Source organism: Dipodomys merriami, unplaced genomic scaffold, assembly GCF_024711535.1.
Source record: "Dipodomys merriami isolate MVZ:Mamm:240054 unplaced genomic scaffold, mDipMer1.0.p SCAF_4, whole genome shotgun sequence".
Classification (NCBI taxonomy): Eukaryota; Metazoa; Chordata; class Mammalia; order Rodentia; family Heteromyidae; genus Dipodomys; species Dipodomys merriami.
Window position 1 is genome coordinate 62,748,368 of NW_027205603.1, and position 113,934 is coordinate 62,862,301.

Here is a 113,934-nt window from a genome sequence, read left to right on the forward strand (position 1 = left end):
TTTGTTACATATATTGAGCATTATTTTAAATGAATTCATACATTTTTAATTTTTTAATTTACAGTATAGTAAATGTAGCAAAAGCTCTTTGAGGTTTCAATAACTTATAAATATAAAATGACCCTTGCACTGATGGTTCATAACTATAATCCTTGCTACTCAGGAGGTTGAGATCCAGAGGACAACAGTTCAAAGCCAGCCTTGGCAGAAATGAAACTCCATTTCCAATTAACCAGCAAGAAGCCAGGCTAAGGCTGGAGGTATGGCTCAAGCCCAGAAAGAATGAGGTCCTATCTGTTTGGGGGAGCATAAGAGGAAGGCGCAGAAAGGTTAGGGCAAAGGGTGAAGAAATGCAGCAGTGATATTCAACAGATTTTATGTTGAAAATGAACTATACAATTTGTGGGTGGGGACAGGAGGGAAAAACTGGGACAGAAAAGAAAGGAGTGACACTGATCAAAAAGAAATTACTATATCAGACTTACGTAACTGTAACCCCTCTGTACATCACCTCTACAATAACAATAACAGTATATTTTTAAATGCCATAAAAAGGAAAATAAACAAAATAATACAGAAATGTACTTATTCAGGGATTGCATTCAATTATTGCCTTCAATTATTTTAATCTATAGCCACAGTGAATTCAGAGGTTTAAATCTTTTGAGATATAAGCATTATAACAATGTTTCTCAGATTAAAGGAACCACTGTTACACCTTGATTAATCCATGCATATGGAGAAATATTCTTCTTCCAGGACCTTGGGTCTGGCCATCCACTTTCCAACTTCTCTCCAATCTACAGAGCTATTCACACTTTCCTGAAAGCTTAAAAAATATTCTGCAATCTTGTTAACTCTATTGAAATAAAGGTAATGTGTATCATTTTATAAGCAGGAATGTGAATATAAGGCTGATGGACTTTTTAAGATATAATTTTATAGTTTTTGTTTAAAAAAAACAAAAGAATGAGGTCCTGAGTTCAAACCTCAGGAAGGATCACAAAAACATGCAGACTAGAAGCACAGCCCAAGTGGTAGAGCACTAGCCAGGAGCAAGGAAGCTAAGCAAGAACATCAGGTCCTGGGTTCAAGCCCCAGTACCAGCACTATATACACTATATATACATTATATATACATATATAATGTATATATAGTGTATATATATACAATATATGTATGTATGTATGTATAGTATATATACACATATGTATGTATGTATAAAAGAGCCCTAAGATTAAAATGTTGGGAACTCTTCAGAAGAGATGCAACTAAGATAAATATATTACCAAGTTTCCTGAGAAAGAATTCAGAACCTGGAGCTCTGCCCTATTGAACCCCTCAGGCCAAGATGAGTTGAAAATGAAGGAATAGCCTGCTTGACTGGGTAATGCCAGGAAACGCTCTGACCCTTTGAAAGAAGTCAAGCACTCACTGTGGCAACAGCATAAAGGGTAGCTTTAGGGCTGTGTCCAATAGCTGGACCCAAGTTGGTACTTCCAAATCCAGTTTCCAAAACTGACTGGAGGTGGAGAACAGTTTCAGAAGTTACACACTCCATGAGTGAAGATGAAAGTGGAGACAGAGCATATATCAGCCTACAAACTGGGCACACATCCTCCCCCAGGGCCTTCCTCAGGAGCCCTCCAGTTCAGCCACAGCCACAGCCACCATTCAGCAATATAAGCACCAGATACCTTGTGACCCAACAGAGACAGGAGCTTCTCAAGAAGACATAAGAGTATCCAAAGGGGCATTGAATGTGGCTTACTGGTAGAGTACTTGACTAGCATACATGAAGACTTGGTTTCAATTCCTCAGTACCACATACAGAAAAAGCCAGAAGTGGTGCTGTAGAGAGCTCAAGTAGACAGCAAAAGAAGCTCAGGGACAGTACCCAGTCCCTGAGTTCAAGCCCCAGGACTGGCACCCAAAAAAAAAAAGATACTTTAAGGGCTGGGAACGTGGCTTAGTGGTAGAGCGCTTGCCTAGCATGCATGAAGCCCTGGGTTCAATTCCTCAGTAACACATAAACAGAAAAAGCTGGAAGTGGCACTGTGACTCAAGTGGTAGAGTGCTAGTCTTGAGCAAAAGAAGCTCAGGGACAGTGCCTGGCCCTGAGTTCAAACCTCAGTACTGGCCAAAGGGAAAAAGAAAAAAAAAAGAGCATCCAAAGGCAGAGACTCAGATTCTCACCACAATTACATTTCAGTATCACCCAGGCACCATCTTTTTTTATTATATATTTTTTATTGTAAAGAGACTGTACAGAGGGGTTGCAGTTACATGAGTAAGGTAATAATTACATTTCCTATCAAGCATTGTTACCCCTCCTTTGTTTTTCCCCAACCTCCCTTCTCTCCCCACCTCCCCAACTCCTCCCTCCCCCCACCAAGTGGTAAAGTTCATTTTCAACATAGTGTCTTGTACATTTTATTGTTACAAAGAGTCATCCTGTATCCTTGTTTCAACATTTTGTTATTTCCCTTCCCCTCTCCAAATTAGAAAAACATATATACAAGATGCAGGGCACCAGAATCAAATACAGTGAAAACAAGGGTTATACCACGGGGGAAGAACATACAAAAGAACCAAAAAAAATCACAGTAGATTATAAGCACTATCTTGAAGGAGAAAGGAAAACCCTTGGAGAAGCTCAAAGGAGCCCTTTCGGAAACATATCCAGGACAACTACATCTTTCCTGACAAAGGACTAAATTGTGCTGGAAAGCACAGAATGGCTAGATTTAGGCAATTTTAGGATATTTATATTTCCACATCAGTTGAAATTGTTGCTCAGATCAGTCTATTTTGTTGGTGGTGGTGGTTATGAGGCTTGAACTTGGCCTAGGATCTGTCCATAAGCTTTTCTGTTCAATGATAGTACTCTATCACTTTGAGTCACGGTGGTTAATTGGAGATAAGAGTTACCGGGTTTCCTACCTAGCAGGCTTTGAACCAAGATCCTCAGATCTCAGCCTCCTGAGTAGCTAGGATTACAGGCGTGAGCCACCAGTGCCCAGCCTGATCAACATTTTTTGTGTATGAGTCATAGGGTTTAAATTTTGACCCCAGCTAAAAGTTCTTCTTCTCTATCCCTCTTCTATAGGAAGATTTCTTTTTATCATTACTTCTTTATCTTTTTCCTCCTTCATAGTTCAAATTTTTCTCCATACTTTTCCCTCTCCTTATCCTTCAGCCTTCCTTTTCCCATATTCACTCCCTCGATCTCTGCCTCAGGCCATTTAACAGCAGCTTAATCCCATTGACCCAACAGTACTCAAAGCTGTTGCTAGAGTCCCCAATTACTGGTTCACTTGCTCTGTGCATGTCACACAAAGTAATTCATTTATTCTTCACAACACCAAACGTGATGGATTTTACATTTAGAATGGTACAACAGCACAGAGTAGGTAGGATTTCACCCAAAGTCATGAGATCAATGATGTGTCTGAGATAAGATTTTCTGTCAGACTCCAAGTCTGTGCATTTCTGTACAGGGTAAGTTCCATGGGGGCAGTACTTCCATTACAGCTCTCTTCCTTTTTCTTTGTAACAAGAGATGATTACAACAAAAAGTGGAGAGCAATCACACACAACATTGCACCTAGATTATCATCTGAGAAAAAAAATGCAGAACTTCTAGCAATGAAACCCTGGTTCACCCCTTTCTTTAATCAAATAGTTCTTGGGTACTGATATGCTGGAAGTCATGCTAAAGCCAAAGAGTTGCCAAACTTCCAAGACTTTTATTAGACATGTTTAAATTATCTTTAATTGAGCAGTTACTATGAGCCAGGAACACTAGTTACTTCCCACAACTAGTTATTTGATTCTTGCAACAACCTTTCATGACAGATATATTTTATTAACTTCCTTTCATAGATGAAGAAACTAAAGCTCCAAGGGTTTAAATATTTTTATGGATTCACAACTAGCAAATTAGAACTCAATTCTGTCTGATTCCAAAATCTAAGTTCTTCCTACTTGCTGTAGTAACTGTGCTTTCTTGATATGTTGCGATCCCACTGCTAGTGTATAAGTTGGAAGTATTAGGGTTTTTTTTCATTTGTGTATATAAACCTTTCAGCTTCAGTTTGTCATCTCAGGGAAAAGAAAAACTGCCACACAGAAATGATGCATTGTCCCAGGAATGTATTTTTAAATCAAAACCAAAGTCCACTTATCTGTTTTTATATTTCCTGGACATCTTTCTTTCATAAAGGTTCTCTGAATGATAGGGGTGTTCTGCAAACTAGTTTGCTTGGTTACCCATCTACTGACTGTGGTGCCTCTCCTCTTTTGTCTTTTTTCTTCTCTATTTCTATTTTTTGATTTGAAAAGTTGGTAACATAGCTTAAATATTAAATTACACATTATGTACAAATTGCAAATCAGAACTTCAATAAACATCATGTGTTCTTAAGGGGAATTTCCAAACACTGAGACACAAGTCATTACACAAACAGGAGGCTGGAGCTGAACTTTTCTGCTTGTCTCCAGTGCTTAGGCAATCTGTGACTTCAGGCTTCATTGAAGAAACACCAGAAGAAAGGGGACAGATTCAAAAGTATCTTAATCAGAATGAATTTGCTCGATGCAGTCAACCCGTATTCATGAGACTAAAATACAGTGCAGAACAGTGAGCTTGCTACACTATTATCTATGCTTAAAAATCTACAAAGCCAGGTCAGGCGCTGGTGGCTCATGCCTGTAAACCTAGCTACTCAGGAGGCTGAGATCTGAGGATCACAGTTCAAAGCCAGCCTGGGCAGCAAAGTCCGTGAGACTCTTATCTCCAACTAACCACCAGAAAACTGGAAGTGGTGCTGTGGCTCAAGTGGTAAAGTGCTAGCTTTGAGCTGAAGAGCTGAGGGACAGCGGTCAGGCCCAGAGTTCAAGCCCCACGACTGGCAAAAAATAAATAAAAAACAATACAAAGCCAGGCATCACACCTATAATCCTCGCTACTCAAGAGGCTGAGATCTGAGGATTATGGTTCAAAATCAGCCAGGACAGGCAGGAAAGTCTGTGAGATGCTTTTCTCCAATTAACTAGCAAAAAGCTGGAAGTAGAACTATAGTTCAAGTGATAAAGGCTAGTGTGAATGCAAAAGCTAAGAGAGAGAGCCAAGACTCTGAGTTCAAGACCCAGGACCAGCACAAAGAAGAAAGAGAAGGAAGAGGAGAAAGAAGAGGGAAAGGAGAAAGAGGAGGAATGATCTACACCCCACAGGCAATCAATCTACCTCTAATCTTTGTCATTGTAAACGCCAGCTCAATGGGTCCCATTTAGCCTCCTCTAAAATGAATATACACACATAAGGGAAGCCCCAAAGAGCCAGGCACCAGCAGCTCACGCACATAATTGTAGATACTCAGGAGGCTGAGAGCTGAGGGTTTCTGTTCAAAAAGAGTTCATACATACAACTCCTCAAGACTTTATCTTCAAGTAACCAGAAAAAAAGCTAAAGTGTTACATATGCTGTGAGTGAAAAAGCCAAGGAAGAGCATGAGGCCCTGAGTTCAATCCCTAGTGCCCCCTCACACACACACACACCACACACACACACACACACACACACACACACACACACACAAAGAAAAGTCTAACATTATGCCAGGCCCTGGCGGTTCATATCTGTAATCCTAGCTACTCAGATGGCTGAGCTCTGAGGGTGTCAGTTAAAAGTCAGCTGGGGCAGGAAAGTCCTTAAGACTCTTATCTCCAATTAACCTCCAGAAAACTGGAAGTGGTGCTGTGGCTCAAAGTTGTAGCACAAAAGCATTAGCCATGAGGGAAAAAGCTCAGGGACAGAACCCAAGTGCTGAGCTCAAGCCCTATGACTGACAAAAAAAAAAGTCTAACATTGATACTGCTAATAATTAGTTTTACTTTGTCTTTGCATTTCCATTTGCTGCTAACACTGCCCAGTCACCCAAAATCAGATAGCAGGTTATTTTATTCCTAGCTCAGAACCTCATACATTTAGTTTAGGCCTATTTCCTTATCCCTGGGAATCCTTCAGACTTCTTGGTCAAGGAGCCTGAGACTACAATTCAGGCTGCTTCCTGTCAGAAAATCCAGAAAGCCTGGATCCAATCACAAATGAAAGTTTCTGTTAAACAGCTCTCTTTCCACATATGAGGGCCCTCTGACCTAAAACAACTCAAAAGGAAGCTGTGGTCTCTGAAGTCTGTGGCAAAATTATGGTTCCTGTTAGAAAGACCATCCTTATTCAGGGCAATCCTGTACAATCAAGAACAGATGTCCGGTGCCAAGTCAATCCTGTGGCTGCCTGGGGATATAAGCCTGAAACAATTCAGAAAGTGACGCAAAAGGAAAGAAAGGAAATCAAAGAGCATGACAGTAGGGGAATAAATGAAAAGAAAGAAATCAAGAAAAAGAAAAGGAAATTAGCTAGTGACACCATACATATGGGTATATTTGGCCTAGGATTGAACCCAGGGCCTTACACATGCAAGGTCTCTATCACTGAGCTACATATCCAGACTCAAAATTGGGGCCAGGGAGGGGGAGAGGTTTGGGGGAGAAAAAGAACTTGGTGGGATCTGAAACTGAGGAAAGGAAGTGGGAGACATTTCTGATGTATTTTCTCCCCATCCTTCGGATTGCAAAAGCTATTGATTACTCTGCTGATTCCTTTTAAAAACCCTTCTCTTTCAGTCCCAGCAGGGAGAGATTATAAACTCCAAGAGAAGGACTCAAATGGTTTTTCTTCCTTGTTATTGTTTCTAACATATTTATAAGATGATTTCTTTGTTGCTTTGTATGTCCTTCCCCCATGGTATAACCTCTGTTTTTCACTTTATTTGATGTTGGGATAATTTGGGGAGGGAAAGGGAAACAACAAATTGTTTAAATAGGGATACAGGTGGACCCATTGCAACAATCAGATGTACAAGATGTTATGTCGAAAAACAAATTTTACAACTTTGGCACGGGGCAGGGGCAGGCTCGGGGCTGGGGGGGGGGAGGGAAGATGGGAAGGAATGGTAAGGGGAAACAAAGGAAGAGGCAACAATGCTTGATAAAAAAAAAATGTACTCATTACCTTGCTCATGTAATTGTAACCCCTCTGTACAGTATTTTCACAATAAACAAAAGAGACTAAGGCTGTCTGATGCTGAACAATGTTTGGAGGCTTCTGGAGAGCCATTTCTCTCTCTCTTTAGAGGGGACTAGTTACTATTCTATCACCATAAAAATGCATCACAAGAACCGATGGTCCGCACCACACCTAACAAACTTCCTGAAGAGTGTTGCACTTATGTCATAGAGGCAGAAGAGAACAGGATAATGGGGAACTTTGACTTTTTTTAAACTCAGGACAGACCTGGGGTCTCAGAGCAGCTAAGGAATGAGAGATCTAAGGAAAGAGTAGAGCTTGTGTCTGTGTCCTACAGCTGCCATAATAAATAACCACACACTTGGTGGCTTAAAATAATAGACATTTATTCTCTCCTAAGCCTGGATGCTAGCAACCTGAAAGCAAGGGATTTACAGAGCCATGTTCCTGTTGAGTCCTTCCTCACGGCTTCTAGCTTCTTGTTGGTGCCGACAATCTTTGGTGCTCCTTGGCTTGTGACAGATTCCAAGCTCTGGTTCTCTCTTCACATGGCCACTTTCCTGGATGACTGTGTCCGTGCAAATGTCCCTGCTTTATAAGTCATGTTGGATTTAGAGCCCACCCTAACCCTGTATGACTTCATCTTAAGCTGATCACATCAGCAAGGACTTAATCTCCAAGTAAGGTCATACGTATCGGTTTCTAAGTATGAATTTTTAAGGGATATACAGTATAGGAGTCAATAGTGATTTTCCTCAGCTTTGCTAATTAAGATAGGAAAGAGGAGGAAGAAGTGAATGAGGAGGAGGAGAGGAGGAAAAATAAGGAAGAGAAAGAAGGGGAAGGTTTAAACTGAACAATGAAAGATGGAATCTTTTAGCTAATAATATAGTTATAGTCACTTCACTAAGCACTTTGGGAAAAACAAGAAAAGTCATGGTTTGCTTTTGCAGTGCTTGCTGGGCCTGTGAGCCACTTAGGAAGCTAAAAGAAAGGTTCACAAAGGGGCTAGGAAGGTGGCTCAGTGGTAGAGTGCTTGCCTTGCATGCCTGAGGCCCTGGGTTCGATTCCTCAGCACCACATAAGAAAAAAGCCGGAAGTGGCGCTGTGGCTCAAGTGGTAGAGCGCTAGCCTTGAGCTGAAGAGCTGAGGGACAGCGCCCAGGCCCAGAGTTCAGGCCCCACGACCAGACCCAAAAAAAGAAAAAGAAAAAGAAAGGTTCACAAGCTGATATGCAAAGGGAGAGAAAAATCTAACAGTTACTTTTTATGTGACTATTAGTCACATATTTGTACACAAATGTACACATGAGCATCTTTCCTGTGTTCAGCTTGTGTCTAAGATTTTTTAAAGTACTAATAGCTCATTATTTTCACTCCGATGTGGGGGAAAAATGAAAATTCATAATGTTTTTAAGCCCATGAAAGAGCTAAGGTCTTAGCTGAGCTCTAGTGAGAAATCTAAGGGAAGAAAGAGTTCTCCAGGGAGACAGAACAAAACCACTAACTCCTTTAGGACAGATGAGAAAAAGAGATACCAGGCTCCATACAAATTGGCAAGAATTCAGCTAAAGGCCTTAGTGAATCACTATGACAAACGCAGTCTCCAGTGAGTGCATTGACCTCACTGGCAGCTACAACCAAAAAGGGACTTCACACTAGCAAGCTCTTAACCATAACAGTAGGTCAAAACAAACACTGCAGTCAGAGAAGGAGAATAAAAAACCTTCTTTTGTGGCATAAGATGAAGGAGATTTTTGTATAGCTACTTAAAAAATAAGTTTTAAAAAATAAAATCTAAAAAACAAGACTGAAGGAGATGAGCAATCACCACCATGGGAAAGATGGAAAGTCCCACTTGAACTCTATATACAATAATAAGCCAGCAGTGGATGGACAGTAAGTCCTAGTGTCCCCAGGACACAAAACCCACTGTGACTAGATGGAAGCAAAAGAAAGTTCTACCTGTGCCCAAAGCATTACAAACCTCCTATTGTGGGGTATTAGAAAGAAACACTGTAGCTCTAGAAGAGACACCAGGAAAATACAGCAAACATTGTCTGCCACAAGATCAGTGTTAAAGACCCGCCTCAGAGAATGGGGAAGGAAAGGGCTGCTGGGCAAGACTGGAGAGAGCTGGGAAGAGAGATCCTGCCCAGGCATGGAAAGCCAGAGACTGAGGATAAGACAGAACATTGGAAAAGACCTCAGCAAACCAGCCTCAGCCCCAAACACAAATTGCTAAACGCATACTGCTAAGTGAACAATGCCAATCTTGGAAAGGGGCCTACTACATGGTTCTAGTTACATGACATTCTGGAAAAATAAAATTCCATAAAGAGTAAATAGGCAGTGATTGCCAAGGGTCAGGCAGGAAGTGAATGAGGTCGGAATAGGTGAAGCACAAAGGATTCTAGAGGACTAAGACTGTTCGGTGATAGAGTGATGATAGATACATGTCACGATGCCTTTGTCAAAAGAACTTTACAGCCACATTTTTAGGTTAGTAAAAAGAGAGTCACGGGCTTGGAATGTGGCTTAGTGATAGAGTGCTTACCTAGCATGCATAAAGCTCTGGGTTCAATTCCTCAGTACCACATAAACAGAAAAAGCCAGAAGTGGTGCTGTGGTTCAAGCGGTAGAGTGTTAGCCTTGAGCAAAAGAAGCTCATGGACAGTGCCCAGACACTGAGTTCAAGCCCTAGGACTGGCAAAAGAAAGAGAATCACTCAGCTGGACATCAGTGGCTCACACCTATAATCCTAGCTACTCAGGCGGCTGAGATCTGAGGATAATGGTTCAAAGACAGCACAGGCAGGAAAGTGCATGAGACTCTGATCTCCAATAAACCACCAGAAAAAAAAAAAAAACAGAAGTGGTGCTGTGGCTCAAGTGGTAGAGTGCTAGCCTTCAGCTGAAGAGCTCAGGGACAGCGCCCAGGCCCAGAGTTCAAACCCATGACCAATAAAAAGAAAGAAGAAAGAAAGGAAGAAAGGAAGAAAGAAAGACAGAAAGAAAGACAGAAAGAAAGACAGAAAGAAAGAAAGAAAGAAAGAAAGAAAGAAAGAAAGAAAGAAAGAAAGAAAGAAAGGAAAGAAAGAAAGAAAGAAAAGAAGGAAGGAAGGAAGGAAGGAAGGAAGAAAGAAAGAAAGAAAGAAAGAAAGAAAGAAAGAAAGAAAGAAAGAAAGAAAGAAATAGTCATTCTAAATACCCTAATATGATTTAATTTTTCATATGCATATACCATTTTCAAATCATAAATAGGATTGATGATGTTTTCCTGTGGCCCTGTGACAGGATGTACTGTCACTTGATGTTTTCCTAAACTAAGTATACACAAGCCAAATCCTTGAAAGAAGCAAATATTATGGAATAATTCCATTTTTAGGATATGCCCTGCAGAGGAAGTAGTACATATCAAAAAAGAATGTGAGTTCTGGAGTCAGAATGAGGTAACATATATAAAGCCAAGAACCTAGCACAAAGACATACTAAATGCTGTACCAATGACTTCACTGCAGGAATAGCTAAGTGGCTAGTGAATGACAGTTGTTAGTTCCTAGAAAAGTGCAATTCTCTACTACTAATGCAAGGTAAATAAATGTTGCTTACCTATGCAATGACATAAACACTTGCTAAAATGATATTACAGAAGACTAATGAATTTCATATTCATGAAATGGTGTTAAGATAATTTTAAAAAATCTATAATATAATCTTTGTTTTTAAATGCTACTATCTATATAATATTCCTCTCAATATATTGCTGAGAAAAAGATTTTAAAAATCAGCAATAGGCAGGCATTGGTGGCTCACACCTATAATTCTAGCTACTCAAGAGGCTGAGATGTGAGGACTTGGTTCAAAGCCAGTCCAAGAAGCAAAGTCCATGAGACTCTTATTTCCAATTAACTACCAAAAAGACTGAAATGGCGCTGTGGCTCAAAGTAGTGGAATACTAGACCTCAGCACAAAAGCTCAGGGACAGTACCTAGACCCTGAGTTCAAGCCCCAGGACCAGCAAAAAGAAAAAAGAAAAAAATCAACAATAAATTATTCAATCATTCATTCAGGAAATAGTGCACAAATACTGTCAGTTCTAGAATCTGGAACAAATGAACAAGAGCAAAACTCACTGCCTTCTTGAAGCTTGCCTTCTAGTAGGTGAATGCAGGTAACAAATAACACTTTTAAGTAAAATAAATATTACATCTGATCTTGATGGTGCCAGGGATTGTATCAGCAGCAAAGGGGAAACAGGGAGCACCGGTCTAGAATCAGTGTTTGCTGTTTCAATTATGTGGTAAAAGATGTTCTTGCTGACATGGCAACTGATCTATAATGTCAAGCTGGTAAGGGAGAAGGCCACGCCACCACTTGGGAGAAAAGCAATCCAGATTAAGGGAACACGTACCAAGGTCTGGAGTGGATTTGCCATGTTCAAAGACTAGTCAAACCACTAGGAACAAAGTGACAGGAAGAAAGGAGAAGGAGAAGATAGAACAGGAGAGGTAGCAGAAGCCAGATCTGTAAGGTGTTTGGAGCCATATTCAGAATTTTGGAACTGCTGGATGGAGTGAATGTGGTTTCACTCCTTATTCCACTCAGAGGCTCTTCTTTGTTCTTCCTCCTCAGTGACATTAAGTATACAATAGGGCTGAGGATCAACATTAATACTATTACATCCTAAGAATGCCATGCTTCTTAGACCTAAGTGTTCAAGGAAACTCTACTCTCATACAACAAACTTGTAAATGATTCATGTAATCCATTACAATCAGAATAAATTGTCATTTTCATCTTATGCAATTTTTGCACTTGTAGTGGTCATCAGTGAAGCTCATAGGTAACAAATGACCTTTGAGAATCATTAGAATGAATTAGTATTCATGGTTAGCACAATGGATGAGGCAGCATTGTGAGCAATAAGAGAACCACCATTAATTAAATGATATTCTGGAAATGGAGATCTAAAAGGTCACTATTGTTTTGGCTTGGGTTGTTTTTTTTTTACAGTTATTGGGGTTTGAATTCAATGCCCCTCATCTCAACTACATGGGAAGCATAAATAGGAGAATCATGGTCCAGGCACAATTGTAAGACCCTATCTCAAAAGTAACTAAAACAAAAAGGTCTTAGAGTATAGCTCAAGTGGAAGAGTGCCTGACTTATAACAAGTTCAAGACCCTGAGCTCAAACCTCAAAAACAAAACACCCCCTTGAGGTTAGCAATCATGAATTAAAAGGGGCTCGAAACTGCATGACCATAAGTTTTCCTCCAGCCATGCTTGATTGAGCAGACATAAAATCAGCAGAGTTGGATTCAAACTGAAATTTTCCAGAAGTATATTTTGAAGGGAGGAAAAGAAGGAAATTGCAAGTACTTTACATGCAGGAGGTGAATGGTACGATTTGAAACATAAAATCTAAGAATAGGAGGAGGAGGTGAGCACATGAGATTGATGGATTGTGGGTGTTGGTAGTAATAAGAAGTTTTGCCCTTTGGGTATGATTAGGAAAAAGGCTGGAAATCAAGAACATCAGAGTGTGGTAGGCTGCTTACTGGTAATAGAGAAGCTAGGGTCTGACCTTGAAGTGGAGGCAGAGATAGGGTGGAGGACAAGATAAGTCACAGAACTAAGAGGCAAGAGCACCTCATCACTGGTGTGGATAGTTAAGCCTTCTACATTATAGCAGGAGGAATTATGTTTTTATAGAAAGCATAAGCCTAGACCTGCATCAAGGAATGAGGAATGAAGAGAAGAGGGAGAGATTGGAAGACGTCTTCAACAAGAAAAATCGTAGGTGCCATATGATTGAGGTCAAAGCCAGGATTTACAGGAAGAAGCTAAGGACATTGATCAGAACATAGTAACAAAGAATAAGGAGCACAGCAAACCTGTCTGTTGGCCTCACAGTATGAAAGGTATAGAAGAGAAAGCAGCCACTAAGTGCAAGGGAGGCAGTGAAAGGTTAAAGATTCAGTGGTTAGAGAAAGCAAGCAAAGGAGCATTTCAAAGAAAAGGCTGGAGATAAAAGGCCAATTATCAATTGTGATTTGCAGAGGGAACAATATAAGAGATCTGAAAGTATGAAGTATAGGAAGCAGGGAGATTACATCAGAGGAGCTGCATAGATGCTCATGGTCATTCTAGTCTTAAGAAATGAGGATGACCTGGAGGATGGAAGTAAATTGACCCCAGAGTGATTCAACCTGACAGCCTAAAGGCATAAGGCAATGTTAGAGCTGCCTGTGTCGCAGGGGTGGGAAGAGTTTGCAGAGTTCTGGGTATCTCTCTTCTCCAGACAACAGAAATGGAGATATTGGGGAGGGCTGATCTGTCCTGGAATTCTTCATCATTCATTAGGCTGGAAATTATAAATCACTTCAATTTTATTCTTTTTGCACATCTCAATCTATATTTTCTACCATAAAAGCATGTCCCTTTTGTGATGATTTCTAACCCCAAAAGCTACCAGTTCTGTCAGCAGCCACAAGACTTGGAATTCTTCATCTTAAAAGGGATTGTCCCCATCAGTTCACTAAAAGAAAAATGTGAAAGGAAGGTTAAAGTATTTCCTATATAAACAAATGTAGGACAGCATCGCCTTACTCACACAGGAAAAGCTTTCACATGTATATAAATCTACATTCCAGAACCATCACCAAATGGCCTAGAACCCAGTCTTTCCCATGCTGGGACTGAAATGTTTGTCCCCAGGGAAGGAAAGTACTGTGCCTGTTTCCCACGTGTGTTTGCATGAGCCCTTGGAAGGCTAGACAGTGTGAGGCAGAGTAAGATCAAAGAAAGCAACTGTTTAATTCAATCACCCTCAGGAAATAGACTATAGCAGGCCATCCAGGTATTTATTTCCAGACACTGGAAGAAATTCATTTGTGAGAAACTAGCAAAAGCCAATCCAAATTATTTTGAAAGCATTATGAGGTAGATTATTACTAATACAGGAGAAGCCATTCATGCCGCCCCAGCCCTGTTAAAACCAGACAGAACATTTCCTTCTCTGCAAACGGCAAGAAGGTACACTGTGTTGCCCTGTCCCCTTGTGGATTCCTTCCCACCAAGAGAATGCCAGCAACACTCCCAATAAAACCCGTTCCTCTATAACCAACAGACTATTCAACTCTCCAAATTGCAAGAAAGACTTCAAAATGGGTCATTTAGAATAAAATGTGTTTCCTGGAGAAGAAATTGGAATGGCTGCTTAGAGCACTGAAATCTTGTATTTATCCAGGGAACAGGAACTTCTTTTAGAGTTACTTTTCCCTCAAATACTACTAGGTTTTAAAAGAAAAAAATCTCTCAGCCAGCCCAGTATTAACCAGCCTTCCTGAGCATTCAGTAGCAAAAGTAATAAGCCTCTCTCTGGAACCACCATCCAGGATAAAACAAGAGTCTCAGACTGTGCCATCTTTAAAAATTTTTTTTTTAATTTTCTTCCAATTATTTGCTGAGGAAGTGGTGCTGTAGCTCAAGTGGTAGAGCGCTTGCCTTGAGCTGAAGAGCTGAGGGACAGCACCCAGGCCGAGAGTTCAAGCCCCATGACCGACAAAAAAAAAGACAATTAATTGCTGACCCAAGGCCCATTAACCTAATCTCCTGATCCAGTCTGTGCTTTGTACCTAATTCTAAGGGAGAATATTCTCAGTCAAGAAATAATTTCCAAATATTTCCTCACTTAAAGTGTCTAAAACTCACAGGCTGACATAATTAACCACCAGGAAAATCCATGGGAAAGAATAGATGCCCATCTGCCTAATGAGATTAGGAGGTTCAGTTTTACTAGCCTATTGATTCACTATTACCACTCCCACCCTGCAAGCAAGGTGGCCAGAAGTTACCTCCACTGTTTTTTCTATTCTCCTGTTGTGTGCTGTTTCAGTGTCATAACAAGGCACCATCTGCTTCTTCAGAAGCAACAGTAAGACAGATGATCAAGAAGGTATTTTCCTTTCTCAACTAAAGTTTTCATTGGCTCAGAGCAAAAAATTCTTATCCCAGATGTTTCCTTTTAGAGATCAGTAAATTATTTACCCTATCTTTGATATTTGATATCTTCGAATATTTGTAGGGAATTCATTATACTCCCTCCTTATCCTGTTTGGCTATACTGTAAATATATCTAACCATTCCATTTCTTACTTAGGTCCTTAATAAATCATCACTTTGCCATCTGTAGCTTTTTCTAAATTTTTTATTATTCTTCAATGATTTCCTAGTGTTTGGTGAAAGGTAGGTAGTTGTACTGCTTGCTATTGCTGGGTAAGAAATAATCACCATATGTTTACTTATAGATTTATAGGCACATTCTAGCTACCACAAAGCAAACTTTATTTCTCTGGGTCTGGCTTACTTCACTTAATGTAATTTTTTACAAGTATTTTCATTTTCTTACAAATGTCACAATATCATTCTTTCTAATGGATAAGTAGAATTCCATTGTGTTTATATACCACATTATATTGACACATTTAGGGGCCTCTGGGCTTATTCCACATCTTGGCTATAGTAAATAGTGCCACAATGAACATGGTTGTGTTGATGGCTTTACTGTAGCTTTGTTTGCACTCTATTGGACAAATGGAGTAGAATTGCTGGGCCATAGGGTAGTTCTGTGTTTAGTTTTTTTTTTTTTTTTTTTTTTTTTTTTTTTTTTTTTTAATTGTATTTTATTTTATTTGAGAACATACTGCACAGGGGGGCTACAATTACATGGGCAGGATAATGCATACATTTCTTACCAAGCATTGCAGCCTCCTCCTTTGTTTACCCTTCACTTCCCTTCCCCGCCTCCCCCCTCCCCCCACCCAATTTTACCCCCCTCCCCCCACCCAATTATACCCCCCTCCCCCCCCCCCACACCGACTGTGTTTAGTTTTTTGAGGAACCACACTGCTTTGCAGAGTGGTTGAACAAGCTTATATTCCCATTAACAGTGTAAACATATTGGATGGTATGGTTACAAATGAATTAACTGAAGTGTAACAGACTCTATAGAGAGTTCAAATAGTATAATTCTTTAGAAAGCCTAAGTCAAAACCCAACAAAATAAGAACCAGGAGATAAGAATCAGGGATGAGGCCAAGAGAAAAGGGCTGGTGAATAAAAGGGGCAAGAAGGAAGAATACAGTGAAGAATTCATTGTATATAACACAAAATTAAGAAAAATAAGGGAAGAGGTAAGTCAAAGGGGGGGTGAAAATGTTGATGGGATGATACTAATCAGATTTTGCATTGTATACATAAACTTCTTTGTTAGAAGGCAAAACAAATTCAATACATATCCTTTAAAAAATTAAGAAAAGTGAGAGAATGGTTGGGCTGGGAGGGGTGGTAAGAATGTTAAAAAAAAGATTACATTAATCAAGACACACTATATTCATAAACTGCTTTGTTGAATGGCAACTCTTCTGTACAACTACTTAAAGATAATGCAAATATTCTAAATAAATATTCTCACAAACCCAAAAAAAGAAAGAACCACCTGACTAAATGTTTGACAGTAAGCATTTCCTCAAATGCTTTCAGCTCTGATACTTCTTCAAGCAAGAAAAGGTCTATCTTCCCCCTTCTTAAATTTAGGTGACTCACAGAGCCAGGTATTAAACGCTGTCTTTCTCATTCCTTTAGAATTCAAACCCAGCTATGACACCCTAGCAGCCACCAGAAGAGGCCAGGTACAGATGGTCTGGATGACATTCCCAGCTCAGGCCCCAGGCAATTGCCATCATCAGCTACCAAACAGATGAGTAAACAAGCCTTTTTCTAGTGAGTCTATCTCTGAGGTATCCATTCATCCCCAGTCTCCAAGTCTCATAACAAAGGCCCCAGACATATGAAACAAGAATAAGTCATCTCTACCATATCTGTTTATGACTCCTGACTCAGGAGATCCAAAATCAGCAAAATGTTGATCCTTTATCAACCAAGTGGAGCCCAAGGTAGAAAGGGTTTATTGCTAAGAGTTTTGTGGGCATGTGGAGTGTGTGTGTGTGTGTGTGTGTGTGTGTGTGTGTGTGTGTGTGTGTGTGTGTGTGTGCCTGTGTGTGTGCCTGTGTGTGTGCCTGTGTGTGTGCCTGTGTGTGTGTGTGTTGCTAATGGATTAGATTTTAAAATAAATACATAGAAAACATTGGGGAGTCTTTTCATCATATCAATTTTAACTTTAAAAGGCAGACAGGAGTTGTTTAACCTGTGAACTACTATGGGCAGGAGACAGGCTAAGAAAACTATTCGGTCACAAACATTATCAGCATCTTACAGAAAAGAAGGATAACTCAGAGGTAAAAACAAAAGCCAAGCTGGGCACCAGTGGCTCACACCTGTAATGCTAGCTACTCAGGAGGCTAAGATCTGAGAATTGAAGTTTGAAGCCAGCCCAGGCAGAAAAGTTCCCATGAGACTCTTATCTCCAATGAACCATCAGGAAATCAGAAGTGGAGTTGTGACTCAAAGTGATAGAGTGCTAGCTTTGAGCACAAAAGCTCAGAGGCAGTGCTCAGGCCCTGTGTTAAAACAGCACAACCAACTCAGGCAGAACTCAGGCAGAAATAGCACTATGTGATTTCCAGTCTAGCCTATGAAACTAGGTTATAAAAGGCTATACAACTTTTTCCTGGTTCTCTTTAGGATTCTTGTTCTTAAATCCAACCATCTGTGAGAAAATTCAATCCATCACATACAGAGGCTATATGTGGGTATTTTGGATAGTGGCCCAAGCTAAGGTCCATCCATTACCATCACCAGACATGGAGTACACCAGCTGTCCACATGAGCTGTTGAATCACCAAGCACTTTAATCTGCTTGGCCAATACCCAGGCATCTGGACACATAGGTAAGCAATTGTCCATGGTGTCATATTGGATTTATGATGCACCAAAATCCAAGAGTTGTCACTGAGTTTGAGATGGTCTTTATATTGTCATAAGAATTCAACACCTGATGAAGAACTGGCAGGTACAACAATCAAACTTGAACTAGACTTGAGATGAATTTCAGTTCACTTTATCCTTCATCAACTATGAGACTATAGGCACATCCCCCAGGAAATTACTACTGCTACACGGATTGTTACAAGGAGTTAATAGTAACTATATATAAAGTACAATGCAAAACCCATGATACATTATAAACACTAAGTGATTATATGATACAATTATTTTTAGCCACACCTTTATCATTGCACTTAGCTCAGAAATTATCTGATTATGTGCCTGCCTATCTCTCTTATTAGGCCATAAGTATCTTGGTACTAGGTGTTATATCTTGTTCATGGTGCAGCCTTAGTGCCTAGCCCACTTGCTTAGTCATAATTTTAAATTTCAGCAATAGAATGTGTACAAAGCATTTGGTAAATGGTAAGTTATGAAAGTGTGCAATATAATAAAAAAATTATACCAGATTAACCTCATATTTGATTCATAGCCACATAACAATTGTATGGTCAAGCACTTTCACACATGTTGACAAAAATCACCATTGTGGTGATAATTATAAGGTAGTATAATCATTTCACAAGTGCAAAACTGAGAGTAAGATAAGTTAAGGTGGGGTGGGGGGGTTCAGTTTATCCATGCATCTTCTCCCTACACCTGGAATGGTTGAGCTATCTCCAGCCCTTCAACTGATCCCATCATGGACAAGTTTTTACCCACTGAAATGGCTAAAAATCACATGAAGATCACATGGAGGCATAAAGAAGCTATTTTGTTCTCTAAAACCTGGCATGAAAAGATACAATGATTGATTGTCTTGCAAGTTTTAAAAATTCTTCCAAAACAAGAATTGTAATAATAACCATAACAACTTAGATTAGATACTGGAAGAAGAAAAACACTTATTTCAAAGTATTATAATATGATCAGGTATTATATTTTCTACCTTCTAACTCTTATGAGGTCTGTCCAAAGGGACTAGGAAGCCTAGGGAAGATGCTTTACAATCTGTACCAACAGCCTAAACACAAGGTAGAAGGTACCAAACAAAAGGCAACAAAAATGCTTTCAATAACTTGTTGACTCATTTCATATTCAATGAATAATCCTGTTTGCCCCATAAGTGTTGAATCTCTCAAGAAAAGGATATTCAAAATGTGTTCAAAAAGTTGCAGTTTCTGGAATGGGAAGGGAGTGAGACTTCAGACAATTGAAGTGAATTTTCTTTCTAATCCACAGTGTCCAATTTGCAAACTACTACTCATATAAAAGAATGCCTAAATATTTTTCCAGTACTTTGAAGAAAAATATTATGGCTAAGTATGGAAAGGCTTGCTTTCAAGCTTCTAAAAAAGCAATACTATCTTTCAAATAAAATATCTTTTAATGAGAAAACTTCTATTCATAAAGTGTGAGCCTCCAGATAATTTTGAAAAGCAATCATTCATTGACTCAACAAATATTTAGAGTGGATGCTTATAGCAAATACAGCCCTCATTACTAGGGTCCTAAAACAATCTTCTCTGGGAATATGGCTGATTGGTAGAGTGCTTGCCTAGCATGTATGAAGCCCTGGGTTCGATTCCTCAGTACCATATAAGCAGAAAAAGCCAGAAGTGGCTCTGTGGCTTAAGAGGTAGAGCGGTAGCCTGGAGCAAAGAAGATAGTATATATGAGGAACAGAATGAACCATCCCATGATCTCCCTTCTTCTCAGTTTATCTATCTGTGCCAATCTTTTTCCATGACAGCTAATCAAAACTATGATGATCGTGGTGCCAATGGCTCATGCTTGTAATCTTAGTTACTTAGGAGGCAGAGATTGGAGGAACATAGTTTGAGCCAGCGTGGGTATAAATGTTGAGTGAGACCTCCTATCTCAGTCAACAGCTAGATGTAGTACAGTAGTGTGTGTGTGTGTGTGTGTGTGTGTGTGTGTGTGTGTGTGTGTGTGTGTGTGTATCATCTAGCTGCATGGGAAGAATGAGTAGTTGTATCATGGTCTAGTCTGGCCTGGGCATGGACATGAGACACTATTTGAAGAAAATAACAAAGTAAAGGGACTCAAGTGTAGACTGCATAGGCCTTGAGTTTAACCCCCAGTACCACAAATAAAAAAACTGTGATGATAGTCACTTTTATCAGAATCAGAAAGCAAGGTGCAGCACTGGCATTTCTCTGGCTATGTTTCTGAGATCCTGCAGGATCAGCTAGAACACAGATTTTTCTAGACACTATTGCTCTCAATAACCACAACTGAAATATAATTTAAAATGGTCCGCCTGGAAGTGGCGCTGTAGCTCAGTGGTAGAGCGCTCGCCTTGAGCTGAAGAGCTGAGGGACAGCGCCCAGGCCCAGAGTTCAAGCCCCATGACCGACAAAAAAAAAAAAAAAAAAAAAAAAAATGGTCCGCCTTTCACTACATAAGGTCCTGGGGGATCTTGCATGTTGTTTATAATCTTAGAATACAGTACTAAACCAAGCCCCATTAAAAAGATAAATACATAAACACACAAAGAATAATGCCTTGATGGTCTGTTTCAGGATACAAAACAAGCTCTTTTCCCAGAAAGCTGTATCTGAATTAGACTTCACCCTTGTTTCCAGGCCAGCCCACTTCCTGGTACTGTGGTCATTGGCTTCTTTGAATCCAGATCCAGTCCATAAACCACTTGTGAGACCACAAATCAAGATGTAAAGCCCAGCTAGGCAATTCCTGTAAAGACTTCATCTGCTTATAGCATTTATGGTTGCAACAGATCCCAGAGGGAAGGGAAACTCAGTATATGCTGGACTAACTCAGCAGCGCTGGAGTGTCAAAGAGCTGGATCCAATTTGGGGTTATTGTTCTGGGGAGAGTAGGGGGTGGGTGATATTGTGTGATGGTTTTGTTGCTATCCAGACTTCAGTGTATTTTGGAACAGGTTTATCTAAGAAGCTTCATTGGGCATTGAGAACATCATGTATTTGCAGATGAACTTTGCCTGGAATATAGCATATCACTTGAAATCCATCAAGTAACCCATTTGTCTCCCATTCACAAGCTTTGTTTGACTTTCTGGGAGCCTAGGTACCTAAGCAGCACTAAGACATATTGTTGCTACAAAGTTCAAAACTAAATTCCTCCTGGTTGTGTCAAGTTGGTGGCACTTCAAAGCTCCATGAGCAAGCTTGGATAATACAATGTATGTCCTTGGAGCCTTCTCTTGCTCATGTCCTCTGTAGGAGGAGCAAAAGGACACTCCTAGATCCTTGCATTCTGATCCAGAAGGTTCCCTAGAACTGGGACTCACAAGTGAAGAAGCCATTAAGGAGCAGATTTCTAGTTGAGGAGCTAAGTTAGAGCTACAAGGTACTATCCTGGAAGCAGCATAAACTGACCCTACCTCCCATTAGGTCACTAAAGGAAACTGACCAGATTTCTTTCTTCAGTACCTTTCTTTAGTTGAGCAGGCCCTGAGTATTTACAGTGTTGTTGGGAGATTGTGAATTAACAATGGGAAATATTTTAATAATGGTATTTTTTTATAATTTTTATTGAGATTGACTACATAAATTTCACAAATTTCACAGTATTGTAGGATAGTGATACTTAAAGTCATAAACACATTTTAACCTTCACAAGGCAAATTGTGATTATCATGGCCTATGATGTTTGTAAATTCTATGCGCTTTGACAATACAACTATTTCTTCCCACATCAGGTGATATGTACATTTCTTTCCTTTTACATAGTGTAAGCTATTCCCTCTTTCCCTCTCATTCCCTCCCTCCCATTGCTGTCCTTGAGTTGCTTAGTTCATTTTCATCAATGTCCAGTGCTGCTGATGGGTCCTTCTGTTGTATTTTTCCCATTTTCCTCTGATTCTATGCCCTCCTCCTAGCTTCCCTCAGATGTGCATATGTATATACCATATATGTGGTCAAGAACACGGAGTCATTTAGAAATTATATGACAAATTAAGTAGATGTCCTTTGTTTCTTGAGTCCTCCTTGCATTTTAGACTTAACATCCACATATCAGGGAGACCATGTGCCATTTGTCTCTCTGATCTTGGCTTACCTCCCTCAAAATGATTTGCTCTAGCTCCATCCATATCCCTGTGAATGCCATTATTTGGGCCTTTCTAATGGCTGCATAATATTCCAGACAATGGTATTTTTTAAGCCATGAATATTGAAGATCTGATTCTTGGTTCTCTTATCTCCAAGAGTCTCTCCAAAATCACTTTAACCATTGAAAGCTCTGCCCCTTCAGCTGCCTACAGGGAGGGCACTCACATGATTCCATCCCTCTCCCTTCCTTTTTCCCCCCCAAGCATGCTCACTTACAGTGGCATATTTCAGCCCAGGGGCTGTTGACCCTAATCATACATTAGAATTCATGAGGGCTGGGAAGGTGGCTCAGTGGTAGAGTGCTTACCTTGTATGCATGAGGCCCTGGATTCAATTCCTCAGCACCACATAAGCAGAAAAAGCCAGAAGTGGCGCTGTGGCTCAAGTGGTAGAGCACTCGCCTTGAGCTGAAGAGCTGAGGGACAGCACCCAAGCCCAGAGTTCAGGCCCATGACCAACAAAAAAAAGAAAAAGAAAAAGAATTCATGAGGTAATTCTTCTAAATTACCTATGCTTAGGCCTCAGCCCAAAAGCTTTCATTCAATTGATCTAAACAATCAATAATTCATAGTGTAACAAACATTTCTGGTGACTCTGACAGCCCTGATTCTTTTTTTAATCATTGTTTTGGAAGCTCACAATTTTAAATCATAATAATAATCAATATTTATTGATCATTACAGTGTACCAGGTATTGTGATAGGTGCTTAAATGCATCCCCTATATATTCCTCACAACAACCCTGTGGTACACATGCTTATACTAGCTTCTGGGGCAGAGAGCAACTGCCCAGTACACACCTGAATGACGGGCAGAACTGAGACCCAGAACATTGAAGCCTGTCATTAGGAAAGGAATTTGAAGAAAGACTGTGAAATCTGAGAAAAAGAGAGAGGTAGAGAATGTTGTCATGCCAAAAATACATCTTAAAACTCAAAAACCTTCTGATGCAGCATGGTTAGAATACTTTTCTTTCCCATATCTCAAATATATGGGTGACCCTGGAATATATTAAAAATTTGAAGTTCAATTTAACTTCCTATTGCATTCCATAAAGCAGCATTATCTCACTCTCAGATTTCACAGTCTAAAGCATAAATGATGAGGTGTAAAGGAGGAAAGGGTTTGAAGAGAAGTGGCGCTGTGGCTCAAGTGGTAGAGAGCTCTCCTTGAGCTGAAGAGCTCAGGGACAGCGCCCAGGCCCAGAGTTCAAGCCTCATGACCAACCAAAAAAAAACCACCAAAACCGAAAGGGTTTGAAGACTTTCAAATCTTTCCAAGTTAAGGGAAATCCTATTTTCTTTCCTTCCCACCCCACAAGCCACAATGATATTTAATATGTAATGAGCTTAGACCATCCATGAGCTAGAGAATCTCTGTTTTCTGTTTGGGGTTAGAACAGAGCTCAGGTCTCGTGAAAATGTTTAGGTTCTGTGGTTTTCTAATACTCACAGGGCCCTGGGGTTTCCTAGAGCTGTCCTGGGTGGGGGAAGGTATTGGAGGAAGGAAACAGGACAAAGCCTAGAGTACAGGGTGGGGTGGGGGGAGGGACACAGTGGGCCGGTGGGAGACACTTAGTCACCCATTTTGCTTTATTTCCTAGACATCTTAAACTTCATAGAAGCTTCAGTTTGAAGAATGGCACATTCCTCTGTTTAAAAGCTTGAAAACCATTGTTTGAGTTAAAAAGCTATAATTCAGACGCTACATGAATTACTAGTGTCCCAAAAATAGGATTACAACAAAATGTATTCATCCTAAACCTGTACTGAGTCAATGTAGGTGACTCTGAACATAACACAAGACCCTATCATAGAAGTGGTGGTCAATTAAATGCTCTAGTCAATAGTATATGCCATCTTGTCAAGAGCTAGGCACTGTGCTCGATGCTGAATGGTAATATAGTTGTAGTGCTAACACAAGCAGGTTCCCAAAGCTTATTATTATTTTAACTCAGCAGAACCTACAATAAGTGGCAATAATGAAAACTACTATAGCACATTTCATAGATAAGATGGAAAAGCAAGTTGCCCAGGTTAACCTATCTAAATTACTGGGCTCAAATTTTAATCCAGACCAATCTGACTCCAAACTCAGGAACTTCAGCACTGAAGGATCTCTAAGCCCTACTTATTCTCCTCTATAAAACAGAAATAATTACAACTTGAATCATAGGGTTATTTTGAATTAAGGTCATCTCTGTTAAGGACTTAGAATAACCCATGCTATAAACAAACTGTGTCCTTGACCAATAGAATATATTGTTATTAGGTTGACCCATTGTAATAATGAGATGTACAAGACACTATGTGCAAAATGAACTTTACAGCTTGGGGGTGGTGGGGACGGGGGGATAGGAGGGAGGAGTTAGGGAGGTGGGGAGGGAAGGGATGGTAGGGTAAAAACAAGGGAGGAGGTAGCAATGCTCGATAGGAAATGTACTCATTACCTTACACATGTAACTGTAGCCTCTCTGTACAGTATCTTTACAATAAAATATATACAAAAAGAAAAAAATAGTATATGCCAATCTTAGCTCTGCCAATACATTATATATATACAAAATAACCCCTAACTTGCTCTTGGTAGAAGTCTAGGTACTGCCTAAAGAAGTCTGAAACGCAGAAGGGAACCTTACTGCATTGTTGGTGGGAGTGTAAACTTGTTCAGCCACCTTGGAAAGTAGTATGGAGGTTCCTCAAAAGACTCCACATAGAGCTCCCCTATGACCCAGCAATCCCACTTTGGGGCATTTACCCAAATGTTTACAAACAAGACCACACTAAAGCTACCAGCACGACTATGTTTATTGCAGTACTATTTATGGAACCAACCCAGATGCCCTTCAGTAAATGAATGGATCAAGAAAATGTGGTATATGGGGCTGGGAAGGTGGCTCAATGATAGAGCACTTGTCTTGCATGCCTGAGGCCCTTGGTTCAATTCTTCAGCACCACATAAGCAAAAAGAAAAAAGCCGGAAGTGGCACTGTGGCTCAAGTGGTAGAGCGCTAACCTTGAGCTGAAGAGCTGAGGGACAGCGCCCAGGCCCAGAGTTCAAGCCCCGTGACCGGACCAAAAAAAAAGTGGTATATATACACAAGGAATTCTATGCCTCCATCAGAAAGAATGACATAGCCCCATTTGTTAGGAAATGGAAAGGCTTGGAAAAATTATATTAAGTGAAGTAAGCCAGGCCCAAAGAAACATAGGCCTCATGGTTTCCCTTATTTGCAATATCTAGCATATGTCTGAGTCAAGCAGAAAAGGTCAGATAAGGGGATGTTAGGGAAATGAACCCTAAGATATGTATTCAAATGTTTTTTTTTCTTTCATGCAATTGTTTCTAACACATTTATAAGATTATTTTTTTGTTGCTTTGTATGTCCCTCCCCCACAGTACAACCCCTGCTTTCACTGTATTTGATGTCAGTGTAATTTGTGGAGGGGAAGGGGAAAAACAAATTGTTTAAATAGGGATACACATGAACCCATTGCAACAATGAGATGTACAAGTCATTATGTCAAAAAACGAACTTTACAACTATGGGGGGGGGCGTAGCGGGGAGGATTGGGGGGGCAGGGGTTGGATGGGAAGGGATGGGAAGGGGAAACAAAGGAGGAGGCTACAATGCTTGATAAAAAATGTACTCATTATCTTGCCCATGTAATTGTAACCCCTCTGTACAGTATTTTCACAATTTAAAAAAAAATTTAAAAAAAGAAGTCTGAAAGGAGCTGCATGGTCACCGTGTCTCTATCCCATCCAGAAGCTTTGCTCAGCCTTCCATTTCATAAAAACCAGCAGCCTAGAATATTCAGCAGCTGCTCTGGGGAGCACATAATACTATCTTGCCAAATGGCATTCCATAATTTTTTCCCATGTTTAAAGTGAGAATTTTAATAGTACTTTAAAATAACATTTATGTCATTTTCTGATTACAAAAGTAATATTTTGATAAGTAACTGACTTCATTCCACTTGTACTTATGACTCAGAACTCTGAAGCCAAGAATTACAAATTTTCCCTTATTACTTCAAATGGGGAGAAGGAAAAATTATAGGGAGAAAAGTGTAAGTTACTATTTCAAAGAATTAACCTGAAGCAAAAGGTTCTTTGTTTATAGGAATGAAACTTAGTTTATGCATGTCATAAATATTTTCTCACTTCAGTAAGAAACTCCTGGAGAGCATCATTTTTTATGGCTGCATGCTGTATTTATTATATAAACTCACTGTGCTTTGTTTAATCACCCAACTCTTATTGACATTTAAGATTATTTCCGTGTGTGTGTGTGTGTGTGTGTGTGTGTGTGTGTTGGTACTGGAGTTTGAACTCCAGTCCTAGGCAACATCCCTGAGCTTTTTTTTACTCAAGGTTAACACTCTACGACTTGAGCCAACAGCTTCACTTTCAGTTTTTTGGTGGTGAATTGGAGTCTCATGGACCTTCCTGCTCAGGCTGGCTATGAGCTGTGATTCTCAGATTTCAGCTTGAGAATAACAGCATCCCATGATTATTTCCACTTTTGACTTATTATAAATAACCTGGTGATGAATATATTTGGCCTGCATACCAGATTATTCCCTTTGAATTCGCAACAATAAGATTCAGTAGTGTGGTTTTTTTCCCTACCATATTTTAATGAGCTACCCCTTCCTAAACTTTAGCTCTTCCATACTCTTTTATTCTTGGTCTTCCATGTTCTTTTATTTTCAGTGATCTTTCCTTACTCTGTAACCTGAACAATTTCTGATTATGCCTCTGGGCATCTGTCTTATTTGGTTTTCAAAGGTTCTTCTGAGGATTCTGTTTCCATCCAACCATGTCAGGTTCCTCGCCATTAGCTCTGAGCTCCTAGTCAGGACCGCTCTTGATGGTGACGACTTCACTCCTTTAGCATCTTATATCCATTATGCTCTACAAGCCATCCCTCAGGTCTTCAGGACATACTCGGATCTTGTATTCTCTTTTCCAAATACCTCTGTGTTTTCAAAATATGTATTATAAGTAAGTGGAAAACAGCCTTTATAAGATAAGGCTGCACTTCCTGAACTGTCTTTTTCCATGGGAAATCTCTTATGCTTACAGAGAACGTATGGCTTTGTATAATTCCTTCAGATCAGCGTTTCACTGGGGAATGTGGCAGAGTTGCTGAAATTTGCACTCATTAGCATCCAAGATATAGTTAAACACCTTTCTATATTCAGTGTTAGAGCAGAATGGGCCCACAGATCTCTACCCACTATCTCCCTGTGGCTAAATTAAATGAAACCAAATTTTAAAAGCTTTGGCATCACAAACAGGTTTTGAATATATCCAAGTATCTTCATTTCTTAATGATTGCACACTTTACTTCAGTACTTTCAGACTCTGAAAATATCTGTTGAAGAGTATTTGTTTCAAAACTCTCTAATATGAGGCTTAGCCTCCTTTGGAAAGTTCCACAAGGCTAAGTATGACCACCACTACTACACACCACAGCTTCCCACTTATCCATCTTCCTTCAAAGCAAGAGGATTTATCAAGTACCTTGGCAGGGACAACAGTCCAGTGTGGGCTCAATGGATCATTCTGCTGGCCATTCAGTGGAGAGTGTTCTAGACAAAAGTCAGTGTTTCTCTGATACAAAACTTGCATAAGACTCTTCTCTAGGCCAGGCGCTGGTGGCTCACGCCTGTAATCCTAGCTACTCAGGAGGCTGAGATCTGAGGATCGCGGTTCAAAGCCAGCCCGCGTAGGAGAGACCGTGAGACTCCTATCTCCAATAAACCACCAGAAAACCGGAAGTGGCGCTATAGCTCAAGTGGTAGAGCGCTCGCCTTGAGCTGAAGAGCTGAGGGACAGCGCCCAGGCCCAGAGTTCAAGCCCCCACAACTGACAAAAATAAAAATAAAAATAAAAGACTTTTCTCTATAAACATATCAGAAAAGATCACATGGACCACTCCTACCTAGGGAAATTGGCACTGTTTAAAATGTAGCCTTTACAAACTCCACAGCACCCATGTTAATCTGCAAATGAATCGCACCAAGACTGACATTTGTCCCAAATACACCTGGATGACCATGGCCATACAACACTGAAATAACTTAGTGTCACTGGTAAACAACTGGTTTCCATCATGATCCATTCCCTAACACCAGGCCTCTCCCAGGATCCAGTAACTGAAGAGAATTTGGGGCACAGCAGCTCCATAATCTAGCACCACTGAGCCATGGTCCTTGCCAACTGATATCTAGTTCACTAGCAACCAATATTTTAATATCAATCTTATACTGGACTGTGTTAGCTGATCTCAAAAACTCATAAAATATTTAGTTGCTAGAGCCTAAATGGAATAGTATTTTGTTCTCACCTCTGATTTTCAACAGATATTTACTAGACTTCTGCTCCATAATGAGCAGGGCAGGGTATGCCTCCAGGAAGCATTACAGATTGCTAAATAAATCAATTTATTACCATATAAATAAATGCTACATGGGAGCTAGGCTCCAGTGGCTTACACCTGTAATCCTAGCTACTCAAGAGGCTGAGATCCGAGGACCGAGATTCAAAGCCAGCCTGGGCAACGAAAACCTGTGAGACTCTTATCGCCAATTAGCCACCAGAAAACCAGCACTTGACTTGAGCTAAAGAGCTCAAGGATAGCGCCCAGACCCAGAGTTCAAGCCCCACAACTGACAAAATAAAATAAAGGCTACATGGGGCAGCTAAAGAGTATTATTAAAGCTCAGAGAGAGGGGGAACTTAGAGAGGTCACAGGAAGAGGGGATAGAGAAGATGAAATTTTAAGGATCTATCTATCAAAGTCACATTCATGGAGGTGTAAGGCAAGTGTTGGATGAAAAGGTACAAGCAGAATAAATGGCCTATGGAAAGGTCTAGAAGCCAAAAAGAAGCAAGTAAGTTCAGAGAAAAACTAAAAAATTGTCCATGGAATTTAGTAGAAGTGATGAGATATGTAGCTGAGAAGTTAAACCAAGAATGACTGACTTTTCACCTCTCACAAGTGCATTTAAGCTAAGAGTGAATTACAGTTGACTGTTTTCAAGAGAAGAGTATGGATATCTCAGAGGCTTGATGGTACCATGCTAATATACTCAAGTTTGCCAAAGTTCTGTTACTATTTCACCCCTAAGACTGCTCTGCAGAGCAGAGCATGTACCTGCTATGAACAAGAATGTGAGCAGGGAGTTGTCAGAAGTGAGCTCCTGGGATAACAAGGCCCATGCCAAGGTTCCTCAAATCTGATGACACCTGCAAAAAATAAAATAGTACAGTAGGCAGTCTGTGAATATCTGTTGGATGGAGAGATGGTTGGATATAAATGTTTTTTGTTTTGTTTTGTTTTGTCGGTCATGGGGCTTGAACTCTGGGCATAAGCACTGTCCCTGTGCTCTTCAGCTCAAGGCTAGTGCTCTACCACCTGAGCTACAGGCACCACTTCCAGTTTTCTGGTGGTTTATTGCAGATAAAAGTTTCACGGCCTTGGGCTGGGAAGGTGGCTCAGTGGTAGAGCGCTTGCCTTGCATGCATGAGGCCCTGGGTTCGATTCCTCAGCACCACATAAGCAAAAAGAAAAAAGCCAGAAGTGGTGCTGTGGCTCAAGTGGTAGAGCGCTAGCCTTGAGCTGAAGAGCTGAGGGACAGCACCCAGGCCCAGAGTTCAGGCCCCATGACCAGACCCAAAAAAAAAAAAAAAAAAAGTTTCACGGTCTTTCCTGCCCAGGCTGGCTTTGAACCGCAATCCTCAGATCTCAGCCTCCTGAGTAGCTAGGATTATAGGCATGAGCCACCGGTGTCAGGCTGGATATAAGTTTTGAAGACTAAAGGGTAAGGATTTAGATAATATTGTCACCACTCAACCTTCCCCTCACTGGTTACCTCTTACTTCCCCACCCGTCAGTCTCTCTTTCCTTGTTCTAAAAGAGTGGCCACTGAAGAATGGCTGGTGGGTTAGGATTTCCAAATCATCTTTCTTTCCCTGAATTTTTGGGGTTTTTAAGCACCAAACACCTGCATCCCTAGATACCTTTCATCTTCACCCCAGTCCCAGAAAACTAGAATGGTTTGTTGGAAATAGCAAAGGGCTTCTATTTAGGATGAAGACAATAGAACACTTCAATCGCATCAGTGGCAGGAAATCATGAGTGAGGAAGAAACTCACAAAAATGTGTGCCAGGTAAGCAAAGCAGGAAAGGGCATTCTAAGAAGGAACAGCACAGGCAAAGGCATGGGGTTGTTTCAGCAAAGTGAGAAAGGGTCCAAAGATAAGCAGAAGAGAAAAGGAGGAAAACAGAGCCATTTCTAATTCTAACAACTGATTTTTTTCAGCACTGAAATAGCAGATATGCTTAGTTCATATGAAAGTCACAGTTGCTATAAAGAAATCCATTTGGCTGCCACCTTCTTATGAGCTGCGCTCTTACTCTTATCCCTCTGCTGTGAATAATCAAGAATTTTCAAAATGTCCCACTATTCCCAAGGGAGAGTGTGGTCTGGATCCGCTCCTATCTGTTATATACACCCTGTGAGTTCCTACTGTTAATGTGAATAAATAAGAAATCTGATGTGACTAAACACCGCCACAGGCTGCACAGTGTAGCAAAAGGCTAATTTATTTTGATCTACCACTTATGTATAAACATCTGACTCAGAGCATCTTACCTTCTCTCCAGGGATTCCAGCAGCTAAGTTGATGAAACACCTGAATATTATGCAGCAAAACTTGAATTCATTTCTTCCTGCTCCTTTTTAAACTCTGGCTCCAAACATCTGTTTTCCCTGTGGAAGGATGTGTTTCATCAGCAAAATAACAGCAGTAGAAGTCCTATATATAAATACTTTTTTGGAGGAGGATACTAGGGTTTGAACTCAGGGTTTTCTGCTTGCTAGACAGGCACTCTACCAGTGAGTCACAAGTCTAGGCCTTTTTTGTACTGATGAGACAGGTTCTCACTTCCTACCCAGGTCTGGCCCCTCATCTGCCTATTTTACAATTTCTGTCATGACTGAGATGAGAGATACATGCCATAGTACCCAGCTTCTTCTATAGAGATAGTCTCACAGCCTTTCTTTCCCAGGCTGACCTGAAATCATGGTCCACCAATCTCAGCCATCCACATAGCTGGAATGATAGGCATATACCACTGCCCCTGACTATTGGTTGAGAAGGAAGAGGGAATTTCATATGTATGCTCAAGCTGGCCCTGAACTGCCATCCTCCCAATAGCAGCCTCCCAAGTAGCTAGGGTTACCGGTGCTACCAACACCTAGCTATAAATATATCAGTGACTGGGACACTTCAATAGGTGGACAGCCATTTCTATTCACTATGGCTTTCTTTTTTTTTTCAGTCATGGGACTTGAACTCTGGGCTTGGGTGCTGTCCCTCAGCTCTTCAGCTCAAGGAGAGTACTCTACCACTTGAGCCACAGTGCCAGTTCTGGTTTTCTAGTGGTTTATTAGAGGTAAGAGTCTCATAGATTTTCCTGCCTGGACTGGCTTTAAACCGTAATCCTCAGATTTCAGCTTCCTGAGTAGCTAGGATTACAGCTGTGAGCCACCGGCGCCCAGCTCGCTATGGCTTTCTTAACTACTCTGATAATCAAACATCTTACTTCCTTTGTGTTACATAGTCCATCAAAATAACTATCTATCAGGAGGCGCAGCTCAGAGGATCATGGCTCAAAGTCAGCAGGGCAAAAAAAGTTAATGACTCCATCTAAACAAACAAACTGGTCATGATGGTATATGTCTATAACCCCAGCTACACAGAAAACAGAGGTAGCAGGATTGTAGTCTAAAGTGAATCTGGAAAAAAAGCTCAGGACCTTATCTGAAAAATAATCCAAAGTAAAAAAAAAAAAAAAAGCTATAGGTATGGCTGAAGTAGCAGCTCACATGCCTATCAAGTATGAGAGCCTGGGTTCAAACTCCCAGAACTGCCATAAAATAATAATAAAGATATCATCTGAACCACATAGAATTACACTGGCTTTATATAAGGGCCACTGCTAGTTCCCTTTCAAAACATTCCTCTTTCTCCTCCATAACAGAGCCATAGTTTTATTTAGCTGTCACATGGCCAAGTGTCTCAGAAGTCCGGAACAGATGACTCCTCCAACTAAAGGCAATCCCAACTTTAGAATAACTGGCTCAGGCCCAGGTGAATAATGCAGTGGTTAGTCTCATCTCTGTCATGTCCATTGTTGGCTGCATCTTCAAGCTGCTAACAAGGTGGCTGCACTGATGCCAGGCAGAATTATGCCGATGAAGGGCAACCCACAGGGTCTTCCAACAACTCCATTCAGAACAGAGAACCTCCCAGTGTATTTCCAAGCATTAGTTTCTTTACCTGTAATTAGAGATGACATATAACCCATCAGTCTGTGAAGATAATGAAAAGAAGATAACCCACCTGAAGCATAGAACCACAGTTTTATACCCTATAAGGTCTCAAATCCTTAAGTTCTGTTTCCTTTCTCATTCTCCTCCCAACATATAGAAATGGCCATGGTGGAGGTGGGTGGCGGGGGGAGGCTGGGAAGGGATATGAAGGGTAAACAAAGGAGGAGGCTGCAATGCTTGATAAGAAATTATCTTGCCCATGTAATTATAACCCCTCTGTACAGTATGTTCACAATAAAAAATAAAAATTAAAAAAAAGAAATGGCCATGGTCCCCTTGGAATGCATAAGGAGTTTGCCTTCTTGTAAGTAATTACAGCCATAAGGTTGGAGACCTATTTGATTGAAATTCAGTACAAGTCCCACCAGCTCCTCAGAATCAAGTGCCCCCACCACCTAAAATATCCCTGTATGGTGTTATAAAGTACCTATCACACAATAGGGTAATAATTTCCTTGTACTCCCTTCTTTACTTCTAAATTCTTTACTACTAGAGAGGGAAGAAATAAAAGAGGGAAGATGAGAGCAACAAAAAACTGAATGGGAAATGTCAAATTCTAGACCAGTGCTATCTGGTACAATGTAACACAAACCATATAATAGAATTTTATGTTTTCTAGTAGCCCCATTAAAAGAAATGAAGACATTATTATTATGCTAAGCATAATAGCATATGTCTGTTGTATCAGCACTCAGGAGGCAGAGGAAAGAGGCTCACAAGTTTGAGGCCAACCTGAGCTACATAGCAAGATCTTGTCTCCAAAAATTAAAAAAAAAAAAACTAAAAGCTAGGGCTAGGAAGTTGGCTCAGTGGTAGATTGCTTGCCTTACATGCATGAGGTCCTAGGTTCCATTCCTCAGCAGCACATAAGCGGAAGTGACACTGTGGCTCAAGTGGTAGAGCCCAAGCCTTGAGCTGAAGAGCTGAGGGACATTGCCCAGGCCCAGAGTTCAGGCCCACAGACAAAAAAAAAAAAAAAACTGATGAGGTTAAGTTAAATAACATATTTAACCTACCATAACAAATCCAAAATAGCACCAGGTCAATATATAATCAAGATGAAAACAGTGAGTTTATGTTTTGTATTTAATCTTCCAGATCCATTATGTATTTTATATTCATTAAACATTTCAGTGCAGACTGGACACCTTTCAAAGGTTCACATATGATCAAAGGCTACCATATTGAATAGGACACCACTTGATTCTACACACCTTCTCAATGACTTCCCTGTTTCAGGAACATTGAACTCCCCTGAAAAGGTCCCAACTACTCTAAGGTGATTGATTCCCCAACCCCCACCCAACCTTATATCATCCCAGATCAAGCCACATCTAATTCACTCTGACTTAGAAGATACCACATCCCATTTCTCAGATTTCTACTCCAAAATTTCATTAATCTGTTGTTATTAGGTGCTAATCAGCTAAAGTGCTAGCATTCCCCAGTCACATCCTAATTTTTTAAGAGGTTTGGACCACTCTGAACAGCAGTCTGGAGATTCCTCACAAAGCTAAACACAGATCTTCCCTACAACCCAGCCATACCACAAGCTAGGACACTGTAAAGCCACTAGCATATCCATGTTCATTGCTGCACTATTCACAACAACCAAGTTATGGAAACAACCCAAATGCCCTACAATAGATGAGTGGATCCAAAATATGTGGTACCTATACGCAATGGTATTTTACATAGCCTTTAGAAAGAATAATATTATGTCATTTGCGAGGAAATGGATGAACCTAGAACAAAGCATGTTAAGTGAGGTAAGCCAAGCTCAGAGAGACAAATGGCACACTTTTCTCTCATATGTGGAAGCTAGCTCTAAAATACACTGGGACATGATAAGTTATATAGGACTCTGGGCATTCAAATGCAGGGTAGTCTTAGGGGAGGAACATCTATGTGCTCTGATCATATAAAATAATATTTATTGAAATAAACTCCAGGACATGGAAACAAGAGGTTTGTTATTGTCGTTGTTTTCTTTTCTTTTTCTCTTGTTTGTTCCTTTATATGTCTTGGGGAGGGCATAGAAATGGAGGGACAAAGTGTGTACTATGTAGACATGAGGTTGAAAATGAACTATACAACTTGTGGTTAGGGACAGGAAAAAAAAACTGGAAACGAGCAACAGAAGGGTTAACATTGTCCTTAAAGAAATATATTCATTACCTGACTTGTGTAACTGTAACCCCTTTGTACATCACCTTTCATAGGTGTTGAAAAGGAAGACTCTTCCCAACAAAGGATTTATACAGATTATTGAAAAACATGTATATGGGAATGTCAGCCTTCATGAAAGAACCTCAATATCCCTGCATACTGAAGACATGGGTGAAGTGTAGTAGACATTCACTGAGCACAAAATCTATTATGTCTCTCCTCTCTCCCTCATATCTCCAGTGCAAAACATTGTGTCTCACAGAGAGATAACATAGTAAACACTGGCCTTAACTGACTTTGAAATTAGCTGAAGGGCTGGGAAGGTGGCTCAGTGGTAGAGCGCTTGCCTTGCATGCATGAGACCCTGGGGTTCGATTCCTCAACACCACATAAGCAGGAAAAAAAGCCGGAAGTGGCACTATGGCTCAAGTGGTAGAGCACTAGCCTTGAGCTGAAGAGCTGAGGGACAGCACCCAGGCCCAGAGTTCAGGCCCACGACCGGACTCAAAAAAAAAAAAGAAAAGAAAAGAGCTGGGAAGGTGGCTCAGTGGTAGAGTGCTTGCCTTGCATGCATGAGGCCCTGGGTTCGATTCCTCAGTACCACATAAGCAAAAAGAAAAAAGTCAGAAGTGGTGCTCTGGCTCAAGTGGTAGAGCGCTAGCCTTGAGCTGAAGAGTTGAGGGACAGCACCCAGGCCCAGAGTTCAGGCCCCACAACCAGACCCCCCCAAAAAAAAAAGAAAAAGTAAAAGTAAAAAAGAAATTAGCTGAAGATCACAAGCAAGGGTTTAGTCAGAACTAAAGTTACCCAGAAGAAAAAAGAAATTCATCTGGCATGATTAACGTTATTGGAGTTTTCAAGGCAAAGTCAGCTTTTCATTAGGATGTAAGAAAAGTAAATTTACATAGTAGGAAGAAATAAAATGACAGAAGTTCCTTAAAAGCTATGGATCTTTCAAGAGAATATGGTGCATATGACTAAGCTTCCGGGGTTGTGAAAGAGGGTATTTGCATCATTCAGTAGGTATTTCTTAAGCTTCTATGATGTGCCAGGCTCTGTGCTTAGCCTGAGCCATGCTATTCCTATTCTAACAGAACTTGAGAAGAAACAAGTGAAAATAAACAGCTTCCTACTTGGGATATAATGAAACCCCTGTCCTGGGATAGCACAGCATGCTTCTTATCTGCGCTATTATGGAGGCATTTACAGGAAGGAATGACGACTTGGAGAATTCAGGGACAGCTTCATAGGGAAAGAAAATAAGGCCTTAAGAAATGAGGATGTGTGGGCCAGTTAAATAAAACATGTGCAGTCCATGTGCATCTAGTAGTGTTGGTGCACATGTGTAATCCAAGTCTTAGGAGGCTGACACAGGAGAAAGGAGAGTTCAAGGCCAGCCTGGGCTACAAAGCAAGACCTTGCCTCAAAAAGGAAAGATTTTATGACAGCCATATCAATCAAGATGGGTGATTATGAAATGCCAAACTTCTCAAATAAGTGTTTTGGAAGTCCAAGTGTAAATAAATGTGGCTTTGGAGAGAAAAAAAAAAGAAAATATTTAACACATGCTAGGTACAGAGGTGAGAAAATTCATAGAACATTCTAGAAAGGAGCGCAACTCAGAGCAATTGAGTAGAGTATTGCATGGAAAGTTAAGAAGATTGTATCCGGAGATTTTATTTAAAAAAATAAAAAAGGACTGGGATGTAGCTCAGTGACAAAGTGCTTGTCTAGCAAGTGCAATGTCCTAGGTACAATCCCCAGTACAAAGAAATATATTAGAGAGAGAGAGAGAGAGAGAGAGAGAGAGAGAGAGAGAGAGAGAGAGAGAGAGAGAGAGAGAGAGAGAGAGAGAGAGAGTTTTAAAAAAGGTCGACTGAGCCTAAATCACAAAAGATTTTGCATGCTCTGCATAGGGTCTAGCCTGAAGAAGAGGTGAAACCAGTTTTAAGCAGGTAGCAGCCTGGATATAATTTCTCTCCCTACATGATGTAAGAAGTGATCATGGAGCTTGTTTGACCAATTGAATAGAGATAGCATGGGTCACTTCTAGATGGAAGTAAAGAGCCAGTAAGTGTTCTGCACATTCTCTTTTACTTCTAGCTAATGCCCAGCAATTTTAAGATAGTAGCTTCTCTATTGCCTGGTCTCCTGAGTGATTACCATGAGAGACTCGATCTGTAAGAAATGAACATTTTTACTGGTGACTAGCAAGGTGGTTTTCTCCCTGAAGTAAAAACACAGGCCACCCTGACTGATATAGGAGAAGAGGAGCAGGACCAGATTTATATCCTTAAGGTAGCAGGGGGGGTGGGGGGGATGGGCCTGGGAATGTGGCATAGTAGTAGAGTGCTCACCTAGCATACATGAAGCCCTGGATTTGATTCCTTAGTACCACATAAACAGAAAAGGATGTAAGTAGCACTGTGGCTCAAGTACTAGAGTGCTAGCCTTGAGCAAAAGAAGCTCAAGAATCTGAGACTACAGGCACATGATACCATACCTGTTACATGCTTTTTCTTAGTAGACACTATCCTCTCTAGCCAAACTTACCTTTTCAGACTTCCTGTGGTTAGCCTTAGTAAGTTTTACTACATTAAATGAATAATCCTGCAGCCATTTCAGTCTCTGATCTCTTCAACTGGCAGTTTATAACTGTTTTATCTGCAAATTTTCATTTAGCTAATAGTACTTTCAGAAAACTCTTCACCATGGTCACTTTATACCATCTCCATATTATTCATGTAATCATTTTATTTACTAAATGCTAAAAACAAAGAAAGTGAGTAATCAAAAATGGTCTTAAAAAGCCGGGCGCCAGTGGCTCACGCCTGTAATTCGCTACTGAGGAGGCTGAGATCTGAGGATCATGGTTCAAAGCCAGCCCAGGCAGGAAAGTCCATGAGACTCTTATCTCCAAAAAACCACTAGAAACCCGGAAGTGGTGCTGTGGCTCAAGTGGTAGAGCACTCACCTTGAGCTAAAGAGCACAGAGACAGTGCTCAGGCCCAGATTTCAAGCCCCACGACCAACAAAAAAAAAACTTGGTAGTTGCTAGCCAGGCGCCAGTGGCTCACACCTGTAATCCTGCAATCCTCACAAGGTTGAGATCTGAGGTTTGAGGTTCAAAGCCAACCTGGGCAGGAAAGTCCATGAGACTCTTATCTCCAATAAACCACTAGAAAACCAGAAGTGACACTGTGGCTCAAGTGGTAGAGCACTCACCTTGAGCTGAAGAGTTCAGGGACAGTGCCCAAGCCCAGAGTTCAAGCCCCACGACCAACAAAAAAAAAAAAATAAGAATTTAGTAGCTAAGTATTTAGTAACTAATTTAGTCACCTATTCCTATAAATAAACCATCCTAAAATGTATTAACCTAACATGAAGACAAATATATATGGTATCACAATTGTCAGGAGGTTCTAGCACACATTAGCAGGTTTTTCTGGCTTAGCATTTCTCCAACCCTGGCTTAGGAGTCAGCCAGGATTGTCATTATCTGAAGATTTAACTGGGCCCAGAGGATCACTACCACAATGGCCACTCACAAAGCTACTAAGTTGATGCTAACTGTTGGCAAGAGCCTTCAGATCATTGCAATATGAACCTTTCCATGTGGCTTCTTGGGTTTCCTCAAGACATGGCAGCTAGCTTTCTCCAGAATTTATAATATAAAAGAGACTATAGTATAGTAGTTTTCCTCATGATCTAGCCTTAGAAGTCACAGGCCACTATTTTTCTCATACTCTTTGGTCACACAGACCAGCCATGGTACATGGTACCAGGGGAGGTAGAGATAATCCGAGCCCACCTTGGAGCTGCACTATAAGAGTATACAATATGGAAGTAAAGAAGTGACCCTGAGATTTACTAGCTCAAATGGATCAATGATGGAACTAAAGAAGATAAGGACAAGGAGGAATCAAGAAGGGGGATGGAGAAGGGAAGGTATGGGAAGGGGAAATAAAGGAGGAGGTAACAATGCTTAATAAGAAATGTACTCATTACCTTGCCCATGTAATTGTAACCCCTCTGTATGGTATTTCCACAATAAAAAAGAAGATAATTAGTTCAATTTTAGACATTTCATGTGGAGAATCTAAAAGAGCCACAAACAGAGATGACTAATCATCACTGGACAATAAAAAGAGGCTCCTGAGATAAGAGTTGGATTAAGTGGTAGAGAGAGTGAAGGTTGAAAATAAAATGGCCCAGGAAGTGTGCACAAAAAAATAAAATAAAAGACAACAAAATACAAGAACCTTCTGGAGTGAGATTGAGGCAAGAAGATGACAAGTCAGAGACCAGATTGGATATAGCAAGATCTTGTCTCAGATGATGGGAAGGGAAACAAAGGAGGAGGCTACAACGCTTGATAAGAAATGTACTCATTATCAAGCCTGGCACTGGTGGCTCACACCTGTAATCCTAGCTACTCAGGAGGCTGAGATCTGAGGATCGCAGTTCAAAGCCAGCCCGGGCAGGAGAGACCGTGAGACTCCTATCTCCAATAAACCACCAGAAAACCGGAAGTGGTGCTGTAGCTCAAGTGGTAGAGCACTCGCCTTGAGCTGAAGAGCTGAGGGACAGCGCCTAGGCCCAGAGTTCAAGCCCACGACCGACAAAAAAAAAAAAAAAAAGAAAGAAATGTACTCATTATCTTGCCTATGTAATTGTAACTCCTCTGTATAGTATTTTCACAATAAAAAAAAAAAAAGATCTTGCCTCATAGAGGGAAGAACAGAGAGGAAGGGAGGAAGGGAGGCAGGAATGGAATGGAGGGAAGGAGGGACAAGAAAATACAAAAGAACCATATGGGGAGTGTCTTTAAGGGATGAAGGAGAGAGGAAAAGTCAGCAAATGACCTGAGGAAGAGGAAGTGAAGGAAGCAGGAAATGAGGATTGTCTAATCAGGAGAGGCTATGAAAGGTAGCGTTGGCTGAGTAACACAAAACACTGAGACAAGTCCCTGGATTTCACAGTGAAGGTAGGTGGCTAAGTAATAATGGTCCCAGTGGGGGTAGGTTTGTGCCTCTGACCTACTTACATGATTATCTCTTTAGATTAAACTTCTTATACCATGGAGGTGATTTCTCATGGCAAGCCACAGTGTTATACCTCCAGGGCAGAACAGTTATCCACTTTTTGTTCAGCAACAAGTGCACACAGTAATGAAAAACTCCTGCTGAGGACCTATCATACTCTTGGTGTTGGAGAATGAACGTATCAGATAACCATGCCTTTGTGAGAAGGTGAAGATGCCGACAAGCTTCTTAGGGTGGACATATTGCTTGGTAGTTTCTTGAGTATCCAATTATGGAGTTGGAATCCAAAATAACAGGATTTGAAAATCGTAAGATCGTTTTGATGAATCTTCTTTTTTTGGGGGGGGGGGTCCGGTTGTGGGGCCTGAACTCTGGGCTTGGGCGCTGTCCCTCAGGTCTTCAGCTCAAGGCCAGCACTCTACCACTTGGGCCACAGCACCACTTCTGGCTTTTTTTTTCTGCTTATGTGGTGCTGAGGAGTCGAACCCAGGGCCTCATGCATGCAAGGCAAGCACTCTACCACTGAGCCACCTTTCCAGCCCTGATGAATCTTCCTAAAGATATAATAATACCCAGGAAATTTTGCTCAAAATTAAATAGTCTCTTTCTCTCTCCTCTCTCTCTCTCTCTCTCTCTCTCTCTCTCTCTCTCTCTCTCTCTCTCTCTCTCTCTCTCTCTCTCTCTTTGTCCCTCTCCCTCTCCCTTTCTTTTTCTCACTCGCTCTCAATCTCGCTCTCTCTCTTCTTTCTCTGTGTTTTATCTACACACAAATCTCACATCAGGAGAGATCTGACATCAGAAAATGATCTTTAGTATTCTAACAGACATCTCCAATTAACATGGCTAAAATGGATTTCTTTATTTTGTTCCTCAAAATATATTTCTCAGCCAGGTGCCAGTGGTTCAGGCCTGTAATCCTAGTTACTCAGGAGGCTGAGATCTGAGGATCACTGTTCATAGCCATCCCAGGCAGGAAAATCCTTGAGACTCTTATCTCCAATAAACTACTCAGAAAAAGAATTGTCATTGTCCTTGTACAGTCATCATCGCTGCCTTGGTTTGGATGTCTTCACAGCGGCCCTGAGATCTCTGCCTAGGATACAATTATTAACCCACTAATATGCTCAGCATGTTAATGCTCAGCCCTGAAATGACAGGGCTAATATGGGACACAAATCTCATCACAGCTCTGAATTGGTGAGTTCAGCCACAAACTGTCAGAACCCACTGAGCTCTCTCACTCCTAGTTATCCTGCCAGAAAATTACAGAAACACACTCAAGTCACAAAGCAATAGCTGGATCTCTGCTGTGAAAGATCTAGTTCCACAAATTTCTCCATTCAGGAAACTTTCATTGAGTGGATACTATGTGCCAGACACTGCTAGATGCCTCAGATGAAACCCTTTTGGATAAGTACGTGATGTTTTTTGTTGTTGTTTCAGTTGTGAGAGATTATTGTTACTGTCACCATCATCTTCTTAATTATTGAAAAGGTGGAGGCATATGAGGGAATCTCCTAGAAACTTAAGGAGAGGCATGTAGGTGCCCCTGACCTATTTTTCCTTCCATGGAACATGATGGACACATTTAACAAAGTAGTCTCAACTAAACCAGCAGCTGCTTCTTTTCTCCTAAGAATTGATCTTTGGGGCTGAGCATGTGGCCCAAGTGACAAGTGGTTGCCTAGTATCTGAGCAGTCTTAGGATCAACCCTTAGTACTACTAAAGAGGAGAGTGAGGATGAGAAAAATGAAGAGAGAGAGAGAGAAAGAGAGGGAGGAAGGAAGGAAGGAAGGAAGGAAGGAAGGAAGGAAGGAAGGAAGGAAGGAAGGGAGGGAGGGAGGGAGGGAGGGAGGGAGGGAGGGAGGGACTTCCTCTGTCTTAAGTCTAAAGTCTCACAGTGTCTAAACCATGGGGATGAGAGGAAGAAGTTGGTCTTATTTCAGATAGGAAACTCCCTACCCTACTTTGACAAAATTTCCCCATTTGTAGTTTAACCCTCAGAGTCCTGTAAAGCTGTAGGGCAGTGATGGGTAAATGAATGGCTGGTTGTGCTGAATCCTTATCTGCATTCCAAGAACTAGGCCTTGTTGTCTACTCTTTTTCATCTTTATACATGATCCATGGCAACCTATCATAACACACAGAAACAGTTTAGGAACTAACAAGAAGCTGACTGAGGTTATATACATTTAAAAATAGCCAAGGGGGAGGGAAGGGATAGTAGGACAACAAGAAAGAAGGGAAGGGATAACAATGTACTCATTGCCTTACTCATGTAACTGTAACCCCTCTGTACAGCATCTTTACAATAAAACTTTTAAAAAAAGAAATAGTCAAGATGATGACACACAAACTAGAGCACTTAATTTTGCCACATCTTTCAAACTTCTTTCCAAAGCCTAATACATTTTTTTTTTCATTTTGGAAGTCATGGGGCTTGAACTCAGGACTTGGGTGGTCTCTCTGAGCTTATACTGTCAAAGGCTATTGCTCTCCCACTTTGAGACACAACACCACTTTAGTTTTCCGGTACTTAATTGGAGATAAAAGTCTCACAGACTTTCCTGCATAGGCTAGCTTTGAACCATTGTCTTCAGATATCAGCCTCCTGCGTAGCTAGGATTACAAATGTGAACCACCAGTGTCTATCTTTCTAATACTTTTGACAATAAATTAAAGAAAAGGAAAAATTTGCCTGTACTAAAATCTGTTTTTAAACTCATCAAACAACTTCTAGGTAACCCTCACCAGTTTACTTGCTTCCAAGTGTCCATAGGGCTTTCCTTCACTCCCCTGGGTCCGGGGTCCCTAAGCATTCTTAGCATGATAAATTTATTTCTTTGGGCTAGCCCACAAAGTGGATAGCTTAATTCAGCAGAAATTCCTCCTATTGCAGTTCTAATGGATCTAAAGGTGAAATTACCTGGACTTCAGAGCTATCCTCTCTTTGAAGGAGAGAGGAAAGAATCCTTCCCTGCCTCTTCCCTTCTGACAACGGCTGCTAGCAGTCTGGCCTTCCTTGGCTTGTAGCTGCATCATTCCACTTCCTGCCTCCACCTCCATCACACAGGGTGCAACCGCTTCCTGTATTATTTCTCTGTCCAAATCTCCCCCTTCTCATGACATCATTGGGTTTTATGGCCCATTCTGAACCCTCCAGTATGAACTTGACATAACTTGATGGCATCTGTGAAGACCCTGTTTCCATGTTGGTGACATTCACAAGTTCTGGAGGTTTGGACTTCAATATATCATTTTGTAAGCTACAAATCAGCCCACAATAACACTCAAAAAAAAGTCTGTCTTCTGAGAGGATCAGAAAAAAATCCCATCAAATGGCACTTGAGACAGCCCTCGTCTTACCTGTAAAACTGGAATAATGCCTTCCTATCTTGCTTGCTGCCAGTTATTAAAAAAAAAGTTTCCTTCATTTTTCCCTTCTTTCCTTTACTCTTTCCTTCCTTCCTTCTTTTCCTTCCTCCCTACCCTCTTTCCTTTCTACTAACATGGCTACTTACTAGGCTGTGGCTTCATGTTGGCGCTGTGGAGGATAGAGAGATAAAATTAGATTCCCACAATTTAGGAAGATTTGGTTATATGCAAAATAAAATCATAATACGTAAGGCAGAAAGTGGTAACTTCCCTAAAAGTCATAGACACAGTGACAAAAAAAATCAGAGAAAATAGCTCAATTCCTGCTGAGGAGAACCAAGCAAGATATTTGGAGCTTGACCTTAAAGAATCCGTAGGATTTGGATTTTTCAGAGATCAGAGAAAGAGTTCCCGGCTGAGCTAGGAGCAAAGGCACAGAAACAAGAAAGTGTGGTTTATTTATACATTTCTCAGCATGTCAGAAGCCCTTCAGATGTGTTTGCTACAAATACATTTCAGAAATTTTAATAGAAAAGAAATTGAAAAAGGAGAAAAACCAAAAGTATAATAGCAATGGCCATCTCTGGCTACGTGTGTGTGTGTGTGTGTGTGTGTGTGTGTGTGTGTGTGTGTGTGTGTGTGTGTGTGCGTGTCTTTTTTTCAAGTTTTCGAAATGAGGATGCATTATTTTCAATTAGGAAACCATTAAAGATTTTTATATCATCTCAAGAACAAAGAACTGGAATCTTCTCAGATGCAAGACTATAACTGATGTAACTACCATCCTGTCTACCAAGGCAGGGAGGTAAGAAATGACCAGGAGAGACTGGATCAGGCCATGTGAGCTCCTGTGGATTTGCAACTGGCATTTTTCTACCCACTTTAAGGCCCAAGCAGAACTCGAGCTTTTCTCTTAGGTAAGCAACGGCTGCCCTCTGCTGGTGATTCAAAAGTTACTAAGGCATTGACCAAAAAGAATTGTATTCATTACTTATGAAATTGGTAACCCCTCTGTACAAAACCTTAATAACAATAACATTATACTTGTTTTAAATCACGAAGGCCCAAGTTTGCCTTTCCCAGTTCCCAATCAAAGTGACAATGAGGCAAAAAATGTGAAGTCATCTTTCTGATTTAAAGATGTTCATTTTATCATTTTGTTAGGTTTTCTATTTCTTTAACTCTTACATTAGAGAGAACACTCCCAAAAAATCCCTCCAGGAGCCCTGGTGTCACTCATCCTGGGCTGGAACCTCAAACCCACCACCCAGGTAGGAGAAGGTAGTCATTCACTCTAGGGCAACAGGGCAGGGCAGATGTGGTTTGCAGGGTGTGGGGAATAAAGGTGGGTGCACATAGTACCAGAAGTCAGGTGGAAGGAAATGACCATGGGAGTCATTAATACGGAGAGCAGTGAGATGGGTCTCCCAATTCAAGAGCTTCACCTGGGGATTTTTCTGAACTAGGCTAATTTTCTCTCCCTCAACTCTACTGGCTCCCAGCTGTGGCTGTGAGAACTGTCCTGTGCAGCAAGGTGTTTAGCAGCATCCAGGTCTCTGCACACTAGACGTCAGTGACACTCTCCCCTCAGTGTGACAATCAAAAGTATGTCCTGACATTGTCAAGGGCCTGGCCACCCCGGGGAGGGAAGACAGGAGGCAGAGTCACCCCCTGCTGAGAACCACAACTTAGTCCCAGCTTCCTTTCCTTCTAAGCCATCACTCTTATTGATTGATGGCCATCAATTATCTTGGGAACAAATACATAAAAATCAAGGACAAAGAACTCTCCATGTCACTGCAGCAAGCCCTTCACCTTCTGCGAATTAGGTTCATCAACAAGCTGATACATAATGTCTCTCTTTCCAAGACTGTTGTTGTCTAGGTAACAAAAAGTTAGCAAGCAGCCATGGTGTGTAAGGCAGCACAGCAAGCATTCTCAGGAGGGACAGGGAAGGTCCTCCATGGAAGTTTGGCAAGGTGCAGATAGGCTTTGGAAGTAAAAGGAACCATGAATGGCAGGAAGTTGGTGTTTTGAGGAAGGCCAGATACAGGTGCACAATCTCTGTTCACACTTCTGAAATCCAATCTCTGGCAACCTTTCTTCTTTTTCCTTCCTGCTTTTGACATCAAAACCTGACCTAAAGTAAATCAGACTATTTGTAGTTTTTATTTGTCAGTACTGAGCATCTACACAGATGTTAATGTGTCCAGTCTAAAGGTACTTGCCCAGAACTTACAAACATGGACATTGTTTTACTCTTCTGAAATCCAAAATAGTCAGAATTCCAGAACACATAGGTCTCCAAGGACTTTGCATAAAGGAAACAAGCAAAACAAGGGCATACTAGAATACACTAGACTCATGCACTGTCTCATTTGCATTGTGTATTATGCCAGATGCGGAGCAAATGAGATAAATAGGGAAAGATGAAAGAGTGAATTTCCAGAAGGCCTGTGAATTTTGCAGAACAGCAGAAGTAGCTCCTATCCAGAGTTTCTAGCCACAGTTTTGGCATCCGTCCTCCTGGGAGAGGATGCTAAAGCTTCACTGTAGAAGCAACCTGGTCACCTCTGCAGCCTCCACCAGATGAAGCAGCCCCTGACTGGAAATGAAGATCCCCTCTAACCCGTGCCTGCTCTCCTCTCAAGCCTTCTTCCTGCTCAACCAGTCCAGCGGGCTTGGAGCAAAGTGAGCATCTCTCTGTCCTTGAGAGATGCTCAAGAGAGCATCTTGCAAGAGAGCATCTCTCTAAACTCTACCATGAGTGTGTATGAAAAAGGAGAGGCAGCCCTGCAAATTCTACCTTGCAGTTTGAGGTGCAGAAGAGTATAGGAATCATCATGGGTTAGTCTGATCAAAAGAAGAAATATTTAATTGTCAGCCCCCTGTACAACATCTTTATAATAAAATAAAATTTTAAAAAAGAAGAAATACTTGCAGTTTTCCTTTCCTTGCCTTTTCTTTTTGTACTAGTGTTTGAACTTCCACTTGAGCCATAATCTAACTCCCCCTCCCTTTTTTTGCCAGTCCTAGGGCTTGAACTCAGGGCCTGGGCACCGTCCCTGAGCTTCTTTTGCTCATGGTTAGCACTCCACCACTTGAGACACAGCTCTGCTTCCAGCTTTTTCTGTTTATGTGGTACTGAGGAATTGAACTCAAAGCTTCATGCATGCTAAGCAAGCACTCTACCACTAAGCCACATTCCCAGCCCCTCTTTTTTTTTTTTTAATGTGGACTCTCATGCTTTTTACTAGGGCTGGCCTGGACTAGGATCTTCCTACCTCTACTTCTCATGTAGCTGAGATTACAAATGTGCATCAACATGCCTGATCCATGTATGGAGTTTTCACAGTCTCTCAAGCAATTATCACTCAAAAGGATTTTAGTGCTGCTTTTTCTTTCAAGTGGGAGACAGGGTTGGAGTGTAATATCTTGCCACCACCAACTACTAGGTAAACAAAAGGTATTTTTTATCCCTCTTGAATTTGTGGACTAAAGCAAGAACAAGCAAACAAGGTCCTGCAGTTAGCTGCATATTTACTAGAACATAGCCACACTCATTTGCATATGTAATATCTGTGGCTGCTTCTGAACAGGGATAGTAGAGTTGCATTTTCTCTGAATATAGAGATTATAGATTTAGAGTATAGACTTTGCCTTTGGCATCTAAAGAAAAAATTTGCTAACCCATGGACTTAAAAGATTAGTGGAAGCCGGGCGACAGTGGCTCATGCCTGTAATCCTAGCTACTCAGGAGGCTGAGATCTGAGGATCACAGTTCGAAGCTGCCTGGCAGGAAAGTCCATGAGACTCTTATCTCCAGTTAATCACCAAAAATAGCTGGAAGTGATGCTGTGGCTCAAGTGGTAGAATGCTCGCTTTGAGCTGAATTGCTGGGGGACAGCACCCAGGCCCAGAGTTCAAGCCCCAGGACTGGCAAAAAAAAAAAAAAAAAAAAGATTAGTGGATGAGGATAGGGACAGGAAGGGGAACATGAGGATTGTGGGAATGAAGGAAGGGGTGACATTAACCAAAAAGTACTGTACTCATAACCTGACTTACAGAATTGTAACTTCTTTGTACACTTAAATAATAATAATAAAATACAATGAAAAAAAGGAAAGAATTGTTTATGTTGGCATTTGGCTTATCTCTCCTTCATAAAAGAAGGCAAGAAATTGACAATCCAAGGTTGGGGACCCTGACTCCTTTTGTCTTTTCTTTTTGTCAGTCGTGGGGCTTGAACTTGGGGCTTGGGTGCTGTCCCTGAGCTTTTTCGCTCAAGGCTAGCACTCTACCACAACTGGAAATAAGAGTATCAAGGGGACTTTTCAGCATAGAAACCACTATCCTCGGATCTCAGCCTTCTGAATAGCTAGGATTACAGGTGTGAGCCACCGATGCCCACCCCTATCTTTAGCAGACCTTGTCCCTCTACTGAGCTCTAGTAATTAAAATCTGTACTCCAGACAAACAGAAAAGTAAGGGGGAAACCATCTTTCAGTCAAGACAGTTTTCTTTAGCGAAGTAACCTGTAATTCCTTACTCTACAACTTTCATGTTCAACTCATTTGTCCCAGTACTTTGCTAGAAGGAATGAGAAGACATGGTCTCCAACAAGCATTCTGTGGGTAAACCATTCCCTTTTCACCCACAAAATCATAGAAAGATGTACACTTGTTGATATGCTCATAGCTAGAATGGAGTGCTTCTTACTGAGTTCCAAAATGGACAATCTAAATCATATTCACATAAGAAATTGTTTTAATTTCTCCTCCCCCTTACTGTTATTATACATGTCCATTTTTCAAATACTTGTGTGCCTCCAGTGTGTGCCAAATGTTGCCTTTTCCACGTTTTTCTGCTTTTTTTGTTTTTGGTGTGTGTGTAGGAATATATCAACTTTTTTTGTTCACAAAAGAGTGGAATAGAGGAAACATTTAAAGTATCATCTAAAATACACCTTTAAGGCACTATATATAAACCATTGAATTATTTCATGATTGCTATGAAGTATTTTCCCCTACATGATATTCACACACAGCAAATTGGATGGATCTTTGCCCAATTTGTCTTCCCCAAAGGTATGGGTTAAAGTGATGGAATCTAAGTCTTTTTTTTTTTTTTTAATCGTGAAAATATGGTACAGAGGAGTTACAATTGCATGGGCAAGATAACGACTACATTTCTTATCAAGCATTGTTGCCTTCTCTTTGTTTCCCCTTCCTATCCCTTCCCATACTCCCCCCACCTCCCCAAAGTTTTACCAAGTTTTTTTTGGGGGGGGTACGGTCGTAGGGCCTGAACTCTGGGCCTGAGCGCTGTCCCTCAGCTCTTCAGCTCAAGGCTAGTGCTCTACCACTTGTGCCACAGCACCACTTCCAGCTTTTTTTTCTTCTGCTTATGTGGTGCTGAGGAATTGAACCCAGGGCCTCATGCATGCAAGGCAAGCACTCTACCACTGAGCCAACTTCCCAACCCTGGAATTTAAGTCTTATAAAATGTATCATCCATTGTTAAATGTTTCTGCTCCTCTCCCTTCACTAAATGTAATACTCTTTAAGAGATTATATTTGTTAACTGTAGGTGCTTAATAAATGTTCAATAAGCAATGAATGAATGTTCTTCTCAGATAAATGTGATGTCACATGCCTTGTAAGGCTGAGGCAGGAGAAAATCAAGTTCAAGGTCAGCCTGTGTTATGTAGTAAGAACTTGTCCCAAAAAGAAAAGAGAATGGAAGAGAAAAGAAAAGAAAGAGAATAAAGAAAGAAAAGGGAGGGAGATAGAAGACAGAGATGCAGACAATGCTTAGAAGTATATATGGCTTCTCCGTTTTGTACGGGCTTTAAAAACTTTCTAAAAAATTTTTAAATGAATCCCAAAATACACTTCAGCCCCAATATTGACAGCAAGTTTCTCTTTTACCTTGAGTGGAGTTAGGAAAAGTTGGGTTGGGGGTTTTTTTTGGGGGGGGGCATTGTCTGTTGTGGGTCTTGAACTGAGTTCTTGGGCTCAGTTCCTGAGCTCTTTTTGTCTAAGGCTAGTGCTCTACCATTTTAAGCCACACCACCATTTCCAATTTTCTGGTGGTTAATTGGAGATAAGAGTCTCACAGACTTTCCTGCCTGGGCTGGCTTTGAACCATGATCTTCAGATCTCAGCCTCGTGAGTAGCTAAGATTACAGGTATAAACCACCAGCACCCAGCAAAAAGTTGTTGTTGTTGTTGTTGTTGTTGTTGTTGTTTTTCCTTCTTTCCTTCCAAGTGGTCTACAAAACATAGGTCTACAAGGGAAAGATTTGTAAGTGTGCCTTTCCTACAAGTCTTACCACCATTTCCAATGGATAAAATCCCCAAAAGAGTTTTAATAGTATCAAAAGAAATCCATCCCATTGCAACAAGGAGATGTACAAATCATTATGTCGAAAAACGAACTTTACAACTTTGGCTGGGGGTGGGGGTGGAGATGGAAAGGGATGGGAAGGGGAAACAAAGGAGGAGGCAACAATGCTTCATAAGAAATGTACTCATTATCTTGCCCATGTAATTGTAACCCCTCTGTACGGTATTTTCACAATAAAAAAAAAGAAAGAAATCCAGCACAAGACTCAGTAGAATTTCACTGAACATTGAATACATGAAGCTTTCACAGAAATTAAGGAGGAAGGAAGGAAGGAAGGAAGGAAGGAGAGGGAGGGAGGGAGAGAGGGAGGGGGGAGGGAGGGAGGGAGAGAGGGAGGGAGGGAGGAAGGGTGGAAGGAAGGAAGGAAAGAAGGAAGGAAGGAAAGAAGGAAGGAAGGAAGAAAGAAAGGAAAGGTACAGAATCACCAAAAACATGCCAAACATTGATTCCACAATCCCTCCCAAAAGAGATTCTGGTTTCATTTGCCTGCAGGAAAAAATGATGGCCACCAGATGGTGCTGTTCCAAAAGTCAATGGACCACATGCAGGAGTAAATGAATCACTGACATACTGAAGGTGCTCAGAGTTGACTGCCCAGCCAACTCTCCATGAACTCTGTTTCATAGAAAAGCACTGTATCCGTGGCAGATTTCCATGCCAAGACACTATTTCTTTTTCTTTCTTTTTTTCGTTTTTTTTTCTTTTTTTTCGTCGGTAGTGGGGCTTGAACACTGGGTTTAGGCACTGTTCCTCAGCTCTTCAGCTCAAGGCGAGCACTATGCCACTTGAACCACAGCACCACTTCCAGTTTTCTGAGTGGTTTATTGGAGATAAGAGTCTCACAGAGTTTCCTGCCTGAGCTGGCTTTGAACTGTGATCCTCAGATCTCAGCCTCCTGAGTAGCTAGGATTACAGGCACCAACACCCACCAAGACACTACTTCTTATTGGCAGAGTCACAGGGCATTCACACTGTCAGAGTTTGGAACATTCTCAGCCCAACCTGGTACTTTCATGGTAGTAACACTGGCCTTTCCTTGTATCTGCTGATCAACACAGAAATTTACACAGGGTTCCTTTGTGTTGACCATTTCCTTTAACTACACTGATGATGAATAAATCAAAACAATATGAAAACACATGAAGCTGTTGCATTCAATTTAGCAATTAATAATTAAGATTAAGAGAACTGTCATTTAGAAACATCAGGATTCATCCTTTTAGTTACCATCTGGGTTTTTCTCTCATATTACTTCATTTGTTTAAACCTTGTTCACTTCCATTCAAAAACCCTCAGATTTTGTTAATTTGACAAGCCACATACTCAACTAATTTCAGCAGAACACAAAACAAAATATGAAGGAGCTCAGCTCTTGAGATCCTCTTATAGAAAAGAAAGCATGGAGGTGCGACAGACCTGCCAGCCAACCACATCAGCCATCCATTACCTGGACAAGCCACCAATACCCCTCAACCTTGGAGGCAAGGTAGAACTGAGATGGAGGAAGTGAATGCTTTCTTCCATAATGGAAGTGTCCTGGCTCTAGGAGGCTTTCTATACCATTCCATGTCTTCTCCAGGATCTCTAGAACCACATCCCCCATCAATCACAGCCGTTCTAATGAAGGTTAGGTCATCTTTACCGACTCCCAAGGCCTGTCGCAGTTGCATATGTCATAAACCAAACCGTGGAGTGAGGGAGGAGCTAGTTGTCCTCATGTAACAGGAAATTGAGGAGAAAGTAAGCCAGCCCTAACTAACATGACCACTCAAAGAACTGGCTCCTTTTGTGTTGCTGTCCTGCTATCTTGAGCAAATGATTGCAAAATGGCTGGCATTCTCCAGGAGAAAAGTCAAGGCAAAGGACTGCTACCCATTTTTCCTTAGGAAAATAACAACTTTCCTAGAAACTTCATCCAATGGAAAAGGAAAACCTTGCACTTACAACTCATTGGGCAGAACTTATCCACAAGAACTTGAAGGAGCCTAGGAAATTTTGAATGGGTACATTATCACCCTGAGCCAAACTAGAGATATAAGAGCAAAGGGGAAAAGCTGTAAATGCCACTGGATGGAGAAAAGTTATTTGGACACAGATAAGGGTCGAGGGTACTCATGCTAGTAATTGGAGAATATGCTGTCTAAAAAGGAATCCTCATCAGACACCAACAATAAACCCTCTAGTGCAGCTCCTGTGAGAGGTACAGCCCTCATTCCAACCCAGATGTGGCCACTTTTGATTCCCATGGTGGGTAAGCCATTCAGCAATGGAGCCTGGTGGCCTCTAGATGCCAACTCTGCGTCTCCTGGGTCTGGCCCTCATCCAATCCCCACTCACACCCACCCTATTCACTCCTCTCTTTACTCACTTCCTGGCCTTTCCCTCTCCTCCAGCTCTGAGAAACCTGGTCCTTCCTTATTTCCCAGATCTCTGACTTACACACAAGGATCTGCCTTTTCTGCTGGCTAAGCTTTGGAAACTTCCTAAGAATATCCTCCTTTCTTCATTGCTCTTTTCTCTAAGTCACCTTTCTCTAAGGCAAGGACCACAGAACACTATGCTCACCAAGTGGCCAAAGGGTGCGTGCAGACTATAAAGAAGTACCAGGAACAACAACAAAAAAAAAATGTATCTTTTTTTCTTACATAGTCTCGCTATGTGGCATAGGCTAGCACAAACTCGGCATGTACCAACCTCCACTACCTGAGAATGAATGAATAGACAAACATTGAAACAGCTGAAACACATCCATCCCAAAAGAGTAAGGAACGCAGTGGTGCAGAAGAGTGTAATTTGTCTATGGGTTAACTCCTCACAATGGCACAGAACAGCAGGGGCACTCTGGGGAAAACCTGTCTGTTGGCTTTTTGGGAAGTAAGTAAAAATGAGGCAAACTTTTGGGCACAAAATTGGGCCTACCGAAGAGCAAGCAACCCCCAGGGGAGTGAACTACCAATCTTCCAAAGAGAGAAACCCTCTGGGATTTTTAAAAGATAAAAAGAACACATTTACCAAGGCCCTGGCCTAATAAAGTATCTCTCAATGCAAAGAAGTCACTTGTGCAAAATAAAATAAATTTGGGCTGGGCACGGTAATACACACCTGTAATTCTAGATTCTCAGGAAGTACAGGTAGGATAATCAAGGTTTGAGGCCAGCACTAGCAAGAATGTAAGACCCTATCACAGGCAAACTAAAGAAAAAAAGGGGGTAGGAGGAGGACTGAGGTATATGGCTAAAGAGGCCAACTGTGTGCCTAGCAAGAGTGAGGCCATAATTTCAAACCCCAGTACTGCCAAAATCATCATCATCATCATCATCATCACACAATTCAATCAGACTTTTCAGGGTTTTGAAAGTTATTTCCTTAGTCCAGTGCCAGTAGCTCACACCTGTAATCCTAGCTACTCAGGAGACTGAGATCTGAAGATCACTGTTTGAAGCCAGCCCAGGCAGGAAAGTCCATGAGACTTTTATCTCCAATAAACTACTCAAAAAATGTCAGAAGTAGCACTGTGGCTCAAATGGTAAAGGGCTAGAAGAGCACATTGAAGCTCAGGGACAGCACCCAGGCCCTGAGTTCAAGCCCCAGGACCAGCCAAAAAGAAAGAAAAAGATAAAGAAAGAAAGTTATTTTCTTTATTTGTGGAAATATTACCATGCATATACTTAGTTCCATGTAACAACTTGCTAATAGTACTAATGGAGGTTGATGTTAAGGCTTGAACTCTGGGCTTTATGCTCTCTCTCTCAGCTTTTTCTCTCAACTATTTCTCTCACAGCTGGCACTTTATCACTTAGGCCACACCTCCAGTTTCAGCTTTTTGTTAGTTATTTGGAGATAAGATTTTTATGGCTATGTCTGCCTGGATGGCTCTAATCCTCAGATCTCAGCCTCCTTCCTTAGTAGTTAGGATTAAAGACATGAGATATAGGCCACTCATACTCAGCTGGAATTCTTAATTACACAGGAAAGACTATGAATGGTCTATTTTTTCAGTATTCAAAAATGAAGACATAAATTAAAAACCCATTTCTTGGGCTGGGAAGGTGGCTCAGTGGTAGATTGCTTGCCATGCATGCATGAGGCCCTGGGTTCAATTCCTCGGTACCACATACACAGAAAAAGTTGGAAGTGGCACTGTGGCTCAAGTGGTAGAACCCTAGCTCAGGGACAGCACCCAGGCCCAAGTTCAAGCCCCAGGACTGTCAAAACAAAAACAAAAACAAAGCAAAAACAAAAACCCACGGGTGAGCTGGGCGCCAGTGGCTCACACCTGTAATCCTACCTACTCAGGAGGGTGAGATCTAAGGATCGAGGTTCAAAGCCAGCCCAGGCAGGAAAAGTCTGTGAGACTCTGATCTCCAATAAACCTCTAGAAAACCAGAAGTGGCACTCAGGCTCAAGTGGTAGAGTGCTCACCTTGAGCTGAAGAGCTAAGGGAAAGAGCTCAGGCCCAGAGTTCAAGCCCCATGACCGAACAAAAAAAAAAATACTGCTGGAGGTAGGCCATGAAGGCCAAAATTTAAACAGAGAATCAGAATCAGTATATCAGAAAATTCACAACTTACAGCTTTTTTATGTTTTTTAAATATACTTGCAAAAGAATAAAAACAAATAAAATAAATACACTTACATTGTTTTTAAATGTATTTTGAGTACCTATTTGGTAACTAGAACTAAACTGTAAGAGTATGGAACTCCCATCTCTTCTCTCAGACAATTTACAGTTTTCTTAAACTATAAACAAATATTTACTTGCTGACATCCTTGTGCCAGGCATTGGGAGTACAGAGATACATAAAGACATAGTCCCTGGCCCTTAAAAGAAGCAGTGAGTCATATTATAATGAAAGCACTTACATAGTGAACACTTTATCATGCTCACAATCTAGACAGTCTTTCTTGTTGTTGTCTTTAATAATACATTTATAATGTACTATGTGAATTTTTTTGTTTCTTTTGTATGTTCTTCTGTATATTGTATGTTCTTCTTTGTATGTTCTTTTGTAGGTTGATTCCAGTGCCCTGTATCTTGTTTATACATTTTTCTAATTTGGGGAGGGGAAGGGAAATAACAAAATCCTGAAATAAGGATACAGGTTGACCCATTGTAAAAATGAGATGTACAGGACACTAGGTTGAAAATGAACTTTACAACTTTGGGGGGGTGGGGGAAAGGGAGGAGTTGGGGAGGTGGGGAGGGAAAGGATGGTAGGGGAAAAACAAAGGAGGAGATAACAATGCTTGATAGGAAATGTACTCATTACCTTACTCATGTAACTGTAACCCCTCTGTACACTATCTCTGTGGCTCAAGCCTGTAATCCTAGCTACTCAGGAGGCTGAGATCTGAGGATCACAGTTCAAAGCCAGCCCAGGTAGGAAAGTCTGTGAGACTCTTAACTCCAATTAACCACCAGAAAACCAGAATTGACGCTAGCCTTGAGCCAAAGAGATCAGGAACAGCACCCAGGTCCAGAGGTCAAGCCCCACGACTGACCAAAAAAAAAAAAAACCTTACTTGCAAAGGCCATTAACATATGGATTCAGTGGCTAAATGTCCAATACATGGCCTTATATACAACCTGTCGTGTCCAAACCATAGACACTGACATAAGCCACTGCCATCTTAGCAACAGGATCATCGTGGGTGCTGAACTGAGAACAGATTGAGGGGGGTCACTGCATAGCAGGAAGATGACTCAGGAAGCCATTGTTGTCCCATTGGAATTTAAACCATCAACCTCTAACAGCCTTCTTCCCCAAAGGCTGAGCCACATGAAAATGTGTGCAGTCTATTTCACAATGTCATCAAAGAGAAAATGGGGCTGGACATAAGGGTTATAGTTTCTCAGTAAATAAGAAAAAAATTAAGTTGCAATTTGTGTTTCTGACATTCAGGAAAATTGAGTGGACCTGTGTTGCCTTAGGAAGAAAAAAGCTAATATTAGTAAGTTAAAAATAACAACGCAACACAGAGTGTACTGGAATAATTAGCCTTGAAAAGGGGCTGCCCCAGTGATCTCATTACATTTCCTCAGATGACTTTTCCCAAGCAGTGGCAGATGGGTAATAGGAAACCACTCGATTGCCAGTCACAATGGGTTGCTTTTCAAAGCCTATAATTTAATGATGAAATAAATAGCAGAGTCTAAAACATCAGAACAATGAGGTGATAGTTAAGGAAAATGGCATGCACTACTGTCCAATAAATAACTCTCCTAGAATATCTTGTTGTATGTGTCCTTCCCTGAATGTCAGTACCATAGTAGCTGGTATCCTTCAACATCCACCAATGGCATGGGGGTGGGAAAGGAAAGGTATGAGATTTAAATTGCAAGGTAGTGTTTTGTTTAGATGCAGAAGGTTGAAGTTTTGTTCTTGAATTGCACTTACAGAAACCAAGATCCACAGACTGGAGTTCTAATGCTTTGCAGCAGGCTGGGATTTTTTTTTAACCTCTTCCCACTGCCTTAGGTGAACTGAAACAAAAACCAACTACCCTCCAAGATCAAAATCTTCAGATGCCTCAAGAACTGTTTTAATTTGGTTGTAGAATTATGGGCTGGCTTCCTCTCTCCTCTAGTAATGTCAGATGTAGCCAAATTAAAAACATTGCCAAGTAATGGAAAGTTACTTAAATTTTTCTCTTATAGCTATTTACAACCAATATGATCATTTTCTAGCTAGCCTCAAATACATTTCTTTTCAAGCAAAATAATTCCCTAGCTCATTTTAAGCTATTTTTCTCACCCTCTTTATTGACCTCCATCCGTTTATCTCATTTCTTTGGAAGCCTGAACCTCAATTCCATAAATACAGCAAAAATTAGAAAAGACCCCATTTGGAATGAGGTCATGCTATTGAACTTATTCTCAGATTACATCATAACTTAAGTAATTCTGGTCTGCTCTTTAATATAACCAGAATCCAGGTGTGAGTCTTGACATCCACAGGGGTTTCAATCGAGCTCTCAAACTGTAGACTTCACACACACACACACACACACACACACACACACACACACACACACACACACACACACACACACAACCTATTGACAACTAACTGCCTCTTTGGCCCTGCTCCTTTTCTAGGATAGGTGGACTGCCATTCCTCCACACCTGGACCTGATCCCATTCACTTCATGGCTATAAGTAATCACCAAGTACCATTCTGCTCCCTGTTCATAGCGCTATACAGCTCAGTGTCTCAGGAACCATTCTTTACAGAAAAGTGATCTCTAACTTTGATTGATACCTTAATACTACTCAAGAATCCTTCCACATATCACAGTAGCTGAAGTCATTATATTGAGCACCAACTGTGGGTGAGCAGTATACTGGACATTGGAGAGTTAGTAGTGTATGAACAGCTTCATCTGCTCTTGCAGCTATTTTGTGACCTACAATCTTAGCCTGCTCTACAGAAGGATACTTTTAACCTTCCATATTGTTTCCCTCCTTCCCTCCTACCTCAATGGGAAACCACCTCTTCCTTGCCAGTAGTTCTTTTTTAACAATAATTAAAATGTTTAGCCATGGCTAGGAATGTAGCTTAATGGTAGAGTGCTTGCCTAGCATGCATGAAGCCCTGGGTTCAATTCCTTAGTACCACATAAACAGAAAAGGCTGGGAGTAGAGCTATGGCTCAAGTGGTAGAGTGCTAGCCTTAAGCAAAAGAAGCTCAAGGACAGTGCCCAGGCCCTGAGTTCAAGTCCCAGGACTGGCAAAAAAAAAAAGTTTAGTCTGATCCTAAATTCAAATTAAATTACTTCTCCACTATGTCTCTCCCTAATATGTTTGTCTTCCCATAGACAAGCTTCTAAAAAGAAAAATCTACCCTAACTACAACATTAGGTAATATATGGCTAAAACCAATTGAGAAACAAGTGTTGGGGCTGGGAAGGTGGCTCAGTGGTAGAGCACTTGCCTTGCATGCATGAGGCCCTGGGTTCGATTCCTCAGCACCACATATGCAAAAAAAGCCGGAAGTAGTACTCCAGTAGAGTGCTAGCCTTGAGCTGAAGAGCTGAGGGACAGCGCCCAGGCCCAGAGTTCAGGTCCCACAACCAGCAAAAAAGAAAAAAGAGACAAGTGTTCTCTGCAATCAAGCAAAGCCCTAGAGGGAAGACTGCAGCAGGCCTCCTCTACTCAGGTCACTTCCTCCTTGAGCTCACCCCTCACGTAACCCACTTCCCATCTGGAGGGAGTAGACAAGAATGAAGCAAAAGGCCAGAAGTATTGAGGAAAATGCTACCCTCCTAGAAATCAGAGGAGGGGGGAACGGTTCCCCTCTACCAGTGAATCATATATTTTCAAGAACAAATAAGAGCTATGAGGAGAAATACTAAAATAAGTTGGTGTAAGAAAGACTTCATCATAAAGCTATAGTTCTCCCCTGTTATTAATATGTACCTTATTAAGAAGGTGCTTTAATGAACTCCTGGAAATGAAAATGAGAAGGGTTTTTTTTTCTGTTTTTGTTTTCTTTTCTTTTTGTTTTGTTTGTTCATTTACATATATTTGGGAGTATAAAAGAAGACAGAAATTGAGGGACAAAGGGTAAACAACTGGAGCAATGGTACTCATTGGACATTGAAAATGAACTGTGCGGAGGGCGACCAAGTTGATGATGGGACAATAGGGAAACGCCACAGCTCTCTCCAACCAAAAAGAGAGTTTGAGTTCCAACGCTTAATTTCCCCGAGAGACCGACAGCAACAAAAAGACAAACACCCAGAGAGAATCAGGAGGCAGAAAACAAAAAAGAAAGAAAGAAAAGGAAGAATTTCAGAAGGGAAAATCGTGAAGACCCTTTCCCCAACTCTTTCTGGCTGCACACCAAGCTGCAGCCGGCCCAGCCCGGCCCGGCGGGGGCTGCTGGAGTCCACAGAGACACAGGGGGCGTCTGTCTGCAGATCATCTGCACAGAAGACACCTGAGGTACAGGTGCCGGACCCACTGATCACAAACAGAAACCTCAGAGCTAGGAGCCTAAACAAAGACCCCTCCCCCACCCCTCACTGCAGCACGTGCAGCTCCATCCCACCAAAGCCACTGGGCCCCGGGGGAGGGGGGGAGGTGATCCCCAGAACTACAGGGGTCTGCCCGCAGAACACCAGTGCAGAAGAACCTCAAGGTACTGGTGCTGATCCAGAGAGCACAGAGACAAACCTCAGTGCTCAGAACCTGCATGGAGACCTCTCCCCAACCCCTCCACCGGAGACCCGGACAGCAGCAATAGAGGCCAAGATGGGAGAAACACTGAAGCAGAGCCACCACTGCCCAGCCCAGCCCACAAGCATCTCAACCTAAGGTAGAGGGCAGCGGCCACCAGAGACCTACATCACGCAGAAACAACAGCTGGAGAGTTCCCAACTTGCTCCAGGGTGAGTACCCTGCAGAGGACAGCGTATCCCCTCTCAAGGAAGATCAGAGCTGGCGGGAACCCCGAGATCTTGACCCAGACCCCTGCCCCAACACCTGTTCTACAGGTCCCACTAAAACTGGCAACTGTTCAAGAGATCCACCAGCCCATGGAGCACAACCAGCCAGCCAGGCTAGATCAAGAGTGCCCTTGGAAGGGAGCCTAAATACCCAAGCTGGGACCAGTGCCCTTGGGTCACAACAACCAACAGTGGAAGAAACCTGAACTGTGTATTCCAGGCTGCATCTTGATACCCAGCAGCACAGGTCCAACTGGTGTGCCCCAGGCGGTGGACTGGGAGCCAGGACCAGACCTGGGGATCAGGTACCTGAGTAATACAACCAACTCCTCATGAATGAAGTCAGAAACTGAGCACATGCCTCAGCAGAGGAGGGAAAGCAGGGAACCATACTCCCTGGGAATCACCCGTGACAGCAAAAGTCCTGTATGTCCAGGGCAGAAGAACCAGAAGCCCAAACCCCACCAGAACCTGACCCATATATCCCAGGCCGGGGATTGGACAGCTCAGGCTGCCAACACCTGATAATAGTCAGGAGCTCAGGCTAGTAAGGTGGCTCAGTGGTAGAGTGCTTGCTTGCCTTGTGTGCATGAGGCCGTGGGTCCAATTTCTCAGTACCACATAAGCAAAAAGGGCCAAAAATGGCACTGTGGCTCAAATGGTAGGGTGCTAGCCTTGAGCTGAAGAGCTGAAGGACAGTGCCAAGGCCCATAGTACAGGCCCATGACTGACAAAAAAAACAAACAAACAAGAGCTCATAGCAGACTCCAGCAACCAGGAGAGTACATCCAGCACACCCGATCTCACCAAGAGCACCTGTAGGAATAAACAGGAGCAGTCTAGGCTGCTCAGTCCTCCTAAAGGCAGGAACTGCTAGTGATCTACAGCAGACAGCCAAGAGCCCTACATTGGTCAGACTAGCAGCTGGAGGTCAGCCTCTCCCCCAACAGAACCAAGACCAGGTACAGACTCTCTCAGCCAATCCAGGACTGAGAAAAGAGCTTCATCAATCTATCCAGGAAACAACCCAGAAGCAAGCAAAGACAGCCACCTATTGACCAAAACAAAATTTCAGGTTAGTCTCCAATAATCCTTGAATCCCCATGCGAAAATCACAGAGCAAAGTTACAAGGTTTATCAATACCCAGGGTAACAAGCTACCCCCAAAGCCAGCAGCCACCCAGGGGAGAGCCCCAGTGGAAGCAAAGCAGGAATGGAAGACAAATACTACATCCAAGAGATGCTGGAGGCAATGACCCAAGAATTAAAGCAAGAATCGATCAGAAATTTAAAGAACACAGAAATGAAATATCAAAAGAGATGCAGGATGGCAAAGGACATAGCTAGCAAGATCAATAGAAAGCCTAGAGATTGGGAGATCTTTACTAGCCATACAACAGACAAGGACCTCATATCTAATATATACTTGGAACTCAAAAAATTAAATCCCCCAACAACAAATCCTCAAAGAAACAACTGCCCAATAAATAAGTGGACTAAAGACTTAAAGAGAAACTTCTCTGAAGAGGAAAGAAGGATGGCCAATAGATACATGAAGAAATGCTCAACCTCCCTAGCCATAAAAGAAATGCAAATCAAAACAACAATGAGATACCACCTCACCCCAGTTAGAATGGCTAAAATCAAGAACTCTAGAAACAACAGATGCTGGAGGGGATGTGGACAGAAGGGAACCTTACTGCATTGTTGGTGGGAGTGTAAACTTGTTCAACCACTTTGGAAAGTAGTATGGAGGTTCCTCAAAAGACTCCACATAGAACTCTCCTATGACCCAGCAATCCCACTTTTGGGCATTTACCCAAAAGTTTACAAACAAGACCACACTAAAGCTACCAGCACGACTATGTTTATTGCAGCACTATTTACTATAGCTAAGATATGGAACCAACCCAGATTCTCCTCAGTAGATGAATGGATCAAGAAAATGTGGTATATGTACACAATGGAATTCTATGCCTCCATCAGAAAGAATGACATTGCCCCATTTGTTAGAAAATGGAAAGGCTTGGAAAAGTTATATTAAGTGAAGTAAGCCAGGCCCAAAGAAACATAGGTCTCATGGTTTCCCTTATTTGCAATATCTAGTATATGTCTGAGTCAAGCAGAAAAGGTCAGATGAGGTGATGTTAGAGAAATGAACCCTAAGATATGTATTCAAATGTTTTTTTCTTTCATGCGATTGTTTCTAACGCATTTATAAGATTATTTCTTTGTTGCTTTGTATGTCCCTCCCCCACAGTATAACCCCTTCTTTCACTGTATTTGATGTCAGTATAATTTGTGGAGGGGAAGGGGAAAAACAAATCGTTTAAATAGGGATACAGGTGGACCCAGTGCAACAATGAGATGTACAAGTCATTATGTCAAAAGCGAACTTTACAACTTTGGTGCGAGGAGGGGGGGGAGTGAGGAGGATTGGGGGGCGGGGGGGAGGATGGGAAGGGATGGGAAGGGGAAACAAAGGAGGAGGCTACAATGCTTGATAAGAAATGTACTCATTATCTTGCCCATGTAATTGTAACCCCTCTGTACAGCATTTTCACAATTTAAAAAAAAAAAAAAAGAGATGCAGGATTTCAAACAGGAGATGCATGCAAAAATACAGTACACACCTCACTAAGAGGTGAGATTAATACTCTGAGAACCAAGATAGAATCCATAAATGGATCAATTTCCTCCATGCAAACCACAATGGAAGCCATAGTTAACAGAATGAATGAAATGGAATTTAGAGTGTCAGATACAGAAGACAAAATGCAGCAACCTGGAAAAAAAGTCACAGATATTAAAAAATCACTGAAATAAGCCGGGCGCTGGTGGCTCACGCCTGTAATCCTAGCTACTCAGGAGGCTGAGATCTGAGGATCGCGGTTCAAAGCCAGCCCGGGCAGGAGAGACCATGAGACTCCTATCTCCAATAAACCACCAGAAAACCGGAAGTGGCGCTGTAGCTCAAGTGGTAGAGCGCTCACCTTGAGCTGAAGAGCTGAGGGACAGCGCCCAGGCCCAGAGTTCAAGCCCCACGACCGACAAAAATAAAAAAATAAAAAAAATAAAAAATCACTGAAATTATGCCAAAGGGAAATCCAAAAATAAGCAGACAGTGCCAAGAAATTTAACCTTCATATAGTTGGAGTGGACGAAGGTGAGGAATATCAAAGCAAGGGAATGTAACACATATTCAGCAAGATCATCCATGAAAATTTCCCCCATCTTAAAAGAGAGCATCTTACCCACATAACAGAAGCATATAAAACACCTAACAAGCAGTATCCCAGGAAGAACACTTCTAGGCACATTATAGTAAAAATGATAGATGTGAATAATAAAGAAACAATCTTGCATGCAGCAAAAACAAAGAAGGAGGCATACTACAATGGAAAAAAAATCAGAATCACTGCAGATCTCTCCACATAGACACTGAATGCAAGAAAAGCCTGGGAAAGTACGATCCAAGCCCTGAGAACCAATATCTGCTAGCCCAGACTGATATACCCAGCAAAGCTGGCATTCACATTCGATGGAGAAACTAAAATGTTAATGGTAAAGAAAAACTAAATGAAAACATAAACAATAAACCAGCATTACAAAGAATAATAAGAGGGGGAACACAACCTGAAGAAAGCAATCAGGAACAGGGATCCTCATCAGACAGGTATCACTAGAAGTACAACTTAGTAAACATAGGAGGAAAGTAAAGAAGAAAAACAGGAAAATGACAGGAAATACAATGCATCTCTATAATAACCATAAATAATAACAGACTCAATTCACCAATCAAAAGAAAAAGAACTGCAGATTAGATCTGAAAACAAGACTCATCCATCTGTTGCCTTCAGGAGACCCACCTCATAGCCAAACATAAAAACAAACTCAGAGTGAAGGGTTGGAGAAAGATCTACCAAGCAAGAAAGCAAGAGTATCTGTTCTGATATCTAACAAAACAAACTTTTCATTAAAATCAACACAAAAAGACAAGGAAGGACCTATATATTAACACAATCCAAGAAGAGGATATTACCATTATCAACTTATACTCCCCAAACATTGGGGAGTATAATGTTAAACAAATACTCTCAAACTTATATAATAAAATAGATCTAAATACAATAATACTAGGAGACTTTAATACCTCATTCTCACCAAAGGACAGGTCTACCAACCAGAGGATTGGCAAAGAAGCTATCAAATTAAATGAGGCCACATTTCAAGTGGAACTAACTGACATCTACCGAGTTTTTCACCCTCCAATGACACAGTACACGTTCTTCTCAGCAACTCATGGAACTTTCTCCAAAATAGACCATATCATAGTTTGTACAAGGAACTTAAGCAAAGACAAGGGAATTGACATAATCCCCTGTATCCTATCCAACCACAGTGGAATCAAGCTAGTTCAATAACAAAGCATACTGTAGAAATTACTCAAATACATGGAAATTGAACAGCATACTTCTAAGTAACACCTGGGTAACAGAAGAAATTAAAAAGTTCCTACAATTCAATGAAAATGAATACACATCACAGAGAAACCTGTGGGACACAGCAAAAGCAGTCCTGAGGGGCAAATTTATCACCCTCAGTACCCACATCAAGAAAATAGAGACAGACCAAGTAAATAATCTCATATTTCAATTAAAACTGCTAGAAACACATGAAAAAATGGAACCTAAAGTTACTAGATGGAGCCAGATAACCAAATTAAGAACTGAAATTAATGAGATAGAGAATAGAAAAATTATAAATAAAATTAATAAAACAAAAGGCTGGGGGTTTTTTTGAAAAAATAAAATTGATGGACCTTTGGCAAGATTAATTTAAAAAAGAAGAGAAGAAACCCAAATCAACAAGATTAGGGATGCCACAGTAAAAATCACAACAAATACCCAAGACATCCAAACAATTATAAAGAACTATTTCAAAGACGGATGCTGGTGGCTCACACCTGTAAACCTAGCTACTCAGGAGATCTGAGGATCCAGTTCAAAGCCAGCCTGGGCAGGAAAGTCCGTGAGACTCTTATCTCCAATAAACCACTCAAAAACTGGAAGTGGAGCTGTGGCTCAAGTGGTAGAGCGCTAAAGAGCTGAGGGACAGTGCCCAAGCCCAAAGTTCAAGCTCCACAACTGACAAAAAAAAAGGAACTATTTTCAAAAGTTATACTCTCTAAAGAAAGAAAACCTAGCAGAAATGGATGCATTTTTAGAGAAATACAAGTTGCCCAAACTTAGCAAAGAAGAAATAAATCAATTAAATAAGCCAATATCTTACAATGAGATACAGAAAGCAATCAGAAGTCTTCCAACAAGGAAAAGTCCAGGACCAGATGGATTCACAATGGAATTCTATAAGACCTTTAAAGAAGAACTAATACACATACTCCTCAAGCTTGTCAGAGAAATAGAAAAGAGGGAGCTGTCCCAAACTCATTCTACAATGCCAATATCACACTCATCCCCAAAACAGGCAAAGACCCAACAAAAAAAGAGAACTACAGACCACTCTCCTTGATGAACACAGATGCAAAGATCCTTAACAAAATTCTAGCTAACAGAATCCAGAAACACATAAAAAAAAAATCATACACTACAATCAAGTAGGCTTCATCCCAAAGATGCAGGGGTGGCTTAACCTATGTAAATCAATAAATGTAATCCAATATATCAACAGATCCAAGGTCAAGAACCACATGATTATCTCCATTGATGCAGAAAAGGCTTTTGATAAGATACATTCATTCATGCTAAAAGCTCTGGAGAAAATAGGAATAGAAGGAACATTCCTTAAAACAATAAAAGCCATATACAACAGACCAATAGCCAATATTATATTTTATAGGGAAAAACTACAACCAATTCTCCTAAAATCAGGAACAAGACAAGGATGCCCACTTGCTCCACTCCTCTTCAATATAGTCCTGGAATCCTTAGCCAGAGCAATAAGGCAAGAAAAAGACATTAAAGGGTTCTGCATAGGGAAAGAAGTTAAACTATCCCTTTTTGCAGATGACATGATACTATACCTCCATGATCCCAAAAATTCTACCCCCAAACTCTTAGAACTTATAAACCACTTTGGCAAAGTAGCAGGATACAAAATCAACCCACAAAAATCAATAGCCTTCCTGTACACCAACAATGTACAAGCAGAAAGGGAAATAAAGGAAACAACCCCATCCCCCCCCAAAAAAAATATTTAGGAATTAACCTAACCAAAGATGTAAAAGAACTATTTAATGAAAACTATAAAAACTTACCCAGGCGCCAGTGGCTCACACCTGTAATCCTAGCTACTCAGGAGGCTGAGATCTAAGGATCGAGGTTCAAAGCCAGCCCGGGGAAGAAAAGTCCCTGAAACTCTTATCTCCAATAAAAACTCAGAAAACTGGAAGTGGCGCTGTAACTCAAATGGTAGAGCGCTCGCCTTGAGCTAAAGAGCTGAGGGACAGCGCTCAGGCCCAGAGTTCAAGCCCCATAACCGACAAAAAACAAAACAAAACTTAAAGAAAGAGATTACAGGGGCTGGGAAGATGGCTCAGTGGTAGAGCACTTGCCTTGCATGCTTGAGGCCCTGGGTTTGATTCCTCAGCACCACATAAGCAAAAAAGAAAAAGAAAAAAAAAAAAGAGAGAGAGATTACAGAGGACACCAGGAAAGGGAAAGACCTCCATACTCTTGGATAGGCAGACTTAAATGGCTACACTGCCAAAATTAATCTACAAATTCAATGCAATTCCTATTAAAATCCCAATGATGTTATATTACTGAAATACAGAAAACAGTCAAAAAATTCATATGAAACAACAAAAGACCTAGAATAGCCAAAACAATTCTAGGCAAACTCTACTTCAAACTCTACTATAGAGCCTTAATAACAAAGACAGCATGGTACTGGCATAAAAACAGACCCGAAGACCAATTAAATAGAATAGAAGATCCAGAAATAAAACCACACGCCTACAGTCAGCTGATATTTGACAAAGGAGCCAAGGACGTACAGTGGAAGAAGCACAGCCTCTTCAACTACTAATGCTGGGAAAACTGGGAGACACATGCAGAAAACTAAAAGTGGACTCCAGCCTATCACCATGCACTAATATCAACTCAAAATGGATTAAAGACCTTAACATCAAACCTGATACTCTGAAACTACTGCAGGACAGAGTAGGAGAGACACTTGAACTTATAGGTACAGGAAGGAACTTCCTGAACAGAGTTCCAGGGTCACAACAAACTGGAGAGAGATTCGACAAATGGGACTACTTTACAATAAAAGGTTTCTGTGCAGCTAAAGACATAGCAACCAAGCTAGAAAGACAACCAACTAACTGGGAAAAATTATTTACCAGCCATATATCAGACAAGGGGTTAATATCCAGTATATACAAGGAATTCAAGAAACTAACCCCTCCCAAACCCAACAAACCAATTACTAAATGAGCAAGGGAACTAAAGAGAGACTTCCCAGAAGAAGAGATAAAAATGGCAAAGAAACACATGAGGAAATGTTCACCATCCCTGGTTGCAAAGGAAATGCAAATAAAGACAACCCTGAGATACCACCTTACCCCAGTCAGAATGGCCCACATTCTAAAGTCAGCCAACAGCAAATGCTGGAGGGGATACAGAGAAAGAGGAACCCTATTACACTGCTGGAAAGCAGTCTGGTGGGTCCTCAGGAAAATAAATATAGACCTCCCCTATGACCCAGCCATACCACTCCTAGGCATCTATCCTGAACAACAGGAACCAGGATACAAGGACACATGCATCTCCATGTTTATTGCAGCACTGTTCACAATAGCCAGTATATGGAAACAACCCAGATGCCCCACCACAGATGAATGGATCCAAACATTGTGGTATCTATACACAATAGAATATTATGCAGCCATTAGAAAGCACAAAAATAATGGCATTTGCAGGGAAATGGATGGAACTAGAAGAAACCATGTTGAGTGAGGTAAGCCAAGAGCAAAGAGACAAATGGCACATGGTCTCCCTGATAAATAGATGTTAAATCCAAAACGTAAGGTGATATGACAAAGTTAACAAGACCTGAGAAACAAAGGACCTCCACTCATCTGGTCGAATCACTACTAAATAACCCCATGCTGCTGAACACATGGTATATATGTGCACACCAGAGGGAAACTAGGAGGAGGACACAGAACTAGAGTGAATCAGGATAAAACATACAACAGTGAGACCCATCAGCTGCACTGGACATTGATCAAACAAACTAAGCAACTCAATGGCAGCGATGGGAGAGAAGGAACAGCTGACGCTATGCAAAAGGAAAGGAATGGGGAATGGGAAGGTGTCTCAGTGGTAAAGTGCTTGCCTTGCATGCATGAGGCCCTGGGTTCGATTCCTTAGCTCCACCTAAGCAGAAAAAGCCAGAAGTGGTGCTGTGGCTCAAGTGGTAGAGCACTAGCCTTGAGCTGAAGAGTGCCCAGACTCAGAGTTCAGGCCCCATGACTCACACACACACACACACACACACACACACACACACACACACACAAAAGGAAAGGAATGTACATATCACTGGATGTGCAAAAAATAACTGTATTGTCAAAGCTCATAGAACTCATAAACTTTGTAGACCACAATAGACAATTTGCCCCATGAAAGTTAGAATGTGTTTGTGACTTTAACTAAGCATCACTATCCCACAATACTGTGAAATTATGTAATCACATAATCACAATAAAGAATTTGCAAAAAAGAAAAGAAAAAGAAAAGGAAAATGGATTGTACAACTTGTGAGTAGAGCTGGAAGGGAAAAACTGGGAAAGAATGAGGAAAGGAGTGACACTGTCCAAAAAGAAATGTACTCTCTACCTGACCTACATAATTGTAACCCTTCAGTACATCACCTTTTTTTTGGTGGGGGGGTCCGGTCGTGGGGCCTGAACTCTGGGCCAGGGCACTGTCCCTCAGCTCTTCAGCTCAAGGCTAGCGCTCTACCACGTGAGCCACAGCGCCACTTCCGGCTTTTTACTTTTTGCTTATGTGGTGCTGAGGAATCGAACCCAGGGCCTCAGGCATGCAAGGTAAGCACTCTACCACTGAGCCACCTTCCCAGCCCATCACCTTTAAATAATAAAAAAAAAAATTAAAGAAGGTGCTCTGAGACTATGCAGACAGCCTATCCTCTCCAATTTTTCAGTTTATTCATTTAGTTACTAATCTACTTATTCATATAATATCCATTCTATTTAATGGATTTTAAACCATTTTTATCCAGACGATTTTTTACACCTTTTAACAAGCCCTGGCTTTCATTGTCCACACTGAAGTAAAACTAGAGTGGATAAATGCCCATTCCAACTCAGTTACACAGTTTATTTTCAATCTAATAGTTAGGCAAAGACCAGATCACAAGAATAGCACACACTAATTTTACGGTCAGGTTTTAAAGGGCTTGAGAGGACCTTCTGAACAGACATATCAGTATTGAGAATAATGATAACCATTTAAAACGAATACATATCTTATGAATCAGTAACTCAAAACCAATTCTTGTGTGTGTGTGTGTGTGAGAGAGAGAGAGAGAGAGAGAGAGAGAGAGAGAGAGAGAGAGAGAGAGAGAGAGAAGTATGTGTGTGCACTAGAACTAAGACTTGAACTCAGGGCCTTGAGCTCTCATTTGGCTTTTTCTACTCAAAGTTGCCATGAACAACAGCTCCACTTTCAGCTTTTTCCTGGTTAATTGGAGATAAGGGTCTCACAAATGTTCCTGACTGGGCTGGTTTGAACTGTGATCCTCAGACCTCGGTCTTCTGAGTAGCTAGGATTACAGATGTGAGCCACTGGCGCCCCACTCAAAACCAGTTCTTTAGAGGTGATATGTCACAGTGCAAGTCCCAAGACAAATTGAACAGGTGACATAAGGTATAGGTTTCAAAGAGGCTCTATGAGTAAATAGAAAGATGAGTCTACAGGATAAAGAAGACCAACATTAGCCCAGAAATAAGCAGATTCTTACCTTCTATTTTTTTTTGTCAGTTGTGGGGTTTGAACTCTGGGACTGGGTGCTGACCCCCAGTTTTTCAGCTCAAGACAAGCACTCTATCACTTGAGCCACAGTACCATCTTCTACCTTCAAATATGTTTTACGTAAAACTCTAGTTGCTGATTTTTTATAGAAGTCAAATGAATGCAAAGTGTATCATTATACTCCCAAATGCGGAAAAGTATACTGTTTCAATTCCCAGCTGTTGTAGTAGCTTTTTGATGGCTTTAAACAGATGATTTATATATTTCATCCAATTTTTCTTCTTTCTTTTGTGTTGTTGGAGTTTTGTGTGTGGTACTCAGTTTTTCTAGGAATGAAGCAAGTCTGGCAGAGAGTCTGGCATCAATGTCCTCTGGGGCACTAGCCAGATGTTGGTATCATTCACTGTACTGGCTTACGGACAGACGTGTTTGCAAACTCATTTCTTTCCCTCCGTGAAGGCTCCATCTGGTGGCAAAGAAACAGCAAATGAAACATAATCAGGGAAATGCAAAGTGAGAGCAACATAAAATGTACTTTATGAGCAAGAAAAGGAACACCTACCTCAATCTAGAACTGCACTGTCCAGCATAATAGCCAGTAATAACACATGGCCATTATATTTGAACTTAGTTTTAGTTTAGTGGTACTGGGGCTTGAAACGCAGGGTCTCAAGCTTAATAGGCAAATACTCTACCAGCCCTTATTTTCATATTGGGTCTCTCACTTTTGGCCAGAACCAACTTTGGATCACAATCCTTCTATCTTCACTTCCTGAGAAACTGGGGTTACAGACATGTACCACCACACCAAGTGACAGACCTTTTTTTTTTTTTTTTTTTTTTACTAGTTATTCATCACTAATAAAACAATACGGGGCTGGGAAGGTGGCTCAGTGGTAGAGCACTTGCCTTGCATGCCTGAGGCCCTGGGGTCAATTCCTCAGCACCACATAAGCAAAAATAAAAAAGCCAGAAGTGGCGCTGTGGCTCAAATGGTACAGCGCTAGCCTTGAGCTGAAGAGCTGAGGGACAGTGCCCAGAGTTTAGGCCCAGAGTTCAGGCCCCACAACTGGACCCAAAAAAATAAATAAACAAATAAAATAAAACAATAAGACTGCTGCATAAACCCTCATGTTTTAAAGTCTTTAGAGGGCTCTACAACTTGAGTCATGCCCCTAGCCCACCTATTTAACTTAGATTAAAATTAAAAGTTTGGCTAGATGTGGTAGCTCATACCTATAGGAGGCTGAGACAAGAGCATCACAAGTCCAAGACAGGCTGGGCCACATAGCAAGACCCTCTCTCAAAAAAAAAGTTCTGTTTTAATCATATTAATAATGGCTACATCATAGGACAATGCAGATACAGAATCTTTTGCTACTAGAAAAAGTTTGTGTTGGGACAGTGCTTCAATTCTAGAAAAGTCAGAGATGGCTTTTTGATGGGTGAGTTGTCTCTTTGTAAATACATAGGATTTGAGCAAACAAAAAATAGATGAGCTGGGCACCATTGGCTCATGCCTGTAATCCTATCTGCTCAAGAGGAAAGCCAGCCATGACAGGGAAGTCCATTGATACTCTTAATTCCAACTAACTACCAAAAGTCAGATGTAGAGCGTGGCTCAAGTGGTAGAGTGCTAGCTTTGAGCAAAAAACAAAAACAAAAACAAAAACAAAAACTCAGCAACAGTGACTAGATCCTTAGTTCAAGTCTGGCACAAAAAGAAAAAGAGAGAGAGACAGAAAGATAGAGAGAGGAATATTATTCTAAAAGGAGAAAATGAACATGACAAAGAATAATAAGAAATGAATCTAGAAATTCAGGCAGGAACAGCTCATTCAGGCTTATGTGCCATGTAAATGAGCTTTCCCTTATGTAGGAGGGCCCCCAAATTAACTCTCAGTTCAATTCAGCATGCACAGAAAATGCAAGCTTCTTTTAATTATGACTTACGTAACATCCCAGTGGCAGGGAAAATGCTGTCAGAACAGCATCCATCAATCATTCTCAAAGTTGTCAGAGAACGAAAGCAATGAAGTCCTGCTAATGAGGGACTAGTCCTGAAAAGAAGGTGGGGGAGACCCACCTGAATACCAAGGCCTCCGAGGTCTGTTCTCCAAGAGAATGGAGGAGCCATAGCCATGAAAAGACTGAGGTGAGCCAGGAGGTAGCCACATGGCCCCTTTCACCTCCTCCAGGAGTGGTCCTTGGATGGAGACAATTAAGGGCTACAGAAGAGATAATTTGGAAGACTAGAATAACTTTTAGTTAAGGCCAGGAGGGGGAGCAGGAGGCTGAAAACCACAGGAGCTGTGGAGGAGTTGACTAACAATGGAATAAACCTGGCAGTGGTAGTAGGAAGGGAGTAGGAGGACCCAGAGCCATGAAAGCACAGAAGAGAAAGACAGGAGAGATATAGAGAGGATGAGGGAGAAGTGAACTGGAGGCAAAGAAGGTAGATTTCGCTTTTGTGGTAGTAAAAGCCTCTCAAAGGAAAACCAGATGAAAAGGTCTAACAAGGCTAGGATTCAGATGAAGCTAGTGAGGCTTTTGACCAGGTGTAAAATTTAAGAGGGTGCTCAAAAATTCATTACCTGAATATTTTAGTGCAAATTTTATTTTTAAAAAATCCATGATGAGGCACATTTCAAAATGCTAAATACAAGTAAGGTACCAATGGCTTACATCTATAATCCTAGCTATTCAGGAGGCTGAGATCTAGAGATAGTGGTTCAAAGCTTGCCTAGGCAGAAAAGTCCCCATGAGACTCTTATCTCCAATTAATTGTTCAAAAACCAGAAGTAAGCCAAGCGCCAGTGGCTCATGCCTGTAATCCTAGCCACTCAGGTGGCTGAGATCTGAGAATCACAGTTCAAAGCCAGTGAGGCAGGAAAGTCCTGAGACTCTTATCTCCAATTAACCACCAGAAAACAGAGTGGTGCTGTGGCTCCAGGGGTAGAGCGCTTGCCTTGAGCTGAAGAGCTCACAGACTGCCCCCAGGGCCAGAGTTCAAGCTCCATGACCCACAGAAACCAAACAAACAGAATTGGTACTGTGGCTTAAAGTGGTAGAGCACTAGCTTTGAGCAAAAGAGCTCAGGGATGGTGCCCAGGCTCTGAGTTCAAGCCCTATGACTGACAAAAACAAAAAGTTCAAGCTGTTTGTGTTACAATCCTCAATCACTGTGCAATAGTAGCATCATTTTCAATCAGTCCTGTAGTTCCTATACCCAGTTTATCAAGTCCTCAACTGGGTAAGTTTATGAGAGTTGATGATGGTACGCAAACTGACTAATCAAGGCAGGATGTTATATATAGTCAAGTTTGGGGACTGTTCACATATGGTAGGAAAACTGATTTAAGACTGTTCCAACTTGGGGGGGGGGAGGATTGAGGGGGGATGGGGAGCCTGGGAAGGGATGGGAAGGGTAAACAAAGGAGGAGGCTACAATGCTTGATAAGAAATGTACTCATTATCTTGCCCATGTAATTGTAACCCCTCTGTACAGTATTTTCACAATAAAAAAAAATTTTTAAAAAAAGACTGTTCCAACTTGTACAGTGCACTCCAGGTGCTGGGCCTTTGAGGGTAAAATTTTGCTGGCTGAAGAATGCCCAGAAAGGTTGATGGTGTGGCAGGCTGAATGCTGCCTGCCTCCAGAATACCTATCCTGAAGCACTTACAAAAAGCTTGCCACATGCAAGCTTCCGTATCCAAATGCCATCATATTAGAGATCAGAAGATCAGCACATCAATGTTTTTCTGTGTCAGTCCTGGGGTTTGAATGCAAGGCCTGATTACTGTCCCTGAGCTTTTGTGCACAAGGCTAATGTTCTATCTACTTCTTGGTACTTCTAGTGATTAATTAAAGATAAGACACTCATGGATTTTCCTGCCAAGGTTGGCTTCAAACTGCAACCCTCAGATCTCAGCCTCCTGAGCAGCTAGGACTACAGGTGTGAGTCACCAGCACCCAGCCCAGCATATCAATTTTAAGGGAACAAAAATATTCAGTCTATAATGCAAGCCTATTGTGTTGAAACACATAGTCAATTACTACTTGCTATGAAACACACTACCAATTACTACTGGTGTAATAATATGTATTAAATAAGATCTAGATCTAATAACTGCTATAATCTGAAAGCAAAAACAAAGAAATGATATTTTGAGATATCTGTAACTACTATAATAGAAATGAAAACATCTGTGATTTCTGCTGAGAAAATCTCAATTGTGCTAGTTGTCTTATTCATAACTGAAGAAAATACAAAATGTCATTTAGAGACTAACTAAATGGGGCTTGTGAACCCTCATTACCAATTACAGACCATATTGCTACATCTCTTCCTTTTAGAAATTAAGTGTCAGAGATGTGAGCCTAGAGGTAACACCCAGTCCCCCTACTCTCAGAGAGGGCACAGCATATCAGAGGAAACTCAGTGGTAGAGCAGATTTTTGAAGACTTGACAGCATCATTTTATTTAGAACTAAGAGTGAGTCAAGTTAATGGGAAGTCAGTTACTTCTTTCTTCATTCCCTAAAAGATCTACATTTGCTGTCATCAGAAACTTCTATGTAGCCAGGCACTGGTGGCTCATGCCCAAAATCCTAGCTACTCAGGAGGCTGAGAACCAAGGGTTACAGTTCAAAGCCAGCCTGGGCAGGAAAGTCCATGACGCTTTTCTCCATTTATCCACCAGAAAACTGGAAGCAGCACTGTGGCTCAAAGTGGTAGAGCACTAGCCTTGAGCGAAAAAGCTCAGAAACAGTAACCAGGCCCTGTCCCTGAGTTTAAGCAGAAAGAGAAAGAAACAGGAAAGGAAAGGGAAGAAATGGGGAAAGGAAAGGAAAGGAAAGAAATGGGGAAAGGAAAGGAAAAAAATGGGGAAAGGAAAGGAAAGGAAAAAGGGAAAGGAAAGGAGGAAAGGAAGAGGCATGAGGGAGGGAGAGAGGGAAAGGGGGGGGAGACAAGAAAAGAAAAGAACAGAAAAGAAAAACAAGGAAAGAAACTTCTATGTGTTAAGGCCACCACTGAGTCACATTTTGCATCTCTATACTTGAGTTTCCTGATCTGTAAAATGAGACTGGTAACTGCATTTAGCAGTTAGCAGAGGATTGTGAGAACCACTTAAAATCATACATTGAAAGCTCTTATTACAGCCTTTAACATGTTGTGTAAGATCAATAAATTATCCTTATTATATTACTTCATTTTTTAATCCTCAGGTTCTGTTAGCAGCAACTCAAAAGATGTTTCCACCTCCTTAAAGGTACATACTTTTGACAAATTTTCTAACTGTCCCACCTTGCTGCCTCATGAAAGAGGCTAAAAGAGACCCCAAGATTTAGATAACAGGTGAAGTATTTGGTGGGAGCTTCAGATGACCCCTAGAGCAAAAGACACCAAGTAGAAGAAGTCTTTTCTGTCTCCCATCACATCTCAATCCCTGTCCAGGACCAGGTGTATCATTTGTGCACAAATGAAAATATGAAACTTATTTACTAGAAATTCCAAGATAGCAAAGGCAGAGCATTAAAAACAAGTTAGGAGGGCTGGGAAGGTGGCTCAGTGGTAGAGCGCTTGCCTTGCATGCCTGAGGCCCTGGGTTCGATTCCCCAGCACCACATAAGCAAAAAGAAAAAAGCCGGAAGTGGCGCTGTGGCTCAAGTAGTAGAGCGCTAGCCTTGAGCTGAAGAGCTGAGGGACAGCGCCCAGGCCCAGAGTTCAGGCCCCATGACCGGACCCAAAAAAAAAAAAAAACAAGTTAGGCCCACATAGCCCTGAAACTAGCACTGCTCCTGCCTAACCCGCTGGTGTCTCATTCCTCACCCAGTGCCTCTGTTAGTGAAATGAATCCCTTCCCAAAGTTTGGTCCACTCCTTCCCTACCCGACAGCTTAGCAGGCTCCCTTCCTAGGCAGCACTAGGCCCATGTAGTAAAGGCAGTAAATAATCAACTTCCAACCCCCTTTACCTTGGGATGGCACTTCTCTGGGGACAACTACCACCATATAAGGCAGCAAGAGCCCCTTAGAGTGACCTTCAGGTTTGGGCAGCTGCAGGACCCTTATCTACTACTTGGATGGCAGACAAAAAATCCTAGACTATCATGATGAAGCCCCTAGTCCACACGTCCATACCAGGGTCTCTGCCTACTAGCCCCTTCTAGCCCCTCCTAAACCTCCTAAGTATATAGGTCACCCCAGACAATAGCCGGTGCTTCTTCTCATTCCTCCCATGTGAGAAGGGGTCTTGCCAGCCCCCTTTCCCCGGCAATAAACCTTTCTTTGTTCTCTGTACCTGGATGTCTGCATGGTTCTCTGGCAAAGTCTAATTAATCTTAATTTGCTAACAGCCTCTGTTCCCAAAACACTTCCTCCTGACCCTATCAGTGCAGCCATTAGGGCCATGGACTCGCAGACTATTTCCATTGCAAAGGACCCCAGACAACAACCCCTTCATTTTGTGTATCAGGAAACCAAGAGTTTGGTTGAGGGACAACTACAGGACATGCTACGTTGAACCAGGGTTTTCTGCCCACCACATTGGGTTCTTCCCACTAACTTACCTCCTTGCCTGCTCCTTTCACAATGAGACAATGGGTTTTCTAATTAAACTACAGAAATGAGTAAGGGAAAAAAGAAGATGGAGGCAGAGAGATAAAAAGGGCCTGAAATGACAAGCAGACTAAAGTATTGATACCATTTTCCCTTAAGGGGGCATTTCTAAGACTGTACTCCATAAGGAAATAGTCTGAAACATAAAGACATGTACTCAGTAATATATAACAGAAAGCCAGTGAGGGCTTGGATGTAGTCAGCGGTAGAGTTATATAGGGTAGATGTTCTCTGGCAAAAATTGAGGGGAAGATATATACATAGTTAGCTCTTGTAAACATTTGATTAGTCATGTGTTATCAGGAAGCCTTTTTAGAAGTTTCTACGTGAGTCAACTGGTTTTGCCAAGTACTGATATATAGTGTTAGCAATAGTTAATAAGGCAAAGTTGCTGGATGCTGGTGATTCATGCTTGTAATCCTAGCTACTCAGGAGGCTGAGATCTGAGGATCATGGTTCAAATCCAGCCTAGGCAGGAAAGTCTGTGAGACTCTTATCTCCAATTAACCACCAGAAAACTAGAAGTGGTGCTGTGGCTCAAGTGGTAGAGCCCTAGCCTTGAACTGAAGCACAGTGCCCAGGCCCAGAGTTCAAGTTCCACAACCGAAAAAAATAAAAAATAAAAAATTAAGGCAGCCAGGTGCCAGTGGCTAAGTCCATGAACCTCTTATCTCTAATAAACTACTCAGAAAACGGGAAGTGGTGCTGTGGCTCAAGTGGTAGAGCACTAGCCTTGAGCTGAAGAGCTGAGGGACAGCACCCAGGCCCAGAGTTCAAGCTCCACGACATAAATAAATAAATAAATAAATAAATAAATAAATAAATAAATAAATAAATAAGGCAAAGTTACAGGTCATAGGGGCCTGGAAAAGTTATAGGTCATAGGGTGAAGAAAAGGTAACCAAAAAGGAAAAAGAAAAAAAAAATCAAGTTTAAAGAAAAAAAATAGGCTACCCTGGCACTGATGGCTCACACCTATAATCCTAAGTACTCAGGAGTATGCGATCTGAAATTTTCAGTACAAAACTACAAAGATTTGTCTAAGCAGACAAATCTTTGAGACACTTACCTCCAACTAACCAACAAAAAGCTGGATGTGGCACAACTGCTAGAGCACCAGCCTTGAGTGAAAAAGCTAAGCATGAGCACAAGGCCTTGAGTTCAAGCCCTAATACCAGCATATGTACTCATGCACACACACACATACAATAAACTGTGTATACGTATAAAACTTATTTTGTTTTGAAAATTATTTTAATGTTACTATGTAATACAAGTGGTTTTGCTAATATAAATACAGCTCTTTTCTAAAGTCTAAATCCTAAAGAAATAATATGAAACATGAATCGATTTGATCATTACTGTATTATTTCTAATAGCAAAGTTGGGGGATTTAGCTGAGAAAGACTCTGGGTTGAATCCTCACCACTTAAAAAGTGTTTTTCTTCCTCAGAACAATTTGTTCTGTGCTCCTCTGGACCTCAAAATCTCAAATGAAACCCTCTGTATAGTATCTTTACAATAAAAAAATTAAAAAAAAAATCTCAAATGATCAGTCTTGAATGATCTCAAAAAGTTGTGACTAACCCAGGTGCAGGTGGCTCACACCTGTAATCCTAGCTACTAAGGAGGCTGAGATCTGAGGATCCCAGTTCAAAGCAGTTTATCTCCAATTAACTAAAAAACAAGCCTGAAGTGGAGCTGTGCCTCAAGTGCTAGAGTGCTAGCCTTGAGCAAAAGAAACTCAGGGACAGCAAGTAGGCCCTGAGTGAATGCAAACACACACACACACACACACACACACACACACACACACACACACACACACACACACACAAACACACACACACACACACACATACACACTTTGAAAAGTCATGACTACAATTAGTGGAGGTTCCACTAGGGGGCAATAGGGAGCCAGCCATGTGGGTCAGTTTCCTAGCTCACAAGACTGGAGCCTAAGATGGAGCATGTTTATTGAAACTCTTTTTCAAAATGATTTCACAATGTTACCCCAAAAGATCTTAACATAAAAATACTGCTTTTAGAAAATAATTATCAAAAATAAAACAAATGAAGAGAAATCTGAAAAGTATTCCAGCACCACATGTTCTAAACAAGCTGGCAAATAAAATTAACAACCAAAATAGAAAATAGAAAAAAACACTAAGTGGCCAGTAGTGGAGGACTGAAGGTGTATTATAATGCCTAATTAATGGTGAAGATCTGTGTCAAGGAAAGATATGCATTCTATGCTTTTTTAAGTGAAAAGAAAACTGATTACAAAACACTAAAATAGAAAGGTAATTTGTGTCTATCAAATTGAAATACTATATTAGAAGGGCAAGACTTACTGTCAAATGGTCTAGATTCAAACTCCAAGTACTAGCTCTGTGACCTTCAGCAAGTTTCTTATCTTTCCTGAACTTTATTTATAAAACTGAAATACTATTACTACCTCACCAGATAGTTGTGAACATTACATGAAGTATTACAGGTAAAACCCCAACAATACTGTTGTATATAAAAGCTCTGCGCAGCTGTTATATACCCTTATCATGTATGATTCCATTTTTTTGGTGGCTCCAGGGTTTTAACTCACATCCTCCTATTTGCTAGACACAGGCTCTACCACTTGATACATACCCCAAACCTTTTCCATTATTTATTTAGCTACGAAGTCTCCCTATGTAGCCCACGCTGGCCTCAAACTCAGAATCCTCTGTCTCTGATGGTGCCAGGATTATAGTTGGCATATATCAGATATTTCAAAAACATTCCATATGTGGGGGTTGGGAAGGTGGCTCAGTGGTAGAGTGCTTGCCTTGCATGCATGAGGCACTGGGTTTGATTCCTCAGCACCACATAAGCAAAAAAAAACAAAGTGGCACTGTGTATCAAGTGGTAGAATGCTAGCTTTGAGCATAAAGAGGCTCAAGGACAGTGCCTAGGCCTTCAGTTCAAGCCCCATAACCAAGAAACAAACGAACAATCAAAAACATTCCATATGTGGACACATGCATTTTCTAGAAAGACATAAATCAAATTTATAATATCCAGATATGAGATCTCAGAGATAGTATTTTAATCACGTTCTTAATATTTGGAAGGAAATCCTTAAAGTAGTCCTATATATTGTTTACCAAGAACTATAACTATGATTTAAGTATCATGTTTCTAAGAAAAAGTTTTATTCAGAACTATGTATGTAATAATAAAAAATATATAATTATCTTAAAAGTCTAAAGTACCTGGGCACTGGTGGCTCACACCTGTAATCCTAACTACTCAGGAGGCTGAGATCTGAGGATAATGGTTCAAAGCCAGATGGGGCAGGAAAGTCCATGAAACTCTTATCTACAAATAACCACCAGAAAACCAGAAGTGCCAGAGCACTAACTTTGAGCAAAAGAGCTCAGAGCTAGTGTCCAGGCCCTGATGTCAAGCCCCACGACTAGTTATATATATAAAGTATATCTCTGTAGTAGTTTTCCTTTTATAAAACAGTTGATTCCACTGGGCATCAGTAGCTCATGCCTATAATCCTAACTACTCAAGAGGCAGAGATCTGAGGATCTTGGGTCAAAGCCCAGAAAGTCCATGAGACTCTTGTATCTCCAGACCCTGAGACCAGCACACACACACACACACACACACACACACACACACACACACACACACACACACACACACAATCCCATTTCTAATCCCAGTAGAGTTTTTTATTTGTTTTTTGTTTGTTGTTGCTGCTGCTGCTGTTTTGCCAGTCCTGGGGCTTTAATTCAGGGCCTAGGCACTGTCCCTGAGCCTCTTTGTACTCAAGGCTAGCACTCTGCCACTTGAGCCAGAGTACCACTTCCAGCTTTTTCCAAGTAATGTATTGGAGATAAGAGTCTCACAGTTTCCTGTCCAGGCTGGCTTCGAACAGTGATCCTCAGATCTCCGCCTCCTGAGTAACTAGGATTACAGGCATGAGCCACCAGCACCCACCTCAGTAGTTATTAATTTTAATTTTGTTTATTGTGAAGATACTGCACAGAGGGGTTACAGTTACATGAGTAAAGTAATGAGTACATTTCCTATAGAGCATTGTTATCCCCTTTTGTTTTTCCCCTACTATTCCTTCCCTCCACACTTCCCTGACTCCTCCCTTGCGCCCCCTCCACCCCCACTCCCCACCCCCCGCCCCAACCACGTTGTAAAGTTGGTTTTCAACATAGTGTCTGGTAAGTCTCATCGTTAGAGAACTCTTAGTACAGGATTTTCCTCCCCAGCCCAATCCTACTCCAGGAGCGCAGCCCTGCTAGATTCTACCCTAGTCCCTCGGGGTACTCCCTCCTAACCCTCTAAAAATAGTGTAAGATAGGATCTTCCTGTTTGACTCCTACTTCCTTTTTCTGACCACAAAAACCCAGACCACTACCAGTTTGAGAAACAGTAATTCCCCTGGTTAAGTTGCTCCAGTCCTCTGCGTCCTCACCACCAGTTCTTTTTTTTTTTTTTTTTTTTTTTTGGTCCCCTGAGATAAAGGAACAGCTCTTTGGTCCGCTCCACCCTGTCAACCCCTCTTCCTTTTTCATTGCCTGTTTGCTTAGTGTACAGATGTCAAGGGGATGGAACACCTCTCAGCCCTTCCCTTTAGCCATGCCAGTGCCTTCAGAAAGCCAGATTCCAGTTTCAAAATCCAGGCGCACACCAGAAAGTTGAGAGAACTATCGGTAAATTAAACTACTTTCATTATTCAAACTCTTGGTATTAGCTTTAAGTCCACTCCCACTTAAGCGCTAACATAACTAGATTTTATCTCAATTGCTTTTTTTTTTCTACCTACAATGAACAAAATAAACAGCCTTGGAGTTCAGCCTCTACATGTGAACCTTTGGAAGTAGAAGCCAAGGAATTCTCCATGGAGAGGAATCAAAACTAAAGCTGCTCCTCAATTCTGGTTTTAAAGGCTAAAGCTTTGCTAACACTAGGAATTTACCAAAGCAGGTACTAGGTACACCTCTGAGCACCAAACAAATTTATTGCATTGACTTAGTGATGCAAGGAATCAGAAGCAATGATTACTGCAATTGTCATTTTTCAACTGAGACAAGAAGGAGCTACTATATTTAGGATCAATGTACATTGTAGGTAAGATAAGGTAAAATTTCATAAGGATAAAATATAAATGAAAATAATTTATCAGCCTTAGAAATTTAGGCAAACGTAAAAAGAAATTTTAAAATTGGTTTTATATTATTTCATGTTCAAATCTCTCAAGGATGGTGGTTATTTTCACTTTAATAGAAAATATGCATAAAGCTCATGTTGAGGATTTATTCATTCATTAAATACTGGCTTTGAACCAATAGCACACGAAGGAAAAGAGGGAGACTATAGAAGGACATACCTTTCAGAGTTTATAATCCAGTTAGCCAAATACACACCTTAAATTGCTACAGAAAATGTTAAAAGCAACATAATAAACAAGTGTAGCAAAGTTTGGGAATTATTGTCTGTTGATATTGAGTTCAAATCATGATTATATCTCAAATTCCTGAAGAGCTCAGATTATGGATGTGAGGCACCAGAGCCCAACAACTTAATTGGTTTTTTGTTTGTTTATTTTGTTTTGTTTGTCTGTCGTGGGGCCTGAACTCTAGGCCTGGGCACTGTCCCTCAGCTCTTCAGGTGAAGGCTAGCACTCTACCACTTGAATGTCAGCCCCACTTCTGGCTCTTTTTTTTCTGCTTATGTGGTGTTGAGGAATCGAACCCAGGGCCTCATGCATGCAAGGCAAGCGCTCTACCACTGAGCCACCTTCCCAGCCCCGGTTTTTTGTTGTTGTTTTTTTAAGACTTTTAAATGTAAGTTACCAGATAAAACCCATTATATTTGAAGTTCATAAACAACAATTTTTAAGATAAATGTTCCATGATTCAAAAGTATTTGTAATTAATCCAAAATTCAAGTTTAACAGGGCATCCTGTATTATTATTTGCCAAAATTTAAACATTAACTTTGAGTCATATGGGACACAAAAAGGATCCTAGCAGGCTGGAGCTGGATAGATAAACTTTCTTAACTTTTAAACCAACTGCTAAGGAACTCTGTGGAAACAGAAAACATTCCACATATGGAAATTGTGTCTGTGCCACTGAAATGAAGATAAGCAAGTAATTCCTGGTTAGGACAGCAACTAGGCTAGCTTAGCTCGAGGAGGATTTTCAACACTACCAGTCTGAGTGAAAATTGTTCCTATTTTTTTGTTGTTGTTTTCTTTATGAGTGATCACACTTAACTAGATTTTTTTCTTTTGAGATTGCTTAAAGGATAATATTCTTATTCATCATAAGGATCTTACTTTTTAGTATTTTCTCTATATAAGCCACAACCACAAATTTCAATGGTTTGGACACAAGATTTAAATTATATGGGTAAGCCAGGCAATGGTGGCTCACACCTGTAATCCTGGCTACTTAGGAAGCTGATTTCTGAGGATCATGGTTTGAAGTCAGCCCATGCAGAAAAGCCTGTGAGACTCTTATCTCTAACAAATTACCCAGAAAAGACCAGAAGTGGTTCTGTGGTTCAAGTGGTAGAGCACTAGCCCTGAGCACAAAGAGACACAGAGACAGTGCCCAGAACCTGAGTTCAAGCCCGCAATTAGATATGCATTTTAAAGATCAAAAATGTCTCATATACACACAGTACCAGTGACTTTCAACAGTAGAATCCTGACATTCAAAGAATGTGTGTTCATTCTATGCATGCAGACTTAGTAACTATTTAGTGAAGCAGCAGATGAGCCACTGCCAGCACTACCCAAAACTGGTAAAATAGCTTAAGGAAAGAATCAAGAGACTGCTGAGATTGAACTCACAGGTCTCACAAATGCTGAGCATTCTACCACTAAACAGAACTCGTAGACTCTAGTATTTTTCAACCTGGAAATAACTTTGTACTGTAGATATTATTAAAGAGGTTAATTAATTTGTATTGAAGGTTAGGCAGCCAGAGCAAAGATTCACCTCCACTATTTTTTTTAATTTTATTTTATTTTATTTGTGAACATACTGTACAGAGGGGTTACAATTACATGGGCAGGATAATGCATACATTTCTTACCAAGCATTGCACCCTCCTCCTTTGGTTTACCCTTCACAACCCTTCCCAGCCTCCCCCCTCCCCCCCATCCCAATCCTTCTCCTTCCCCCCCCTTCCCCCCCCCCACTGACGTTGTAAAGCTTGTTTTGGACATGACAACTTGTACTTCTCATTGTTGCAACAGGTCAACCTGTATCCTTAAACAACTGGTTATTCCCCATCTCCTCCACAAGTTATACTGACATCAAATATAGTGAAAGCAGGGGTTACACTGTGGGGGAGGGACATACAAAGCAACAAAGAGATAATCTTATAAATGCGTTAGAAACACATGCATGAAAGAAAAAAACATTAAAATACATATCTAAGGGTTCACTTTCCTGACATCACATTATCTGACCTTTTCCGCTTGACTCATACATATACTAGATATTGCAAATAAGGGAAACCATGGGCCGGGCGCTGGTGGCTCACGCCTGTAATCCTAGCTACTCAGGAGGCTGAGATCTGAGGATCGCGGTTCAAAGCCAGCCCGGACAGGAGAGACCGTGAGACTCCTATCTCCAATAAACCACCAGAAAACCGGAAGTGGCGCTGTAGCTCAAGTGGTAGAGCGCTCGCCTTGAGCTGAAGAGCTGAGGGACAGCGCCCAGGCCCAGAGTTCAAGCCCCACGATCGACAAAAAAAAAAAAAAAAAGGGAAACCATGGGACCTATGTTTCTTTGGGCCTGGCTTACTTCACTTAATATAATTTTTTCCAAGTTTTTCCATTTCCTAACAAATGGGGAGATGTCATTCTTTCTGATAGAGGCATAGAATTCCATTGTGTATATATACCACATTTTCTTGATCCATTCATCTACTGAGGGACATCTGGGTTGGTTCCATATCTTAGCTATGGTAAATAATGCTGCAATAAACATTGTTGTGCTGGTAGCTTTAGTGTGGTCTTGTTTGTAAACATTTGGGTAAATGCCCAAAAGTGGGATTGCTGGGTCATAGGGGAGATCTATGTGAAGTCTTTTGAGGAACCTCCATACTGCTTTCCAAAGTGGTTCAACAAGTTTACATTCCCACCAACAATGAAGTGAGGTTCCTTTCTGTCCACATCCCCTCCAGCATCTGTTGTTGTTAGAGTTCTTGGTTTTTGCCATTCTAACTGGGGTGAGGTGATATCTCAATGTTGTTTTGATTTGCATTTCTTTTATGGCTAGGGATGTTGAACATTTCTTCATGTGTCTATTGGCCATCCTTCTTTCTTCTTCAGAGAAGTTTCTCTTTAAGTCTTTCGCCCACTTATTTATTGGGCAGTTGTTTCTTTGAGGATTTGTTGTTGGGGGGTTTAATTTTTTGAGTTCCAAGTATATTTTAGATATGAGACCCTTGTCCGTTGTATGGCTAGTAAAGATCTTCTCCCAATCCGTGGGCTTTCTATTGATCTTGCTAGCTATGTCATTTGCCCTGCAGAAGCTCTGCAACTTTATGCAATCCCATTTGTCCAACCTTTCTTTGATTTGTTGTGTTTCCGGGTCTCTATTCAAAAAATTTCGGCCTGAGCCAAGGAGACCTAGGGTTTCTCCTATTCCATCCTGTAATGTTTTCAGAGTGTCTGCTTTGACTTCAAGGTCTTTGATCCATTTCACCTCCACTATTTTTAACCACAATCCTATTAATGGGCTTTCTGGAGACTACCTAATAGTGCCCAGTTATGTGCCTAGATGTGCAAAAAAACGAGAACAGAAGGACATCTGTCTTCTGGGTTTTAAATGTTTGAAAACTTTAAAGTCTCTAAAACATATAACAAAAATAATTAGTAAAATAGCAGACTCTCCAAGGCATGCCAAGGAAGATATATCACTGTTTCTATTCATAGTGAAAAGCTAATTTAGACCAACATATGACCAAGAAAAGTATTACTGAGCCTTTCAAGGAATGAGAAAGGGGACATAATACTTGTAGACAGGCAAAAAGACTTAAGATCCTTAAGGGAATATGAATTTGAATAGGAAAATTGTGAACAATGGAGAACAATCTGCTTCTTAGATTCCCTTATGCAGGACGTTTGGTCAGTTTCCAGTAGTAATCAGAAGATTCTGGCAATGGGCCCAGCAGGCCTGTTAGAAGATCATTTGGAAGGAAAGGATGTGTCCACTGCACATCCGTACAGCTAACACCAGCTCTGGAGTGTTTGTTCATTTCTATGGTACCTGTGAAACCACCAGATAAAGCTAGGGAGGATGGCACCAACTGCAAATCATTCATGACTTGGAAGGAATTAAAGGGCCTGCCAGAGATATCAAAGGAGACTGCAGACACAATGAATCAGGCTAAGAATGACTTATTACCAACTTTTAAAACATTGGCCTAGATTTCATCCCTAGTCTAATTAAGGCAAATGTTATCTTTTTCTCCTGAATGTAGCGCAGGAAAGCTATCTTTATCATTCTTCTTGTATCTGACAATCCAGACACTAAGCCTCTGACTTGAATATATAGCTGTGAGGTTGAAAACTATTATCTCCCCTACACATTCTGCTGTAGGAGGAAATCGAATTTTATGCCACAAGAGATTAGACTAATTTCTCCACTCCCTCCTAAGAAACAAAAATAAACATTTACAAGGATTTCTTAGACATAAGACATAAAGAAAGTGTGATTTATTTTTTAACATCTTACTAGGCACACAGGGAAAGTGGGCAAAGGTGGATTTGAATGATAAACAACCAGATGGGTTTACCATATATGTACTGACTCTAAACCCTTTCACATGGTATTAAGGGATAAAGAAATTAAAAGGAAATTCTAGCTGTTTCCTCTCCTGCCACAGTCATGGATCCCTGTGTTGAGATGAAGTTCACAAGCTGGAAGCAGCCTAGACTGCCAAGTTCCAAGACAGACAAGCACACCAGCAAGTCAAACACATTGATCAAAATTTGGTCACACTTCATGAGAGCAAAAGATGAACTTCATTTTGCAAAGTCACTGAGAATTAGAGATTCATTTATCACAAAATGGCTGATCTTCTTTAACCAAACAGGAATCTCATTCATTCTGACATCTATCCAATTTACCAGCAGAGATATGGAAGACAGAAACATTTAGTGAGTTGCCTGAACTTTAGTCATTGCTGAAATAGGATATCTTTTTTTTTTTTTTTTTGGTCAGTCATGGCGCTGTCCCTCAGCTCTTGAGCTCAAGGTGAGCACTCTACCACTTGAGCCACAGCACACTTCTGTTTTTTTTAGTGGTTTATTGGAGATAAGAGTCTCACGGACGGGGCTGGGAAGGTGGCTCAGTAGTAGAGCGCTTGCCTTGCATGCCTGAGGCCCTGGGTTCAATTCCTCAGCACCACATAAGCAAAAAGAAAAAAGCCGGAAGTGGCGCTGTGGCTCAAGTGGTAGAGCGCTAGCCTTGAGCTGAAGAGCTGAGGGACAGCACCCAGGCCCAGAGTTAGGCCCCATGACCAGACCCAAAAAAAAAAAAAAAAAAAAAAAAAAAAAGAGTCTCACAGACTTTCCTGCCTGGGCTGGCTTTGAACCATGATCCTCAAATCTCAGCCTCCTCAGTAGCTAGGATTACAGGCATGAGCCACCGATGCCCTGGCAGGATATCTTGTCTTTGGGTAAGAGTTGTGTTCAAAACACAAAGACTTCTCAAAAGCACATTGAGATCCTCAATTTATTTATTGAGACACAGTAAGGATTTTTTTTGTGGGGGGGATGGGGGGAGTGGGTCATGGGGCTTGAACTCAGGACCTGGGCACTGTCCTTGAGCTCTTTTTGTTCAAGGCTAACACTCTACCACTTTGAGCCAAATCTCCAATTCTGGATTTTTGGTAGTTAATTGGTGATAAGAGTCTCATGGTGGGATGGGAATGTGGCCTAGTGGTAGAGTGCTTGCCTAGCATGCATGAAACCCTGGGTTCGATTCCTCAGAAGAAGCCCAAAGTGTTCAAGCCCTGAGTTCAAGCCCCTGAGTTCAAGACTGACAAAAAAAAAAAAAAGTCTCATGAACTTTCCTGCCCCAGCTGGTTTTTGAACCATGATCCTCAGATCTCAACCTCCTGAGTAGTTAGGATAACAGGTGTTAGCCAGCAGTGTCCAGCTTCAATGAAGATTTTTTTAAGAGATAAATTAGGACTCACCATCCCAGGATAAAAAATATCAGACTGCATTTCAATAATCAAATAGTTTTTTAATTTTATTGTTAAGGTAATGTACAGAGGGGTTACAGTTACATACATAGGTAGTGAGAACATTACTTGTTGAACCTGTTACCACTCCCTCATTTTTCTCCCCACTTTCCTTTCCCCCCAAATCCCCCCAAGTTGTACAATTCATTTCCAACATATTATCTGTTGCATTGGTTCACCCTTTGTAAGAAACTTTAATGAGTTAAAATTAAAAGGCAATATTGATAATTATTAAAAAAGAAATTTCCATTAAGAAATAGATATTATATATACATACATAGCATATACGAATGAGTCACCATGTCAAATATATTTACACTATATCATAGACAAAAGTTGGAAAATTACTTTACTAAACTGCACAATGAGTCAATGAAGTAGGTACATTGTTTTGCTACCATTTAATTAGAAACCTTGTTATCAGGGAAAAATGGGTATCAGAAGAACTACAAATTGATTTAAAAGGGTGAAAAAAGAAACTCCAAAAGTTACTATTAAATATTAAGTAAATGTAAATGTAAGAGATCTGAAAGTGGATCTTGGCAGCAAGAAGATGACGATCAGGATATAGATTTACTCAGTTAGCACCTATTCATTCAGAAAGTATTTATAGAGCATCAGCCATTATCCAAACACTGAGCAATGTTCTGATAAAATGGCTATAGAGAGATAGGAATGTTCTCTGTCCCAGGAAGCTCATATTCTAAGCAGATGCATACATTTAGTTTCTGAGGTATGATTGCCACAAGTGTTACAAGACAAGGCCATGAGTGTAGCTGCATGCTGCATGCTCAGAGAAAACACCTAGGCCCTGAGAGGCCCAGGACCAGCACACACACACACATACACACACACACACACACACACACACACACACACACACACTCAAAGTCACATAAATGAGCATAGAGTCCAGAGTCTATAGCTGATTCCAAATCTACTCTTTGCACTTTGACCTTGTCAAGAATACCTAGTAGTGAGGTGACAGGCTAATGCAATATAGGAACCCACTGGCAGCAATGAACTATTAGGATCAGGTGAAGAAACAGTGTGCAGCCACTGACTGTCGCAAGACAACTTCCCCAAGTGCCCAGGAAACAAAAGGGCTCACAAACAACAGGTGATACAAAAGCATTACCTGATATTAAAGAGTTCACTGATTCTGAGGTACATCAGACCCAAGTGCTAACCTTAGAAGAATGGCAAGGCAAGTGAGTGATGGGTAACACTAGTTTCATCAAGAAAAAGGAAATCGGCCAGGCACCATACCTGTATTCTTAGCAGCTACTGAGATCTGAGGATTGCAGTTCAAAGCCAGCCTGGGCAAAAAGTCTTTCTACAGAATTCTGGTCTCTCTCTCTCTTTCTCTTTCCTCCCTCCCTCCCCCCCTCCTTTCCTCCCCTCTCCTCTCCCCTTCCTTCTTTCCTCTCTCCTCCCCCTCCCTTCTGGAGCTTGAACTCAGGGAACTGTCCCTGAACTTCTTTATGTTCAAGGCTAGCACCACTTTAGCCACTGAACCACTTCCAGCTTTTTCTATTTATGTGGTACTGAGGAATTGAATCCAGGGCTTCATACATGCTAGGCAAGCACTCCACCACTAAGCCACATTCCCAGCCCTCCATAATACTCTTATCTCCAAAACTCTCAGAAAAAGCTGGAAGTGGCACTGTGGCTCAAGTGGCAGAAGACTAGCCATGAGAAAAAGAATCTCTGGGACAGCATCCAAGCCCAGAATTCAAACCCCAGGACTGGCAAAAAAAAAAAAAGGAAGGAAGGAAGGGAAGGAGGGAGGGTAGGAAGAAGGAAGGAAGGAAGGAAGGAGGGAAGGAAGGAAGGAAGGAAGGAAGGAAGGAAGGAAGGAAGGAAGGGAGGGAGGGAGAGAGGGAGGGAGGGAGGGAGGGAGGGAGGGAAGAAAGAAAAAGAAAAAGAAAAGCCGGGAGCTGGTGGCTCATGCTTGTTATCCTAGCTACTCAGGAGGCTGAGATCTGAGGATCATGTTTCAAAGCCAGCCAGGGCAGGAAAGTCTGTGAGACTCTTATCTCCAATAAACCAGTAGAAAACCAGAAGTGGCATTGTGGCTCAAGCGGTAGAGTGCTTGCCTTGAGCTGAAGAGTACAAGGACAGTGCACAAACCTAGAGTTCAAGCCCCACGACTGACCAAAAAAAGAAAAAAAAAGAAAAAGAAAAAGGAAATCAGCTATTAAAGAAACATCTGGAGACTTTTCTTTATGGCCAGAGTGGACTGAGGGTATTTTTTCCTCTTGTGGAAAAGCAATTGAGATGAAATGGGAAATGGTTTGCAGATAGGCGCCACAGGGTGGTTGATGTGGAAATCAGGGAACTTGGGATACAGGAATTTTTTAAGGAGCAAATCTATTTGGGGGGGGGGGAGGGTAGGACAGTCTGGTCGTGGGGCCTGAACTCTGGGCCTGGGCGCTGTCCCTCAGCTCTTCAGCTCAAGTCTAACGCTCTACCACTTGAGCCACAGCACCACTTCCGGCCTTTTTTTCTTTTTGCTTATGTGGTGCTGAGGAATCGAACCCAGGGCCTCAGGCAAGCGTTCTACCACTGAGCCACCTTCCCAGCCCCGCAAAATCTTTCTTATTCAGAAGAACCAATCACCCAAATTCCTGGTGCCACAGTATTTACGAGTTCTTCCGGACACATTTCATTGTACTGTTGCAGCGTTTTGACCTTCTCAGAGCAAATATTGGTCAATTTAACAGGGTTTGGGATAGGGGAGCAGTAGGCACCACCAATCCAGATGTTCGCAATTGTTATACAGAGGTAATATTGTCTCTCTAGAGAAAGGGGTCACTGTCCCTGGCTGTTTTGTCTCATGATCCACCAGACATGCAGGTCTACCATTTTATGTTACAATGCTGAAATTAGGAGGTTGTTTGGGACAAAATGAAATATTAGTTGCCTTGAGAAAGCTGATGCTTTTGAAGAATGACATAAACATTAGGGAATTGACTACATCTAAAAAAAATTATAGGGGGCTGGGATGTAGCTCAGTGGCAAAGCGCTTGCCTAGCAAGTGCAACGTCCTGGGTTCGATCCCCAGTACCAAAAAAGAAAAGACAAAAAAAAATACAGTTAAAAAAAATTATAGGGGCTGGGAAGGTGGCTCAGTGGTAGAGCGCTTATCTTGCATGCCTGAGGCCCTGGGTTGGATTCCTCAGTACAACATAAGCAAAAAGAAAAAAGCCGGAAGTGGCACTGTGGCTCAAGTGGTAGAACGCTATCCTTGAGCTGAAGAGCTGAGGGACAGTGCCCAGGCCCAGAGTTCAGGCCCCACAACCAGACCCAAAAAAACAAAACAAAACAAAAATTATATCTACTTACAGAAAAGTAAACATGGCATAGATGCAATTAATTTAACATCAATACGATTTTGATTTTCTTTGATCATTTAAAAAATTATGCTAAGGCTTGATAATATAATAAATGTTTAATTTTTCTCATAAATCATAGATTATTGTTCAAAAAAACCCATATAACGTTTTAGAAAATTAGCATGCCAAAACATTAACAAAGCTCCTTTAGAGAAAAACATATTAGGGGCTGGGAAAGTGGCTCAGTGTTACAGTGCTTGCCTTGCATGCCTGAGGCCCTGGGTTCGATTCCTCAGCACCACATAAGCAAAAAAAGAAAAAAAGCCGGAAGTGGCGCTGTGGCTCAAGAGGTAGAGCGCTGGCCTGAGCTGAAGAGCTGAGGGACAGTGCCCAGGCCCAGAGTTCAGGCCCCATGACCGGACCCAAAAAAAAAAAAAAAAGAGAGAAAAGCATATTAGTTGGGGGAAGATATTATGCCTGTATGTCTTGCAGATTACAAGATGTTTTTACAGATGAAATTTCTCCTATAATTAAAAAATAAAAGAAAAATGTAATGAAAATAACAAAATATATCATAGACATAGAAAAATTGATGTTTTTGTAAAATTTAGAACCACTGAAGTAATACTTTCATAGGATTTGAAGTAGTCACAAAATTATGTGACATATTGGGCTGGGAAGGTGGCTCAGTGGTAGAGTGCTTGCCTTGCATGCATGAGGCCCTGGGTTCAATTCCCAAGCACCACATAAGCAAAAAGAAAAAAGCCGGAAGTGGCGCTATGGCTCAAGTGGTAGAGTGCTAGCTTTGAGCTGAAGAGCTGAGGGACAATGCCCAGGCCCAGTGTTCAGGCCCCATGACCGGACCCCAAAAAAAAAAAAAATTATGTGACTATTAGCTATTACTGTAGACCCAAATCTACACTCAGATCCTGGCACCTCTTTTCACCACATGTATTTTAACATGTAACTGAATCATGAAACAGATTAAAATTTTTAGTTAGCCGGGTGCCGGTGGCTCATGCCTGTAATCCTAGCTACTCAGGAGGCTGAGATCTGAGGGTCGTGGTTCAAAGCCAGCCTGGGAAGGAAAGTCCACGTGAGACTCTTATCCCCAATAAACCACTAGAAAACCAGAACTGGCGCTGTGGCTCAAGTGGTAGTGTGCCTGCCTTGAGCTGAAGAGTGCAGAGACAGCACCCAAGCCCAGAGTTCAAGCCCCATGACCAACAAAAAAAAATTTTTTTTTTAGTTAAATGAACCAACCCATATGAAGCAAAATATTTTTCTCACATTGTAAGAATAAATTTTTTAAATAAAAAATATTTAAAATACATATATAAAAGATCAGATGAAAAGGAAGCATTTTTTTAATTGTCCTACGTGGGTTTGTCTTAGCCTACACAACCTCAATTACAGTGTCTTAGGGAAAGATTTTTTTCCTCATGGAACAAGAAGTCCAGAAAGAGATTCTGTTACTTCAGTTTTCAATATACATCAGTTTTCAATGTACATCTTTTTTCTTTTTTTTTTAATTTAATTTTATTTGTGAACATACTGTACAGAGGAGTTACAATTACATGGGCAGGATAATGCATACATTTCTTACCAAGCATTGCAGCCTCCTCCTTTGTTTACCCTTCACATCCCTTCCCAGCCTCCCCCCTCCCCCCTACATCTTTTTTCTTAATTGTAAAAGAGCTGCCCCATTTTCAAGTATTACATCTATGCTTCTGATAAAGAAGAAAAAGATCCATATCTTCCAACTATTCCCCTTTTTAAATAAGACAAATAAAACTGTTTTCCCTGATTACATACACTGTGGATTTTTGCTTACACTTTAAGAACCAGAGCTAAGTCACAAGGTTGCCCCTGATTGCAAGGGATCCAAAGAATGACATCGTGTGTGTGTGTGTGTGTGTGTGTGTGTGTGTGTGTGTGTGTGCGCGCGCGCGCACTACTTTGGGCTTTTTCTTTTTCTTTTTCTTTTACTTTGGGCTTTTTCTATGCTTCATTGGAGATAAGAGTCTCCTACACTCTCCTGCCTGCGCTGGCTTCAAACTGTGATCCTCAGATGTCAGCCTCATGAGTCACTAGAATTACAGGTGTGAGCCAACAGTGCCTGGCTAGAATATATTTTTCAACTGGACTGATTTAAACAAAATGAGTTTTCTGAGAAAAAGAGAAAGAGAGACCAAATATAGGGAAAGCAAGCAACAGAGTCTGCCCATCCACTGGTCCTCAGAGAAGCCTGGTCACCTTTAGAGTTGAGAGGCACAGAATCTTAGAATGAGAAAAGAATTCTGTGATCACTGATCTAGTCCAATTGCCTGACTATTGAAGGATTTGATTCTACAACTTCAGTAACAATTGGTACATCACACAGACTGCTGAATACGAATAGCAATGTCTGAATGTCTGACATTGGATAGAAGGGAATATGACTTCAAAGTTCTATTAAGGCGGGCAGTAAGCATAGGTCTGTGATTACTAGAGCAACGGATGTGGATATGCCCACAAATATAGACTTTTCTTTCTTTTTTTGGGGGGGGTCCGGTCCTGGGGCCTGAACTCTGGGCCTGGGCACTGTCCCTCAGCTCTTCAGCTCAAGGCTAGCACTCTACCACTTAAGCCACAGCGCCACTTCCAGCTTTTTTCTTTTTGCTTATGTGGTGCTGAGGAATCGAACCCAGGGCCTCAGGCATGCAAGGCAAGCGCTCTACCACTGAGCCACCTTCCCAGCCCACAAATATACACTTTTCTAACCTTTAATGAAAGGTCTGAGTTAGCAAATGGTTCCTCTAATGGCTCAAGTATGTCCTACCTAAAAGAGACTACTAAGATGATAATAAAATTCCTGGGATCTGACAGGCTGGTGGAAAGTGCCAGTATCCAGTAAACAGAGCTTATGCACATCCAGGAAGAAAGTAACAACAATACTACACAGACCTTTTGGTTCTATGGTGCCAAGGACCTAATCCTGAACTCCATAGGAGTCTTTGCACGGCAGTCATGCACACATGCACATCTGCAAGCTACACCTGTCAATCACCTGTCTATCACAGTTCCAATCAAAGAATCACCAATACCTAACCCTGGCCTGAACAAAACCCCACCCAAAGCATTAGGGCTCCAGAGCTACTATGATTTCCCTCAAACCTGCTATTCCTTTGCTTGAATTAATTTCTTGGAAAAAAGAAAATCAAGGTTTAGTCACATGGATTTCCAGTAATACTAAAAATAGACTGAGTACAGGATTGTAGTAGAGACCTAAAAAAAAAAAAAGGTATAAAGTCATGCACTAGCTGGGTGCTGGTAGCTCATGCCGGTAATTCTAGCTAATCAGGAGGCTGAGATCTGAAGATCCCAGTTTGAAGCTAGCCCAGGCAGAAAAGTCCATGAGACTCATCTCCAATTAATCACTGGAAAAATCCAGAAGTGGTAGACTACTAGCCTTGAGTTAAAAAAAAAAAAAAAAAAAAAAAAGTTGCTCAGGGACAGTGCCCAGGCCCAGAATTCAAGCCCCAGGACTAGCAAAAAGAAAACAAAACAAAAAAAAAAAACAATGCACTCCAATTAGAAAGGGTAGTATTAGAATCTAAATGAGAGTTTGTAGAATTCAATGAATTTTAACCACACAGTAAACAGATTTTCATAGTCCTAAATCAGACTGATCAATAACTTTCATTTATTTACTTTTGTCAGTTGTGGGGCTTGAACTTTGGGTCTGGATTCTCTCCCTCAGCTCTTCAGCTCAAGACTAGCGCTCTACCACTTGAGCCACAGCGCCACTTCAGGCTTTTTCTGTTTATGTGGTGCTGAGGAATTGAACCTAGGGCCTCATGAATGGGAGGCAAGCACTCTACCACTGAGCCACCTTTCCATCCCCAAGTCTCAATAATTTTCAGTAATGTTGAATCCTGCAAGCTGTCTGGCAGACATAGATGCAGGGCATGTTTTACCCCATTATTCCAGCAGACAAACCCACTGTAGGAAAGAATTCAGCAGCAGCATCTGTAGCTTGTGGAGTATTATTCTGACAGGGAGCATCCAGGTCTCACCTAATCATCTAACTCAGTGGTTCTCAATGTGATACTGGGTTTGTGGGAATATCTGAGATCCTTTCAGAAAGATCCATGAGAGTAAGCCATTTAGAATGCTAAGAAATTATAGCCTTTTTCTTTTTCATTGTCTCACCAATATATAGTAGAGTTTTCCCGAGGGTATATAACCTGGGACACTACCACAGAGTGAATGCAGAAGCAGATACAAGAATCCAACACTCAGCAAGGCACTGGTAGCTTTTGCCTATAATCCCAGCTACCTGAGAGGCTGAGAACAGGAGGATCACATTCCCAGAATCTATAATTCTTTGTAAACTACTTAACCTCAGGTCTCTTGTTGCAATATCAGTATTCCAGTGTCTATCAGCTGACCCTCCTAAAGCCCTACTCAAGATACAAAGGAAAATAAGTCCACTTGCTCTTAGAATGACCTGCTCAGCTTCTCCAGCTAGGGTCAGAACTTCCCAAAGAGGACTTCAGAGCCAATCAGCTGTTTCTTTTGGCTTCACTTCTGTCCCAATCTGCACTCTATTTAAAGAACCAAGAGTTAGATTTGAGCCAAAGAAATAGCTAGGAGGTGACAGCAGCTAAACCCCTAAGGCTTTAAATAGCATAAGACACTGCATAAGGTGAAGTTTCTCTAAGGTACTCTTCCATGATGACAGGACTCTTTCATAAAAGTCTTTCTCTGTATCACTCATGCTTGCGCAGGAGTTAAAGGCTGGGTCAGAGCTAAGCTAGGGAAAGGTGGAAATAACAGATTTCTGTTATTGCTGAGTATGGAAAGACAACATTTGTTATCCTGGAGAAAAATACATTTAACCAAACAAATGAGAAGAATATATTTGTTTGTCAATTAGCATTTCATCTTACACAAAGGATTACTGAGCTATAATAAGTCATTATTCATCATAGGACCTACTAATGCCTAGAAAGTTTGTTGATGAGCAGGACAGACAAATCAATAAACAAATTTTTTTGCCAGTCCTGGGAATTGAGGGTCTGGGCATCATCCCAGAGTGCCACATCCAGCTTTTTCTGTTATGTGGTACTGAGGAATCGAACCTAGCATGCTTCATGCATGCTAGGCAAGCACTCTACCACTAAGCCACATTCCCAGCACCTAAATAATTTTTAAAAGCTGGAGTAACTGGAAAGTGCACTCCCACCTAAAGGCAATTAGATCTGAAAATATTTTAAAGCACTGGCCACAGACCAATCTGGCACACAGATGTGGGCTGGCCTCTGGTCTCTCATAGTCCCAACATCACCTTACTAGTGGAAACTACTGGAAATTGATTATGAAAATCATAGATAAGGGCTGGGGAGGTAGCTCAGTGGTAGAGTGCTTGCCTTGCATGCATGAGGCCCTGGGTTCAATTCCTCAGCACCACATAAGCAGAAAAAGTCAGAAGTGACACTGTGGCTCAAGTGGTAGAGCACTAGCCTTGAGCTCAAGAGCTCAGGCCCAGAGTTCAGGCCCTATGACTGACAAAAGAAAAAAAAGAAAAAGATAAAGAAAATCATAGGTAAGAGCTTTATTTTTTCCTTTCTATTATGTGCTTTAATTTTACATAGTATATATTGATTCTCTGCTAAGAAAGATGTGTTGATAACATTCTTTTTTTTTTTTTTTTTGCCAGTTCTGGAGCTTGAACTCAGGGCCTGGCTACTGTCCCTGAGCTTCTTTTGCTCAAGGCTAGCACCCTACTACTTGAGTCTTGGCACCATTTCCAGCTTTTTCTGTTTTATGTGGTACTGAGGAATAAAACCCAGGGCTTCATGCACACTAGGCAAGCACTCTACCACTAAGCCATATTCCCAGCCTGGTGGTAACATTCTTTTTTTTTTAATTTAACTTTTATTTTGTTGTAAAGATGCTATACAGAGAGGTTACAGTTATGTCAGTAAAGTAATGAGCACATTTCTTGTCGGGCATTGAGTGGTAACATTCTTAAATACCCACATCTTTTCCTTTTCCTTTTTAGTTCTTGTTTATATTTTTCTCTTCCAGATTATGAACCAGCACATTATGTTCTGTAATTATGTTAGTCCTTGTTATTTAGTTTTATTCTATTTTTTTAAAATATAACTAATGCTTACTAACCAGGTGAGTATGAGAGAGGAGGTAATACCAAATCCAAAGAACCTCTCATTTACCTTTTTTAAAAAACTGTAATTATAAAGGTGATATTCAGAGTTGTTCATTTACCTTAAGTCCAGTTAAACACACAGTGTGTCTACCTCTCATTCTCTCAACTTAGCAAAGGAGCCTAGAGGAAGTGGAGCCATGGAGGTCCCTCTGCCTTTGCCTGTAACTACAGAGGGAAAGAGGGTCTATTACATGTGAGGCATTTTATTTTTCCACCTACCCCTCTATCAGACTATTTCCCAAATATCAATAATCAGAGTTCTCAATACTAGTCCTACAGGGTGAGTGAAAAAAGGAGCTATTCCATGATCGAATGCTTTCATTGGTCATGGGTTTTGTTTTGATTTGGTTTGGTTTTTTCAGTGCTAGGGACTGGACCTAGGTAGGGCATGGCACCTGACAGCATGCACTCTACAACTGAGCTACACCCCAGCCACCATCACATCTTAACTTTGTGAAGAAAATTCAGTTCTCTATTGGTATTTTTTGGATGTTGCTCATAAATAGCTGTCTTTTTCTGCTACTAATTCTGCTCATTTTTTTAAAGCTAGATAATGGGTCAAATAACTTTTTAAGGCCTTTCTTTTCTTCTCTTTTCTTTTCTTTTTGCTGAATTAGCAGAGGTACCTATACACCTCTCCTGGATTGACAGTTGGATGGAGGATCCTTCTTTTCTTTTCACAAATTCTTGTGATTGATTACATAATTTCACAAATTTCACAGTATTGTGGGATAGTGATGCTTAGTTAAAGTCACAAACACATTCTAACTTTCATGGGGCAAATTGTCTATCATGTTCTATAAAGTTTATGAGTTCTATGAGCTTTGACAATACAGTTATTTCTTCCACATCGGGTGATATGTACATTCCTTTCCTTTTGCATAGTGTCAGTTGTTCCCTCTTTCCCATTCGTTCCCTCCCTCCCATCGCTGCCATTGAGTTGCTTAGTTCGTTTTGATCAATGTCCAGTGCAGCTGATGGGTCCCACTGTTGTATGTTTTTCCCTGATTCACTCTAGTTCTGTGTCCTCCTCCTAGTTTCCCTCCAGTGTGCACATATATGCCATATATGTGATCAGCAGCATGGGGTTATTTAGTAATGATTTGACCAGATGAGTGGAGGTCCTTTGTTTCTCAAGTCTTATTAGCTTTGTCATGTCATCTTACGTTTTGTATTAAACATCCACTTATTAGGGAGACCATGTGCTGTTTGTCTCTTTGTTTTTGGCCCTTCTTTTCTTCTGTTATTTTTTTTTCTTCTGTTATTAAAGGAACTATTTTTATTCTTACAGAGGCCTACAAAAATATTCATATATAAACATAAAATAAAAAAGAAAATAATTGTCATTGGGCCTTTAAGAAAAGACATTACACTGAAGAGACATATCATTAAATATCTAAACTATTCCTAAAACACAGGTGTCCAAAAAAGATACACTAAGCCCATCAAAGCTTGTCTTAGGTTATCCTCACAAAATAGAAGTTTTAACCCATACTCATAATTTATAAAATAAAGCTATCAAGAAAATCATGAAATCTTAGAGGAAAAAACATTTAATATATCAGATAACAGTGACATAGACCACTGTAATAATGAATCCTGTTTCCAACCTAGGCACTCTTAGATTAGAAGGACTCAAAGAGGCAGCAGCCTTGGAGAATAAGTTTCATTTTATAAAATTCCATGCTGGCTGGGTGCTGGTGGCTCTCGCATATAATCCTAGCTACTCAGGAAGCTGAGATCTAAGGATCACAGTTCAAAGCCAGCCCAGGCAGGAAAATCCATGAGACTCTTATCTCCAATAAACCACCAGAAAACCAGAAGTGGCACTACACTCAAATGGTAGAACACTAGCCTTGAGTTGAAGAGCTGAGGGGCAGTGACTAGGCCCAGCAAACCCTACAACCAACGACAAAAAAAAAAAAAAAATTAAAGTAAAAAAAAAATCCGCATGCCGGTCCTACTTTTCTGGTACACAGCCTTAAGGCACTGTTCTTTAAGCAATGCAAGAACTCAACCCTGATCTCCTTAGCTCAATACTTTCCAGATGGCCCTTAGTTTTTGTTTTTGTTTTTTTCTTTTTGTTTTATTTTGTTTTGTTTTGCCAGGCCTGGGGCTTGAACTCAGAGCCTGGTCACTGTATGTCCCAGAGCTTCTTTTTTTTTTTTTTTTTGGTCGGTCATGGGGCTTGAACTCTGGGCTTGGGCCCTATCCCTCAGCTCTTCAGCTCAAGGCAAGTGCTCTACTGCTTTAGCCTCCTGAGTAGCGAGGATTACAGGTATGAGTCACTGGTGCCCGGCTCCAGAGCTTCTTTTGCTCAAGGCTAGTAACTCTATCATTAGAGCCACAACACTACTTCTGGCCTTTTCTGTTTATGGCGTACTGAGGAATCGAACCCAGAGCTTCATGCATGCAAGGCAAGCACTCTACCACTAAGCCACATTCCCAGCCTCCCTAGTTGTTTAGACTGTACTGTTGCTGACATAATCTATCATACTACTGCACCCTGAAACACAGATGCCATTATTCAAATCTCACTCCCAATGTGGCAACCAGTTCAATCAGATAAACAGGTCAATTTTAAATGGTTATAAAATAAAGAGAAATAGAGTTACAACATCCTACTTACTCCCTTACCCATCTCCCCAGGAAATAGGAGACAAACTTTCAGAAAATGTGGTTTTCTTTATTATCTTTATGCTTGACTAAAAGAATGTTTCTAGTGGTAGAAAATTCATAGCACTGAAACAAAAATTTATCAAAGGTACCTAAAGACTAGCATGGACCACTTAATGAAATACAAAAAGGCTTGGTGAGACCTGGAAAACTCAACAAAATCCAACCAAAGGACTTAACATCTTAAATCACAGTGGCTCTATTATTACAGGAGATGTCCCCCTCAGTCACTCTCCCCCTACCTGCTGATGCTCCCAAATGAATCCATATCAAGTAATATCATGAGACTTCCCCCTACTAACCTGGAATCCCTGGCTGTTTGACAATCCTTTTCTCTGGTGGTCCCAGGCTACAACACAGCACTCTCTACATCCTGGCACATGACTTGCTCACAGGCTGTATTCTTCTTCCCCTTCCCAGGCAGAGCTGAAGGCACCACAACTGAACACTAGATGGGAGAAGCTCTGGTAGATGAATGTGGTTGAAGCCTGAATTTTCCCTGTGTACAAGCAGAATTAGGAGTCTGTGTCTGAAGATTTTACATTCATGAATTCAACCAACTATTGATAGGGGGGAGACTGTATCTATACTGAATATGTGCAAACATTTTATCATCATAATTCCCTACACAATACAAAATTGCAACTATTTACATAGCATTTACACTATAGGAAATATTATAAGTAATCAAGAGATGATTTAAGGTACATGAAGGATATGCAAATACAATACCATTTTATATAAGGAACTTGAGCATCTTCAAATTTGAATATCCAACAGCATCTTTGTATCAATTCCTTCATTGATGCCAGGAAACAACTTACTTTCTAAGACTCAATAGAGAAGCTCTTTCCTTTTTATTTTTTATTTTTTGTTGTTGTTTTGGGGTTTTTGAGATATGCTCTTGCTATGTAGTGCAGGCTGGCCTAGAACTCATTAATGGCCTTGAATTTTCAGCATCCAAGTGCTGCGATGATAATTTAGGCACCAAAACACCTAGTCCCAAAGAGAATGGGAAATATGGAGTACTTTCAGTACTTTCAAAAAGTACTTTTCAAAAAGTACTGAAACCTACTATGCTGGGTTGTTTTGTTTTTAAGCCAGTACTAAAACTTAAACTCAGGGCCTAGGAACTGTCCTTCAACTTCTCCATTCAAGGCTGGCATTCTACCACTTGAGCACAGCTCTACTTCCAACTTTTCTTTTTTATGTCTAGTTGGAAATAAGAGTCTTAAGGACATTCCTGTCTGGGCTGGCTTCAAAGTATAATGCTCACATCCCAGCCTCCACCTCCTGGTTAGCTAGAATTATATGTGTGAGCTACAGACACTTGGCTTAGATTTAGAAACTTCATTTTTTTTTTCTTCTGGTCCTATGGCTTGAACTCTGGGCCTGGGTTCTGTCCCTGAGCTTCTTCTGCTCAAGCCTAGTGTACTACCACTTGAACCACAGTGCCACTTTCAGCTTTTTCTGAGTATTAGTTTATTAGAGATAAGTCTCACAGCCTTTCGTGCCCCAAATGGCTTTGAACTGTGATCCTCAGATCTCAGCCTCCTGAGTTGCTAGGATTACAGACGTGAGCCATTGGTGCCCAGCTTAGATTTCTTTCTTTACAACAAATTCTTGTTTTGTTTTTTTGGGGTCCGTTCGTGGGGCCTGAACTCTGGGCTTGGGCGCTGTCCCTCAGCTCTTCAGCTCAAGGCTAGTGCTCTACCACTTGAGCCACCACGCCATTTCGGCTTTTTTCTTTTTGCTTATGTGGTGCTGAGGAATCAAACCCAGGGCCTCATGCATACAAGGCAAGCGCTCTACCACTGAGCCACCTTCCCAGCCCTACAACAAATTCTTATCACTATGCTAGTAATGTATAATTTTGCTTTTTTTTTTTTGTTCACAGTTGGAAGTTCAGTAAATCATCTTGATACAATGAGCATTCATTTGGGATCAGAGAGTCAACAATTGACAGGCAATATCCAAAATTCCTACATTCCCCCAAGGAATAGAAATATGGTGGCATATCTACCAGTTGTAGAGGCTGTAATCCTTTTGCTCAGGAGACAGAGGCAGGAGGATTGAGATTTCAAGGCCAGCAAAACAGCAAAACCAAAAACACAAAAAAATCCACCAGAATCTGAGTTTTAGCTGAGGATATTGCTCAGCTACTCTTGTATCTGAGGATAACATATAACTAAGATTTGTTCAACAGAAGCTAAGCAGAAATGCACATGCAACTTGTGGTTTGCGTCTCCTAAATAGAGTATGTCCTTTAATTCATGAACGTGTGCATGCATATGCTCCATGTTCCCCAAACTTCTTGTCTGGAATTTGACTTGATGGCAAGCTAACTAGGACCAATCAAATAAGACTAATTTATAGGGACACAGACTTCAAGATGTAAGGAGCCCTACTTAGTAAAATTATGTGATAAATCAAAATATTCAATGGAAAGTCAAATTTTGATTTGTTTAAATTCTTAATCTTCATTAAAGCAACTGAATCTTTAACTGTAAGATCCCATCTTGTCTGTTTCAATGGTATTACATTTGGAATATATGCTTGTATTACTATTTGCTATTTCATTTTTGCTAATTGCTAGAGAATTTAAGACATGTGGCAATAAAACACTTAAATAATTAAACAAATTTGTGTACAAAAAGGGATGATTACTAAAATTGATAGCATTAACATGCAATAGTGGAAAATCGCCATTTTATCAGCTCATTATAAAAGTTCAAGTCTAGTAAACACTCCTACATTAAGGTTATGCAAAATACTGCCTACTTACAAAGAACAAAAACATAGTGTGTTAGTGGGGTGTGCTTGAACACTGAATCTCATTCTTGGCCTTGTACAGCAGCTAAGATAACTAGGGGGGAAAATTCCAGTAATCCACAATAAACAAATTTCCTAGTGCTAAATCCTATTAGTAGATGTAATTCAATTACTTTCAATCTACATTTAATAACATTTTGAGTTTTTCTTTTAAAGTTGGCTAATAGTATGTCCAGAATAGAGAATGGACATGTTCAAACTGTTTCTGGTATAAACTGACACTGTGATGATCCCCACAAAAGAGAGAATATAAAATGTGAAATTGTTAGGATCAGGTCAAAATTAAGCAGATAGGGTGTTGATTAGACCAAGGAAGAAGGAAATTTAACTGGGACAAACAAGTCCCAGGAAACCAGTTACTAAAATGTTACTAAAATGTGACCCTGGGCTGGGAAGGTGGCTCAGTGGTAGAGCGCTTGCCTTGCATGCATGAGGCTCTGGGTTAGATTCCTCAGCACCACATAAACAGAAAGAAAAAAGCCAGAAGTGGCACTGTGGCTCAAGTGGTAGAGCACTAGCCTTGAGCTGAAGAGCTGAGGGACAGTGCCCAGGCCCAGAGTTCAGGCCCCACGACCGGACCCAAAAAATAAATAAATAAATAAAAATAAAATAAAATGTGACCTTTTTTTTTTTTTTTTTTTTTTTTTTTTTTGCCAGTAGTGGGGCTTGAACTCTGGGCCAAGGCACTGTCCCTCAGCTCTTCAGCTCAAGGCTAGCTTTCTACCACTTAGCCACAGTACCACTTCCAGCTTTCTGGTGACTTACTGGAGATAAGAGTTTAAAGGCCATTGGGTGGGGGGGGGGGAGGCTGGGAAGGGATGTGAAGGGTAAACAAAGGAGGAGGCTGCAATGCTTGGTAAGAAATGTACGCATTATCCTGCCCATGTAATTGTAACCCCTCTGTACAGTATGTTCACAAATAATATAAAATAAAAATAATTAATTAATTTAAAAAAAAAAAAGAGTTTAAAGGCCTTTCCTGCCCAAGCTGGCTTTGACCCCCAATCCTCAGATCTTAGCCTTTTGAGTAGCTAGGATTACAAGCAAGAGGCACCGGCACCCTGCTGAAACTAGACCAGCTGTATTGATTAAGAATCGGGCCAAATGTTAAATTTCAAAGACAAAGGCTTGAGTGAAGTAGAGAGTTAAGCACCAGGATGGCAGAGCTAGGCATCTGTATTCCTAAGGATGGACTGTCTCACTTCTAGGCCTTTTGGGGAGGTAATGTTTTCCTAAGGCTAAAGCAGTGCCCTTCTAGCTCACACCCCACTGAGCCAGGTATCTGAACTTCAAAGGAAGCCTTGCCCCACCTCCAGGCCTTGGGGATGGGTACACAGCCCCCATCTCCTGCCTAGCCACTGGGATGTCAGCAGGAGAATTTTTGGGCTCAGACACCTTACTTGATGCCATTTGTAATCACTGCTAGTTACGCTTTTGTAACTTGCTTTTTCTTTTTGGGGGGAGGGTAGGAGGGGTCGGTTGTGGGGCCTGAACTCTAGGCCTGGGCACTGTCCCTCAGCTCTTCAGCTTAAGGCTAGAACACCACCACTTAACCTGAGCCACAGCGCCACTTCCAGCTTTTTCTGCCTATGTGGTGCTGAGGAATTGAACCCAGGGCCTCAAGCATGCAAGGCAAGCACTCTACCACTGAGCCACCTTCCCAGCCCCTGTAACTTGCTTCTTTGTCAATTATGAAACTGCCCCTAACCACTTGTGAGTCGCCTTTATGGATCTTGCCTTTAAATACCCTGAACTATTTGCCTTCATTGCTGGTCTTCACTGTGGTGGTATAGTGGAGGTCAGATGCCATGGCTAATGAACCATTCCTAGCCCCGACTGACAGTGTTGGTGACTCCTTTCACCAGTGGGATATTTCAACATGAGCTCTTTCAGCAAATAGATCACCAGCAGGTGCAAAGTTTCGCTCATCAGTAACTCAGCTATGACACTGGGGAAAATTCTCATAGAATTACAAAGACCAGCCAGGCGCCAGTGGCTCACGCCTAGCTACTCAGGAGGCTGAGATCTGAGGATCACAGTTCAAAGCCAGCCTGGGCAGGAAAGTCCGTGAGACTCTTATCTCCAATAAACCACTTGAAAACCGGAAGTGGCGCTGTGGCTCAAGCGGCAGAGCACTTGCCTTGAGCTGAAGAGCGCAGGGACAGCGCCAGACTCAGAGTTCTAGCCCCACGACCCACCAAAAAAAAAAAAAAATTACAAAGACCAAGAAATGATCAGGAAAAGAGAAATAATTTTGAAATAAAGAGCACTACTGCCCGGCATCGGTGGCTCACGCCTATAATCCTAGCTACTTAGGAGGAGAAGTAGGCCCTGAGAGGAGACTTGAGCTGGTACAGCTTCTTTCCAGGCTTTGCCTTTGTTTTAGGGATTTTAGAAAAAACAAAAAAAAAACAAAAAAAAAAAAACACCTTTAAACAAGGTTAACTAGAACTTGGCTCCAACGCCCAGTTCCTGGAATGGAAAGAATGCCTCTAGGTTCCCCCTCCCCTTACCAACCTAACCTACCTTGATTGTTGAGTTAAAGACTGACCCATAAAACTGGTAGGTTGGGGCTGGGAAGGTGGCTCAGTGGTAGAGTGCTTGCCTTGCATACCTGAGGCCCTGGGTTCGATTCCTCAGCACCACATAATTATGCAAAAAGAAAAAAGCCGGAAGTGGCGCTGTGGCTCAAGTGGCAGAGTGCTAGCCTTGAGCTGAAGAGCTGAGGGACAGCACCCAGGCCCAGAGTTCAGGGCCAACGACTGGACCCAAAAAACAAAACAAAACATAAAACCAGTAGGTTGTAATCTGGCTTCAACTGGCAACACCACGTGCTTACAGTACACCCTGCCTTTCGCACAGGCTTACAGTAAACTCCATCTATTGGCCACCTACATGTGGTCTGGTATGACCGACCTTACAATCCTTTGTGTGGTACAATCCCATTGGTCACCTGCACGTGACCAGGCTCGACCTCATGGATTTTGCCTTTAAAAACCAAAGAATAGGGACGCTTGGGGTCAAAATATCAGCTCCCGAGCCTGTGCTGCGGCCCTGGCCAGTCAGTGTAAGAACCTTCTCAATAAAGTTGCTTCTTTATTAACAACTTTGTTGCGGTAGGCTATGTCATTCCAGACAACTAGATGGATTTTCCTGCCTGAGTAAGGGTCTTCCTACAACAGAGGCTGAGATCTGAGGATCACGGTTCAAAGCCAGCCCAGACAGGAATCTCCGTTGAGACTCTTATCTCCAATAAACCACTCAGTAAAAAGGAAGTGGTGATGTGGCTCAAGTGGTAGAGCACTTACCTTGAGCTGAAGAGCTGAGGGATAGTGCCTAGGACCAGAGTTCAAGCCCTATGACCGACAAAAAAAAGAGCACTATTGCCTAGAAGGGTAATATCTGATATGACTACCAGAAATACAGTATTAATTTCTAGTCCCTATAATTTTTTTGTACTACCAAAGTGAGAGAATAGTTTTCAAATAAATTGGAGCCTGAACATTGCTGGAAGACAAAAAAAAAAAAATCACACATCTTCAGCGAACTCTCAGGAAACATCTGGGAGAAGATATGATGACTTTCAAATTATGAGTAAGTAAGTCCTGACTGCTCACTTCAAAAGAAAGATCAGTAATGATACGCTAACTTCTCTCAACATCACCATTTCCACAATGAGACAGCAGTGTCCAAATCACAAAATCCCAGATTATTAGGTATCTATGATTTGTCCCACCCCACTGCTCCACTGGATTATTGTGACTCACTGACACTATTTCTCTTCATTTCTTCCACCACTGCAGTTCAAATCTTAAACCACTGAAACAGCTTCCCCCCATTTTACTTTGCAATCACTATCATTAATTTGTTAGCTCACACATATTTACACTAATAGGTACTTAAGTAAATGCTAGAGCAGCTCCTATGATGATCATGTTTTTAGTAATATATGTTAGTATAATTTATTTTTCCCTGGGAAGCACTTTGTTAGAATTATACAATCAATCACTATATTTCATCAAAGTTCGTTTTGCTGACTGGTGACATAACAAAATAGGCCAATCTATTGACCTATTTTTTTGTTTTATTTCTTGAGCAATCGCAGTTATTAAACATACCTCATGGCTTTATGGTACTAGTTAAAATTTTAAATGTTTTATTACTGAAAGGAAAAACTTATTTTCAGATGCAATAAATAGGCTTTACTGGAAGAGAAGAAAAAGTAACACCTGAAACCTCAGTAATTCACAAAAATGAGTAGATTCTGTAGAGGCTGAACAGAAAGAAGCAGCTGTCCCTACCGGGAAAGACCCAAGTGTTGATGTAAATTAGTAACCTCAGATACTAAAGAATGTCATCTAAATTTGGACAAGTAGCAAGTTCACAACCAACCTGCTATAGCTAACAAACCCTCTTTGATGTTTAATATAGATTACTAGAACCCAGTTACTTGACCTTTCCCCTCCCCTTCCCGTCTTCCTTTTTGCCCTCCCTTCCTTTTCTCTTTCCCTCTCTTTTTTTGGTTTAGCATATACTACAAGTGAACTCCAAGTATAATTACTACTTGGATAAATTCACTATGCTATGACACTCAATCTTGATGATCCACTTTTTTTAAAACAATTTTTAAATTTTATTGTTAAGATGTTGTACAGACGGGTTACAGTTACATGAGTAAGGCGATGAGTACATTATTTGTCGGATGATCCATTTTTTTAATATCCTGGGAGAGCTTCAATTGCTTCAGCACAAACCTAACATCATTACCAAAAGAAGGTAAAGTGCACTGGTAACATCTTTTGCAGACAAATATGTTAGGATATCATTTTCTTTCTTTTTTTGGTCAGTCATGGGGCTTGAACTCTGGGCTTGGGCGCTGTCCCTGTGCTCTTCAGCTCAAGGTGAGCAATCTACCACTAGAGCCACAGCGCCACTTCCGGTTTTATTGGAGATAAGAGTTTTACCGACTTTCCTGCCTGGGCTGGCTTTGAACCTCGATCCTCAGATCTCAGCCTCCTGAGTAGCTAGTATTACAGGTGTGAGCCACTGGCGCCCGGCTTAGGATATCATTTTCTAAAAAGCATAAAGATTATAAAATAGAACCTTAAAATAAAACTTCATTTACTTGATAAGTCACAGCATCATCTTATCAAGTAAAATCTATGTGTGAGTGTGCTAAAGAGATGCAAAAGCAGCAGTTACTTTTTGACTCTTGTTCCTAAGAGGTTGTTCCCTGTGTTTTGCAAAAATGATAAAGAAATCCCTTATTAATGCCTTAGAAACAGCTTTCTCTTACAAATAACTCAGACTTCAACCAGGCCTAAAAATCTGAGACTGAAAATCTGCTTAAAATTATACTCTAAGAAATAATGGGGTTCTTTATTAAAACAGTCAGATTTAGGGACTGAGAAGGTGGTTCAGTGGCAGAGTGCTTGCCTTGCATGCATGAGGCCCTGGGTTCGATTCCTCAGCACCACATAAGCAGAAAAAGCCAGAAGTGGCACTGTGGCTCAAGTTGTAGGGTGCTAGCCCTGAGCTGAAGAGCTGAGGGACAGCGCTCAGGCCCAGAGTTCAGGCCCCATGACTGACAAAAATAAAATAAAATATAAAAAAATAAAAGTCAGGTCTAGTAATGGTGGTGAGCAATGAGCAACTTGAGCAAAACTTTGGAATAGAAGTGGTGGCACCATGCCTTTTGTCTGCTGACTCTCCTCAGGCCACCATGGCATCCCACTTTACTCTCCACTGGAGTTGATCTGGCTTGTTGGTATTGTTTTTTCTTCTTTTTTTTTTTAAAGGTTTTTTTTATTATTGTGAAAATATTGTACAGAGGGGTTACAATTACATAGGCAAGATGAGTACATTTCTTATCAAGCATTGTAGCCTCCTCCTTTGTTTCCCCTTCCCATCCCTTCCCATCCTCCCCCTACCCCTCTAATGAATCCTCCACCCCCAAAGTTGTAAAGTTCGTTTTTCTTCTTTTTCTGGGGGGGTCCGGTCGTGGGGCCTGAACTCTGGGCCTGGGCACTGTCCCTCAGCTCTTCAGCTCAAGGCTAGCACTCTACCACTTGAGCCACAGCGCCACTTCCGGCTTTTTTCTTTTTGCTTATGTGGTGCTGAGGAATTGAACCCAGGGCCTCATGCATGCAAGGCAAGTGCTCTACCACTGAGCCACCTTCCCAGCCTAAGTTCGTTTTTCGACATAACTTGTACATCTCATTGTTGCAATGGATCCACCTGTATCCCTGTTTTGACGATTTGTTTTTTCCGTTCTCCTCCACAAATTATACCAACATCATATACAGTGAAAGCTCAATGCCTGTTTTCCAACAGTGTTAAGTGTATTCAAGGCTGGGGACATGTGTCTGCCCGTAGTCACTGGCTTTCTAATAAAGACACATGATTCGACCTCTCAAAATGTGGCTTCTCTGTTCCTCCTGATTGAATTCTCATATAACAGGACCTAAATGGAAGACTATTGTAGTGGGAAGGAATGGAAAGGAATGGGGCTAGGGAAACACAGGAAGGTGATGGGAGAGGGAGTATAATTAAAATACACTGAATGCTTGTGTGTAAATGTTAGAAAGAAACCCATTATTTTGTACAATAAAAATGTAATTATAAAAACCAGTAAAGGGCTGGTGTGATGACAGAGGCCTATGTAATGCTAGCTATGGGGGAAGTGAAGGTAGAAGGATCATGGTCTGATGCTAGGCCCAGGGGAAGGTAGGATGATGATTATGGTCTGAGGTTAGCCCCGGGTGAAGAAAAAAAAAAAATTAAGTTTAAAGAAGTGGTATGTCTCCAGAGGGCTTTATTTTAACTGATGCTGAGGGATATCAGCCAATAGAACCTATATGCAAAAACAAGAGTGACAAGATACATTAATCAACTCAAGTGGCTATAGCAGAATAATACACAGTGGGTGGCTTGCTTGGTCATTTTCTCACAATTCTGGAAGTTGGAAGCCAAGTTCAAAGTGCTGCCAGGGTTAGTTTTCATTGAGCCTCTCTCCTTGGCTTATAGATGGTATCTTCTAACTACGTCCTCCCAGGACTTTTCCCCTGTGTGTCTTTGGGGAGAAGTGGGAGGGTAAGGGGAATCAGGAAAGGGGTAAGCAGGGAGAGGGAAGGAAAGGAAGAGGAAGATAGAGGTATCCCTGGCATTTCTTTTTTTTTTTCTCCCAGTACTAGGGTTTTGAACCCAGGGCCTTATACTTACTAGGAAGGCACTTTACCACTTGAGCCACACCTCATTTCTCTTCTTATGAGACCACTCCTCCTAGCAAACTGTCATTACCTTTATGACCTCATTTAACCTACTTAAAGCCTCTATCTCCAAATATAGTCATATTGAGGGGTAAAGACCTCAGCCTATGAATTTGAACACAATTCAGTTCATAAGATCTAGGATTATTCTTGATATCTGAGGACAAGAATATCATATAATTGGACTGCAAGTATACCTTGTTATAACATAAACTCCATGGGAACAGACAAGATATTGATCTTGCCTACTCTGGTACTCCTAGGGGTACCAGAAGCTATGGCTCATGTAGTAGAATGCCAACCTTGAGCAAAAAAAGCTAAGGGACAGCACCCAGTAACACACACACACACACACACACACACACACACACACACACACACACACACACACACACACACACACACACACACACACACACACACACACACACACACACACACACACACACACACACACACACACACACACCTTTCAGGTAAGCCCGTCTCTACCTTGAGCTCCCATTGATATTACCAAGGAATAGTACCCTTAAACTTCATAGACAAAACTACGGTTGGAATATTCTTTTTTGTGGGTAGGAGTAGAGTATCTTTGTATGATTACTTTTCTGTTCTAAAATTTTAACAAAAACTCACATCCAAAGGCTATTTTTGTTGTTGTTGCTGTTGGTCATGAGCCTGAACTCTGGGTCTGAACTGAGGGTACCATCCCTCAGCTCTTCAGCTCAAGGCAAGTGCCCTACTTGAGCCACAGTGGCACTTTGGTTTTTTTCTGCTTATGTGGTGCTGAGGAATCGAACCCAGGGCATGTAAGACAAGGCAAGCGCTCTACCACTCAGCCATCTTCCCAGCCCATGGGCTTTTTCTTTATGCCACTTTCTTCACCCTATTCAGAGCCATTTCTCTTCTAGCATGTTCTCTCATCTGAAGAGTCTAAGAATTCTCAAAATCAAGTAGACTTTTGTTTCATAGTTCTCTCAACTGATGCCTCTCTTCTTATTTTTCTTTTTGAGAAGAAACTCCAAGGTACCTACATTTAGAAATATCCATCACTGGGGCTGGGAAGGTGGCTTAGTGGTAGAGCACTTACCTTGCACGCCTGAGGCCCTGGGTTCGATTCCTCAGCACCACATAAGCAAAAAGAAAAAAGCCAGAAGTGGCGCTGTGGCTCAAGTGGTAGAGCGCTAGTCTTGAGCTGAAGAGCTGAGGGACAGAGCCCAGGCCCAGAGTTCAGGCCCCAAGACTGGACACCACACCCCCCCCCCAAAAAAAAAGAAAGAAATATCCATTTACATATCCAAGTTCATCACTCCCATGTTGCACCTTTGATCTAATTTCAGGGTAGATATGATTACATTTTCCAGTCTGTGGTATTTTGTTATGGCAGCCATTGCAGAATAACATATACAATAACTAACTCCAAGAATTGATTGCACAGGAGTCAAGAGCAGTGGGCTGGATTCTAATCTTAGCTTGCCACTCTGACTCTAGGATGACACTTAACCCTGTTATCTATAAAATAACTAGCTTTAAGTAGCACCTCCTCAGTTCTCTTAAAACATCCAAACTGGGGTTGGAGGTATGGCTCAGGTTGTACAGCGCCAGCCAATGAGCAAAACCATCAGAACCAAATTCAAGTCCTGGTCTCATAAAAAGCCAGGTGTAAAGGTCAGATAATGTGATGTTAGGAAAATGATCCCTTAGATATGTATTTTAATGTTTTTTTCTTTCATGCATGTGTTTCTAACGCACTTATAAGATTATCTCTTTGTTGCTTTGTATGTCCCTCCCCCACAGTATAACCCCTGCTTTCACTATATTTGATTTCAGTATAACTTGTAGAGATGGGGAAAAACCAGTTGTTTAAGGATACAGGTGGACCTGTTGCAACAATAAGTACAAGTTGTCATGTCTAAAACGAGCTTTACAACATCGGTGAGGGGGGGGGAGGGGAAGGAGGGAAGGGGGGGAAGGAGAAGGATTGGGATTGGTGGGGGAGGGGGGAGGCTGGGAAGGGATGTGAAGGGTAAACAAAGGAGGAGGCTGCAATGTTTGGTAAGAAATGTACGCATTATCCTGCCCATGTAATTGTAACTCCTCTGTACAGTATGTTCACAAATAAAATTAAATTAAATTAAAAAAAAAAAAGCCAGGTGTTGTTGTCTCACTAATCCTAGCTACTCAGGAAGCTGAGATCTAAGGATCATGGTTAAAAGCCAGCCCAGGCACATGGGTCTGTGAGACTCTTATCTCCAATTAACCACCAGAAAACTGGAAGTTGTGCTGTAGCTCAAGTGGTAGAGTGCTTGCCTTGGGCTGAAGAACTCCAGTACTCCAGCCCAGGCCCAGAGTTCAGGCCCCACCATCGAAGAAAAAAAAAAAAGGTTGGACACCTGTGGCTCATGCTTGTAACCCTAACTACTCAGATAAGTCCATGAGATCCTTATTTCCAATTATCACCAAAAAGCTGGAAGTGGAGCCGTGGCTCAAGTGATAGATTGCTAGCCTTAAGCAAATAAAGCCCAGTGCCCAGTCCCTAAATTCAATCCCTATGACCAGCACAGGGAAGGGGGTGGGCAGAGGAATCTTCAAACTAAAATTGTTTAATTCATACATTGTGGGCCATGGTTCAAGCATTATAATGGCAGGATCCTATCCTCAAAGACTTAAGCATGTCCATGATGGAACTGAATTTGATAGCAAAATAAAATCTTTAAATAGTCTAACTGTAGTATATTACACCAGAGAAAGACAAGATAATAAAAGTAAAAATAGGGAGTGTGAAAGATGAAAGATGGAATATAGACATGTGTAAATGTAACAATGAAATACCCCCCCTTGTATAATTAATATAAATGAACAAAAATAAATAAATAAAATGCTTAGGTAAATAAATATGTAACAAACTGCCTTGGTAATAACTGCAAGCTCTAGTATTAAGAAATCTTGTTCTTTAAAATTATACATTAGCGGGGCTGGGAAGGTGGCTCAGTGGTAGAGCGCTTGCCTTGCATGCCTGAGGCCCTGGGTTCCTCAGCACCACATAAGCAAGAAGAAAAAAGCAGGAAGTGGAGCTATGGCTCAAGTGGTAGAGTGCTAGCCTTGAGCTGAAGAGCTGAGGGACAGCGCCCAGGCCCAGAGTTCAGGCCCCACAACCGGACCCCAAAAGAAATAAAATAAAATAAAATAAAATAAAATTATACATTAGCAAATCCCAAAGTGAGGATGGTATATCCCACCTTTGTTAAGACCCAAGCCATATGCATTACATTTTAAAACTTTTTTTTTTTTAATTATAATTTTTGGTCCGGTTGTGGGGCCTGAACTCTGGGCCTGAGCACTGTCCCTCAGCTCTTCAGCTCAAGGCTAGTGCTCTACCACTTGAGCCACAGCGCCACTTCCGGCTTTTTTCTTTTTGCTTATGTGGTGCTGAGGAATCGAACCCAGGGCCTCAGGCATGCAAGGCAAGCGCTCTACCTCTGAGCCAACTTCCCAGCCCCACATTTTAAAACTTTTTCAAATAGTTTTATTGACATATAGTTGACATAAACTACAACACTTGAATATACAATTGATGTTTTTAAAAAGTATATACCAGCCAGGCACCAGTAGCTCACACCTGTAATCCTACCTACTAAGGAGGCTGAAATCTGAGGATCACAGTTCAAAGCCAGCCCAGGAAGGAAAGTCCGTGAGATTCTTATCTCCAATAAACCACCAGGGGAAAAAAAACTCAAAAAACAAAAAACAGAAGTGGTGCTGTGGCTCAAGTGGTAGAGCACTTGCCTTAAGGTATAGAGCTGAGGGACAGCGCTCAGGCCCAGAGTTCAAGCCCCAGGACCGGACACACACACACACACACACACACACACACACACGTATGGCTGGGAAGGTGGCTCAGTGGTAGAGTGCTTCCCTTGCATACATGAGGCCCTGGGTTCGATTCCTCAGCACCACATAAGCAAAAAGAAAAAAGCCGGAAGTGGCGCTGTGGCTCAAGTGGTAGAGCACTAGCCTTGAGCTGAAGAGCTGAGGGATAGTGCCCAGGCCCAGAGTCAGACCCCACCACCAGAGCCAAAAAAAAAAAAAAAAGTGTATATCTATAAAATCATCTCAGTAAAGTACATACGCATCATTCCAAGTTTCCTAATACTCTTATTTAATACCTCCTCTGCTTCTACCTCACATTCCCAAATAACCATTGCTTTTCTCTCATCATAGATTAGTTCACATGTTCTCATTTTACATGAGCAGAATCATATACTATATGCTCTCTTTTCTTTTTGGTATAGTTTCTATCAACATAACTAAGATGCATTCATGCTGTATTTATAGTTTATTTTTATTTCTGAGTGATAGTCCTTTATATGTCACCCACAAAAAAGCAGTTCTTATTTCTGAACCTGAGCTTCTTGTTAGGTGTTCAAACTCATTTTACATTTATCTTAACTTTACTGTTTTTTAAGGAATTAGGATTCTCAATCTACTTAGATCGAAGCAGGTATTAACATCATTCCTCACAGCCTTGCTTGTTTCGAATCTTTTGAATAATGTTTGCTTCTCTTAAATATTACATAAAGTCCATCATTATATAAATTAATAAACCTAACTTTGTGGAACTACACTGTATTCTTGGTGGTCTTTATCAAATGTTTT

The 113,934-nt window shown here is 41.2% G+C and overlaps 1 long non-coding RNA gene and 1 pseudogene across 1 annotated transcript; one reads left to right on the forward strand and one right to left on the reverse strand.

Moving 5' to 3' along the window:
• Positions 1-32,290: 32,290 nt before the first annotated feature.
• Positions 32,291-99,774, reverse strand: LOC138806297 (uncharacterized). Its single transcript, XR_011365771.1, has 3 exons — positions 99,481-99,774; positions 69,034-69,510; positions 32,291-32,518 (listed from the first exon to the last, which is right to left on the reverse strand). It is a non-coding gene; the product is annotated as an uncharacterized lncRNA (long non-coding RNA).
• LOC138805525 (thiopurine S-methyltransferase-like) lies at positions 84,902-90,308 on the forward strand (annotated as a pseudogene).
• Positions 99,775-113,934: the final 14,160 nt, after the last annotated feature.